We start from the raw sequence: 140,524 nt of genomic DNA, 5'->3' as shown, positions 1-140,524 counted from the left end.
TCCTTTTCTCTTTACTCTCAGTTCCTCTCCCTAAACCCTTCTCGCTTCTACCCTTTTATATCAAACGAACTTTTCCCATACCTTGGAATACTCAAGGTTGACAGGAATCCGAAATCTCTGGTGAGACAGAATGACTTGCCCTGGTCACATCTGGATGGTGTGAGGACCTGTGACTGAACAGCAGAGAGGAGACCGCACTCCCCTAAGCATGCCCCCATGGACAGGACTCCAGACTTACTAACTCTGGACACCTTCTGGACATCCTCCTCCCACCCCCACCCCCATTTGCAGTCTTAACTCTTCCAGTGCCCTGTAATGGAGGTTTTTCGTTCCTTTAAGGACAATTTTATTTATTTTTTTCATTTTGGGTACTTTTGAAATACAATACAATACAAATACAAATCCCCAGGTGGATTTGTATTCAACTTATTTATTTATTGCCGGAGACGCTTTCATGTTTTCAAACAAATGGTTCCGCTTTGAAGGAGACCAATAATTTGTGTGAATGTATAATGCAAGAACATTTTTCTTACTTTGAGAAGACCTCAGAACAGATAGAAAAATGCTGAATTCAGGAATGGGGATATCACAGCAACATGTTCTTTTATGCAGGAATGTTGAAAGGGTTAAAAAGATGTTTGTATATTAGACAGCAGCTCAGAAGTAGCCTCCTACAGATACCAAGATGTGGAGAACTGGAAGTAAAGATTAGCTATTTAAGCAAATAATTAGGACACAATTAAGGCCAATTTGGCTTCTTGCTGAGGGTAAATTAGACTCTCAGAGAAACAGGCCGATTACCCTCAGGAAAGAGGGTAAAAGATCCTTCACTAACTTTTTGAGTTTGGTCTGATCTAGCTTGTTCCCGCAGAAATGCTACAAACAAGTCCCCTCACAAGGCCTGACTGATCAAAATCCTCCAGAAATGGAGAAAGGGTCTTTACCACCCTCTTCTCCAACTTCAATTCTGGAACAATTCACATATTAATAAAACATAAAGCAGCATGCTTCCATGAAGCTATTCAGTTTATTTCTGGTGTCTCTCACTCTTAATATTCTAAAGAGAAGAGGTTGGCTTCATTGACACGTTTTGGGAAATATCAATGTTCTGGAGCTTGATGTTGGAAGGTGTCTGCTACTAGGCATGCACACAGGGTGCCTGATAATTCTTCAGCTTAGCTTTCGCCAATCCAAGAAGACACAATTTTCAGCCATTTCTTACAAAAAGCAGTGCCTATTCATTGAATTCAGTGGGAAGACGGTCAGGTCAGGTAATGCCACGTTGTATTCTGCTCACATAAAATAAGACACCACTCTGATGGTGAGGAGTGGTAAAAACAGATTTTTAAGGGTGACCTCTGAAAATACAAAATTAACTTTTAAATTCCTTGAAGATTTTATTACTGTAGGTGTTATCACCGTCATTATAAACCCTACATAGACTCTCTAGAGTGATGACTGGTAACTTAATCTTAACTATAGTATAGTTTCTTCTTAAACACCTTTCAGAGCCACGGGCCACTTCTTCCAGCTGCCTAGCCAGCAAGTCCTCAGAGATGTGTTTGTATGTGTGTACTGTTGTTCTGCCATTAAGTCGAATAATTAGATAGCTAAATCTGCTATAAAAATTAAGCACTTCAAGGAGGATTAAAAGGAGCTTTTAATTTTAGATAATTGAGGGTTGTATTTTATGCTAATCTTTTTTTTTTTTTTACACTTGTGACATTAAGAATTTATTTAGGTCGTAATATTTTCTCATTATTTTGTTTTTAATCATTTGCAGTGTTCTGAGTAACACATTTAAACATTTTTTTAAAGACATGAGATAATGGTGTGTTTTTTTGTTTTTTGTTTTTTAAGTACAACCACAACTATAAAGTAGAGGAACTTAAGAAGACAAAGACCAAATCTGCTTCATACACAGATGGGGCAATCTAATACACAACACAACATGAATCTTTCCAAACAAGTTTGCTAAGAAACAGCTCCCATATTTAGTGTTAAAAATAAAGCAATCTTCTCTTCTCGTTTAGAAAAATCAAGACATCATTTGATTAATAAAGCCTATTCTTCCCCCAGTTTTACACTTGCTTGTCTTCATTTAGAAACTGTAAATTCAGGAGAAAAGAACAGTTTTGTTATGGTATAAAAATCTTAGGAACAAATTACAAATATTCAATTTTTTAACAAACAAAAATGTTTGCCTTCCCAAAATGTAAACATCCAGTAAATAAAACAAACGTAATATTCCAGGTATAGAAACACCAATAATTCGCTTATGAAAGAGGTGTATTTGGTGGTAACATTTTTGTTTAATATAAAAGCACTTTACCAAAAGAGTCTGACCATTATTATCTAGTCTTCCCCCTCACCCAGTTTCCTTATCTGAGTAGAAACTCATCAATTTCTATAGAATTTTGGCTATAGGACCAGGCCAAGGAAAGGTCTGAAATATCTAAGTCATTTGTCTGGAGAAAAGTGTTTTCTTGAGACTTGGAGGCAGTTAGTCATTCATCACTTTGCGCTTAAAAGCATTCCTCAGTGAACTTCTTCCTTACAGCCTTTAGAATAAAGCACAGGATCTGGGCTCCCGGAAGGGGTTGCTTCCAGCTGGAACACCTACCAGCAAGGCATCCTTGCAGGCATTCTGCATGCAGTACTGTTGAAGCTCTGTAGCTGCCTGCGAGACCTTGATCCTCTCCACGCCGGCCTCCAGCTTGAGCTGCTCCACCAGACGCTGCAGGGCGTTCATGCTGGCCCCGGAAGACATGGCGGCGGCGCTGGGCTCCGAAAGCAGGGGAGCTGGGCTGGGGGAGCCGCGAGGCCACGAGCGCGAGCGCCGCCCCAGGGCGGGGAAACTATTTTATGCTAATCTAAACGGAAGTAAAACAGATTAATCAGTTTGAGGGAAAAGTCCACTTCCAAGTCAAATTATTTTTAAATAAAGTATTATTGGACATGTTCCACACCATAAGCCTCCTTCCATTAGTGTACATAACCGTATTATCTGGACCCATTAACGTGCTTCCCTGTACTCTGAGTTATTCATGTTCCTGAAGGGAAAGGTTAAAATGTACCTAGTTAAAAAAAAAAAAAAAATTGGCATGAAATCAAGTTGTAATCTAAAAGCCCAAAAGAACAACTCTGCTTAATTAAAATACTAAGAAATGGGCATTTGTTAAAGAAAATTTGCCTTATATTTCTTATTCCATCTTTTTTTTAAAAAAAAATGACAGAATAGAATTTAACCATATATTTAACTCAAGGAGGTATCTTCTGGGGTTTTCCCTGTGTGAACCACACCAAAACATGAACACAGCACACCTAACGCTGGGTAAAGTGGAAATCACAGGAGACTATGGGGGAGAAATTCACACTTGCTCAGAGGGCACACAGAAACCCTAGCTCAAAAGAAAACTCACTGTTTGGGGCCAGCGAGCTCTCGGTAACATGCTTTCTGTTTTCTCACTAAGGTCTGCCTGCTGCCACCAGGAGACAGCAGTGACATGTATGGCCATCTTGGACGTGCCTGACTTCCTAATATCACTTGAGATGGACAACATTGGACACCAACCAATCCTAGTGCACAGGTCCTCCAAGGACTCTAAATATACCGCTCATGCTGTAAATCATTTAAGCCACGGCTCTCCCTAAGGCTGCTCTTGGGAAAGAGGAAAGTGAGTTACAAAGAAAGAAATGGCAACTACATATGGGCACCAGGCATCTGGGGGGCAGAAGGGCCTAATTATTCCCCCAATGGGCTGCTTGAGGCAAAGAACCTCAGACCCAAGGTCTGTGCAGATCTTTGAAATATGTCCAGAAATGCATTTTACATGAAGTTGGATTTTTTTTTAAGAAAAATAGCAACATTAATAAAAGAAGTGGTGTGGTTTTTCTTTTTTTTTCTTTTTTTTTTTTTTTTAAAGATTTCATTTATTTATTTGAGAGAGAGAGAGTGAGAGACAGAGAGCATGAGAGGGGGGAGGGTCAGAGGGAGAAGCAGACTCCCTACCGAGCAGGGAGCCAGATGCGGGACTCGATCCCGGGACTCCAGGATCATGGCCTGAGCCGAAGGCAGTCGCTTAACCAACTGAGCCACCCAGGCGCCCTGGTGTGGTTTTTCTGTGAGCAGGTTTTTTAAGGAGCTTGGGCATTTAGAAGTTACTATGAACAGTGAACAAGTCCTAGGAATAGGGATGTTCCCAGGCTATGAGCCAAGCCATGACATGAGAAAGTGGGAGGGAGGTTTAACCCAGGGCTTGTCTAGGCAACAGAGGATACTAACTCTCCCAGGCCAACTTCCCACCCCAGTCTTGACCTTTATCAAATATTTTTTGAGATTACTTGTAAATGAGTGCCTTTTCCCTTCTCTGAAGACAAGGAATATGGCAGAGGGTGAAACGAAGGTCAGGGGAAATCTGTTATAAGATATCCATGTTCCCATTGCTACTTAATAAGCAATTAGCCACTTGATTAAGGAGAGGATAAGTAGGATTTCAACACTGAGACACACACCCTGTAAGATTAGTTGATGTGTGGTACTTGATGGTGACAGCAGGATGGTATCAAGTCTCCTTTCTTCCAAGGCTTGAGTCCTATGTAGAAGCAAAACTTCATGTACGAATTTCTGGGTGTTTGCCAAACTCTAACTAGGTTTCCAAGAATAATGTACTCATTCTATCAGGCCATGCCTCCTCTTCCCAAGCTTCAAGTGTGATAAGTCATCAGAATTTGACCCTAAGACTATCTGCAAATGACAAAGCACTTTATTATATCCCCACTGAGTCACAGAATTCCACTTACAGCCAGTCCGCCCCGAGACTAGACTTTGTTCAAAGAATCAAGGCTCATACTCCACGAAAAAAATTAACCCTAATCCCTTTAAATCCTACAAAAACTAATGTTTTGAGCCAAGAGCAAAGATTTATTTGCATAGTTAAGCAAAATACTTTGATTCTAAGTTTCCTCTTACCATCCCACTCTCATTTTCTGTATTGTGTATTCATTCTCTTTTCCCCTTCAGTTTTACTGTATGTGGACAAAAGCAAAGCTTCAAAAGCCTCAGTCTGAGTTCAACAATGAACTTGGCCCTGCACTACTCCTACCCCAACGACATGAACTTGTCTGTTCCAGAGATACAAAAGAAGTGAAATACTTTTTGAAACTGCTGCCTCCTATCACACTAGTGTGATAAGAACACAAGTCTAAAGTACAAAGGTTATATTTAACCGGTGTTTTCCTAGTGTTTCAACAAGCCCCTTCTGAAACCCAGTTCTTTTTACACTTGGGAAAGCAACAAGTCCTACAACAGACCCAGAATTCACTCTAGCGAGAAAATCAATAGTTCAGGCTAGTTTAACTTTTTATTTTTTTAAGTAGGCTCCACCTCTCATGTGGGGCTTGAACTCACGATCCCAACCTTAAGAGTCACATGCTCTATTGACTGAGCTAGCCAGGTGTAATCTCCTGATCACACAGGAGAACGTGGACACATCCACAGCACGCATCTGTTCACATATGAAAACAGCTTACCATAGTAATGGTAAAAAAGAATTCCACTAGTTTTCCCAGTACCTTTGATACTGAATCCAGGAACCTAGTCTCTCACTGTAAACACTGGAGTGGATCAAGTGCTGCTCTCTTAGCTAAAGAAAAAGGGACTAATATGTACTGTTTTCCATCCCAGCTGGCTGCATGATCACAATCCTCTCTGCAGCTTAATGACACAAAGAAACGTAGCCATTTCCCCCACCCCACCCCAAACTGCCAAACTAGAGTTTTTGAAGGAAGTGGGCCTTTTTCTTAAAAGATTCATTAAGGAAGGATTTTGTTGAGAACCACTGATTTGTTGAGTCATTACTCTGCCCTAAGCAATTCAGCAGATATTTCATATACATTATTTCATTTATTCCATGACTGAATTCAGACCCGTTCAATTGCAGAAGCTATGTGGTAGACAGAAGAGAGCAAGAGTTCACCATGAGGAGATTCTAAACATCTGCCTTTCCAGTAATGCTGACCCACAGTTCTTGTCCGTTCTTATTTCTTCTCACCCTGCTGCTCTTCCCACTGGACCTTTTGTCTGATTCTTCCCAATTAGTTACAGGCGAATCCTCCATTACCCAGGTCCAGAACAACAGCCGTGTGCACAGAACCTCATTGGACCCCCAAGAAAAAGATGTTTATTTTTCCTTTTCTGTCACCACAAATTTCTTGTTAACAACCTAAGACTCATTTTTGTAAATTAAACAAAACCCATAATTCTCTCCCAGAATGACAAGGATAATACCACGCAAGCTCACAAATGACAAAAGACGCAAAACTAATTGAAATGTTCATCCTTCCTGAAATTTCTCTTAAACAGCAGAAAAGTAGAATCAGTGCTGCCACCTAGTGGCAAGCCAAACAAGTCAGGTCGTATCCTGAATGAAAACAGGTCAGAGGCCCAACATCTGATTTCCTTGCCTAATATGAGGCATTCTACTCCTTACCTTCCTAAAGGGGAAAAAAAAAAAAAATCACAGCAACATTTCCCAAGCAATCCCTCCTCCAGAGTCCCAGTCCCATCATGAGAATACAGCAACCCAAGTCTGGCCTGTGACACAGACTACTTCACACAAATCTTTCCTCAGACTGTTTTCAGGTCAGTTCGTCCAGTGCTACGGTCCAGTAGGGATCACACAGGAGAACGTGGACACATCCACACCACGCATCTGTTCACAGTGTGTACACAGTAATTCTGATGTCTGTGGCTTCAAACACCTCTTCAATCATTGCAGATACATTTTCCCATTGCAGACGATCAAGACCACATCCAATCCTGAAAAAGACAAACAGCTCCACGGGTTGTGATGAAGGTACCTAGGAAATCATTTCTTCCCTCTTCCTTTAGGCTGCACCCACCCAAAGCATAAAGACAAATGATCTGGTCTCACACCCATGGTGGGAGTTTGGAAGTGAATTCCTGTTGTGAGTTACCTAATCTGTTCCTAGATGGCCCAACGTCCAACAGCTATCACTTCTCTTTTGCTAATAAGATGCCACTTCTCAGTTGTTTGAGGCTACCTTGAGAAAATGGGTGACTGCGGTGACATGGGAGACTCACTATCCTTCTTTATTGATTAAAACTAGCTGGGATCTTAAAAACACACTTATGATAATGAAATGCTAAGGAAGATAAAAAGAGGCAAAAAGGACAAGATCTTGGCAAAAAGGAAATCAAAATGAAATGCTGGGAAATGCCAAGCTGATTACAGTTCAGGTCTTTGCAACACCCTGGTGAGAAACCTGAGTCAGCCCACAAAACTCTCCTACCTGGCACCTTTCTTCTAAGATTGTTACTTTATTGATCCTCAATATCCCTAAGGGGGAAAGACTCAAAATTGCTAATTTCATATAGTCTGATAATTTAAGTCCATAAAAAAATTGTGATAAAAACACGTAACAGTTTCTGATACAGAAGACATGAATACATTACAGCCCAGGGTAAGTGAGGGATTTTGTAGCCACATTCATAAGTAACTTGGGGCTTAGAACAAACCTGCATGCATGGTCAGCACAGACAGGAAGAGAAATGACCCCAAGAGCCTACTCCCTAAAAAGAAAGTAAAGAGGATACTGAACCCCCAATGCCATTCCCTCAGGCTTCCAATATCGAGGGTCTAATACATTACATAAGGGACCTATCCTCTGGCTACTACCACACTGACCACAACAAGCATGCAGTTTAAGGCAGTGATAATTTACAACCTTCTTTGCACCAGATTAATAAGCTTGGGACACGTGAAATGGCCCAGAAGAATATCACAATTGCTCAGTCTTGGTTCTTAGGCTTTTACTGCTTCAAGAACAGAGCCTCAGCCTCAGGCAGAAGATGCCCAGAATTCAACAAAGATGACTAACCAACAGATCCTCCCTACAAAGTAGGCTGAAGCAGGTGTGTTTTAATTATCCTGATTCATTCAACCCAGGCTAAGAAATGGGTATAATGTGGCCTAAAGTCTGATCACTGGTTCACTGGTGATTTTTAGAAGTTTTTAAATTTGTCCACTTTTAAGCCTATACTTTGGGTTAAGCTTTCAAGTCAGACAGCAAATCCCACCACTCAGTTACAAGTATTTAGGGCCCTGGATTTCCTTGCCTGGGCATGGAGAGATCGGTGACTCCATTCTTCAGACAGTGGGACTTCATGGCCTCTAAACTCTTCTGTAAGTTTTCATAAGTTGGCTTATGTGAAGCCCTTTTCTTTGTAATCTGAGTACAAAGAATGAATTCAAACTTCCATTAGTCCAAAATGACAGCCAAAGAAGAGCCATCACATTCTCCCAACATCCTGATAATTAAAATAAGTGTATTTCTATAGAAGAGTTCAGAGCAGAATGACAAATGTCATACTGTCTTTTCCAGTTATGGGAGGCCCTCAGGAAAATCTACTAAACAGGGCCTGAGAAACCCAGACACTGCCACGTGATAACCTTTCCTTTTCCCAAAAAGTCCATATTAGCAGGCAGTGCCTATTGTCTATTGTTTTTAAGCAAGGTAGGTCAAAGTCTTTGTGCCACTTCCAAGAGATAAGCAATATATCTGCAACAAGGAAGAACCCATACCACCTGAAAACTTCCTGTTAAGTCTATTTAGAAATCATGCTTATTTGCTTTTTGTTTCTCTATAGAACAAAGAGAAATTGGTAGTGTTCCAAACAAGAATGGAAGCCACATCGGCCTTAAGGAGAGCATCCAAAGACCTTAAGACATGTCCCCACTCAGTGTGCTGTCCAAATCAGACATGTAGTGGGTTGGTTGCTCTAAGTGACCTAGCACCATCACCAAGAAGCTACACTCCTTCTGGGGCCTGAAGACCATTTGGAGAGTGAGAGAATCCCACATTGAGGCAAAAGGCAGGAAAGGAGTTAAGTAATACTAGGCACTGCATTCAATAGGGAAGAATGAGAGAAAAACTCCTTTGGGCAATCTGTCTTTTGAGAAACTACTGTTTCTATCGCACTCTAATTAGGAAAGAACTGAAATATGTGGGACATCCCTAACTTTTCCAACTCTCAGAACAGAGGCTTTTGGTGGCTGTCACAGTACTCTTCACCGTGGAGCTGGGATGCAGCCTCATGTTCCTTTCTAACCCAGTGCTCCACAGAGCCACCACCACTTGATCTAAGTGAGCATGAGATCAGAAGCTTTTTGTCATCTTTGGTTGTCTAGAATCATGATCAACAAATGCAGTACAGCCCATGTGTTCACCAGTCCTTATGACCTAGTGAGAAATTGACATAGTGAGAATTGACCCCCATCTTACCAAGTAATATATGTATCGCCCATCTCTCTTCAGAACAGCCACTTCTCCAGATTTCTTTTCTAAGAAAAAGTCATTTAATAGTAGAAAGGTAAAAAAACAAAAACAAAGCACCGATTTGCATTCTTCAATTTGAAAAAAAAATCTTTACAGATCTGAATTCACTTCAGAGCTAAAAATAATTTTCAATTCTGAAGAAACACTCTGTAACACTTTCCTCCTTCCTTAACTTCCAGCTTTCTTATTCATTTTTTGTTCTTGTTTTCCTCTTACCCCATCTTTTGTCCTGATCGTATTTTCAAATACACCCATACTCACTTTAAAAACTTCAGTGATTTTTTTACAGACAAAGGGTTATTTATTGTGCTAAGCATTGTGGAGAACATAGATATATAAAAGTTTCTAATGACCAAAGAGTTTTCAATGAAGAGACAGTGTCATGTTTACAAAGAACTACGATAAAAAAGTTAAGAAATTGTTTTAAAGCAATCACCAGGGGAGACTGGCCCAATAAGCCTGGACTATGATCTAAACAACTGTTACAGAAGCTCTACAGGTGGTTCTAACATGTATCTCTGGTTTAAAATCTCGGTAGAAAGTGATGAGAAAGGTAAGGAAGAGGTTTCTAATCTCCTCTTTGAAGAGTAAGTACAATATGGGTAAACAGAGGATCTTGAATGCTGAGTTAATACCTGTGGAACTGAAGTGAAGCACTTCAGTTATTAAAGGTTTCAGAAAAGTAGAGTAATATCAAAAAAGTTTTAAGACAGAGGAAGAGATTAGAAACCTTTACAAGAATTCAAGTTTGGTGTGATAAAGACGCAAACTAGAGGCTACTTTTGTAGAGAAAAACCTTAATCTGAAGAGTTATTAAGTACTCAGTGGTTAGGAACCCCACTCTCTGCATGTATATCCTTGTCTAACCATTAAAATATAACAGGAGGTCAAGATGCTCTACACAAGGCAGACTAATTCAGCTGTTTTTCAAAACTCACGTTGATTTAACAGTTCCTGCACCCCTCCAAATTTCTTCTTGAAGAGGACAGCTATCCCAGCACCCATTCGACAATCCTCACTGATACAGTGCGCTAAAGAGTCTGTTTTGGGGCATGCAAAAAGGTCTCCTTTCACATAAGTGATCTAAAATGTGAAAAGGGAAAGAAAAGGTTTTATTTGATACAGAAAAACACTAAGCTGTTTCTTTCATTTCCCTTTACTGAGTCCCCCACCACTGTCCCTTTTTGATTTAAAACCCGACCTGCAGAACTTAAGGAACTACAACAAATTAAAGTATGTGTACAAGGATAGTGATGGATGGTTTCTGCCTAGGACTGTATCAGCCTTTCTGAAGTAAATCAGCTGGAGAAGGGGGGGGGGAAGACAATATTGCTTTAATTAAAAAGTGTTTATGCTTTTGACCTCAATTATTCTGAATTTCAGTTCACCGATAAGTTAATAGTTGTTACGCACTCTGCTTCCTTCTGAATCTTCATTAGGGCTGCCGGCCATGATACTGAGTCGCAATTTCCAGAACTTAAGTGTTTCTTCAGCTATGAGAAGGGAAAAGGAAGTAAAAATGCTTAGGCGGCCTGTATGTATTATATTCAAACTGCCCTGACCACCCACTTGGCAATTTCTTCCCCCACCATTTATCGCTGAACGTGAGCTCGTTGAGCCTCTAGGAAGTAATACAAAACTACTGGGGCAAGGATGAGGAAGAACGGCTAGGTCGCGGCGGCCGGTCCCCGCCCGCATTTCGCGCTTTCCTGGAGCGCTCCGCTCAGCCAGGGGAAGAAAAGGCGGTCCCTAGGAGGCGCCTCCTCCTTTCTCCGCGCCCGCGCAAGGCGGTTTGAGGACAGTCTCCTCTCCGCGGCCTGACCAAAAGTACTTCCCCAGTGGGTTTGGCCCACAAGAAAAAGGGAGGGACTTGGCCACAGTCCCGTCGAGCCGCAACCGAGGAGTGTCCGGACCAGGGGAGTGTACTGCGGAGCTGCAAGAGGGGGGATGAAAAGGCGGCCTCTCAAGGAAGGCTCACCCCCACCTGCTCTTCGGGGGACAGGGGAAGGAGTCTAAAGAGGCCTCCCATTCTGTGTCCTACCCTAGGGCGGGTCAGCGAGGGCGTACGGCCTGTCCTGGGGTCCCGTGGGAAGGAGCGGGAAGGCTGGCTCAAAACCTCAACGTACCCGGGTTACCCTTCACCTGGAAAGGAGTCGGCCGCTGCGAGGTCCCGCCCCGCGGGGAAGGGCTCCGGATCCGGCCCTGGTAGGTGGGAAGCAGCGGACGAACCTAGACGCGGAGCCAATCCCGCCACAGCCCTTAATTGCACGCACCTAAAATGGCCGCCCACCACCCAGGAGCGGGCGGAAACAAGCCCCTCTAGCTAGGCAGCCAAACTCCCACTCTTTGGTAATGGCCGCCGAACTTCCGGCGGTAAAATCCGTGGAATGTCCCGCCGCCGTCCGGGCATGCGTAACGAGACAGCCCACCGCGAGTGGGGAAGAACGGCGCCTGCGCATTAGTCCCAGGGGTGTGTCTCCAGCGACCTCAGAGAAGGGGGTGGGCAGTTGACAAAGGAGATAGTTAGCGCCTGCGTAATACTATGTTTAAGGCGGTGTTTGAGTTCAAGGATCTGGCGCGTCTAGAAGGCGCCTGCGTATTCCTTCAGCCGGAGATGGTGTCAAATCAGAGAAGTGGGCGTGGCTTCAGGGCACGCCTGCGCGATGCTCCTTCAACTGGGGGTGGGGCGAGCCCGATGCTGGGGTTAGGGGGCGTGGTCTCAGAGGCGCCTGCGCGGAGGCGGTTGGAGGGAGGCCCCATTCCCCTTTGTTCGGGTTCGCCATTTTGCGAGGCAGCGGCAGTGGCGGCGGCAGCGGCGGCTGGAGCCTCTGATTGGGTTTCGGGGTCCGGTACTGGAGCCAATCAGCGCGGGCAGCGAACCGGGGGAGCGAGGCACGGTGAGTGTGAGGAGCCAATATCCAGCGGCCCAGAGCCGGCCCCAGCGCCCCGATTGGCGGGTCTCGCTGACCACTCAGGAGAGGCCCAGGCGCCCGTCGAGCCCCGGGAGTCTAGCTGAGCCTAGCCGAGCCGGGCGGCTGGCGGCCCCCGCCCGGGGCCTGTTAGTGCCCCGGGCCATTCCCGGCCGGGGCCTGCAGGGGGCCGCCCCGCGCGGGGATGGCGCCCTCGGGAGCGAGCACCCGGCGTCCAGACTCTTGCAGGGTGCCTGTGCCAGTTGGGGATGCGTCCCCCTTCTCCCGATCCTTAGGCCCAGTTTGTCAGGCCCCAGGCTCGGGGTTGGTGGCCTGCTTGCCACGAATGTCCCTACACTCAGGTCCACGCACGCCCGGGGCTTTGGCGGTCTTCTCCAGATTGTTCGGGCCTCAAACTGAAGCCCGCCCTTGCACTCTCCGTGCTTCGGCCCTCCGGACGGGAAGTCTCCCGCGGGGCCCGCGATCCCCAGCCCTCCGAGAGCCGGGTCTGCCTGTCTGCAGCCCCCCTGGGTCGCGAGTGAGGCCTGGGGAAGGTACGCGCCGCGGCCACAGGGCCCGGGGCGCGGCGGGGAGAGGGAGCCTGCCTGCCCCGCCTCTGCGCTCTGCGGGCCCGCCCCCGCCGTCTCCCGGATCGGGGGAGGGGGTCCGTTAGTGCGCCCACTCCCCTGCCCCGTCGCGCCCCTCCTCTCAGCACGCTCGGCCCGGGTCTCCGGGCCGGCGCCGTTACCACCCCCTTTTGGCTCGTCATTTCCTCTTCTCCCCGCCCCGCTCGCCCGGGCAGAACCGCACACCTCCGTCTTGGAGTCCGACCAAGCGGTTTCCCTTTCTTGTCCTGGCTGTGCAGCCGGGCCAGTCCATTCGGTGCCTGGAACCTCACTCTTATAAGAGCGCCAGTCCTGCGCATTCCTTTTCCCGGAGGCTGCACAACTTGTTTCTCATATTATTAGTTTTCTCCATTGCTCATCTTGCGAACTCTCCCTTCTTCGGGAATGTAGAATTCTTTTTTTTTTTCTTTAACTTTTCTGTGTCACTTTGCATGTGCCAGGCTTGACTCATTAGTTCAGTCCACAGTCATCTCTTGATTTATTTTTTTAGCATACTTTCTAATTCCATGTTAACGTTTTCTACTCATATTTATAGAAACTTAAGAGTGTTGTGGGGTTTCGTTAGGCTGAGACGAAATCTTCATTGACAATCAGGTCTCTAGCAGTTAGTATGTACCAAGCATCAGTCTATATGCTAGGGAGAAAGTAGGTAGAGGTCAGTAAGACTCTTACCTGCCTGGTGGAGATTAACAAGTGAACAACTAATTAATACTTAAAGGTTAGTGCTATAAGGAGGCCAAGTTCAGTTCTGTGAAGTACTGGTGGGTGAGCTACTAAGAGCCTCGGTGGAAGACTCGATGTTGCCACACTTTTCATTGGCCTTGAAGGACAATAGGATTTCTTCCAACAAGAAAGAAGAGAAGAGCATGTGCAGAGGCACCAAATTGTGCTGTGTTTGAGGGGAAAGGTGGGTGAAGACACTGGGCAGTACTGGTGAGAATTTAGGCTGGAAAGCCCAGGTGATAAAAGCACTTGTGTGTCTTGATAAGGATTTTCGGAAATAGTTATTTTTTTGGAGGTTCAGATGGAAGAAATCCCGGAGTGTATTTTTTTTCAGGGTCTGAAAAACAAGTTTCTGACCTGTGGGCTTCTGCTCTACAACAGCGGCTGACTTTGGGGGAGGAAAGGAAGATTTTTCTCTTAGGATTTTAAAAGTTTTTATTCATGTGAAGCATCTACTACAGTCCTGGCAAGTACAGTAGGTCTTAAGTATATGGTGCCCATTTTTATGATCACATGAAAGGTCATAAAACTCTCCACTACTAAAACTTTGGAGACATTTTTTTGTTTTGTTTTCACTTTTTAGAATGCATTTCTCATTGTTTAAATCATGTTGTTAAAGTCATTTTGATTATTACATTATCCACATTAATAGATGGGATAGCATGTCTAAGGTATTTTTTAGAACATTTATATTTGTTTTCTGAATATTCTTTAAACCTTGGTATGTAAAAATGGATATATCTAGCCTCTTTAAAACCACCAGGCATTTTTCACTAGATTTTTTTCTAAAAGGCAGTTACAAATTATAGTCTGGTTGCTGTTGTGCTAGACATCTCTAGAGCCTCCACCTGTCTGCAGAAGAACTTCTTTGCCTAGAATTTAAAGAGATAGTATTCTGGCCTCTAGCTTTCTCTTGACATGGGGCCTTTTAATCTGCTGTTTATATCCTGAAATTTCTCTGTCCTTGTTTTTATGCTGTCTCTTCATTTAGAGTACTCCACCCCCTCCCACATCATCCCATGTATAAATCCTTCTCACACTTTGGACCACGTCAGGTGCCACATTTTCCTAAAGCCTTCCTTGACTTACCTATCCCCAGGTAGAAGAAATGTCTGTTCTCCCTGTTACTGTTTGACTTTGTTTCTCTCTTAGGGTTCCAGTATAGCTTTTTTCTTCTTTACCAAACGTAAAGACTCTTTGAAGTTAGAATCTTCGTCAGAGTTTTCTTTTTATTTATAAAACCTTCAGAATGGTGACTGGCAAATGATGCCTCATTAGTGGAGACAAGGAGCAAATTAGGAACTCCAATCTGGAAATCCCTCAGACAGTAGGGAAGCTGGATAGTCCTTTGTTCTCTGGTCTTTTATCAAACACAGATCAGGACCCATTTGTTGAGTTGTGAAATCAATTTAGTGGGTAATGCTAATTTTTTATAATACAATAGGAAATAACAATGCAGCTTATGTTACATAAAGATAAGCATTCATGGAAATTTTGTTTCAGTTACTTTTTTCTATGTTATGTGTGCAGTGATTTGTGGTCAAAAAAACTTGAAGGGATGTTACAGTCTTTACCTGGTAGTAATTGTTAAATATAGTAATTTTGAAGGGCTTTTCACATGCTTATGGTTGAGTTTTTGGAAGTTTTAGCTTTAAAATGTGTGTAGGGACACATAGAATAGGTTCCTGGTAGTTAGCTATGTTTAGGGTTCTGCACCTTGAAGTGGGGGGGAAGAGGATTTTCATGCTAGCCGGAATATACACACACTTGCTCTTTGAGGAAGAAACATCCAGAACTGTGTTAGGATCGAGAACTAGACTGAGTAAATCGGGCTGACTTAATTTTGTTCAAATCTTGGACAGAAAAGCACTGGAGGAAAGACAAATGTCACATTGTATTGCAGTTTTACTAACTGAAGCTCAAGGTAGTAGTAAGCAGAGGGCTTCATTGAAGCCAGTTGGGTACGTGCTCACCCTTAGCAGTCTCAGTATCATGCTGCAACCTGAATCCCTCATTAATGGGAGAGAGAAATGCTCTTAAATTGAGAACTGCTTCCTTTTTTACCCTTCAGGGTACAGTGGATTGAAATGTTTTTAAATTGAAGCGTTTTTATTACTAGCATAAACTAGTTAAGAGGAAAATCTGCACGACGTTCTATTTATTACTTATTCTCATGTCCTTCATAAAATAAATTTCTGGAAATTAGTGATCATGGAAAAAATCTCATACAGGAAGGGGATTTGGGTGGCCGGGGGGGTTGAAAGAGGATGTTCCTTCATGATCCCATTTTTTTAAATCAACTTTATTGAGATACAGTTAACAGACACAAAGGGTAATTATTTTAAGTGTTGGTATGTCTAAGTATGTCACTATGTGACCACCACCACGATAAAAATATATAAAACATATTCATCACCCCAGAAAGTTCCAGATGCTCTCTTCTAATCAACTTCCCACCCCTATCCTACCCTGCTTTTCCAGTCCCAGGGAACCACTGACCTGCTTTGTGTCTCTAGATTTCTCTGGCTTTTTGACAGTTTCATATAAATGGAATCAGTTAGGTTCTTCTGTTATCATTATCCTTAATTCTTCAATTTCATTAGTTTATAAAGATAAATACATTGTACTACAGTTAGAGACAAGGTAGCTTAGGGAAGACCATTTACTTCCCTGGCAGAGTCCCTTAGACCTCCTGAAAACCCAGTTTTCTCTACTGTTCCCAGAATCTCAGGAGCCGACTTAGTCAACCAATTCCAAAGAGAATTGGTATAAAAATCAAAAAGTCAGTTTGTCACTATGCAATGAGAAATAAGTTCATTTGTGTTGCTGATCATATTTGCTTTTTGTTGGCATATCTGTATGTATATCTAAATTATAGTTAGTTGCTGGGTGAGCATTCCATCAGAGCAAGGGTAGTGAGTTAGAGAACCATATGGCCACAGAATAGCATGCAATGATGGCACAGTCATCCTGTCACTTATTTATGGCTCTTACACCCTTACTCTGCATACCATTTCGTTTATGAGTAATAGGCTACACACATAGTTTAGTATAAAAATTTTCAAACATAAGTAAAGTTGAAAGAATTTTACAGTAAACACCAGCATACCCATCACCTAGCGTCTTCTGTTAACACTGTACCATACTTATCAGGTATCTCTATCCATTCATTCATCAGTCCATCTTGTTTTTTGATGCATTTCAGAGTGAATTTTTTTTTTTTTTTAAAGATTTTATTTATTTATTTGACAGAGAGAGACACAGCGAGAGAGGGAACACAAGCAGGGGGAGCGGAAGAGGGAGAAGCAGGCTTCCCGCCGAGCAGGGAGCCCGATGCGGGGCTCAATCCCAGGACCCTGGGATCATGACCTGAGCCGAAGGCAGACACTTAACGACTGAGCTACGCAGGCGCCCCTCAGAGTGAATTTTAGACCTAAATATACTTCTTCCTAAATACTTGCACATGCACTTGGATGTATTTTTATTTCTCTCACACCATATTGAGACAGTTTACAAGTGATTAATTTCATCTCAAACCATGTGCGGGTTTATGGAGAGTAGTGTATTTCTTTGCTGACATAACGTGCGGTTCATTTTAGCTCACATAACTTTATCGTTCAAATTTTAGAATTTATGAAGGCCTGGAGAAAAATTGGGGACAAAGACCTATCTACATTTTATTTATATATACCTGTGCCTTTCCCATACTTCCAGGGTGAATTACCCTTTGGTAGTTGGTATAATTTTAAATTTTTTAATCAGGTTTGTCTAAGATTCTCAAATACCATTTCCATTTATCTAATTGTGTCCTTATTTTAAAGGAGTGTTTAAGTGAGAAGGGTTAATTTGACCAAGGCCTGGATATTTGATAATATTTAGGGACTTACTCATTTTCTAATGTTTGAAATGATAATGTAGAGACAATATTGTGATATGATGGTAAAGACAAAGAGTCCTACCTCTTTAGAGATAGATGCCAGAGTATTTACAGCATTTTGGAATCATACAGTGTCTGACATTTACTTCAAAATAATTCAGGGGTGGGTAGAAAGTGGATGAGATGTGTGAAACAGGATTGACCATGGTATAAGAATTGGAGATGGCTGCAGGGGTTCATTAATAATGTTTTCACTACTCTTTTTTTTTTTTTCTTTTTTTAAGATTTTATTTATTTGCACACACACATGAGCAAGGGGAGGGGAAGAGGGAGAGAATCGTTTTAAGATTTATTTATTTAGAGAGAGAGAGTGCACTAATGGGGGTAGGGGAAGAAGGAGAGGGAGAGAGAGAGAATCTTAAGCAGACTTCATGCTGTACACAGAGCCCAAAGCGGGGCTCGATTTCACAACCCTAAGATCATACGACCTGAGCCAAAACCAAGAGTGACACTTAACCGACTGAGCCACCTAGGCCGCCCTTATCACTATTACATAGGTTTAGAAATTGCCATAAAGAAAGTTAAAGTGACGGCGCCTGGGTGGCTCAGTCGTTAAGTTTCCCCCACTCTTGCATTTGAATACTTAATAGGCCTAATTATATCCTACCCTTTATTATGTAGTTTTAACTTTTTTTTAAGTTTTTATTTACTTATTTGACAGAGAAACAGCGAGAGAGGGAACACAAGCAGGGGGAGTGGGAGAGGGAGAAGCAGGCCTCCCGCTGAGCGGGGAGCCCGATGTGAGGCTCCATCCCAGGATGCTGGGATCATGACCTGAGCCGAAGGCAGATTTTAGAGAAACTCGTAGCCTTAATATGTCATAAAATTTCTTCTTCTATTTAATCTATAAACATTATTTTTGCCGTTAGTATAACATCTTTTTCCTTGCCCTGGATTAAAATGCAAATTCCTAAACCTTCACTCAAGCTTTCTTAATACTACTTAACGGAGATTTTGATAAGCAAAATGGTTGACTTCAGGTCTGAGTCATTTCCTTACTAAATAATAAGCCGTGAAGTTTTACACTGCAGACCATGTGTAGCGAACTAGAGTGACACGTTTGGTATTGCATTGGCAGGCAGCAAGTATGTGCTATAAAATAAAGAAACTGTATATCCTCTAAAATACACAGACAGACCTTAAAACCAGTGTTAAATAGACCTTGTAACGACATGATATTGTAGTTTCATGAGTATTTCTAAGTTGGAAGTGTTGCCCTGGTAGTATTGAAAGGTAAGGCTGCCAATAAAAAATGACTAAAAGCACTTTCAAGACATGTGAAATGGCATTATGGTATTGTTGGCATGAGCGTGCCTTGTAATCCTGGTTACAAATGATGTCAAAAATGAACATTTCCTATTCTCTTACCCTGTTTACTTGCGAATAAAGCACAGCAATAAGTTAATCAATGTTAATCATCTGGCGAGGCTTTTATTAACAATCTCATTTAGTTTCTTTCCCAACCTTTCTAATAGGAGTGCATTTCGCAGTCTTCTAGGATCTCCTGAGTGAAACTCACTGTGGACAGGATTCTAACTTGGAGGGATCATGGAGCAGTATACAGCAAACAGCAATAGTTCGACAGAGCAGATTGTTGTGCAGGCTGGACAGATTCAGCAGCAGGTATGGAAGTAAAACTGCTTTAAACAGCACAGCAATGGAGCCCGGATTGGCACCACTCAGTGGGGAATTATTTAGAGGTCCCAGATCTTATGAATAATAGGTCTGGTGACTCGTGCCGAAGTGCTTTTTGAAGATTGGATTTGTTGCGATTTCTCTCATGTTCCATGTGTTCACAGCTCTGTATTCAGTCCATGACCACATAGAATTTGCTTTTCTTGGGAGCCTGGTTTAATACTGAATTGCCCATTTCATTTTGCTAAAAGTCAAAACCTACTCTGTTCTCAGATGGAAATTTGGAGTTTTTGTTTTTTTCTGGATTCAGTTTTATAGTTCCTCTTCTCCATTAAGCTAGCTTTGTGATCTTTTAAGTCTGTGGCCTTAATGGATAAACCAAGATAGTCAGCATCCAAGAAATCCACTGTTCTTTGATTTGATACGTTACGGTGCTTATTCTGAAAAGCTGTAGTTCAGCATGAGGTTAATACTTAGCCGCTCTTATTATGAATAAGCACATACAAGAAAGGAATCCCGTGTTGATTTATTCCTTAATAAGATAGATTGCTTTCTTAGATTTATACAGAGATTACATTTTCTGATGCTCTATACCTAGCTTTTTATTTTAGTAAAAGTTTATTTGTGTTTCTCCCTAGAAGAAAAGACATTTATTATGCATTGATTTGACCTTAGGCCAAGATTGAGGCATGTTTTGTTTCCAAAAGGTAACTTAGAGAATACAGAAAAGTAGATGGTAGGGAATACAAAGGCTATTTTGATGGTAAGTTGTTCCTATCTAATGATCAAAGGAAGGGGAACCTCTTGATTAAAAGAAATTAATTATTTAAACTCCTTCACTGGCTTTTTCTTCCACCCAGCTGCTGTGTCTCTGGCAGCTTCCTTCAACTGCCTCCTTAGGAAAGGGGATTCCACAAAGGGCCCTCTATTCACACCACCACCTTGATGGATGAAGTCTTGTTCGGTCAGAACTTACCATTAGAGAATATAAACATTAGGTTAAATCACTGAAAACATTGCTTCTAAGGTAATCCAATTGAGTAGAAGTAATCTTAGTTTTGGGCCTTGAGAGCAGTGACCAGCCTGAAGATGATTTTGGTTCACAGTGATTGCTTCATTCTTCCTACCTGGTGATTACATTTAAGTCTCAGAAATTCTTCATTGTAGCTTCAAAGCTGTAAAAACCTGATAACTTTTTTGTTGTGAACTCATTTGAGGAAATAAAAAGCATTAAGATAACCCTAAGCAGAAGGACCAAATGCTTATTTCTGGAGGGAAGGATTACATTAAAAAAATTTGTGTTCATGATGACAACTGTTGTTTTTGAGTCATGGAAATGTGTTTTGAGTTTCACTCTGGGGACAAAGGGCTAATATCTTTAATCCTGCTACCTGCAACAAAATAGCTTCAGTATAGGGAGTCTGTACAGTTTGAGAGTCCTCTGTTGGGTGGGACTGTTAAAAGAAGACTCCCTCCCTCTCCCACAAGAGGTAAGGTGATCTCATGTCTTGAACTCTACATTTCCTTCCTGACACATTTCAAGCTCTTCCTGTTCCTGTTCTCAGCAGCAGGGTGGTGTCACTGCTGTCCAGTTGCAGACTGAGGCCCAGGTGGCATCCGCCTCAGGCCAGCAAGTCCAGACCCTCCAGGTAGTGGTGCCCTCTCTGATTCTCTGTAAGCACTGCATGAACTTCTCCTGTCCTCATGTCTGGTGCTATTTGTGGTAGGATCTCAAGGAGGAATGGCAAAGTCAATTGCATGTTTTTGATGCTGTTAACTTGTCTTTGAGGCTTGTAAGATTCCAGTCTCCTCATGTTTCATGCCTAGTCATGTAGTGACCCCAGTATCAGTTTTCTGAAAATTGAATTTGGCAATTGTGTTTCTTTGGGAAGGAAATGGTGCAAGTGACAGGAAGAAATTCTTACAAGTGGCATTAGAATCTATTTAGAGCTGAAGCTCTGTAATCAGAATGCACGGTAAAATTCCGTGGATTTGTATTTATAATAGTGGAATAAAAAATAAACTAGGGTTAGATGATGCTTTATTTTTATTAAAAGGGCAACTCGGCTGCAAAATAATCCTTGTACTTGGCAAGGTTTATCTAATCAGTGAATCTTGTTAATCTCTTAACTGCTGCCTTTTCACTACCTTTCCTAAGGAAACCATGACCTGTTTTATTACTAGATTTGCAAAGATTACCCTATACCTCTTCGCCAGACAAAGGTGAAATATGCTTTCTATAAGTCTTAGGTATTACAGCCACTATAAGAATTCTTACTTAACTAGAGCAGTTCCCTAACTTTTTATATGGCCAAGCTAAATATCCTTAGTTGGGGTTATATTTTGGCCAGTTCCTATGTAAAAATGAGAGTAGAAGCCTAAGTCTTTTCTGTGTCTGCAGGTTACTTTGATTAAAATTACTCTATTTTTGAGAAATTGGCAAAATTTGAGTGCCCTGCCTTTTTCCTCCATTGAATGGAAATGATTCAAAGTAGGACCTAGAATGTAGAACTGACGTCTCATTTCAGTGCTGCTAAGCATCCGGCAGTTACCTGCCCCTCATCGTAATCATTTCACCCTAACCTTTCAACCCCATCCCGACACCTCCCGCCTGTAATGTCTGATGGTGATACACTGTCAGTTCTGAACATAAATTAGGCTGAAAAAAGCTGAGCTTGTAGGTACTCCTAAATATGTTCAAATCGTAGAGTTCAGCAGCTTGTTCTTCATGTTTTTCATGCTTGCTTCATCTTATTGATACATAAAACAGTATTGTCATTAACCACTTGTGGAATGGGAATGTAACATGCTCTTAACCGTATGGCTTCTTGTCTGATGCATGTGTCCTTGTAATCATTCATGTGTTGTAAATGCAGTGGGCTCCTTGGAGTCTCAGATGGTTTATCATGTACACATTTAACGTGTCAGTGAGGGGAGAAGTTCAAGATGATGGGTAGCCAGAAACTTATGAACAGTTGGGCCTTAAAACTTGTTTCTTACTTCTGTAGATTTTATTTAAAAGAGATGGGAACACTTTATACGGAAATGATGAAAGCATTTTCTCTAGAGGTCTCATTATTTTGGAGAATTTTTAATACTTCTTTCAGTTACTCATTTAATAAATATTCAGAATCCTTTCTGATGGAGTACATGCAAACATTGGTGTAGCAAAGGGAATTTAATTTGATAAGGAAAGGAGAAGGCATGAGAGAATCAGATTGTAAAGTCCTTTAAAAAGTAAAATGGAATTTCTCAACGAACAGTTTATAAAACTTGGGAATTAAATATTCCTGAGGATTCTGATGCATTTGGTGGTGGTGGTGGTGGTGAAGAAGAGGGGGTCTTACTATCTAATCTATTCATCTAGGGAAGATTGATCTTTTAACCAATTACTGTTATTCGAACACACTTTTCAAGGGCATTAAGCATGAATATTTTAGTCCTATGAATATTCTTGTGTTCTGCTACAAATAATTTCTCAGAACAAGGGCAGAATCTAAATGAAATTTTGGACTTGCAGCTATTCTTTTGAACATTCCATTTCATTTCTAACGTGGCTTGTTTTTCCGGCTTCCAGAATGCATTCAGTTAGCTAGGTATTTTTATATTGGGATTCAAGATGTTATAGAGCACGTATAATGCCCTGGCTTCTAAAGTAGTCCATTTACTCATAGGAGCTGGAAAATTGGGAGTTTTTTGATACACTTGAGTGTATAATTCCCATATTTATCACTGTTTCTGTTAAAACTAAAACAACTATGTAGATATTCAGGGTCCAGTATGAGGAATTCACCACAGAGCTTGAAAACTGACCAGAAGATATTTCTAGGCCTTCCCTAGTGGGCTCTTGAAACAACCACAGGACTAGAATTCCCAGAGTGAGGTAGGGGGTAAAAGTTGTGTATTTCATTTATGCTTGAGAGACTATGGGGAGAAAGGGTCTTCTGCATAAGCTTCCAGAGCTGCTTGCTACCCAGCCTCCTGGAGTCATTGCTGGGTAGTTTGATTTATTCCTTCCAGGTTATTTAGAATTTGCACTCAACCACCATCACCACCATCAGCCCTCCCTCTCATTGCCTCCTCTCCAGCCTTCACTAGAAACTATTCCTGAATATTAGTCTCAAAAGGCACATAGTCTGGATGTTTTGATTGAGTGCTTCTCGTAGATTTAGCCTGTATTTGATGACAAATGCCTTATATCTGTTGAGACTTCCTAAAGACCCTGGATATACTTCATTATATGTGACCTTAAAGTATTCAACTTGGTGTTTGGTCAAAGATAGAGTGTTTTTGAAGAAGATAACTTGAAGACAGGGACTTGAGACTTCTTTTCTTAGTGTCTCTTCTACCTTTTCCCCCTCTACCAAGGCAGCAGAATAGTTCCAGTGATTATCTTTTGGTAAAAACCATTTTACGTTATTTCATTGTTATTTTATTTCCTTCTAGGTTCAGGGGCAACCATTAATGGTACAGGTCAGTGGAGGCCAATTAATCACATCAACTGGTCAGCCCATCATGGTTCAAGCTGTCCCTGGTGGACAAGGTCAAACCATCATGCAAGTACCTGTGTCTGGGACTCAGGGTTTGCAGCAGGTGAGCGATGCAAAAAATGTTTAGACAGAATATCAGAATAGAGGTCTTAAAGAAGAGCTTGTTAGAAACTGTACGACTATTGATCTGGCATTTAACTATTTGCCACCCTACATTCACAAAATTAGTCGATTTTCTACTTTTGTGCTATCAGTGATAGAAACAGAATTGTACAGAAATTGGACATCTCTGGTAAGGACTAAGATACTAGGTATGATCTTGAATCAGTATATAAAGAATACAAAAAGATGAGAGTCTAGTTTAATAGAAAATTTATTGGTTTGATCTTTGTTGGAACTTCTGGCAGCTGAGGGAATTTACAGTGTGCTTTGGAAATTAACTGTTCTTGGTCAGGAATGTTACCCTTTCATTTCTTGCGAAGTGATTTATAATTTGAATTATCTAACAAGTGATGAAAAAAAAATACTTCAGTCCAAACCCATCACACACACCTAAAGCTGTACTGAGAGCAAAATGTGTAACCCTTAAATACTTTTATTTTATTTTATTTTATTTTAAGATTTTATTTATTTATTTGACAGACAGCACAAGCAGGGGGAGCGGCAGGCAGAGGGAGAGGGAGAAGCAGACTCCCCTGCTGAGCAGAGAGCCCGACATGGGGCTCGATCCCAGGACCCTGGGATCATGACCTGAGCTGAAGGCAGACACCTAACTGACTGAGCCACCCAGGAGCCCCAATACTTTTATTCTAAAAGAACGGAAAAGTGAATGTATTTCCCTTATGAAGTTAGGAAAAGGAAGAACAAAATGAACAAAAAGTAGGTTAAAATTAATGAAGTAGAAAACTAACAAAAATGTAGAAGGGTAAATAAAAGCTGATTCTGTAAACAAACCAATAAAGTACTTAGGTAAATCCACTGGAAAGATGGATTCAGAAACAGAAAACAAAGGTAAAGCAAGACATGCAGCTCAGTGGCATCAGATTTTTAAAAACTAGAGGGAATTTTTTTTTTTTTTAAAGATTTTATTTATTTATTTGAGAGAGAGAGAACACATGAGAGGGGATAGGGTCAGAGGACGAAGCAGACTCCCTGCCGAGCAGGGAGCCCGATGCGGGACTCAATCCTGGGACCCCAGGATCGTGACCTGAGCCGAAGGCAGTCGCTTAACCAACTGAGCCACCCAGGTGCCCCAAAACTAGAGAGAATTTTTATCGAGTTGGTAAAAATTAAAAAGAGTTTATATCCAATGCTAGAATGGGTGTAGAGAAAAGGAAACATTATTATTGGTAATTTCAAATTCTGAAGGCATCTCACTATTAAATACATAAACATAAACCTTTGCTCTTTCTGCCCCACTTCTGAGAATCTGTTGTGTAAGAAGAAAAGCATCCATGTATAGGGAGAGATGTACAAAGACATTTATTGCAGCATTTTACTAGGAAAAAAATTGTAACCTGACTGTCCATTCCATCAATAAGGATAAAGAAATGGTTGAATACATCATACTCCATATGTTTATATATGGAGCATTTTGTCCTTGTTAAAAAAGGATGAACTGTTTTCTGGGGAGGATAATCAATATTGAAGTATTTTTAGTGAAAAATAATTTGCAGAGAAATATATACTATGTGATTTCTGTAATGGATAGCCAAACACTCATGGGTATATATGTTTGTGAGCACAGAGGTGGGGCAAGGGAGAACTATTAACTTTTTGTTCTATCTATATTTTGTTTTAACAATTAAAATGATCACAGTGATTTAGTTATTCTGGAGGAATTTAATAGAAGTTGGAAAAACCAGCCATGATCACACTACTTGATAAATCTAAATTAATTTTTATATAAGCCCTTGTAATTTTATGTACAATTTTTTTGCAAAATGTATTCTGGGATTTTTTGTTTGCTTTATTTTTGGTTTTTTGCTTTAATAGGTAAGGTTACTATAAATGTATTTGTGATTACTTTATTTTCCAGTTGAATTCTTAGAGTAATTTCTTTGGAGTGGAGGGATTGCTTGAGCAAAGAAGGGTAAGATCATTTTTAAGGCCGTTGGCATATTTTTGCCAAGATAGAGTTGTAGTTAGGATTAAAAATAGTCTCCACATTGCTCCATGCATAAATGTATGAGGCTTTAAATATATTTTGTGTGTGTGCTTGCTGCAGTGTCGTACTGCTATTCATTTCTGTCCTTTTCATTGCCTCCTCTCCAGCCCCCCTGCCACGCCTTCCGCTCCACCATTGACTAGAAATGGTGTGCTATAACACTAGGAACAGTGTACTGTGAATGCAGTGACCTGACTTTCATTCCCAGGTCTGCCGTTAAACAAGATTTCTGATCCTGGCCAAGTCATTTGATTGTCAGTGTTCTCATCCAGAAATGCAGTTTATATCAGGTGATGTTTAGGGTTCATTCCAGCTCTAAATTCTATGATTTTATGGGGACTTTTCAGCCTTTAAGAGACTTTGAAAGGGTTATTTATTTCATTCCCTTCCCTCCAAGTAGGACTGTGACTAATCAAACCATCCTGGAGAAATTCTTTTCTGTTAATGTGTATAAAGCTTTAAGTACGATTCCACAGCCCCTTTTAAAATGCTTAAGGTTTCAATCCCTTTTTATTAGAGGTTGCTTCTCATTAGTGTTGAATAACCATTTCTTTTTGAAGAGTACTCCTTAACCTTTTTTTGGATTGCCTGCTCTATTTTAGAATTCCACTGAAACCTTTATCTCCTTAGAAAAGGTACAGATGTTCAGATACATGCTAAATTTGTGTGTAATTTTAGATTAAGATCACTGGCTTAATAAGGACAGTAGAACCAAAGTAGAGAGTGAAGAAATAAATGCAAGAATATTGGAAGTTGATGTATAATAAAAATAGTATAAAATACCAGTGAAGAAGTGGTTTAAGAATGGCATAGAAAAAGAAAACACGATATCTATCTCATTACTATATACTTGGTAGATTTACAGTCTAAATGTAAAAAAGCATACTTGGAAACTTTTAGATTTTATTTACAAGAGAATTTTCTTTACATCGTGGAGTAGAGAAGGATTTTTTAAAGATACAAAAACCAAATTGATTTGACTACTTCAAAATAAAAATGTATATACATCAAAATATAAATAAAAGACAAGGTGCAGATATGCAGAAGATATTTTTTAACACACATAATTTGGTTTGTATCCAAAATACATAAAGAACATTTATGTATTGATACGAAAATAACAATCCAGTAGGGAAATGGGCAAAAAATATGAATAGATGGAAAAGGAAATCCAAATGACTAAAAGCAGGTATCCCTTGCTGTTTGAAGCTCAGTTAGGAAATAGATTCAGATAACTAAGTAAATTTGTTTACTAATTTATCTATTTGCCACTACTTTCTAAGTGCCAACTCTGAGCTAAGTATTTAGAAAAAGTAGTTAAGAAGACCTAGGTAGAGGATTCTGGGAAGATGGTGGAACAGGACATACCAGGAATCTCTCTCCCCACCTACGTAATAATCGCACTGGCAGAATCTGTCTGGTATAAACTATTTTGGAACTTTCAAGTCTTTTTGAAAACTTTTTACTTACAGGGGGAGGCATAGACTTATAGTGAAGACAATTTCAGTAAGTTTGAGCTCTTAGCATAATAGCAGCTACTCAGCAGCCTAACAGGTAGCTGCACACAGGTTTTGACGCAGCCTCTGGGCAGCTTATAGGTGCCAAGGTGAGCAAAATAGACCCCATCCTCTAAAATCAGGGATCATTGATTGCTGCCTCTGATCAGAGGTGCAGATGAAGGAGGAGGCAGCCTGTGTCGTCACACTTTCCCCCACTGTTGTAAGTCCCTCTCCCTCCAGCTGAAGTGGCTGACCCCTAGGGAATTTTTAAAAAGTCAGCACCCTTCCCTGCCCCCTTCATTTTCTCTTTTCCCCCTTTTGAGAGCCTAACTTTAGACTCTAGGACACTCAAAAGAAGCTGAATATTTGGGAAAATTAGAAAAGGACTGCACATACTTGGGGACAGGCACAGGCTCAGAAAAGACCTGAAAAAGCTTTCAGTTTATGCCTTAGGCTGATTTTTGGCACAGAGACCGCCTACAACAATAAAAACAATAACAGCAAATCCCAGGGAAGGGAAAGAATCTGATGTCTACAGTTAGTACATTAGTTGACTTAATATGCAGTTTCCAACAAAAGTCATAAGGCATACAAAGAAACAGGAAAGTATTGCCCATTCAGAGGAAAAAATTAATCTATGAACTGTCCTTTAAAAAAATAGATTTACTGTAAGACAAGCATTTTAAGAATAACTGCCCCAAAGATGCTCAAAGAACTACAAGAAGATGTTGAAAAAGTCAGGGAAGCAATGTATGAACAAAATGGAAATACCAATAGAGAGATAGAAAACCTGAAAAGAAATTGTGGCACTGATAAGTACGATAATGGAAATGAAATATTCACTAGAAAAATTCAAGGCAAATTTGAATAGATAGAAGAAAGAACCCACGAACTTGAAGATATAAGGCAATGGAAATGATTGGATCTGAGGAACAGAAAGAGAAAACATTGGAAAAAAGTGAACAGAGCCTATGGGAACTATGAGTCTATCAGGTGTGCCAACAGATGCATTGTGGGAGTCTCAGAAGAAGAGATAGAGAAAAGCGTATAGAGAATATTTGAAGACATAATGGCTGAAAATTCCCCAGATTTGTTGAGAGACATAAGATGAACTCGGAGACCCACAGCAAGACACATAATTATCAAACTTTTGGAAGCCACAAATAGAGAATCTTGAAAGCAGCAAGAGAGAAGTGACTTGTCACCTACAGGGGATCCTCAAGACTTTTAGCAGATTTCTCATCAGAAACTTTGGAGGCCAGAAGGCAGTGACTGATACATTCAGAGTGCCGGGACACCTGGGTGGCTCAATCTGTTAAGCATCCAGCTCTTGATCTCAGGGTTGTGAGTTGAAGCCACACTGGGCTCCACGCTGGGTGTGGAACCTACTTTAAAAAAAAAAAAAAAAAAAAATCAGTCAGTGGGGCACTTGGGTGGATTAGTCCATTAAGTGTCTGCCTTCAGCTCAGGTCATGATCGTGATCAGTCTCCCTCCTCAGCAGGGAATCTGCTTTTCCCTCCCCCTGGTTGTGCTGTCTCCTCTCCTGCATACTCCCTCTCTCTCTCTAATAAATAAAATCTTTTTTAAAAATCAATCAAAAAAACAGAATAACCAGACGGAAGATAAGTAAGAAAATAGAGTACTTAACACAATAGACCCAACTAGATAAGACAGACTTACACAGAACCCTCCACCCAACAGCAACAGCATACACATTCTTCTCAAGTACACATGGGAACTTTCCAGGACAGATCATATATCTGGTCACAAATTAAGTCTCAGACTGCATACAAAGTATCTTCTCTGACCACAGTGGGATGAAGTTAGAAATCAACAGAAATAAAAGTGGAAAATTCACAAATCTGTGGAAATTAAACAGTACACTCTTTTTTTTCTTTTTTTCTTTTTTTTTTTTTTAAGATTTTATTTATTTATTTGAGAGAGAGAGAATGAGAGACAGAGAGCATGAGAGGGAGGAGGGTCAGAGGGAGAAGCAGACTCTCTACCGAGCAGGGAGCCCGATGCGGGACTCGATCCTGGGACTCCAGGATCATGACCTGAGCTGAAGGCAGTCGCTTAACCAACTGAGCCACCCAGGCGCCCTAAACAGTACACTCTTAAGTAATCAATGGATCAAAGGAGAAATTACATGAGAAATTAGAAAATACTTAAAGACAAATGAAAACAAAGACCCACCATACATGAACATGGCAGAAGCAGTGTTGAGGGGGAAATTGATGACTATAAATGCTTATGTTAAAAACAAGAAAGATTGACAACCCACAACCTAACCTTACAACTTACGGAATTAGAAAAGATTGAATTAAACCCAAAGCTGGCCAAAAGAAAGAAATAATAAAGACTAGAGCAGAAATAAATGAAATAGTAGAAAAACAGTAGAGAAAATAAATGAAAACGAAAGTCGGTTCTTTGAAAATAATAAAATTGACAGATCTTGAGCTAGATAGACTAAAAAAAGTCAAATAACCAAAATCAGAAATGAAAGTAGGGATGTTACTACCACCAATTCCAGAGAAATGAAAAGATCATAAGAAAGTATTATGAGCAACTAAATGCAACAGACTGAATTACCTAAAAGAGTAAACAAATTCCTAGAAAGAAAACCTACTCTACCAAGACTCAGTTACAAAGAAATAGAAAATCCTAATAGACCTACAATAAGTAAAAGGTGAAAGATGTATGTGATCTGAAGAGAAACCAGAATACAGAGCTTATAATTAGTAAGGAGCTTGAATCCATAATCAAAAATCACCCAACAAATAAAAGCACTAATGGCTTCGCTGGTATATTTTACCAAAAACTTGGAGAACTAATACCAATCCTCAAACTTTTTCCAAAAATTGGGAGAGGAAAGAGTACCTCCTAATTCATTCTGTGAGGCCAGCATTATTCTGATACCAAGACCAAACAAAGACATTACAAGAAAAATTACAGACTAATATGCATTATGAACATTGATGCAAGACTCCCCCCAAAATACTAGCAAACCCAAATCCAGAGCATATTAAAAATTACACACTATGAACAAGTGGGACTTATTCCTAGAGTTCAAGGATGCTTCCCCATTGAAAAATTAATGTAATACAGTACAGTAACGAAATGAATGGAGAAAAACTCCACTCTTGAAATAACACCCAGATCAAAAATGTCTGGTGATGGAATGAATGAAAGAACTAATGAGATGGGAGATGAAGGGGATGTGGGGGAAACATTTGTGCTGTACCCTTGACTATTGTTTAGGTGTGAACTTGTATATAAAATACTGGAAGTTTTGAGCTGCGGGGCCTTCCTAAATGCATTCTCTTTTGTTCTTAAAAACATGTACAGTAGGTGTTACATGAAAACAGGATGCTATACACCCAGCAGTTAAACTGTTAACCAGTTTTTTAAATAATAAAAAGCTTATAAGAAATATTTTTCAAATTTGTCACATTTACAATGACACTCCTAATAAATTAGCCATAGCCGTTAAAGAGAGAAATATAAGAAAATAGATTTGGATAGCACAGGTTCCCTCTCTGTCCAAAATTGTTGCCTGAGGTTTAGCTATCCAAAGCCAGGAATAAAATTGAAAATGCAAATTAAATCAACAAGAGACCAGCAAACATTAATGATAGTACTGAGCATTAGTGAAGATGTTGGAAAATAGACATAGGGAATAGAATCTGACACATTGTTCAGTGTCTCTTGACACACTTGTGGCCTATAGTCAAAGCGAGGTTCAACAGGGGGAAGAATCCACTTTAAAGCTCAACTTAACGTGGTTCTGGGTGGGCATCTTGCCTTGTGGGCATCTCCGTAGGGTAGCACATGACACGACAGCTATCTTGATACCCTCAGAGCAAGTAAGGGAGAGTGAGAAAAAGCCAGCAAAATGGAAGTTGATCTTTTTGTAACCTAATCTCAAAAGTGATGCCCCAATACTTTGGCCAGATTGTTTGTTAGAAGTGAGTCACTAGGTCCAGCACACTCATGGGGAAGATTACATAAAAGGAGTGATTACCAGAAAGCAGCTAGAAACCCATTTTAGAGGCTGCATTACAACACACCCATCTCCTTCAACACAGGAATTCTACTTAAGAAACTTATAACATTTGCATAAGAATACGTGTTCATTAATTTTTGTGTGTGTAAAATTTGTTTGTAAAAATAAAATTGTTAGAGAAAAACCCAAATATTAAGGGGAATGGATGAATAATAAGTTACAGTATAATTACTTAATGTGATACTTAATACCAGTTAAAATGAGTGAACTAGTTCTGGGGCGCTCAGCTGGCTCAGTCGGAAGATGGGTCATTCAGCTAGCTCAGTTGGAAGAGCATGTGATTCTTGATCTCCGGGTCATGAGTTCAAGCCCCCCCACATTGGGTATAGAGATTACAAATAAATAAATACTTTAAAAATGATGAAATAAATACTTTAAAACTGGCTAAATTTTGAAAACAATGACGATAAGAGCAAATTGCAAAAAGATACAGTATGTTACTATTTATGTGAAACTTACAAACTAAAACCTATCCACAGATTTTTATGGATAGACGTGTAAAATGCTCTGTAAGGATGATCACATTTTAATACAGTAAATAATTTTTAGAGGAGAAGGGAATGTTAAGCAAATATGGCAGAACGTTAATTTGTTAAATCTGAGTGGTGACTGCATAGGTTTCTAATATAATAGTCTCACCTTCTCTGTGTGTTTAAAGCTTTTATATATATATAGGATAGCATTTTTTTTAAACATTTTATTGTAGAAAACATTAAATAGACAAAAACAGAGAATGGTGTGATGAATCCCTACCACCCAGCTTTAACATTTATCAAATTATAATCAGTCTTCTAGTTGCACCTGTATTCCCTTACTCTTTCAAGGATTACTTTGAATATATATAATATTCTTTTATCTCTAAAAAGTACTTCAGAATATGTTTTTAAATGAATATACTTTAAAAATATATATAACATGCCAGCCTGGTCATATATCATCTTTTTTAAAACTGACTTTGATTCCTTAAAATCATCCTGTATCTAGACAGCAGCCAAAATTCCCCCCATTGTTTCATGAATGGAAAACAACTTATGTCTAATTTATAATAGAGAGCAGAACAAGATTCTGTCTTTTTTTCCTCTTCAGAGCCTTTCTTGCTTTCTGGGGGAACTTGGGTACCTAATACTCCAGGACCAAAAGAGACCAGTGCCAGCGGGGTACTAACGTTTCTCTGTGTTCTCTTGCACAGATACAGTTGGTCCCACCTGGACAGATTCAGATCCAGGGTGGGCAGGCTGTGCAGGTACAGGGCCAGCAGGGCCAGACCCAGCAGATCATCATCCAGCAGCCCCAGACGGCAGTCACTGCTGGCCAGACCCAGGTAATTCCCATGATCTCTGTCAACCCAAGAGCACAACTGATTGGGAAGGGTCAGACAGCTGAGCCAGATATCTCACTGGTAGTAGAAATGGGGAAGAAAACCATCAAAATGTTGTATTTTCTTTCTTAAAAAGAAGGCGTCCTTTGTGGTAGCTTTGGAATGTATTAAATTGTCACAATTTCTGTCCTTCAGACCCAGCAGCAGATTGCTGTCCAGGGACAGCAAGTGGCACAGACTGCCGAAGGGCAGACTATTGTCTATCAGCCAGTGAACGCAGACGGCACCATTCTACAGCAAGGTAAGTGTGCGTATGTGTTTCTGTGGGACTTTGGCAGGGGGCATCTTTTTTATCCTTTGAGCAAATGACTGCTCCACAAATTTTGTGACCTCCTCACAACATATATATATATTTTTTTTGACAGAGAGGGAGAGGGCGAAGCGGGCTCCCTGGCTAGCAGGGAGCCCACAGAACATACTTTTGAACAACAAAAATTTTTTCTAAATCTCCACTGATGTTTTCTCGTCATTCATACGTGACCAGCGTTGGTAACATTTGTAGGCGTTCCTGCAGTGGTGGTTAAAAGACTGGCCCTAGGGATTATAGAAGTTTTTGAGCCTTTCTAGCGGGGGGAAAAAATGTTTCTACATAGAAGACTGGAAGTACAGTTTCGTTATTGGTAATGGAAGAAACCAATCAGAAGTCAAGTTGGCATTTAGTATTGCTGCTACTTCCAGGTTTTTTTTTCTGGTCTACTTTATTATTAGTTTTTGTTCAAAAGACTTATTATATGCCCACTATGTATGCAGCACTTCACTAAGAAAGAAATTTTCTCAGAGAACCTTTAATCTATTAAGGGAGACATGTATGTGACCGAATAAATGCAGTGCAGAGCCTTTATAGAGGTGTGTCCTAGCAATAGATAATGCATAAATACAGGAGCGATGAAATCTGTTGGACTTGGGAGGAGAATGGACTTCAGAGAAGAGGAGATGGCTCAAACTGAACTTGAGAGCTTTTGGAAGTACCTGTCAGATAATTGAATCTGGAAAAGACATCTGAGTCCATGAGCAAAAATTTGACTTGTGATGGGGCACCTGGGTGGCTCAGTCAGTTAAGCATCCTTGATTTCAGCTTAGGTCATGATCACAAGGTTGTGAAATCGAACCCCAAGTTGGGCTCCATGCTAGGCATGGAGCCTGCTTAGGATTCTCTCTTTCCCTCTCCCTCTGCCTGCCCCCACTCACACGCATGCATGCTCTTCCTCCCCTGCGCCCCCCCCCAAAAAAGTTGGACTTTTGATTAAAATTTAGCAGTACACAAGCTCCAGTGAGTGCAGTTAAGTGTGCTCTCCTGTGACTCAGGAGAAGGCCTGAACTGGATTGAGCCCAGGCCAGAGCTCAATCAGAAAATGGTGAACAAATCTGTGAGTGGTGCTGGTGATAGTTTGGGGGCATGGAGTGTTTGGTTTAATTTTAAGTTTTAGTTCTAGAACAGGTTGGGTCATTGTCAGTTTAGGATAAACAAATTATAAATGTATAAAGTCTCCGTCCTAAACAGATTATTCGCATATACAAGAACAGTAGTATAACTGAAGTCAGACTGACCTCTAGAAGAGGAGGCCTCCAAACTTTCTCACCAGCCATTGAAAGCTATTACTGGAATACCCAGGGAGGTATCCACTTCAAGGATAATTTTATCAGAACTGGAACCCAGACAGTGAACAGACTATCAAAGGCAGTGATTACTGGGCTTGCAGCAAACGGGGCAGAGAGTAGGAGAGTGCTTCTCCCTTTGTGCTGTTTACTATGTTTTTCCAGAGGAGATAAGCGTGTGCCAGATAGAAGAGGGACTAACTGTGTTCCCTTCTTTCTGTGTACCTGTTTTTGTTTGTTTTATGTTTTATTTTCTTAAAGTTACAGTCCCTGTTTCAGGCATGATCACCATCCCAGCAGCCAGTTTGGCAGGAGCACAGATTGTTCAGACAGGAGCCAACACCAACACAACCAGCAGTGGGCAAGGGACTGTCACTGTGACACTACCAGTGGCAGGCAATGTGGTCAATTCAGGAGGGATGGTCATGGTAAGAAAACGGATTTTCTATCATTTATCTTTCCATATATCTCTTTGTCATTGAAAATTTGTTTGGACTTGCAGTTTGCTATCTTATCTCATAAAGCTTGTTGATAACGCTGGCCCCTTGGGATTGAATTGATCCTTAAGGCATTTACAGAGATCTACTTTTACAAGAAACACTATAATGCATTATAATTCATTCTGAGCACCTATTATGTGCTGGTGACTATTCTAGGTGCTAGAGATAGAGCAGAGGATAAATAGGTAGAAATAACCGCTTTTGAGTAATCTTATTCAGAATTCAAATAATGAAGGCATAGACTACTAATCTTTGGGAAGTGGGCAATATATTGCCCACAGAGAGTGAAATAAGAAGTAAGCTCAAAATCAGATTGTAATCAATAAAGAAACCAAAACGTGTATGCTATGAGTACATTGGGAAGATAGGGAAGGAGAGATGAGTAGTGGTGTAAGTGGAGGGTAAGTCTTCCTGTCCAAAATGGATGGCAGTACATAATACCTAAAATGGGTAAATTAAGAACAAGTAGTAGAAGCCTGCACACAGAGGTGGAGGAAACTATCAGAAGAAACAACACATCCATTCAAAGTTGTTATAGTTGGGAAGGGAATGGGGCATGGGAACCTGTTACTGGTTTTCTCATATACTTAGTACAGTGTTTTTAGTTTTTAGTGTGTTTAGAAAAATTAAGTTTGAATTATTTAGCAAGTTAAGTAGCTTATTAAATTATGTAACTGTAGGCATTTGGGTCAACCTACCTTTGTACTATTTCATGGTCTATGATTACTGTTCCTGACCATTAGATGGCAGCAGATTTTTCTAGAAATGGAGCCATAGGTGGATAACAATTTGGACATGGTTGTGTCATCTGTCATTGTAGCTCCTGGGTTCCCTATGACAATCCTCCGGAATTTTGGTTTAAAATGCATGGGTGTAAATATTCTCCAGGAATCCCGTTTAACTACGTGCTCTATAAAAGCTACTCTTTATAGCATTTAGAAAAAATAATTTAACAGGGACCGAGAAGTTTCCTGTGTCCATACTACATGCCACTATTTAATCAGCTGTGGTTTTTTTCTTCATGTAGATGGTGCCTGGTGCTGGCTCTGTACCTGCTATCCAAAGAATCCCTCTCCCTGGGGCAGAGATGCTCGAAGAAGAGCCTCTCTATGTGAATGCCAAACAGTACCACCGTATATTAAAGAGGAGGCAAGCCCGGGCTAAACTAGAGGCAGAAGGAAAAATTCCAAAGGAAAGAAGGGTGTGTATAACATTGAAAGAAGGAGGAGAAAGGGCAGGGTTCTACTTTTGAAATTACCTTTTATATGGTTTGTTTCCTTGAGCACCTTCCAAACAATTGAAAGTAAATAGCTGTTATCTTTATAAAAGTTAACATTTATTATTGTTCTGTGTGACCGCAACTACCATAACAAAACAGTAACAGGGGCTTAAAAAGAAATTTATTTTTTTTCTTGCATAAGAGAAGTTCAGAGAGAAATTGTCCTAGGCTGGTAGCCCATTTCCACAGTCAGTCCTCATGATGCTCTCTCCTCTGGTCTCACTATTCTGATAGCCTTAGTGTGCTAGTCATAGTCCAGGATGACTGCTTGGGCTCCGGCCTAGGTACGAGGGGAACAAGAAAGGCACTCTTTCTCAAGGAAACTTTCAAGAAGCTCCATACATCTCATTAGCCAAAACTTAATTACGTGGCCACACTTAAACCTGCAAACAAGGCAGGGAAATGCAGGGTTTTTTTTTTTTTTTTACTGAGCAGTCATTTGCTCAACTAAAATTTGGTCTGTTATTGAAGTGAAGGAGAGCATGTATATGGGTTGGGGGGGTTAGATAGTGATCGTTGCTACACCTTTGGGGAATCCTTTTTATTTATTATTCATTCAGCGTTCACATCTTTATGATAGTTCATATACGGTCAGCTGCTGCCCAATGTTTCCTCCAAAGCTTTCTCCATAATTCAAGGTCATAATTGCCCCTGGTGCCTCTGATGAAAGCTCTCCTGAACTTCAGAGAGTAGAATTTATGAATGAGATAACTGTGCTGGTTCCAACTAGTACCTTAATTTCTCTGGTTTCAGAAATACCTGCATGAGTCTCGGCACCGTCATGCCATGGCTCGGAAACGGGGTGAAGGTGGGCGGTTTTTCTCTCCAAAGGAAAAGGATAGTCCCCATATGCAGGTAAGTAGATGATACATTTCATTCTTCTCTTTTTGCCTTGTATTTTCTTGGGAAGAGCATTCAGAGTCCTCTTGTTATGTTCACACCAGAGACTAACTACATTCTCTAAGTTGAATGCAATGTTGTATCTCTTAGATTCCTTTTTGCCTTAAAGCACTAAACGTGTTCAATCCATTGGCCCTTTTCCTCCTCATCTTTGCCAGTTACTACTATTAATTCCTTCTTATAATTCTCCTTTTTCTTGATTTTAAAAGAAAAAGTTTTATTGTCTCTTAGTGTAATAGCACGATCATCAGCAGCTAACACTTAACTGCTATGTGCCAGCCATTACATTAAGCATTTTTGTAAGCGCTTTGTTTTCATTGAATCTTTAGAGCATCCTCAAGCCCCATGAGGTAAGAATACTTATTTCCATTTTACAGTTAAATTTGAGGTTTAGAGAGGTTAAGTAGTTTGCCCAAGGTAAAATACTTAATAAAATGGTACACCTGAAATTCAAAGCCAGTGTAATTCCAGAACTTATTTGTAGCTGCTGTACATCACTGGTTCTTACATCTGATTCCACTGATTGTACTTATCAGCATTTCTGAGTCAGTATATCCAAAACAGAGCTCTTGATTTGTATTTTATTTTTTATCCCTAAACCAGTCGCTCATCTCAGTAAGTGACCTGTCCATCCACCCAGTTGCTAAAGCTTAAATTGTCCAATTCTTGAAAAAGTCGTCTTGGCTTTACCTTTAAAATAATAATCTGAATCAGTTAACATTTTTTCCCTTCCAGCTGCCATTAGCCTGAAGAAGTCCTCTTTTTTTGCTTCAGTTCATGTAACAGCTGTCTACTGGTGTCCTTCCATTCTTGTGCCCCTCTAGTCCATTCTTCACATCTTCAAGTGGTCTTCTTAAAATGTATGTCATCTCACATCACTGTCCTGCTTAAACCCCTTCCATTCCTGCCATTTTCCCACTTGCACTTAGACTAAAATCCAGAGTGCTTACCATGGCCAAAAAGGCACGCGTGTGATTGAGCTCCTGCCTACCTCTGGCCTCATTTCCTCCTGTTCTTGGTCTTTATGCTCTTGCTGTACTATTCATTGATCTGTCTCCTGCCATAGGACCTTTGTTGTGAAAATAGCTAATCTGTAAAGGTTTTCACTCCCATCTTCTTGCCTTTTAGGTCTTGGTTTAAATCTGAGGCTGAAGTCAGAGTAGGTCTCTTCCACCTCATTATTTTTTCACATCTTCCTTTTCTTTTGAGCATCATTAATAATCGACTTGTTTTATTTGTGTAATTGTGCAGTAATCATGCCGGACCCCTGCCCAAGGATGCATGCTGGTTTTCATTTCTTACTGCATCAGATTCCAAACTGTTTTTATATGACATCTAAGCAGCTTGGCTTCCTCATGCCTTTCAATGTCATACTAGGAATCCTCAGTATTTCCACACAGGAGCACAAACTCCTCTTTCTTTTCTTTTTTTTTTTTTTTTTTTTTTTTTTTTAGATTTTTTTATTTATTTATTTGAGAGAGAGAGAATGAGAGATAGAGAGCACGAGAGGGAAGAGCGTCAGAGGGAGAAGCAGACTCCCTGCTCAGCAGGGAGCCCGATGCGGGACTCGATCCTGGGACTCCAGGATCATGACCTGAGCCGAAGGCAGTTGCTTAACCAACTGAGCCACCCAGGCGCCCCAAACTCCTCTTTCAATGCTATTAATTCCTACCTGTAGTCTGGGAGCCCTTCCTTTCTCATTAATTCATGCAGCGTGTGGATATAGAGTGCCATCTATGGGCATTGTGCCAGGAACTCTCCTAATTCTGTGTGCTACCGATAGGACCTTGGTCAAGTTACTTAGGCTCCTTTGGCCTGAGTTCCTCCACCTGTAAAGTAGGCTGCTGTTGATACTTCATAGGGCCATTGTGGGAATTTCATGCAGTAAGCCATATTCGCCACCTACTTAGCACGTTATCTAGTGCATGGTGAGGGCTCTATAAATGCTGGTTATTATTCTTACTCATTGTTCAAGACCCCGCCGCAGTCCTGCCACCTCCCGAAGTCTTTTAGCTTTTTCTCAGATCACATCAGTTGAAGCTTCAGAGCCTTGGTGTGGAGGAACTGAAGGCAGTTATTGTGGAGTGTTGCAAAAAGCTTCTTAGGACTGATTCTTGTCTTAACACTGCAGATTTTAAGTGAGGGGGGGCATGCAGAATTTAGTGGAAAGAAATGGGAAATAGTTAAGAAATAGTGAAATGGGAGCCAAGAGATTTGGGCATTAGTTCTTGCTGAGCTGCTGACTAACTTTCTCACTCTCGTCCAGGCAAATCACTTTATCCATCCAGGCTTTGGGTTTATCTTCAAAATGAGCGCATTAAAATAAATGTCAGTGTCTTTTCCAGCCCTGCTAAGTGCTTAGTATTTAAATATGATGATCAGAAAGTCATGGCACAAAAAATACAATATGACGTGGTTCTCTTGGCCACCTAAAGACCCTTAAATTTGGAAGGTAAAGCACAACACAGGTTCTCTTAGGAAAGAGATACACTGTCAACTCTGGAGTGCTTGGAAGTGGAATGCCAGGCCAGACTTAACACTCCTTTTACACAAAGGTTTGTTATCTCTTCTTTCCTTATGGAGCTGCATTTTAATCCATGTAGGTAGACTTAGGTACATTCTGGGACTTTGGTTTACTTAGCAAAATTGTATGTATTACCCTTGATGATGAGAAATGAGAGCCTTGAGTTCCTTGTTACTTTTGCAAAGGATTTTAATCACTATTATGCTTTGTCTCTAGGATCCAAACCAAGCAGATGAAGAAGCAATGACACAGATCATCCGAGTGTCCTAACCCCAGGCCATGTGATGGAGCAGATCAAGGTCATGTTCCTCACCACTGTTTCCCACTGTTCCAGGAAATTGATCACCTCTTCCAATGGGACACTGACGATTACGTGCTGCCCTTTTCTACAGGACAAACCACTTAGTTTTTAATAAGTGGCTCAGTATTATAATTGCAGCGATGTCTGGCAAATTGAAGTCATAAGGCTTTGTCTCGCCCTTTCAGGCAGGACCTATTTCAGACTGTTGATGACATTGACATTTCATGGATTAGGATGATGCAAGGGACCTGTGCACATAAGTGCACACACAGCACTTATGTTGGCTTCTGAAGCCAGCCAGCCATCTTAGCTAGGGAGAACAACCTTCTCAACCGAGACTGAAATCAGGGAAGCCAACGCCCACTCCTTCCCATGGAATCTAAGCAGCATCCATCCTCTGATGGGGGATCTCCGGCTGACTCACTGGACACTTTGTATTCAGAGGTGGCTTCCAGGCAAGGAAGTTCCACCTTATAACATGGAAACAATAAATTCTCTGAGATACATTCATCTAATCTGTGGTAATAATAGGAATCTCTGTATACCCAGATGATAGGTTGGTATTTTTGGACTCCAGCCAAGAAAAGCTAACTCTGGGGATAGAATGACAAAAGACTCAAGCACTAAAACTATAAATTGCTGAATCTCTCTTTTTTTAAAGCTTTGGCAAGTTGTGGTTTGTCTGTCTGCTGACAGATCATCTGGACCATAGTTTTTGCTTCTGCTACTTGTAAGACAATTTAGAGGGTATTGGACCTTGAAACTGCCTTTCCTAAGTAGAGAACAAAACCATACAACAACTTTCTGTGCTGAAGTGCTGAGGACATTTGTAGTAACTCCTAAACAGCCAAATTAGAATTTTTTTTTTTTTTTTTTAGTAGGCTCCACACCCAGCATGGAGTACAATGTGGGGCTTGAATTCACATCCCTGAGATCAAGACCTGAGCTGAGGTCGAGCGTTGGATGCTCAACTGACTGAGTCACCCAGGTGCCCCTAGAGATTTTCAGTCATAGGCTTTGTGACAGCATTTGGGGAAGAGAAGGGTTCACACGTGTTGCAGTCTAGCAGAAGAGAGAGTAGTATATATACCCATGTGTTGTCATATAGCATGATTCTCCAGTGGATGGATGCCTGGGATGGATCATTAAGGTGAAAAGAATTTACATTTATACTATAACTTTTTAACAAGCATGGAAAGGGAGAAGTCTGAGAACTGCTCTTTGACAATTTCTGTCTGGAAAGCATTGTTCAATCACACTCTCCTGGATATATTCCAGCTTACCTGCTCGAGTTTAAGGTGAATATTGGCTTCACTCCTGCAGCACTTTGTTTGGTGCTGGCCCCAGAGAGCGAACATTCTCTTTCTTCCCCTGGCAGCTGATTCTTTGGTGCCAGTTTCCATGTTTCTCCTTTTCTACATAGGCCTTGTACAGCAGAAAGGTTTTTACATTACATCCACATTCTGGGGATAAGCTGCCAACTGGTAATGGTGATGCTGGCAGAGTCAAGAATTGGGCCACATTTCCCAGAATGGACTGTGCCTCAGTAATCTATTTCTTTGCTAGATATTGAACCTGGGGTAAACTAAGATGATATTTCAGAAAAGAGTTGCTGCCTTCTCTAGAAACAAGGAAGACTTAATTCTTTTGAAGATCATTTGGGTTTGATTTAAATACCAAGAGTAAGAATTGACGCTTTCTTTGATGGTTTCACTCAAATTGTATTAAGAGGAAAAGAAAATAAATCCTCTGAAGAAAACATCACAAAGAGAGATAATTGTAATGGTGGAAATAGAGGTTCAGAACTATGCAAAGAAAGCAGGAAGTAAAGTATCTCTCTAGTCCTTAGTATCTGTAGTCACCTGTCCTGGCTTCCAGATGTCAGGAGAGGCCAAACCCTCTGGTAGGCTCACTGGATAAACTTCTGGCTCTTAAGTTTGACACATTGATTTTATTTAGTAAGCCCCAAGATTTTCAGATGATAGTTCACTAAAAACAATGAGGAATTTCTATCCCTTGGTTTGTTTAGGAGTCTTTAAGATTCAGAGCTCAGAAAGAAAGTCCTCCGATCTAAGCCAACAGCAGTTCAAAAATGCTATTTATTTGTGTCTGTAAGTTTGTACATAGTAACAACCTCATATTGTTGCAGAATTTTTTTTCCATGAGTTTGAGTTGTTTTTTTTGAAAGAAATGCTTCAGTTGTCATTTTGTCACTGCATTTCAGATAGCTCATGGCCCTTTTATTGTGGCCATTTTAGCACATCATAATAACCCACAAAGTGGGGGGTTGAGGTTTGGATTTTTTTTCTTTGTTACTAGTTCTTTTATTTGTCCTTGTGACTGTAGTGATGACTTCATAGATGCAGAAAGAGTGAATGGATGAGTGAATAATTGGTTTAATGCATAGTTATTTCACTTCTTGAGTGCTCTTTTTGGCAAGATAATTGTAAATGTATATATTTTAATTGCACTGGTACATTGAACATGTCAGTGTCTATACCACTGGACCAACAGAGCTTTTTCTGGCTATTGGGTGCCTGATAATAATGTCTTGATTTTCCTTTGGGACTCAACAGTATAGGTTTTTCTCCCAGCAGTAGGGGGAGTACAGATGATCGATCATTGATGTCATTGCAATTGTTATTTTTTAAAATAAATTTGTAAAAATACTAAAAAGTGATTTGAATTTTCACATTCCTTGGGTTCTAGGTTGTGCTTATAATGTTGCCATTGTGATCTTTGTAGACATGGGAGCTCTGTAGACAGTGTCAAACTTGTAGTGTCCAGGCCTCTTAGTTGCATGTCTCCCCTTACTCTCCTTTTCTTCCCTTTTTGCCTTCCATTCTGCTGAGGAGGTAATCTCTGCCACCCATGCAGATTGTATATTTCATCTTACTAGTGGAAGTGTTAACCAAAATTTGATGAAGTATTCCACAAGCAAAATAAGCCTTTTAGTTATTGATGTGGAGAACAAAGGTAAAAGAAATACAGGAAAAAAAATTAAATTTCCTTACAACTTAACAGCCCACTGACCAGTACTTGAGACAGGCAGAGTGGCCTTCCTCTAGGAACTCAACTGCCTAGATGTTAATACTTTGCTGTGGCAAAAGGCAACCTGTGTGACATTAGCCCGACCTCCAGGATCCTGTAAGTTTCCTTTAACATATTAAATTCATTTGGAAGCTTCCTTTATCTCTACTCCCCAAGATATATGTTGGCAATCATCCTCCAAGCATATGGCCCCACTGATACACATCTAAAGGGTTTCATGACTAAGATTTTAGTAGAGGGTAATAAATGGCCCCTTGGGGCCTGGGAACCTTGTTTCCAAATTTCTTAGAGACTTACACAATCCCTAAGCACCTCCCAACTTGAAAGGATACAATGAACCACTGCTCACAACCCAGTGCAGCTCTTTCTGCCCAAGGTCCTGTCCCTGTGCTTTAATAAAACCACCTGCTTTGCACGGAAGACGCCTCAAGAATTCTTTCTTGGCTGTTCTCCCAAACCCCAACATTTTCACATCAGTTATCACTGAAACAGCATTGACTGGGTATTGTAGAACTAAAGATAGTGAAGCTGTAATTTTAAGATTTTATTTCTGCAGAAAAACAAAACACGATGCTTTCCTGATTGTTAAAAATCCACAACACACTCCTACTATTAATAATGGGAATTCTCCAAAAATGTGAGCCAACTGACAGGCAACCTCAGGCATTTACCACACAGGGAACCAGGAGCTGGAGCTAGAGCAAAGCAACGTCAGGAGCACACTCAGGAGACACCCTATAGACCTGTCCTGGCAGGTAAGAGAAACAGAAGAAATTCTCTAATTAAGGCACTGACCATTAAATAGCGTTAGCCTAAGGTTGATAAAAAACCATACTGAGGTTGCTTTAGTCAGATGCTAATGGAACATTGCCCTTAGAAATTCAGAGGTGAGCCAGCATTCCACTCTGGTGATAGAAGACCCCTCTATTGGCACTATCTGAAATAATCTGTCTTATTGAAGAAACATTTTCACGGATAAAGATTTTTAAGCGTCTTCTTGACTCTTGAACATGCTTGCCCCCCCCAAACCTGCTGCCACTCACCTCCCAGAGGCCAGAGCAAGGGCGCAGGGGGCGGGAGGCAGGTGGGGCGGGGCGGGGCCGCGGCCACCCTGGATTGGCATCTCCCCGAGGAGGCCCACACTGATTGGTTGGTGGGAGGGACCCGCCAAGGCTGTCGTTGCGGATTGGCTGCTACCCGGAGGACCCTCGTTTCCGGTAGCTTGGTGGGCAACCCGGCGCCGCCATGGCGATCGGCGAGCGGTTGGCGGCGCCGCCCATGTGGCCCGTAGAGGCCCGGTTGGCGGCGCTGCTTCCCGACCTCCTGGTGTTCGGGAAGCCCCGGCGATCGGAACCCGAGCTCGCCGCGGCTCAGGGCGTCCTCCTTGGCGTCCACGTGACGGGTGAGCCGAGGCGCGTCGCTCTCCCGCCTTGCCCGAGGGGCGGCCGTTGGGCCTGGCTCCGAGAGGCGGCGGCGGTTACAGGCCTGGCCCCCGGGCAAGCAAAGGCGCGGCTTAACTGCTCGCCGCTGCCTCCTCGGGAAACCTGGTTCAGAGCTGGAGGACTCCTTCCGGAACGGTCTGGCGTAGCCCTAGAGTTCACTTCAGAAATGAAAGGAGACTCAGAAACGGAAAAGGACTTTTGCGGGACCACTCAGCAGGCTTTGAACCTAAGTTTTCTCCCAATACGCATACCGCTTCAGCCCGTTTTTTTCGCTCAATTAATTCCTTCTTTGGGTCCCTAAGTGTGTGCCCGCCACTGCGCTAGGAATTAGAGATCCAGCAGCTACTTCGAGAGTCGCTTACTTAACAAATATTTGTGGAGTTTGTGTCATGGATCTGAAGATGAGTGTCTGAAGGTGCCTGACCTCGAGGAGCTCACCATCTGAGTTCTCCATAAAGCTTTAATCCATCCCCCTCGTCGTTGGTCTCTCTGTCTCTCACATGGGGCGAAATCCCATTTCTCCCTTGGCCAGGGAGCTTAAGAGGGTATGGCAGAAACGGGTTAGCTGGCTAGAGAGGAAAGAGGGTGCTTGTGGGTGAATCTTCATCTGCAGCTCCTGGAAATGAAGGGGGTGTGGCTCTCTGGGTTCCCAGGGGCGGCAGGCAGCCAGCCTGGCCCCGAGTATGAACACTTGTTAAAGGATAATGAAATTACTCATCTGGAGGAGATCTGCTTCTTTACACTGGCTTGATGCGTGCAGGGAATAGAGCCTAAAAGTTCAGGATTTGCAGCTAACGTAATTTTTGTTTTGTCGGCTAGGGTTTACAGCATTAATGGATAGGTTCAGCCTGACCTGCAACTCGGAACATGATATGGACAAAATGGCCCACATCTTCAGTTATTACATCAGTGACATCGTGGAGCGTGAGTGACTATTGTAGGGAAGCCAGGAAGTGTGGTGCTGGGCTCCTGCGGGTTTGTAACAGAAGGGGGCCTGGGCTACTTGAAAAGATACCAAAGGGTTATTCCTTTAGTGTTACTCATCTTTTATTTCTTCTTTCTTGCTACTAACAGGCTAGATTTTTGCCTGTATCTGCCATTCTACCTAGTCTCACATTCTGTTGACTCAATGTTCAGAAAGGGGTGGGGGGGGAAACAAATTAATTTTAATTTTTACTTTGCATGTTTATATTTTATTTCAAAATAAAGTATTCCTCAGGTTGCCTCTTCCAACAATAATGTAATGTGCCACATGTGTTTATATCCGATATAATTTACAAAACACCTTCCCATTCTATTACTGCATTTTGATCCTATGAAATAGGAATGAGTGTTTTCTTCATTTTCTGCCATATATTAAGCTTGTGGAAATTTGCCTAATCTGGGGAAGAAAAAAAAATCAGCTCCTTACATGTGCAGTAAACATTTTGAGTACATATTCTTTTTTTTTTTTAAGATTTTATTTATTCATTTGAGAGAGAGAGAGAGGACAAGGGGGGGGAGGGGCGGTCGGCGGCAGAGGGAGAACCCGACTTCTGGCTGAACAGGGAGCCTGACGCGGGACTCGATCCCCGGACCCTGGGATCATGACCTGAGCTGAAGGCAGATACTTAACCAACTGAGCCACCCGGGCGCCCTTAAGTGCATATTCTGTGATATATACTGTAAAAGATCAGGGTGTGCAAAAACCTACTTTTGAGGAGCTTTCTGTCTAGCTAGACCTACCCAACAAATTAATCTGGTCCTGAAACTTTTAGTAGTTATATAACATTCCCTTCTTTTATTGACAGTGTCCATACAGTCATGTCCATAATTCTGAGATTCATCAGAATTTTTACTTTGTGGAAATCTCCTTTAGGAACTTGTTTATTTGATTCACCCCTTACCCCTGAGGAACAGTTGTAAAAGGTCTTTAGATTTTTCTCATCAAGTTTAGATGAAAGGGAGAGATAGAAATTATGTATATATTATAACACCAGGAACTGCTGGGTACTAGAAATACAGGGGAAAATAAGACATAATACTTGCCCTCTTGAAGTTTCCATGTTAGTGGGAGAGACAATAAGTAAACAAGATCATTATACATTATACATTTTACAAAGGAAATAGGGTGTAATGGTAAAGAATTGTAGAGTGGGAGATTTTTTTCAGGTAGGGTGATCATAGGAGGCTCCTCAAGTGTTTAAGCTGAGACATAAAGGATGAGAGAAACACCTTGTGAAGAGTGAGGAGTAAAGTGTTTCAGGCAGAAGAATGCCAAGTGCAAAGCTTCTAAGATGGGAGGAAGCTTGCCATGTTCTGGGAACTAAGAAGACCAGTGTGGCTAACACATAGCTAGCAGGGAGAAGAGTGGCTTGAGGTGAGATTGGAGATCATTGAACTCTGTAGGCCATAAGGAGTTTGGATTATGTATTTTTGTATAAAGGGAAACTGTTAAAAGGTTCTGGCAAGGGGGTGATGTGGTCCGATTTACATTTTTGAAAGCTCATTTTAACCGCCTTATGGCAATTGGATTATAGGGAGCTGATGGAGGGCAGGTGGTAAGAATAGAAGCTAGAAGAGGCAGCTGTAGCAGCTGTGGAGAGATGAGGCTGATTTGGTCTAGAGTAGTGGTTCTCAACCTTGGCAGTACATTAAATAACCACTCGGGGAGCTTTTAAAGATTTTATTTATTTGAGAGAGAGAGAATGAGAGAGAGCACATGAGAGGGGGGAGGGTCAGAGGGAGAAGCAGATTCCCTGCCAAGCAGAGAGCCCGATGCGGGACTCCATCCAGGGACTCCAGGATCATGACCTGAGCCGAAGGCAGTCGCTTAACCAACTGAGCCACCCAGGCGCCCTCGGGGAGCTTTTAAAAATCCTGGTGTCTAGGCTTTACCTCAGACCAATTAAATCAAAATACCTTGGGGTAAGCCCAGAATAAAGATTTTTTAAAGTTTCACAGGCTATTCCAATGTTGAAGCCAAGGTGGAAACCACTGGTCTAGAGATAAGGCAGTGGAGCCATAAGGAGATGAATTGATTTGAAATGTGTTTTGCAGGTTCAACAGACAAGATTTGCTGGTATACTGATATCAGTGGGAAGTAGTGAGAAAAGCGACTCTCAAGGATTTTTTGGCTCTCATAATTGAATTGATGGTGGTGTCACTTACCGAGATGGGAAAGACTGGGCTTTGAGAAAGAAAATCAAGGGTTCTGTTTTGAATATACTGAGTTGTCAATAAGTCATTCAAATGGAGAATGAAGTCAGTAGCAATGATTCAGCCTGGAGCTCAGAGAATAGATCTCTGTTAGAGACAAAAAGTGAGTTGATGGCATAAAGGTGTTACTTAAAGTTAGGAACTGATTGAGTCCACATGAGGAGAGTGTAAGTAAAGAGAGCCTAAGACTGAGGCTTGAGTGACTCCAGGACAGATTATGATTAGAGAGAAAGAACTTACAAAAGAGACTATAAAGCAGCCAGTTAGGTGGGATATTGTGGTGTTCCTGAAGCCAAAGGAGAAGTAGAGTCTCTGGGGGAGGAAGGCTGGGACTGGCTGAGTTGAAAACGAAAAGTATAAAGTACAGTGCTGTGAGAAAATACTGAATTTAGCAAGGTGAATGCTGTTGATGATCTTGATAAATTTTAGTGAAGTGATGGAGTTGGGAGTCAGATGGGAGAAAGCGGAGAAGAGAATGGTAGAGAAAATGTTTAAGAGTGAACGGGATATGAGGAACAAATTGTATATGGCCAACTCTTTTGAGAATTTTTTTGATGGGGATGTAGCAGGAAAATGGAGCTAATAGCAAGGGAAGGTAGAGTGTTGTGTTTTGTTTTCATTTTTTAAGATATTAATAGAAATGATCCAGTGGAGAGGAGATAAGGGAGGGAGTGAAGTTCTTGAAAGGGTGGGAGGGGCTAGGATCCAGAGCCCAGTGGGGTGACTTTGAAGAGAACAGGAGTATTTCTTTCATTTTCAAGAAGATGGATATAGATACAGACAGATTTGGGGAGAAGCTAAGGGAAAGAAAAGAGTCCCTTGGAGGGAACAAATAGACTAGAGAAGATATGAGGAAAAACTCAGTAGGCCATTCTTCTGATCATATATAATTCTGCTATGATCTAGTATATCTGATTTTGATGCATTTTCCTCTCTCTCCTTTACTTGATTTCAGATGTGCTGTGTTTTGGAGGAGATATCCTAAGTATCACAGGTATTTTTCAGTTTTTCTGAATTTTTTTTTTTTTTTTAAGATTTTATTTATTTATTTGAGAGAGAGAGAATGAGAGACAGAGAGCATGAGAGGGAGGAGGGTCAGAGGGAGAAGCAGACTCCCTGCCGAGCAGGGAGCCCGATGCGGGACTCCATCCCGGGACTCCAGGATCATGACCTGAGCCGAAGGCAGACGCTTAATGACTGACCCACCCAGGCGCCCTATCAAAAATACTCTTAAACTAAAGGAACATTTCAGCTTCTGCCTTGTCTTGTTTTTTATGATGAGTGGTTTTGAGGCTCTAAGGCAGTATTTTAACCAAGCATAATGTACAGGGCCAAGGAACCTCGCCTAACACCTTGCATGATATCTTCTGCATTATTGGGAGCTTTGCCCAGATCAGGTGAATCCAGATATTTGATCCTTGTCAGCCTGTCTTGTGTGTCTGCAGGGAATGTGCTTCTGGCACTCTGGACAGTGAAACAGAATCAACTCAGTGACATCATTACCCTGGTGGCAAAATGCAGTCTGGAGATACAGGAGAAATTTGGGATCTACCATACCAGAGAAGGCCAGGACCTGCAGCTAAAGATAGGTAGTAGCTACTAAAAGAGTGATCAATTAAAAAAAAAAAAAAAAAAAAACCCACTATAAAAAATTCAAAATATAAATGACAACTTGAAAAAAAAATCTGCAACTTATATACATAAGGGGTGAATATTAGAAATAAAACACCTAGAAATCAACAAAAGACTAACTTTTTTTTTTCTTTTAAAGATTTTATTTATTTATTTGAGAGAGAGAGAATGAGAGAGAGCGAGTACATGAGAGGGGGGAGGGTCAGAGGGAGAAGCAGACTCCCCGCCGAGCAGGGAGCCCGATGCGGGACTCGATCCAGGGACTCCAGGATCATGACCTGAGCCGAAGGCAGTCGCCCAACCAACTGAGCCACCCAGGTGCCCAAAGACTAACTTTTTAAGAGAAAGATGGGAAAGGACACGAATAAATAGTACATAGACAAAGAAATACATCTCTTTTAACATGTGAAAAGATGTTTAATTTCATAATAAGAAAAATGCCAATTGAAAGTGCATTGAGATTATTTCTCACCTATAGATACCAAAAATTCATATGCTGACCACACTGTTGATGAGGCAATGAGGAATAAACACTCTCATATACACTGCTGATGGGAGTCAACAGCAGTACAACTTCTATGAAGAATAATTTTGGTAATCTCTGTTGAGATTCCAAATGCATTTATTCTTCAATCTAGCAATCCCACTCCCAAATATTTATGCTATAGGTATACCTGACTGTGTATGAAATGTTATTGGTACAAGATTATTGATTACAATATGGTTTGTAATAAAACGATTTATAGGAGACTGGTTAAATAAACAATATGTCTACTCAATGAGATTTTATGCAACTTTAAAAAAGATATTCTGATATAGCAATATCTTCAAAATATAGTTGAGAAAAAGTAAGATGCAAAGCACTGTGGTATGCTACCTTTTATATAAAGACAAAAAATAAGAATTTTTCTTGTTGTTCATATTTGTATAAAGAAACACTGGAAAGATATATAAGAAATGAATAAAAGTTACCTATTGGAGGAAAAACAGTGTTATATTAGTTTCAGGTGTACAATATAGTGATTCAACAATCTCATACATCACCCAGTGCTCACCACAAGTGCCCTCCTTAATCCCGATCACCTATTTAACCCATCCCCCCACCCCCTCCCCGCTGGTAACCATCAGTTTGTTCTCTATAGTTAAGAGTCTCTTTCTTGGTTTGCCTCATTTTTTCTTTCTTTTTTTCCCCTTTGCTCATTTGTTTCTTAAATTGCACATATGAATGAAATCATATGGTATTTGTCTTTCTCTGACTTATTTCCCTTTACATTGTACTCTTAGCTCCGTCCATATTGTTGCAAATGTCAAGATTTCATTTTTTATGGCTGAATACTATTCCATTATCACACACACACACACACACACACACACACATCTTCTTTATCCATCTTTTCATAAGATGCTCAACGTCACTCATCTTCAAGGAAATGCAAATCAAAACTACAATGAGATATCACCTCACACCTGTCAGAATGGCTAAAATCAAAAACACAAGAAAACAAATGTTGGGGAGGATGTAGAGAAAGAGGAACCCTCTTGGACTGTTGGTGGGAATGAATGCAAACTGGTGCAGCCATTGTGGAAAACAGTGTGGAGATTCCCCAAAAAGTTTAAAAGAGAACTACCCTACAATCCAGTAATCACCCTACTGGGTATTTACACAAAAAAATACAAAAACACTAACTCAAAGGGATCATGCACCCCTATGTTTATAGCATTATTTACAGTAGCCAAATTATGGAAGCAGCCCAAGGGGCCATCGATAAATGAATGGGTAGTATAGTCTTTTTAACAATATTTGTTCCTCCAGTCCATGAGCATGGAATGCCTTTCCATTTCTTTATGTCATCTTCAATTTCTTTCATGAGTGTTTTATAGTTTTCAGAGTACAGGTCTTTCACCTCTTTCATTAAGTTTATTCCTAGGTGTCTTATTATTTTGTACAGTTGTAAATGGGATTGTTTTCCTAATTTCTCTTTCTACTACTTCATTATTGGTGTATAGAAATACAACAGATTTCTGCACATTGATTTTGTGTCCTGCAAATTTACTGAATTCATTTATCAGTTCTTGCAGTTTTTTGGTGGAGTGTTTGGGTTTTCTACATATAGTATGTCATCTGCAAATAGAGTTTTACTTCTTCTGTTTACTTCTTCCTTACCAGTTTGGATGCCTTTTATTCCTTTTTATTGTCTGATTGCTATGGCTCGACTCCCAGTACTACATTGAATGCAAGTGTTTAGAGTGAACATCCCTGTTTTATTCCTGACCTTAAGGAAAAACTCAGTTTTTCCCCATTAAAGATTATGTTAGCTGTGGGTTTTTTATATATGGCCTTCATTATGTTGAGGTATGTTCCCTCTAAACCTACTTTGTTGAAAGCTTTTATCATGAAGGGATATTGTACTGTCAGATGCTTTTTCTTCGTCTGTTGAAATGATCATATGGTTTTTATCCTTTCTCTTATTGATGTGATGTATCATGTTGATTTGTGAATATTGGACCACGCTTGCATCTTGGGAATAAATCCCACTTGATCGTGGTGAATGATTTTTTAATGTATTGTTGGATTCAGTTTGCCAGTATTTTGTTGAGGATTTTTGCATCTATGTTCATCGGAGATATTGCCCTGTAGTTCTCTTTTTTTGTGGTTTCTTTATCTGGTTTTGGTATCAGGGTAGTGCTGACCTCATAGAATGAATTTGGAAGTTTTTCTTCTATTTTTTGGAATAAATAATATGAGGAGAATAGGTATTAACTTCTTCTTTAAATGTTTGGTAGAATTTGCCTGTGAAGCCATCTGGTCCTGGACTTGTTTTTTGGTTGGGAGTTTTTGATTACTGATTCAGTCTCCTTACTGGTAATTGGTCTATTCAAATCTTCTATTTCTTCCTGCTTCAGCTTTGGTAGGTTGTATGTTTCTAGGAATTTATCCATTTATTCTAGGCCTTCCAATTTGTTGGCATTTAGTTTTCATTATATTCTCTTATAATTGTTGTATTTCTGTGATGTTGGTTGTTATTTCTCCTCTTTCATTTGTGATTTCGTTTATTTGAGTCCTCTTTCTTTTTTTAATGAGTCTAGCTAGAGATTTATCAATTTTGTTGATCTTTTCAAAGAACCATCTCCTGGTTTCATTGATCTGTTCTACTTGCTTTTTAGTTTCTGTATCATTTATTTCTGCTCTAATCTTCGTTATTTCCTTCCTTCTGCTGGTTTTGGTTTTTGTTTGTTGTTCTTTTTCTAGCTCCTTTAGGTGTAAGGTTAGGTTGTTTATTTGAGATTTTTCTTGCTTCTTGAGGTAAGTCTGTATTGCCATAAACTTCCCTCTTAGAACTGCTTTTGCTGCATCGCAAAGATTTTGGACTGTTATGTTTTCATTTGCATTTGTTTCCATGTACTTTTTTATTTCTTCTCTGATTTCTTGGTTGACCTATTCGTTGTTTAGTAGCATATTGTTTAACCTCCAAGTATTTGTGGTCTTTCCAGATTTTTTCTTGTGGTTAATTTGTAGTTACATAGTGTTGTCGTTAAAAAAGGTACATGGTATGATTTCAGTGTTCTTGAATTTGTTGAGGCCTGTTTTGTGGCCTAATATGTGATCCATTATGAAGAATATTCCATGTGCACTTGAAGAGAATGTGTATTTTGCTGTTTTAGGATGGAATGTTCTGAATATATCTGTTAAGTCCATCTAGTCCTGTGTGTCATTCAAAACCATTGTTTCCTTGTTGATTTTCTGTTTAGATTACCTGTCCGTTGATGTAAGTGGGGTGTGACGTCCCCTACTATTGTATTATTATCAATTAGTTCCTTTCTGTTTCTTACTAATTGTTTTATGATTTGGGTGCTCCCATGCATAAATATTTAAATTGTTATATCTTGTTGGATTGTCCCTTTCTTATTATATATATCCTTGTCTCTTGTTACAGTCTTTTTTTTAAAGTCTATTTTGTCTGATATAAATATTGCTACTCCAGCTTTCTTTTGTCATCCATTTACATGGTAAATATTTCTCCATCCTCTCACTTTCAATCTGCAGATATCTTTGGTCTGAAATGAGTCTTTTGTAGGCAGCATATAGATTGGTCTTGTTTTTTTATCCACTCTGTTACCCTGTGCCTTTTAATTGGAGCATTTATTTCATTTACATTCTAAGTAATTATTGATAGATGTGTATTTATTGTCATTTTGTTACTTGTTTTGTTGTTGTTTTTGTAGTTTTTCTCTGACCCTTTCTTGTCTTTCTTTCATGGTTTGCTGGTTTTCCTTGGTGATATACTTGGATTCCTTTCTCTTTATTCTTTGCATATCTATTAAGGGTTTTTGATTTATGGTTACCATTAGGTTTGTATATAACATCTTCTGCATATAGCAGTCTATATTAAGTTGATGGTCACTTAAGTTTGAACCCATTCTTTACTCCTTTTCCTTCCATGTTTTAGGTATATGGTGTCATATTTTCATCCTTTTTTGTGTGTGTGACTCCTTTGACTGATTTTTTTTACAGAAATACTTACTTTTACTGCTTTTGTGTTTCCTCCTTATCATACACTCACTTATGGTCTTTCCTTTCCACGCAAAGAGTCCACTTTAGTATTTCTTGTAAGGCTGACTTAGTTGTTCATGAACTCCTTTAGTTTTTGTTTGTCTGAGAAACTTCTTATCTCTCCTATTCTGAATGATAGCCTTGCTGGATAGGGTATTCTTGGCTGTAGATTTTTCCCTTTCAGCACTTTGAATATATTATACCATTCTCTTCTGGCTTGCAAAGTTTCTGCTGAAAACCGCTGATAGCCTTATGGGGTTTCTCTTATATGTAATTGTCTTTTCTGTTGCTGCTTTAAACATTTTTTTCTTGGGGGTGCCTGGGTGGCGCAGTTGGTTGGGCGTCCAACTCTTGGTTTTGGCTCAGTTCATGATCTCAGGGTCATGAGATTGAGCCCCACGTAGGGCTCTGTGCTGCGTGCAGAGTCTGCTTAAGTTTCTCTCTCCCTCTGCCCCTCCCCCCCGCATCTCTCAAATAAATAAATCTTTAAAAAATTTTTTCCTTATTACTCCTTTTTGCCATTTTGATTATTATGTGTCTTAGTGTAGACCTCCTTTGGTTAATTTTGTTGGAGGACCTCTTTGCCTGGACCTGGATATGTGTTTCCTTCCCAGATTAGGGAAGTTTTCAGCTATTGTTTCTTCAAATAAATTTTCCCCCCTTTTCTCTCTCTCCTTCTGGAACCCCTATAATGTGAATGTTATTGCACCTGAAGACATCACTGAATTCCCTTAAGTCTGTTCTCAGTTTGCATAATTCTTTTTTCTCTTATTTGTTTAGCTTGATTACTTTCCATTACTCTGTCTTCTAGTTCATTAATTTGTTCCACTCCTTCTTCCCCCTGCTATTGATTCTATCAAGTTTATTTTTAATTTCATTTATTGTGTTTTTCATCTGGTTCTTTTTTATGTTTTCTATCTCTTTCTTAAAGGTCTCACTGATGTCCTCCACTCTTTTCTTGAGTGAATATCTTTATGATCATTACTTTAAATTTGCTATCAGCCATGTTACTTATCTCCATTTCACTTAGGTCTCTTGCTGTAGTTTTGTCCTGTTTTTTTATTTGTGATATATTCTTCTGTCCCCTCATTCTGCCTAACTCTCTCTGGCCCTGTGTGTTTAGGAAAGTCAGCTACATCTCTTGCTCTTGAAAGTAGTGGGTGGGATGTGTACTTTTAACTAGTGGCACTGGTCCTCCTCCACAGGGCATGTGTAGCTGCTGCAGAGGCCAAAGGACCTGGGTACTCTGGACAGCATGCAAGGGCAGGGTGTGTAATTTTAACAAAGTGTGTGCATCCTCCATGGGAGGTCGGGAGATACAGTGTTGGCAAGGATTGCCTGGGTCTTCTTGGGGAGGGGATCCACAGCACCAGGACTGAGGCAGTTCTGGCTGGAGGGGGCAGGGCACAGTATAAGCAAGTTAGGGAGCAAGTGCCGGCCCTGCACTCATTCCCACAGGTAGCAGCTGTATGTTTATGATGAGGGGCAGGGAAGGGAAATGGCACCTGCCAGCTCCTTTGTTCCTGGAGAAGTCCCTCAGTGAACTCTGAGATTAGTAACTGACTCTCCTTCCCATAAGCCACAGGCGCCTTTCAAACTTCGGCTTCCAAGCTGTATCTCTGCACGCTGTTTTCTGTGCTGTCTTTTTAAGGGCAGGGGCTCAGCTTCCTATCACTAGCTAAGCTCTCTCAGAGCCAAGCCCACTGTTTTTTAAAGTTCCAGGCTTTAAGTCCCACTGGTAATAAGCACTCATGAAATTCAGCCCCTGTGATTTTTAAAGCCAAATGCTATAGGGATTTCTCTTCTCCTTGTAGGCTCCCCAGTGTGCTTCTTGCCCCTCTTCTTGTCCATGGCTCCCACCCTCCAGCAGTCACACCCACGGGGTTTAGATTCCCACTGAGTCCTCACCATTCCTACCATCTTCGATGTAGCCTCTTCTCTACATTTAGGCATGGAGTTTGTTTGGCCAATCTTCAGGTCCTTTTCTGGGTTGTTTGCTCTGATCCAAGTGTTATCTAGTTGTGTCTGGGATAAGGTGAGTTTAGGATCCTCTTACTGTACCATCTTCCCCAAAAGTCAGAATCAAGAATTTTTATGTATATTCTTTATATAGTTTGATTTTTGAACTATGTTATTATATTACATAATCAAAAATGTAATACAATACAATAAAGATTTAAAAGCTGCACACAGAGGCAAAAATTGCATCAGTGACAGAGTCAGGATTAGAGGAGAAGCTCTATATACAAAGCTCCTTCACAGAAGTCCAGAAACCTCAAGAGGTTTCTGAATGAAGGGCAAAAGTTGACTCTACCTATTCATTTATATTTTGAGGAGCAGCCTGAAGAATTATATTCTGAATTATATGTCATCTCTTCTGTCCTAGCATTTTTTGTTGTTTTGCTTTTTGTTTTATTGATGGATAATTCATAATTGATACTGTACATATTTGTATACTTTTGAAACCATCACCACAATTAAGATAATGTACATACCCATCACTCACTAAAGTTTCCTTGTACCCTTTTATAACCCCCCTCCTACCACTCCCCTCCCTATCCTCAAGAAATCTCTGATCTCCTTTCTGTCATTAGAGATTATTTTGCATTTTTAAAGAATGTTGTAGCATGTATCAATAGTTCACTCCTTTTTATTGCTAAGTAGTATTCTTTTATATGGATGTACCACAATTTGTTTATCCATTCACTTTTTGATGGACAGTTGGGTTGTCAATTTTTGGCTATTACAAATAAAGCTACTATGAACATCTGTGTATAAGTCTTCAAAGAGACATGTGTTTATTTCTCTTGGGTAAATACCTAGAAGTGAAAAGTCTAGATCATATGGTAGATATATGTCTAGCTTTTTAAGGAATTGCTAATCTTTTTCCCAAAGTGGTTGTACCATTTTACATTCCCACCAGCAATGTGTGAGTGTTCCAATTTTCCATGTCCTTATTAACACTTACTGTTGTCCGTTTGAAGAACTTCTTTTAACATTTCTCATAGTGTGGGTTTGCTAGATATGTGTTAGTTCAGTTCTTGTATGTCTGAAAAATCTTTATTTCACCTCTGTTTTCTGAAAGGTATTTTCACTGGGTATGGAGTTCTAGGTTGATGGGGGATTTTCTCTCTTACATTAAAGTTGTTTTTCTAAACAACAACTAACGTCACAGGACATTAGGTACAGTAGATGGATTAACAGGTGGTGAATTTACCATAATTTACCATAATTCCCAGAACAATGAAGAAACTAGAAAAAACACACAAAGTAACAGTTTTCAAGATATTGGACATCAGGTAATAAAGCACAATGATACCTGAGAGATAGGAAACAAACAAGGTGAACCCTCTGATACCCTAGCTTACTGCATGGAAGAGTTTCTAGGACTTCTAGCTTGCAGCATTTCCAACAAGAAATCTGCCTTCATCTTTATCTTTGTTTGTATATAATGTCTTCCTTCCACCACCACCCCCCGACACCGGCTTCACTTACAGTTTTTTTCTTTATCACTGGTTTTGGGTAATCTGATTATGATGTCCCTCGATATAGTTTTCTTTCACTTTTGTGCTTGCAGCTCATTGAGATTCTGGATCTATAGGGTTTGGGGTTTTATCAAATTTAGAAAATGTTCTGCTATTATTTTTCCAAATAATTTTTTCTCTCTTCCTCCTCCTCTGTCCAATTACACACATATTAGACTGCTTGAAATTGTCCTACAAGTCATTGATATTGTGTTCATTGTTTCTTTTTTTCTCCCTGTTTTCATTTTGGATAGTTTCTATTGCTGTGTTTTCAACTGTACAGACCTTTTCTTTTGCAGTGTCTCTATTTACTCATTTTTCTAGGTTCTTGAATATAGTTATAACTTTTAATGTTTTCTTATTTGCTAATTCTATCATCTGTGTTATTCTGGGTTAGGCTTGATTGATTGATTTTTCTCCTCATTGTGGATCATATTTTCCTTTTTCTTTGCATGCCTGATTATTTTGGGTGGGTTCCAGACATTGTGAATTTAACCTTGTTGGATGCTGGATTTTTTTTATACTTCTATAAATATCCTTGAGCATACTTCTGGGATGTGGTTAGCTTGATTTTTTTTCAGGTTTTGCTTTTAAACTTTGTTGGGTGGGACCAGAGCAGTGTTTAGTCCAGGGCTGGTTTTGCCCCATTCCTGAGGCAAACCCCTTCTGAATACTGTACCTAATGTCCTGTGACTTATTAAGTTTGACACTCTGGCTGGTGGGAACAGGAACTATTGCCAGCCCTGCGTGATACTGGGGCTTGTTCCTTCTAATCTCTTCAGGTGGCTCTTTCCCTGGTTTCAGGTAGTTTCCTCACATTGATGTACTTGTTAGTACTCAGCTAAAGACTTGTAGGGGACCTGGTACAAATCTCTGGAATTCTCTCTCTGTACACTTCTCTCCAGTACTCACAGTGCCCTGTGAACTCTAACCACCTTGGCCTCCTCAGATCCTAGCTCTGCTTCCTCAACTTGAGGAGTCCTCTGGGCTATACCTGGGCTTCCCCTCCCTGAGAAGTCCTGGAAACTCTTCCATGCAGTAAGCTAGGGTATCAGAGGATTCACCTGGTTTGTTTCCTATCTCTCAGGTATCATTGTCCTTTATTACCTGATGTCCAATATCTTGAAAACTGTTACTTTGTGTGTTTTTTCTAATTTCTTCATTGTTCTGGGAATTATGGTAAATTCACCACCTGTTAATCCATCTTGGCCAAAAGCATATATCTCTACGATTCTTTTAAAACTATTTTCCCTTTGTTTTTAGCTTAGATTGGGTAACTTAGCTAAGGGCAGGCTTAACTTGGATATAGTCCTTTTTCCTCTGGTAAGCAAACCGGTTTTTTAGCCATATTAGCAGTGAGAAATGCCTCAGGGTAAGAAAAACAGGAGATAGAATAAAAGTGTATGGCAAAGCCCAAGTCTGGTAAAATACTGATTGGTATTTTATCTGGTAAAATCACTTAGCCTTGATTATATGTTGAGGAGGTGGTATAGTCACTGTGGCAGCAGTTTCTGAGCATAACCATTCGGTCTCTGCCATCACAACCTAGTTGTTTATTAGAAGAACAATTTAAAGAGAGGAACCTTAGAGGCCTAGGATCTCTTGCCTCTTCCTCCATACAACCCAGGCTTGTTTGAATGTGTCTGGATATGCTTAAGACAGAAGGAAATCTGAGGCAAAGTAATATTTTTGAAGGTAAGCTCACCTAATATTTTTGCAATAACAAGACTGGCTTGATGCATAGAGCAATGTGCATAGTTTTCTAATTGAGTTTGGCTATTCACCACTGGTGTCCTTTTTTCTGGATAGGTCTATCTGCAGGTCGGTTTTCCCAGGTTATTGTTGGAGATGAGCAGCGACAGTACCTCTTGGTGATTGGGCGGAATGTGGATGATGTCCAGGTAGCTCAGCGTTTGGCTCAGGCAAATGAGATTGTCTTGTCCTGGAACTGCTGGAAGCTTTGTGAGCAGTACATGTTTGAAGTGGAAATCATGAGGGAGGATGAAGCTGTGAAGGTAGGAGGCTGGTCCCATCCATTGCACGTCCTGAAAAGGCCTTTCTCCTACACAGGGCAGTGCTCTGGTGCTGGTCACATACGGCTTGACCAAACCAACAACCATTAGAACTCTATTTTGGAGGGAGGTGGGGGATATCCTCCCAGGAAGTTAGATGAGGCAGAAAAATAAGGCTGGAAAGATACATTGATCAACAAGGGAAATGGCATCCTCAGCCCCTCTGTTAAGGGACCAACAGTAATCCAGTCGGTGGGTGGGCACCCAAATGAGCAGTTTCCTTTCTGTAGTTAAGAGATATGCGGATCATTGACCCATTTGATTTTGATGAGCATTTTGACAAGTGCCTCGATTACCTGCCACATTACCGGACAAGTGCTGGTAAGTTACTTGGTCCTTTCTCCCCAAGCCCAAAATTTCAAAGATAAATTTTCCACATGGCTAGAGACATTTTGTTTTTTTTCCTTTTCTCAGATACTCTAAGAACTGCCCTGGAGTTGGATCCAGACTCTACGCTTGAACAAACCCTGCGGAAGCACATAATGAAAAACCTCTTGAAGAAGGTTATTTCCTAGTTCTTGAGTCATTGTGTAGACTGTGTGTGTGTGTTTATGTTGACAGGTGTACATTTATATGTGATGACCTTTTCATATTGATCCAGTTCATCTCCTGCTCTCCATTGTAATGCTGGCAGGTTTCCCCATCTGTACCAGTTCCTGTGATGACATGTCTTAACTTCAGATTTCTCAGTTCTAGCAAGTGGAAGCCATATTTGTTTTTCAGTGTGTCCCTCAAGAAGCTAGTACATTGTTTAGTAAACAGGGTAGAGAGTATATGCTTGGTAAATATGTGTTGATTGTGTATATATGAATCTATATGAATCCCTTAGTAAGTGATATAATGACTAGTAGAATGGACATACCAAATTAACTCTAAGAGAAAACATAAAAATGTGGCAAATTTCATCAGTAAATTAGGTTTAAAGTCAAACAGTTTTAATTCCAAGTGTACTGGTTTGTACATCTTCTATACTTCTCAAACCTGAATTTTAAGTTTTTTGTCTGACATCTGTAAGTTATTTTCTCATACTCACCATGGAATATAAAATTCAAATGCTTAAACATGATACTGAGAGTTGAAGATACAGGCAAGATAACTCACTGTGTCTTTGTAGATTGATGAAGGGCAGCCTATGGAGTATATATCCGAATTCCGTACCGTGACTATGGTTTTGGTCAGCCTAGAGTTCCACAAGACAGCATGGATGTCGCATTTGTGTCATCTTATCCAGGAGGCTGCCCTGTACATCTCCACAGTCATAGAGCAAGGGGGTGGCCAGCTAAGCCGGATCTTTATGTTTGAGAAAGTAAGTACAAGGAAACTTGACCCATCAGCATTAAAGGTGAGTGAGGAATAATAGTCTTGTTCCCCACATAACACATGTGTAAGTCAAATTCCCTGCTGTTTATTTTGTGACAAGCTATAGGACATCAAAAGTTCAACTAATAATTGTTAAGGAATGGGATGTTCTAGTTAATTTAATTTTCAGGGTAACTGAAGATTATCTCCATGTCCTTTTTCATTCAATTCTTGTTGAAAAATCTTTGTCAGAGCAAAAGCATATTTTTCTGGTTCTATTAATAAAGTGAGTGTAATCAGATAATTCTGATAATTGAGGAGCTTGAAAAAGAGCAGTATCATAATACATGACATTGTAGGTGAATAAAAATGTGAGTAGATAGACAGCTCAAGGCATATACTAGAAATGGAATTTTTGAAAAGTTCTTGACATCAGTTTTTCTTATGTTTTACATTTCAGTTCTTTGCAGAGTTAGTTAAATCAAGATTTTATTTCTTCTTCTTTTTTTTTTAATCTCCATGTTGATGTGGCCCAGAGTGTCCATTTCATGAATCCTGTAGAATTCAACATTCCTAACAGAAAACCAGTGGGGAAAAGCTCTGGCTTCATTCAGGGGAGTTGGTCCAGTTGAGGCAAGCATATTCTTTCCCCAGGTAAACTTCTCTTTTCCTTCTTTGTCATCTGTCCCAGGGCTGCATGTTCCTCTGTGTTTTTGGCCTTCCCGGGGATAAGAAGCCAGATGAGTGTGCACATGCCCTGGAGAGCTCCTTCAGCATCTTCAGCTTCTGCTGGGAGAATCTTGCTGAGACCAAGTGAGGAGGAAGGTGGGGCAGAGAGGAGCTTCTCAGGCCCCAGGGGGCTCTTCAGGCAGGGTAGGAGGCAGTAACAAGTAGCTGGGGTTGAGAGTGTCTAGAATCTGCCTGAAGAGGAGAGAACATGCTAAGGGAAGTCAGAAAATAAGCTCTATTAAGGAATCATTAGGCACAGAATTATGTAATAGATACCCAGGGAAAATGAAGATAAGTTTCCATCTAATGGGGTGAAAGAGGGAGGCACCAAATACTCATAACAAGATTTAAGAACACCACAAAGGAACAAGCAAATGTGTAAATTAATATAATACAAATAATATGTCTGGATGTCGTGGGAATGTAGAACAAAGGCTGCCTGTCTACAGGGAGGGGAGGTATGGGAAGAGAAGTTGTAGGGCAATTATCAAGATAGGAAGGGACCACCACTGGAGTTCAACAATTGGGGAAAGCGAGAGAGGGCATTTTAGACAAAGGAAGCATGGTGAAACATCCAAAGATGTTTAGTCTTATTCTTGGTGTGGCAGCAGAACCAACTGCGTGGTTTAGGTCTTGGGTGTCTCTTACTCACCCTGAGCAATGGGCCCAAGTAAAAGTCCTCAATCCTGGCCTTAGAAGAAGGCAGGAGAATTTTGATGGCAAAGATACAATAGTGTTAGCATTGTTGCCACTTTTTGTGCTCTCTGTAAACAACTGAAAATGGTTTATTTGTAGATTTAACTTGAAACTAATTTATGCCTCGTTGTACCCTCTTTCTCCATCCACATATCTTATCCGTCACATGAAATTTTCACATCAAGTAAATTTTCACATCAAGTAAGTCTGATTATTTCCTGTTATGTATGAACTTGCTACCTTTGAACCTTTTCTTCACCTGGAACAGTGTATGCCCCCTTTTTAAATAATTCATATTTCTAGTGCTTTCCCATTCCTGGCCTAGGTAGGACCACATCTCCCTTCACTTGTCCCTACTGGACACACTGTCTGTGCTGTAGCCATCTTGAACTGCTTAGTTTTGCACAAACACAGCAGGCTTTTCAGAGTCTCTGCCTTTTCCCATTGAAAGGAATGCTGTTGCCCCGCTTTCACAGTACTTCAACTTACAAAGTCCAATCATACACCCTCTCCTTTCTGAGTGCTTTTTCTAACTCTCTAGTATAAGTTAGTATATTCATTCTGTTTGCTCTGTTAATTTGCTATGCTGATCTCTAATATGTAGTATTTGTCTTGCTAACTTATACATATGTCTCTTCGCCTCCCTCAATTTCTACCAACCTTCCTGCTGCCCGAAACTGAACTTCTCCAGAGCAAGATATTTTAAACACCTAGCCCAGTACTTGGTACTGCACATACTTCTCAGTGCTTGTTAAATGAATGAACCTATACACGAATGAATGAATGAAAAATATTACTTATTTTTAAAATGTATTCCAAAGGCTAATTCGTTTCAGGAAGGCTTCCATCAACAGCCTGACCCTGTGATTATTCCTTTACTCTGACATTCTAGCATTAATTGATCCATTAACCCTGTATTGATAACTGTTGATCTACTTTTCATTTTGGGGTTTTATCTGAGGCAGCATGGTATAGTGGAAATAACACTGGGCTAGGAGTCAGGAGGCCTGGATTCTCATTCTGACTCTTCTGTTGATTTCTGCTGTGTAACTCTGGGAAAGTTAATTAGCTCCTTCAGTTGTGGGTTTTTGTTTTTTATTTTGTCAAATGGGGTTAAAATATTTGCCCTACATACCTCACATATTTGTTGTTAATTATCCCTCAAAGGATCGGATGGAGTAATCAATTTGAAAGTACTTCAAAAAACATATAAACTATCTAACAGATATAAGGTGTTTTTATTTAGTCTTTCTGCTGATAATAGCTCCCCAACTAAAACTCCATGAGTACGGGGACTATTTTGTTCCTTTGTAACTTTATACACATCATGTGATGTAGACAGCAGTCTCTGGCCTTTTCTATTCTGAGCTCTAAAACTAGACATCTGGATCTGAGGAGTCACAGCTCTAGTGCCTGACTTGGAGGCTTCTGACTGTATTTACCCACTGTTGCTTTTCTGACCCCCAGGCTTGTTTCCATCAGTATTACCAACGGACCAGTATTCTGTGGCATGATTGGGGCAGTAGCGAGACACGAATATACAGGTAGAATAGGACATTGGACTATTAGCTCTGTGACTTAGGGGGTAAAAGTGGAGGAGATGGTTCAAAAATTCTCCATCCTTTTCTTTACTGTCTCTCTGACACAGTTATTGGCCCAAAGGTGAGCCTTGTGGCCAGAATGATAACTGCTTATCCAGGTTTGGTGTCCTGTGATGAGGTAACATATCTAAGATCCATGCTGCCTGCTTACAACTTCAAGAAACTCCCAGAGAAGATGATGAAAAATATCTCCAACCCAGGGAAGATGTATGAATACCTTGGCCATAGGAGATGTATGTGAGTGTCATTAATAGTTTATTCCCATCTCTTTTACAGAATCAGAGTATAGGAATCATCAGTGTTTGAGTGTATGAAACTAGAAAGAAAGATGCTTCGAGTCCTGGCGTGCTGGAATAAGAGACATAAGAGGAGGGTTGAGTGTCTGAGATCTTTAGCTTTTCTGTTTAGCTCTTAGCTAGTTCCTCAGTGAACTTCTTGCTATCCAACAGGAAGAGAATGCAATAGGTCACGAATCTGGGTGTTCTTTTTTTCTTTGTGTACCTCACAATTTATTTACTTCTCTGAGCCTGGAACAATCAGTATTTCTCCCCTTCCTCCTCCCAAAGATTTTTAATTTTTTACAACTCTTATATAGAACTCTGGACCTTTTCAATTATCTGAAAGTACTTGCAGATGAGACAGTTTGTCTTCTAGCTATTTAGAGATATACATTCTATCTATCCCAATCTGTTAATAGACACATTTCCCTTTGTCCTTTTTCCCAGAATGTTTGGGAGGAGACATTTGGCCAGAGAGAGAAATAAAAATCACCCTTTGTTAGGTGAGTTTTCTTTTCTCCCTTAAATCATATTTTTTCCAGCTGTAGATGGTTAAATGTGATTTTTTAAAAATGCAAGACTAAGTGCTTCTAAGCATTATATTAAAAGAATAGAGAGCAACCTTCTTACTGAATTTATGTTAATTTTGAAGAGGCCTTGCCATTTCTTTTCCATGTTGAATGTTTACACTTCAGGTAGAGTCTTCTCACTTTGCCTGAGAAGTACCAACATTTAGTAAGAATCTTTGTAAGTCAGAGTTCAGCTATTGAGGTCTGCTCAGCTTGTTGTGGATCATCTCTAGAGGAAAATTCCTCATCATGAGACCATAAAGAGGGCACCAAGACTGTTACCACACACACTATATATTCCCTATCTTTATATTTATCTTCATTTATATCTATTAGTCTATTATCTTTACATAGCCTGTGACCAACTTTGAAGACTAGATTGTTATAATGTATATATATATATACAGTATAACTAAAATGTTATAATGTTACAAAAAGCTAAGAAGATATAGTAGCTCCCATGTCTCTGTGGTCCCTAATTATTCTTAATGTTATTATTTAGGCTCCAGAGCAAACCCCCAAGCCCAGCACACATTTCTGTGTAGTCCAGAACTGATCTTATGCAAAGAGATGTGAAGCCTCATCAAAGAATGGGATTCTGCCCAGGATTCTAGGGGAAAAAACCATTCTGAGAGTTACCTTTGCAAAATAAATAGAGTGTCTACTAAAAACACAGGAGTATTAGGTGCTCCCTGTCTCTCTACAGACCGGGAAAAAGAATTAGAAGCCTTCCAAATGGCACAGCGGGAATGTTTGCACCAGAAGAAGGGACAAGCAGTTTTGTATGAAGGTGGAAAAGGCTATGGAAAAAGTCAGCTGTTGGCTGAAATAAACTTCCTAGCCCAAAAGGAAGGACACAGGTAAAGATTCCTGCTTTCTGGCTCAGTGTCTACTTCTCTGGAGGCTCCTTTCCCTTGTTGGTAAGACTCTTGTATCATTAGATTCAGCATCCTTGGGCTAGTGGAGTGAGTAACCTCTCTGTGGGTCAAGGGACTCCCAGTGACCATATTAACATTCACAGGGTGTTACCATTGAAGCTGAAGGAAGCAGATTTCAAGCAGTGCTTCTATGCCATCCAGACCCTCATGGCCATCTTCTTTGAGATTGATGCATGTCCAGCCTATTACCGGCAAGAGTGCCTACACAAACAGCTCCATGGGATGGTGGAGGAGCCTCTTCACTGCCTTTTTAATGACCTCTTCTTTGTGAAGGTAATGAAGGCCGTGGCTTTCTGAATTGGATACTAATGTTATTTTTGGTGGATAGTTGGACCCAGGATTGTTTTCTAATCTAATGCCCTTAGGCCATATATGTATAACCTAAGAACATATAGTTAGCAATGGCAGGGTTAAGATTTGAAATCCCTTTGACACCAAAACCCAGGCTTTCTCTTTGTTGAGCAAAGTAGATTCTAGGACTCTGACTCCAATACTTGCTAATTGAATGTCGTGGCACAAATCGCTTTGCCTGAGACTACATTTTTTCACCTGTGAAATGATGATTATAGTACTTTATGTGATTAGTGCATACATTTTAAAGGAGGTGGTATATAAGAGATCATAGTGTAAATGTGAGTGTTAAATCTGTCAAGGTGATACTGACCGGTTGAGCGTCCCCAGCAATTTTATCCATGTGTTCTCAAGTCAGTTGTAATGTTTTGTTCTTTAACCCTAGCCATGCCATGGAGTTTGTCACTTGAACCAGCATCTGAATCTCAAAAGCTTCCAGTGGTCTAGGGTTTACGTGGTACCCAAGAGTGAGCAGACTAAGAATTCCCTGGTCCACAATTCCTTTTATTCTTCCTCCATCACTTCTCCTAATCTACCAAGCCTGCAGGGCATTGTATATAATGGAAAATAGAGAAAAGTAAAATCTCTGCAGTCCTCGGCATAGCCGTTTTAAGACAGGCCTTGCCTGGGGCTCTGGCCCTTGCCAAAGTGCTGGAGGAATGGCCTCACTTTGACTCTCGGGTCCATGGTAACTCACGTGCCATGGCCTAGCACAATGTTAGGAGATGCCCATTGCAATTCTTTCTAACAAGTTTCATGCACTCATTCATTCTGGCATACTTGGAAAAACTGGGGTACTGGAGCTGTCTAAAGTGACATTGCTAAGTCCAACCTGTCACTTTACTTCTTAGTCATGACCCTTTAAGGGTTTGCCAGAGTCTGGGTATGGAAAGGAGGTCTCTCTCTTTCTCTCCCTCTAACCTCCCGTTGACTTTCCATCTTACTCTCTGAACTCTATATTGATGTTGGATCAGCATTTGTGACCCTATGCCCCGTCCTATAGAAGAAACCCATTCTCACTCAAAATAGAATCATTATCTGCTCCCTATGGAGAACCTGTATATTTTTATTAGATCATCATTGTGAATGCTAATATATGAATAATTTTCCTGGTTAGTTTCCCTTGTCCTTCAAAGTTTCGCACATGGATGACCTGACCAGACAAAAGAAGGTTAAGGCATGTTTTTTTCAAGTGCTTCAGGAGGTGGGTATTTTTGCTACATACCATTAACTCTTAATATGTGGAGATGGTTTGTGCTTATTTTAATCTATCCATAGCACACCTTGACTTAGGCCTGCCTATTTGTGGTATCTTCATTGTTTGTATCTATCTTTAACTTTGAATCAGTCCTATTGCACAGAATACAAGAAAAGTTCTTTGCTCTTCCCTGATCCTTGGTTCTTAATTTAAAACAGGGTTTCTAAATGCAAGCAGATAGCTGTTTTACCTCCTATTTATTACAAATACACTCAAGCCTTAACCCAGATTACAGAGTCAAAAATATCTATGAGCAGAAACTGATGTATTCATTCTGGAAAGCAATCTAGAAGTAACTAGTCAAATTTTAATAACATGCGTCTTCTAGACCTAGCAATTCCACTCTTGGACCTATGTCTCAGGGAGTCTGTTCACGGCAGTGTTTGTGGACAAGAGGGACGCAATGGCATGAACTCATGGATGAGAGCTATGCAGCATAATGCAGAAGTCTAGAAATAAGGGAATAGATGAAAACATTGCAACACAGAGTGGTCTTAAAAATAATCCTGAATAAAAAGAGAAACAAGGAGATCTATATAGTAGCATTTACATAAAAAGTTTACTTAACAAAACAATGATGCACCTTTCATAAGAACACAATACAAACAAAAGGATTACAGTAAACACCTTAGAATGGTTACCAGCTGCAGCAGGGGAGTGGGAATGTGGCTAAAAATGAGTATATTTTTTAAAAGGTTACCTGAATAGGGCCTGGTCATTGGTAGCTTTAACAAGCACTCAGGTAATTCTGATGTGCAGCCTGGTTTGGAAGTTACTGATATAAAGTATTATGAATTCCCACACAGTTTGAAGCCTTTGCCAAAATGAAATGTTTGAAAGCTTCAAGTTTGATTTGGAGAATATTTTGATGTTCATTTAGTTTTTCAGTTAGAGTATTTTCTTGTCCAAAGAACCTCAGGACATTTCTTTAGAAATTAGATATACTGGCTATATTTTATACTTATAAAATAAAATATTACCTGGACTTAGGACACATTTTACTCAGAAAATCCCAGCCTGTGTTGACATTTTATTTAAATTGCTGTTGGGAAATTCATGGTACGTTTAAAAATCAGGTTTCTTCATTTCTAATCAAAGGTTGTCACTGTTTGCTGTTATTTTCAGGCAGTGAGGGAAACACCACTGATTTTCCTCATTGACGAAGCCCAATATATGGATGCAGCTTCCTGGGAATTTTTGGAAACATTACTCTCCACTGTGCCCATCATCATGGTGATGACATTGACCTCTACCTTCACCCTGTGTGGCTGTGCCCAGCACTTCTTGCAGAGCTCTCAGGCTGTCCTTGTGCCCATTTTGAAGTTGGCAACAACCTCACTGTTGCGAATGGCATGTTGGGAACTGGGGGTGGTGAGCATCCCCCAAGAGCTGCAGATGTGAGTGGCTAGGACTCGCTGAGCACTTCATTAAGGGCAGAGCCAGTGCCATAATATAAGTGAGAAGGCTCAGGTCTCACTTACCCATGTTGGGGGAGAGAATGGCCTTAGTAACCATGATGAGGCCCAAGACCAGATTCAAGGATAGACAGTCTCCTAGTAAACCAGTAAAGGGCTACCTCCCTAGGCTATCATCCAGGTTTTCACAAGACAGGACTTGGATGGCTTTCTTCTGGTGTCAGTTTATATGTGATCAGGCCACTTTCTAGGGCTCTTTGTAAGGGGACGTTTGTTCTTTTTAACAGCAATAAAAACAAAATAGTTAAAAAAGAGAAGTTACTACTAAAATAAATTTCAAACCAATCAGAATTTTTTTTTTTTTTTTTTTTACATTTCTGTGTTGCTGCTTACCTCTGTTAGTATATATCATCAAAAGCTGACTTTAAGAAAGGAGAAATATTCCTCAGTATGAAATATCCCTGTACTTGGCTCTCTTCAAGTGGGCATCTTAGTCAGCAATCCCCTACTTACCTCTCTACAGCTACCTTCTCCACAGGTGCTTTGGAAACCCCCTCTACTGTGAGGTCTTATGCCAGGACCTTCTCTCCAAAGATGTATTGCTCTTTCACGACCTCCAAAAGGAGGAGAAGAACAGCAAGTGGGAGACACTCTCAGGTAAGCTTAGCTTCCAGCGTTTTACCGTCATCTGGCTGCTGGGGTTCATCCTTTGATATGGCATCACCTGACCCTTATGAAGCATGTGCCCATTCCATACTAACATTATAAGCAAGAGGAAGCCTTCCTGGCCTGCCTCAGAGAACTTAATCGAGCCAGTCAATCTCTTATAGTTCCTTTTTAAGCAGCCCAGGAGGTAGGGATAGGAAAAGAGGATTTATAAACATAAGAGTTCAATAAAGAATTGCATATTACTGATGAGGATGATGATTTGGGTAGGGGGTGGGAGAAGGGAGGAGGGTGGGAGAAGAGGAAGGGGTAGAAGTTTGTGTAAATCTGGAAAGGCATCCGAGGGCTGTGATGTAATAGAAGAGAGGGCTACTGGAAGGTAAATAGGAAGAGTGTAAATGTTGGATACCATATGGTAGAGAAAATGTCGTTAGTTTCTAAGAGAAAATTAGCAGGCAGGATGGGTGGGGTAAGCCACTTTAAAACATATGCTCTATTTATCTTCATCCTGTTAATTCCTTGACTAAATTCTTGTAATTTTGTGCCTTTAAAACTACAGTCACTGAGCATGGTGTCTTCTCAGTCATAGTCTTCTTTCCCTACAGCCAATGCGATGAAATCTACAATATATGGTATTCTTCCTGCTGGCTCTGAAGAAGACCAGGAACTTTATATCTGCACAGTCAAGGATGATGTGAACTTGGATACTGTGCTTCTCCCACCATTATTAAAAGGCAAGTCCCTTGAAAACCTCAAGCAAACCAATTACAGATGTCATTGCGCTTAGTAATTTGGTGATTGATTGAATATAGGTCTTTCATTATTACGCTAGCTCCATTTTCTTCTAAAAAAGAAACCTGCCTTCTAGAAATAAGTTCTGGCACTGCCCAAAGAGCCTTTAAGAGATTTGTAATGCTACTTGAGTAATGTTTTACTTAAGTGAGCCCCTTGTACTCTGGGTCTGACTAATGCCTAAGAAGTTTTCTAGTTATTTGATAAAAATTAGGTCCTGAGTTTCTCTTTGTGCATATTCCTATGCTAGAGGAGGCAGTAAGCAAGGGAGATAATGTGGCTGAGATTTAAGAAAATCTGTGGTGCTAGTGAAGAGACAGTGGTATACACATAGCAGGAGTTGAATAAGAAGAGGGCAAAGTAAGTTTATAATGACTGATGAGATAAAGAATGGAGAAGCCATCAGAATTGAGTAGGCATAATCAGATAGGGGATGTTCTTTTTAGAAATGAAGAAGGTTTTGGTGACCATGGGGAGAACAGTTTCAGTGGTATAGTGAAAACCTGGTTGGTGGTGGTGGTGGTTGAACAATGAATGGGGAATAAGGACAAATGAGGACTGAGAGATAAGGCTCTCTCAAGAGGTTAGGGTGAGCGGAGAAGGGGAGGACCAAAAGCAAGCCTTTTTTTTTTTTTTAAGTTGTATTTATTTATTTGAGAGAGAGAGAGGGGGTGGGAGGGGCAGAGGGAGAGAGAGAGAGAAAGACTCTCAAGCAGATTCCCTGATGAGCAGGGAGGCTGACACAGGGCTCAATGCCACAACCTGAGAGCATGACGTGAGCTGAAATCAAGAGTCAGAAGCTCAACCGGCTGAGCCACTCTGGCGCCCGGCAAAACCTTTTTTTTTTTAAGTGAACAGATTATCAACACAATGTATTCTATGTTTGTAGAAAGCTTGTTCACTTCTCTTGTTTTGTTTTGTTTTGTTTTCCAGAAATAGCAGTAAACCAGTTGGATCAATTGAGCCTAGAGGAGCAGTTGCTGGTTAAGTGTGCTGCAGTCATTGGTCACTCCTTCCACATAGATCTCCTGCAGCACCTCCTGCCTGGCTGGAATAAAAACAAGCTACTTCAGGTGCTGAGGGCTCTTGTGGATATACATGTGCTCTGCTGGCTCAGCAAGAGTCAAGAGCTTCCTGCCGAGTCAATATTAGTGCCTTCCTCTATCAAGATTATTGAACAAACCAAAGAGCAGAAGAAGAAAAAGTCAGGTGAGGAAGAGCTGCTTCCTTGTTCTTACCTGAACAGAGAGCCTTGGGTAGGGATATTTGTGTTCAAAAAGAACATCAATATCCTTTATCATGGGCCTCAGTTCCCTAAAACTATGGCTAAGAAATGGGGGGAAGTGATTATTTTAATCACAAAGGAGCCATGATTATAGTGAACGAATAACCTGTATTTTTCAGAATTGTTTTAATTCCAAGAATTTTAGCTCCTTGTTAACCCCATGTGTTAAATATCTGTATCTTGATTTTTGGTTCAGAAAATATTACCATAATCCTTTATTGGTTTCTAGATATAAATAATAAGAAAAAAAAGGATAAACTGTTCCTAATTTTAGAAATTTTCAAGGAAGATAAACACATCTGGAATTGAAACAGACATGAGCAAAGCAAGATACACATTAAATAGCTTGCAATCTCAAATTCTCCAAATAATAAAATTATGGCATAGACTACCCAAAGCACATATATTCCACAAATAATTTCCCTTTGACTTTGAAATATGTTTGGGCCTTATGTTTGAACAGAGCATTTCTTCTTTTTTTTTTTAATGATTTTATCATTAGAGAGAGAACACGAGCAGGGGGAGGGGCAGGCAGAGGGAGAAGACTCCCTGCTGAGTAGAGAACCTGATGCCTGCCCATGTGGGGCTCCATCCCAGGACCCTGAGATCATGACCTGAGCCAAAGGCAGACACTTAACCGACTGAGCCACCTGGCATCCCTAAACAGAGCATTTCTGATGATTTGATGTTTATAGTAATTTGTAGTAAAAAAGCTCAATTTAGGAGGAGCATCTAAGAAATCTACTCAGCGTACTTCTTTACCACTGACCATTTCCTTTCTGTGGTACTTTGTACAAGATATGGTTAATGTCACTGTCAGATTGGTGTAATATACTTTATACAGAGGAATTGTAAATAAAATTTTCTTATAAACTAGTAGCATCTGATTGGGAGTTTGCTACTGATAGCATAAAAGGCCTTTAAGGGAGACTCTCACTTAGATTTCCTATATTTCAGATGCTGACTCTCCTCTCAGTCTGCAAGAGGAATTATCTCTACCTCAAACAGAGATGCTAGAATTTGGAGTGCCACTATTACGGGAAGCTGCTTGGGAGCTGTGGCCCAAGGCACAGCAGATAGCCCTGCACCTTGAATGTGCCTGCTTTCTCCAAGATTTGGCCTGCCGCTGTCAGAGCTGTCATGGGGGGGACTTTGTCCCCTTCCACCGTTTTGCCATCTGTTCTGCTAAGAGCTGCAGTGGGATCTCCCGGTTCTGTAGTTACAAAGATACTGGCTCAGTACTAACACAAGTGATCACAGACAAATTGCAGCTGCCTTCTCCCCAAGGTAAAACCCAGGAAGCAGAAAGAAGACATGTGGGCAGCACTTCTCTGTATTCATGTACTTGGAGTTCTTCATCCAAAAGGTAGAATCTGATTAAGGGAGAAAAATAGGCAGAAAGAGCCATTTATCCCTGAAGCACCAAAAATAAGAAAAATGTAATTTCAGAGCTAAAAGGAACTTTAGAAATCATGCTTGTTTTGGTTGGCAGTCTTGGGCAAGTTACCCAGCCTCAATTAATTGAGGAAAATAACAGTACCAATTTCATAGAGTTGCTGTGAGAATTGAATGAGTTAAAATATATAATATGCTTTGAATAGTGCCAGGCACACGGTTAGTGCTCAATACATTTTAGCTACTGTTGTTATTGTTGTTGTTATTATTAAACTCTGTACACATATATGGGGCCCCTGTGTGTATCAGATGCTGCAACTAGGTATTAAGAATACAAAATGAATAAGCATGGGCCCCTGAAATTATCAGTTTTGGGGCTTGATGCAGACATGCAAATAGAGAATTCTGATATGGCATGGTAAAGGCAATGAAAATAGCATACCCAGGCATTGGGGTACCTAGAGAAGGAGCCGTTGGCTCAGCCTGAGAAGTGAGTAGGGGAACACTCTCCCTTGAAGGAGATAATGCTAAAAGTGAGAATTCAGGGATAAATAGGAGTTGGTTGCTTGAGGAAGTTTGAGTTAGTGGATGGGTGTTCCCCAAAGCTGGTTGCCCTTCTACCACATCCTAAATGAGAGTTCACCCTCTTTGTATTAACATTTTCAGTTATTGGACAGCCCATTTCATTGTCAACAGCTGTTAGAAAGCTTCTTTCATCAAGATGAAATCTGCCTTCTTGCAACTTCACCAATTTTTCAGAGTTGTGCCTTTTTTTTTTAAGTTTTTATTTAAATTCCAGTTAGTTAACATACAGTGTAATATTAGTTTCAGGTGTACAATATGGTGATTCAGCACTTCCATACATCACCCAGTGCTCATCATAAGTGCCCTCCTTATTGCGCATCACCTGTTTAACCCATCCCCCAACCCCTCTCCTCTAGTAACTATCAGTTTGTTCTCTATAGTTAAGAGTCTCGTTCTTGGTTTGCCTCTCTGTTTTTTCCCTTTGCTCATTTGTTTTGTTTCTTAAATTCCACATATGAGTGAAATCATATGGTTTGTATCTTTCTCTGACTTATTTTATTTAGCATTATACTCTCTGACTCTACCTGTGTCGTGGCAAATGGCAAGATTTCATTCTTTTTTATGGCTAAGTAATATTCCATAGATAGATAGACAGACACATACATACCACATCTTCTTTATTCATCAATAGATGAACACTTGGGTTGCTTCCGTACTTTGGCTATTGCAGATAATGCTGCTATAAACATTGGGGTGCATGTATCCCTTTGAATTAGTATTTTTGTACTCTTTGGATAAATACTTAGTAGTATGATTGCTGGATCATAGGGAAGTTCTATTTTTCACTTTCTGAGGACCCTGCATACTGTTTTCCACAGTGGCTGCACCAGTTTGCATTCCCACCAACAGAGGTTTCCCTTTTCTCTACATCCTCACCAACACCTGTTGTTTCTTATGTTGTTTATTTTAGCCATTCTGACAGGTGTGAGGTGATCTCTCATTGTAGTTTTGATTTGCATTTCCCTGATGATAAGTGAAAACAACACAAAGAAATGGAAAGACATTCCATGCTCATGGATTGGAAAACAAATATTGTTAAAATGTCTATACTACCCAAAGTAATCTATACCTTTAATGCAATCCCTATCCAAATACCAACAGCATTTTTCACAGAGCTAGAACAAATAATCCTAAAATTTGTATGGAATGACCAAAGACCCTGAATAGCCAAAGAACCTTGAAAAAGAAAAACAAAGCTGGAGGCATCACAATTCCGGACTTCAAGTTATATTGTAAAGCTTAATGATCAAGACAGTATAGTACTGGCACAAAAATAGACACATAGATCAATGGAACAGAATAGAAAATCCAGAAATGAACCCATACTTACATGGTCAATTAATCTTGGACAAAGCAGGAAAGAATATCCATTGGGAAAAAGACTATCTCTCCAACAAACGCTATTGGGAAAACTGGACAGTAAAATGCAAAAGTATGAAACTGGACCACTTTCTTACACCATACACAAACATAAATTCAAAATGAATTAAAGATCTAAATGTGAGCCCTGAAACCATAAACATCCTAGAAGAGACACAAGCAGTGACCTTTTTGATATCAGCCATAGCAACTTCTTTCTAGATATGTCAACTGAGGCAAGGGAAAATAAACCATTGGGACTACATCAAAATAAAAAGCTTTAGCACGGCAAAGGAAACAATCAACAAAACTAAAAGGCAACCTACAGAATGGGAGAAGATATTTGCAAATGACATACCTGATAAAGGGTTAGTATCCAAAATATATAAAGAACTTATAAAACTCAGTATCCAAAAAACAAAAAATCCAATTAAAAAATGGGCACAGACATGAATAGACATTTTTCCAAAGAATACATACAGATGGCCAACAGACCCATGAAAAGATGCTCAACATCACTGAACATCAGGGAAATGCAAATCAGAATTGCCCCTTCTTACATATTTGAAGACAGCTGTCAAGACCCAACCAAATCTTCCCTTTTTCTACTTTGATAGAAGTTGTTGGTGTTGGCAGAGGAGAGGGATAAGGGAGAGATGGGGAATTGTTGGTGGTAATGGACTAAAATCAAGAAGTTAATCTATTCTCTTAATGTCTGCTCTAGCTGTAACATTCTGATGATTCTGTGAAGGTAGACCAGTGACTTGGAAAAATTAGTCATTGGCTGATGAACTCTGGGCATTTGCACTTTTGTACTTTGCAAGGAGAAAGAGGAAAGTAACAGTGAATGTCCTAGTCTAGGATTGTGAAGTTACCCTATCATTCATAGTTAGTGTCAGCTTGAGATTACACAGCATGATCAGTCTATATGAGAGAGGCTCAAGACCTTCCCAGCACGACCAAGCCCTGAGGACACTTCCCAGATTCAGGGCCTCTGTGCGTGGCCATGCAGAACAGGTACTGCACACATCTAGAGGGCGCTAGTCACACATGCTATGATGTGATGGTGCCCCTGGAAATTGTGTGTTGCGGTAGTGCTGCCAAACTCCAGGTTCTTTAGTTACCTGAGTCTTAACTTTACCCTACCTTATTTGACACGGTTCCGCATTCAGAGAGCTGGTCCTTCTACTTAACGCAAGTCCTCCCTGTAACAGTTCTTGGGGACCCCCTTTCAATCCTGCCATCCGTGCTTCTGAGCCATAATGGTATAATCTCCTCATCATTCCCAGTTTTTGCTTTTTGATCTGTGAGAAGGCAGCTGCAGAGAAAGTCAAATCTGAGGGATAAGGGCTGTTTAAGGCCAGCTAGGTAAAGCTGAAACCCCCTGCTGGCCACTGTGACTCTAGTGGACTGTGGCATCTGGTGCCCTCATGATTTTCCTCACTAGGTCTAGCTCTGTGGTCCACTCTCATCTGGTCAGAAATTCAATCCAGATATATTCAGGGATTTCTTCTATTAGAAGTAGCCATCAAACTGGGTGGACATATTCTTTATTCATTTTTCTAGCAAATTGAATCAGGCTGGTTTGGGAGGTTTGAGAGGAGTTACTATTTGAATCATAAATAGTTGCCATTAAGGAATTTGTGATCCACCATTCTATTTTGTGTGTAGGTTAATATTAAACCTAAACTTACCATTTTAACAATGGGGGAGGCAATTAGGTCATGAACTAAGCTTTGGAGAAGTAGTCAGGAATTGGAAATGTTCTCAGTTAATACGAAGATGGATAATGGAAGGTGATATTTTTTTCCCTACAGATAGTTTTCAGTTCCAGACAAAACCATTCAGAAGTCAGGAGGCCTTCACAAGTGAACACTGCAGGTAAATGGAGACGCTGAGAGTGGGTGTGGGGGGCCAGGAAATGAGACACAGGTGACCACTGAACTGGGCCACTCACCTCACCTGCAGACCAGGAATTCCTCTGACCACCCAGGAGTAGTGACCTTTGTACTCAGTCCAGAGTTCAAGTTAACAGAGAATTGGAAAGGCAATTTTTGATTCTTCGAAGGGAAATTATTTCTTAGTGTTTAGGAAAAGCTTCATTTAATAACTCTCAGATGAACTGTACACAGAGCAGATTTTTCTCTGCTATAAATTTGCTTTCTCAATTATGTTTGATCCCAGATGATATTAAAAGGAATTTACATTTCCTAATCATGTGCCTCCTGGCTTTGTAATGCCTAGCCTATCGATTTTAAATGTCCCTACCTTGAGTTTACCAGCCACTCTAGAGTTTCCTGTTCTGCTTATCCAACCTAATTTCTTATGGTTTTCAAAGAAAAATCTGTACTCTACATGAATCATCCCCACACTCACCTGTATATCCCTGCTCACACAATTCCCCCTTTTTGAAATACTAAGTGGCCTCCACATCCTTCTATTTATCAGAGTGTTTACCATTCTTCAAAGCCCTCCTCAGTTTCCATCTTTTTCAATCATTCTGTCTCAGAGAGATCTAACCTCTTTTGAACTCATGGTGTTTGTGGGGAGTGCACTGGACTAGTAGAGAAGTGGGCTCTAGTTGTAGTTCTATTCAGTAGCTGTGAGGTCATTTAGAAGTCACTTAAGCTTTCCAAGCCTCAATTTCCTCAATGGTAAAAGGAAGGTAGTTTTTGCCTACCTGAAAGACAGGGTTGTTATAGGATAAGATGGTATTGTATATAATCACGTTCAAATGTGTTGTGACAAAGTTCAAATATGCTAATAGAGAAATGTATTATTACTTATTGCCTTGTATCATGTTCATGTTTTTATTTCACGTTGTTAGTTTACTCTTCAGGTGAAGTTGTTTCCCCATTTAGTCTGTGAGGTACTTAGATTGGCTTTAGGTTTTAAAAAAATTCCTTAGGGCTTTGACATAGATCAGGTCCCTGACTTTGAAAAACTTATGGAGTGATGGAGGAGAAGGCTAAACGTAGAATTGATGAGTCATAAAGGAAAGCTTCCTGGAAACAGTGGCTTGGAGATCTGGGAATGCCCCGAGAAGAGTGGCTGCTTTGTGACCACTCTCCATTCATCTTCTCTCCACAAAGAACAGAGGAAGAGTTCCTGGATCAGGTGAACAGGAAGCTGGCTCAGACCAGCCCCGAGAAAGACATGTTGACCACAAAGCCCTGTCACTGTGAGGAAATCCTGCAGTTAGTGCTCTCACCCCTCACCCAGCACTGTCTGGTCATCGGAGAAACCACATGTGCATTTTATTACCTGCTGGAGGCTGCTGCAGCCTCCTTGGACCTGTCAGATAATTACATGGTGAGCACGCTCTGCTCCCAGCCCCTGAGCTGAGCCCTTTCACTTGGGGAATTTGGTGGGGATTTCTTACTGTCAAGTCAGCTTGGGTGAAAAATGAAGCAAAGTGGAGAGAGAAAGGTGCTGGAAGGGGTTTAGGAGAAAACACAAAGTGGGAACGTGGTAGTCCAAGAGCACCAACCACTGCCAGCCCTGCCCCTGACTTGCACGGGCCATCCAGCTCCCTGTTTCTCACTGTGAACCCATTCTGATTCCAATCCAAATCTTGACCTCATCATAACCTTCCTCCATCCTTCGTCCTCATCACACCACTAGGGTTGTCCAAATCCTAATCCTGTTTCTCCATTCCTTGTCTTGTTCGGAGGCCTTCTTTTATTTGAGGAAGGCAAGCAGTCTTCTGGGCCAGCCCTCAGCATTCTCATTTTTGAAAAAGCACAAAGTGAAGATCTGTCAGTTTGAGGAAGCCATTTTCTGCTGTCTTCGGTCAGAGGTAAATAAGGGCAGGGCCCTGAAGTTTGAGTTATTTCTCCTTGAGGGTTACCCTATTATTTCTTTTAAAAATCTCTTTGTTTTTTTGTGTGCAATTGTAAATGTGATAATGTGCGAAAAGATTTTACAAATTCAAAACATAGCAGTACATAATATGGAGAAAGTGAAAAGAGCTCCATGCTACCCCCAGCATAGTTAATAATGTGCAAATTCCACCAGATATACACACATAGGCATACCATTATTATTTTCTGTTGTTTTTTAAGTAGAATCATATTCTATATTCTCTTCTGTAGCTGACTTTTATTCTTAACAGTACAGACTGAACATTTTTGCATATTAGTGTACATCCAATCAGTTACAGCTGCCAAGTACTCCATTGTATGCTCATATCAAAGTTTAATCAGTCCCTTCTTCACATGCATTTAGGTTGTCTCTAATTTGAGATTTTTATAAGCATTGCTACAGTGAATATTCTTGTAAATATCTCTTGTTTCCCTTGTAAAAATGTTTCTGTAATAGAAATTTCCAGAGGCAGAAATGCTAAGGTGGGAGATAGGAATGATTGTACATTTAATAAATATATTGCCAAAGTGTTCATCAAAATTACACATCTTCCTTGACTTATGATGGGGTTACATCTCAGTAAACCCATGATAAGTTGAAAATATCATTTAGTCAAAACTAGTATACCTATCACAAGTTGAAAATGCATTTAATATACCTAACCTACCAAACATTGTAGTGTAGCCTGCTTACCTTAAACATACTCAGTGAGAATACTTACATTAGCCTACAGTTGGGCAAAATTATCTAACACAAAGCCTATTTTAGAATAAAGTGTTGAGTATCTCCTGTAACTTACTGGGTACTCTACCAAAAGTGAAAAACAGAATGGTTATACGGGGACAGAATGATTGTAAGTCTGTTGGTCATTTACCCTTATGATCGCGTTGCTGACAGGGAGTGCATCCACTGCTGCCACCCAGCATCAGGAGAGAGTATCATACCATACATATATTGCTACCCCCAGGAAAAGATCCAAATTCAGAGGATAGTTTCTACCGAACGCATGTCACTTTCACACCATTGGGTGAAAGTCAAAACATTGTTAATTCAAACCATTGTAAGTCAGGAACCGTCTGTATATCAATTCGAATTTTTCCCAGTTCTTCACATCCTTACATCAGATGTTATCAGTCTGTTTTAAACTTGCTAATCTGTAGATGAAAGTTATATTGTGCTTTAATGTGTATTTCTTAATAAGGTACATTATTTTTGTATGTTTACGAGTCATTTATTTTTCTGTCAATTGCTTATTCATGTCCTTTGTTTAGTGGAGTACATATAAACTAATTTCAGGACAGCTGGGGGCTGGACATAAGGGTGAAGGTGATCAAAAGGTACAAACTTCCAGTTATAAGATAAATAAGTCCTAGGGGTATAATGTACAGCATAGTGACTATAGTGAACAATGCTGTATTATGTATTTGAAAGTTGCTGAGGGAATAGATCTTAAAAGTTCTCATCAAGAAAAAAATTTATGTTGGATGCCTAAGACATATTATATGTCAGTTATATCTCAGTAAAAAATCGTGTCATGCATCTTAAACTTACACAATGCTTTGTGTCAAATACATCTCAATAAAGCTAGGGGGAAGAAAAAGAACATACATCTGAAAGTCTCCCCACCCCCTAACCCCATCACTCAGCTACTATGTCCCTTCCCTGACGTTACGAATCTTTATGTATTCTACCAGAGGGGTTTGGGATACGTAAATGTATATGGTCTCCCCTTTCCTTTGTTATACACAAATAGGAGCTCTCTATATTCCATTCTACATCTTGCTTTAAAAAAAAATAATATACCTCATAGGTTATTCTATATCATAACAATTTCCTCAGGGAATGAGATTTATATAACAAGTAGAAGCTCTGGGGAAAGCATGCCACAAGACACTCTATTTACAAAGGACACAATGGAGTAAATTTATTTATTGTGTAAAAATAACTCAGGACAGCTCAGCAACTTTTCCCAGCCTCACTACTATTAAATCAACAGAACAAATGTGTTGGGATAATTATCAATTTATACGTAATGACTCCATAAAACCATGGGGGATGTTTTGTTAGAGAGCTGAGCTTTAAAATTTAAAAATAATTAAAATAAAAACTAATTTCAATGTAAACCTTAAGATAATCTGGCTAAGAGAGTAAACCTGATGTGTATAATGCCTTTGAATGCCAAAGAGAATATTAGAGTTTTCCATAGTATTGTATTATCTGCGTTTGAATCCAGAGGTCTTTGAGTAAGTTTAAATAATTATTTCTTTCCCTTTATAAGAAGTTATTGTGCAGTCTTCCCAAGATTGTTCTTGAATCACCAGACTTTATCACTTTCTTGGAGGATTTAGTCTTAAAACATGAAGGATATGATAACCTCAGGGTAGTTCTTCAACTCCTACCCCCACATGCACAGTGGCAGCACAACCTATTTAAGGAAGACAGATAAGGGATTTGGTGACATTTCAGATCCTTTCAGTGGCATCTGAAACATCTGGGTCTCTGCTGCATGACAGTCTCATCTCAGTCCAGCAGCATCACTTTCCAAATCACAGCCTTCTTACTGACAAACATGTGGGAGATGGAAAAAGAGGGTGTTTTCTCCACAATCCTATTTTCTCATTCCTTTACCTGCACATGGCCCTGCTGGTGCTCGTTAGTATGGCCAGGCCCTGCTGCAGCTCTCTCACTCTAGCGCCTCAGCAGCCCAAGTACTAGCTCCAAATGACCAGAGCCTCATCCGTAGTACTCTTCCCACATTTACATTACTGTTTCTCATTTTCCCATCTCCAGGTCTGTTTCAACATGGGACAGATCACGTTGGCCAAAAAATTGGCCAGGCAAGCCCTTCGACTGCTGAAAAGGAATTTCCCTTGGACCTGGTTTGGTGTCTTTTTCCAAACATTCCTGGAAAAATATTGGCGTTCCTGTTCCCTAAGCCAACCTCCAAACAACCCTAGTGAGAAGTGAGGAGTCTAGCCGAGTCATCCCGGTCCCTCTAGGACCACAGAGAACTAAACTAGGACTGGGCCTGGAGTGTTGCCTCTATTGACCTAAGACTCCTCTTTCAAGCCTATAGCACTTCCAGTTCCTCTACCTTACTCTCTGAGCCAATGAAATGTAGCAGAGTGAGGACTTCTTTTGTTTTTGAAGCATGGTGTTACTCTGTATTTTTCAAATAAAGATACATATTACCCTGTCTCTTTCAAATCAAGATACACATATGTATGTGTGTATACATGTGTACACATATATACATATATGTACCAGTATTATTTCTGATATACATACAAAGTATTAAATCACTACCCAATTATTGAGCTATAATAATTTATAGGAAATATATTCAAAATAGCAATTCAAAGAATGAACCTTTTAAAAACACTTCCTCGAAATTTTTCAATCAAGAGGGATGATTTGGGACGCCTGGCTGGCTCAGTCAGTAATAGCACAGGACTCTTAATCTCAGGGACGTGAGTTCAAGTCCCACGCTGGGCCTATTAAAAAAAAAAAAAAAGAGGGATGATTTAAAAAGGCTTATGGGGATCCCAGGAACATGTCTGAGTTTGAAAGTCTGTAGATGGCCCTCTGATGAATAGATTCGGATTTTTGTGGTGAGGGACAGTGGGGCAGTGGTGCAGACTAAGGGCATGCTAAGCGCTCTGTGCTTCACAGCAGTAAGAAGAAGCTGGCAGTCCTGCAGCAGCGGGTCCACTGCCTCTCCCTGCTCTGGCAGCTCTATAACCTGGACACCACAGCCAGTAGCCGCAGGTTTGCCTGCCTCGCCACTCTCATGCAGAAGAATTCTGCTGAGGAGTTTGCAAATGAAGCCCAGGTAAGCAAGTCCTTCCTTTCCCTCCGGACCTCACTCAGAAACCTAAAATGCTAAGGAGAGAGATTCCTGGGTTTAGCATGACTCCACAATAACCCAGACTCTATGAGACACACTGATCATATGTTTGAGCAGCATTTCTCATACTGCAGTTTTTAGATGGGTTTTCAGGTGTGGCTGTCTGTGAGTTCCCTAAACTGAATGTCAGCTTTGGTGTGTATATTCAAAAGAACACTTGACAAGTGGAGGGAGGTAGGGAACAGGTCATAGCTTTCATCGGATTCTCAAAGGAGTCCGTGAGCTAAAAAAGGACTTGAATTGCTGACTTAGGAAAAAAGAAGGAAGGGAAATATCTTCCTAATTTTAGTGTCCATCTGTCTGTCTATCTTTTTTATCCATCTGTTCAATAAATATTTGATGAATACCCATTATGTGCCAGGCACCGATCTTGGTTCCAGGGAAACAGACAATAGATCAGTGAAATATATGGAATGTTAGTTGATAATAAGTGCAGTGGAGAAAAATTAAGTGGAGGCAAGGGGCCATGGGGTTCTGGGAGCTGGGGGATGGGTGCAGTTTTAAACAAGATGGCAGGGAAAGCCTCAACAAGCAGGTGACATCTGGGAAATATCTGAAGGAGATGAGAAAGTAAGCCATATGGCTATCAGGGAGAAGAGTGGACAGGCAGAAGGCACAGTGGTGCACAAGGCATGCTGTCCGTGTTTGAGGGACAGTGAGCAGGCCAGCGTGACTAGAGGGGAGGAGACAGAACCAGGAGGTGAGTCAGAGAGCCAGGAGAGGGTGGATGGCAGATGGTGTAGCCTTGTCGGCCACTCTACGGGTTTGGACTTTTACTCTACAGAAGATGAGAAGCAAGTGGTAGGTTCTGAGAAGAGGAGTGACAGAGTCTACTTATATTTTAATAGGATCATTCTGTCTGCTGTATTGAGAATCAACTGAAGGAGGCAAGAGAGGAAGCAGGGAGGCAAGTTAGGAGACTATCCCAGCAATACAGGCAAGAGATAGTTGGCTTGAATTGTTGTGGTGGCAGAGGAAGCAGGAGGAGTGGTCCTCTGTCAAGCGAAAACTGACAGGATTCACCAAATGGATCATTTCTGGGATGGGAGAGAAAAAAGAGTCAAGGATAATCCCAAGATTTGCAACCTGGACTTCTAGACGGATAGAGATGCTCTTAATTGGGATGGGGCAGTATGCACAAGAAACAGATTTGGGGGAAGACTGAAGCCAGGTTTTAGACATGTTTAATTTGAGATGCCTATTAGACATCTAGATGGAGGTGTTAGGTAGGCAGCTGAATATATGAATGTGGGGTGCATGGGAGAAGTCTGGGCTGGAAATAGAAATACAGGGGTCATCAGTGTGTAAATGGTATCTAAAGCCATGAAACTAGATGAGCTCCCCAAGGGAATGAGAAAAGGTCCAAGGACTAAGTTAACAGCTCCAATGTTAAGAGGTCAGGGTCATAAGGAGAAATCAGCAAAAGAAACTGAGCAGTTGCCAAGAGAGTATGATGTTCTCAAAACCTAGTGAAGACAGTATCTCAGGAAGAGAGTCATCAATGATGTCAAATGTGCACATACGTATAATAGACATCTAGGCAGCAGTTCTGAAGAGTTCTAAGGAACAAGTATCAGAGGCCTTCATTAGGGAAAACACAGAAGTACAGTTTGGCCAGTGTCTTGAAGGGGAAGTCTGGGATCGGAGAACAAGAAGAAGGGCAGGTAGAGAAAATAGTTTGTTTAAAGATCAGGTGGTGGGAATGATCAAATTAGAAGTGTGGGGACAACAAGGAGTGTGTTTTCATAGCAGGAGTCAGGGAGAGTGATAGGGATACCAGCAATCCCTGGTCAGGTGGGCAACAAGGCACCATAGTGGGCTCTTATGCAGGAAAGGGACAAGATGGAAGTGTAGAGTGTATGTACAGTCAGAATATTTTGCCCCATGTTTGTTGCCCCACAGGTTGTCTCTACCTATGTGGCCCTATCCCAGTTCTCCCAGAATATGGGTGACAGAGACAAGTGGCTGCAGTGTGAGCAGATGGCCATTCAGAAAAGCAGCCTGTGTTGGTTCTCCAGGGAGGGATTATTGGCCACAGCGCAGCTCATGCAGGCCTTGGCCTACACCAAACTCTGCCTTGGCCATCTTGACTTCTCCATCAAGCTGGGTAATGGGGCTTGGAGCTGGTGGGCCTAGGGCTTTTAGAGAAGCCAAGTTCACCACTAGGCCTCTCACAATGCTCTTTGACCTCCTTAGGTTTTCAAGCTCATGAGATATGCAGACACCTCAAGAAACCAGCTCTGGAGAATCTGGTTCTCTCAGTTCTCTTCAGATCTGCTTTTCTGAAGAAGAAGTATTAAGATCATTTTCTGCCATTTGTATTTGTTGTCTAAGAGGGGAGGGTATGGTCTCCCAAAGAAGTTTGAAATGGAGAGGGAGATGCTATTCCATTTCTTACAGCCAAGGCTGTCTCTTCTCTAGTCATTCCAGGAAGCATTGTCTTTAAGTGTGGGGTTTGGGAGTGGAAATGCATACTCCTCCTCCTCCTCCCCTTCCCCACTTTCTCCCCCTTCTCCTTCTCCTTCTGCTTCATTTCTCCGCAGGGGGTAGGTAATTGCAGTAGCTCAAGAAAGAACCTGGAAACTGGCTCAGGCATTTTCCCACTTCCCTTGCTTAGAGGCAGGTCTGATTGCAGGCACAGATACTTTCTATATAAATAGAGATAAGGCAAGAAGATCTAGGGGATGTTAGGCTACTTTGGAGATGTAAGATCCTCTCCTCTCCTCTACCATCCTCCCCATGCCCTAGCTGGTCCCAGTGGCTCTGTCTCTTGGCAGATTTGATCTATGTGTCCATGTGCTGGAGAGTCAGTGGGCGCTCATTTCCCAGGGTCATGATGTCCTTGGCCTGGCCTGCTTCTATTCTGCTTGCTTAGATCTGCTGCTTTACGGAAAAGGTAAATTTTGTGCAGGGCTCTGCTATACTCCTGAAGGGTTCAGATAGGGCCCTGTGTTTGGAACACAGGTAGTCATGAGCCTCTCCCTTGGGCATGGTCCCTGATCCTAGCCCCTGATTTCTTAAAGTCTAAGAACCACATATGTGACTCAGGGTGTCTGCATTTCAGATGTTGTCTGCTCCCCTGTACCACACACCTTCTATACCAGTTCCTACACTGACAGCTGATCCTAGCCTGGTTACCTTCTCTATCCACAGGATTGCTATGTCGGCCCTTTGGCGAGTGTCTACATTTCATTCAACACTGTGAGCACAGCTGCATTCTAAACTCTCAGAGTAATGTCATGCTGGGGGTCCACTCATCTCTGGCCATGTGGTAATATGGGGTACCAGAGTCCTATCGGTGGGAAAGGGTAGAAACTTAAGGACACCATGGGGTCATTTAAGCTACTGCCTTTTACCCCTCCAGGCAGGGCTGTTCTGCATCTCTGACTTTCTAAAGACCTTTACCTCCCATCCCTCCCATCTTATTAGAAGGGTTCTTTTTATCCCTGAGCAAGTTTGGGCCCATAGGTTGAAGGTTAAGTTTAAGGTTACATTTAAGTGCTGGATAACCCACGGTCTCCATTTCAGTCTCCTTCACGTGAGTTAGTAGCCTTGGCCACTGGCCAGCATCACAGTTCTGACTGTCCAGGAGGTCTTAGAGCCTTAAAGAAGTGATGGCTGTGTGAAAGAGCTGTGGTCGTGAAGCAGGGGATGGAGCTGAGATTCTTCCCTCCAGGTTTGCCCAGGACTCCCAGTGGAATCTGTTTGAGCACCACTTCTCCAAGGCTCGCCAGTTGGTGAAAAGAACCAATGCCTCACTATTTGGTTCACATGGCTTTGTCCGATTCCTGGAGTGCCATGTGCTAATGTTACAAAAAATGCCAGAGGGTGTCTTCATGCATACTCCCCCAGAGACCCGCAGCCAAACCCTCAAGGTACCCACTTCTCTCCTGTCCTTCACCTGACACCTAAGTTCTAGTTTGATCTGCAGTACTCTTCCTGCTGCCTGCATCTCTCCCTTACTCTTTTCCTCGCTGCCTCTGTCTCTCTTTCCCCCCGACCAAACTCTTTTTTTTTCTCCACCTGGAAAATCTTTCCATTTACCTCATGTACCCTCCTAGGTATTCTTGCATGTAGACCAGGACCGGATACCCTGACTTTCTTTTGCACAGCTACTACCCAGTACTGTTAAAATGTTAACACTGAGCCCTTCTCAGTGGACCCACAGTTTGACACCTGTCCCTGCAGCCCTGCCTTCTGCGTCTAAGGCATTCCAGTTCCCTGTAGCTCAAAACCAACTCTCTGGGCCTGCTTTCCTATGAGTCACTCCTCCCTGCCCCCTGAGCCCTGAGCGAGTATGCTGAGTGGGCACTGTTGTAGACCTGGTGGAGTGGAGTATTCACTTTGAGCTCACGGACTTCCCTCTCCTTTCAGTACTGTGAGGAGTTCTTCTCTCGATGTGTAACCTGCCCCGTCTATCACCAGTGGGTCTCTGAACTTAAAGCCTCTATAATGAGATACGGAAAGAGAGAATCCATGTCCTCGACTAACATTGTCAGACCTTTTGACACCTGCTTGACCAGGATTTGGATAGAGGGAGAATTCTTGGAGGAAAACAATTCCTTTGGAAGAAATTTAGGAATACAGAGTAAGCATTCGTTCCTGGAACCCTTGTCTGAGTGACGTCACAAACAGGCTCGGATTCTTACAGACAGTCAGAGGCTGCTCCAAAGAAGGGACACATAGCTAAAAGGAGTTAGTCCTTGCTCCACAGATAATTATCATCCTCTCACTAGCACCAGACCCAGCCCAGACAGACAGGGCCCTTTTATTATTAAACAGTATGACCCCTTCTCTCAGCCGTTTGTTCCAGCATCTGTGACCCGTAGGCATAGAAAGTTCCTCCTTAGTCCCAGCTTAAACAACCAGATTGTTTCTGTGGAGTAGCTGGACAGTCACTAAGGGAGAAAGAAGGCCTTAGAATCCACAATGTAATGTCTATGAAGGTAAATGACAAGAAAGAGAGGAAAGAATATAGTTCCTTGCCCCAGAGCCCACCAAATCTCCTCCTTTTCTAGGGCCATGAGTTAGATTTGTAATTGCTGAGGACATTCTTTGAGGTTTGTGATCTTCTTTATGTTCCTGCTTTCAGGATTTGACAGAGTAGCTGATGTCAAGGAGAATAAGGATGAAGAAGAAATTAAAGACTGTATATGTTAAAGAAAATCATCTGAAGGGACCATGGTTCTCTTGTTGTATATAACACAAAGAAATGACCCAAGTTTTCCTTTCTAAGATACTGTATAGTGTACATATTTAATATACTAGCCTTTTACAGTCACCACTATCTATAGCTTTGTCAAAATAAAAGCCTATGTTTCTGAAGCATGAAACTTAGATCTTTCTTAACTCTTAACAGTCATTGGCACAACTGAGGCAGAAATTAGAACCAGCGGTAGACTGGAGGCCTGGGAGGCTTTGAAATGAACTGATTGCTTCTTATGTAAGGCAATATCCATTAGCAGATAGAAAACACAGCCCTAATACAGAGGTTGTGGCTACTTAAAGAAAGCCAGCAATATGAGTACTTTGGTGATCTCTTGGCACAGATCTCTTGGTAATCTCTTTGATGATCTCTTGCTAATGGACTCCTAAGAAGTCAAGGAATCTTTTGAGAGGGACACAGTGCTGTGGGAATCCATTTCTCTTTTGCACTGTATGACTTGGGGATTCCCACGTGAAGCCGAAATTGCCAAGGTATGTATGACTCTAGCTGTCTTTTTATTCTCCCTTTCTAGAGCCACCACCTTTGACTTTTATCTGTTTGATGGCCTTTCTTACCCAGAGCCTGATCTTCCCACTGATTTTTTACACTTTATAACTCAATCATCTAGTGTTCATAGTCTGTTAATTAATGTTACAAGAGCTACCATTTATTGTTCACTTACTCTGTGGCAAGGCACTACGTGCTTGAAATACATTCTTTAAATCCTTTTATCAACTCTGTGAAGCAAGTACTTTTATTATCCCCATATTACAGATGAAGAAACTGAAGCTTAGAAAGGTCTTACTCCAGGAAACACAGCCACAAAATGGTGGAGCTGGAATTCTAACTCAGATTTGATTCCAGAGTTTTGCACTAGGCTATAAAGGCTTTCATGGGACCTAGGCTATGGTAAGCTATCCTGTACCCAATCTTCAATATACTGTTCAAATGACCGTGATCAGAACTTTAAGGACAGGCAGGGAGGTGTTTGGGAAAATGAGCCCAGTACTTTTTAATCAGGCTGTGTGGTCCGTACATTCCCTGTTCCCACTCTCCCTCCTCCTGCCCCATCCTCTTGTTACCCTCCCTCCTCTCCCTTTACTCCCACCCTACTCCCCCTTCCATTCCTCTGTCTCCTACCCCCTTCTTCCTTTGTCCTTCTCACCCACTTCCCTCCTCTCTTCCTCCTCCACTCCTTTAAATTTCTGAGATGCAATACAGACTAGTGGTAAAGAGCAAGGACTCTGGAGCCAGATGGCCTGGGGGTTCAAATTCTAACTCTGCTACTTACTAGCTGTGTTACTTTTAGCATATAATTCATCTTCTTTATGCTTCAGTTTCCCTTTCTGTAAATGAGGATAAAAACAGAATAAAAGAACATCATTGTGCAGATAAAATAAATATAAAACACTTAGAACAGTACCTGTATTGTGTGCTTACCTAATAAGTACTCAATAAGTATTAGCTATTATTATCAATTTAATTTTTATATTTAAATATAGATTATACATTTATGTGGCACAGAATTCAGAAGGAACAAAAGTGTCTAACAGTGAAAGTCTTTCCCATTCCTGTCCTCTAGCCAACAGTTCCCCTCCACAGAGCTGATCTGTGTTACCACTTCTTTGTGTATCCTTGCAAAATCATGTGCACATGCAAGCAATAGCATATATTTACCCTTACCATTAGCACCCTTCTTTCCCACATATGGCACTAACTAGTCATACTGTGTTGCTCCTTCCTTTTTCCTTTCTTTCTTTCTTTTTTTCCATTTGTTTCCCTTTTGGCAATTTTTAAAATTAAGATAGAATTCAGCCTTTAAAAAGACATACAATTCATTGGCTTTTAGTATATCACAAAGTTGTGAAACCATCCTCACTGTCTAATTCCACATTTTTATCACTCCAAAAAGGAACTCTAGGCCCATTAGCAGTCCCTACCCAGTCCCTCTTCCCCCAACCCCTAGTAACCATCTTTCTGTCTCTATGGACCTACCTTTTCTGGACATTTCATATAAATGGAATCATAATATATGCATTTTGTGTCTGACCTCTTCCACTTAGCATAATCTTTTCAAGGTTCATCCACATTGTAGCATTCCTTTTTATGGTTGGATAGCATTCCATTGTATGGATATACCACACTTAATTTATCCATTCACACCAGCTTATGGATACCAGGGTTGTTTCCTCTGTTTGACTATTATCAATAATGCTGCTATAAACATTTGTGTACAAGTTTTTGTATGAATATATATTTTCAATTCTCTTGAGTATATGCCTAGGAATGGAATTTAGGTTATACAGAAACTCTATGTTTAACTTTTTAAGGAACCGTCAAACTGTTTTCCAAAGTTGCTGTACCATTTTACATTCCCACCAGCAGTGTGTGAGGATTCCAGTTTTCCCCATCCTCACCTCACCAACACTTGTTATTGATTCTCTTTTTTTAAGATTATATTTATATATTTTGAGAGAGAGAGAGTGAGCGTAAGCAGTGGGAGGGGCAGAGGCAGGAGGAGAGAGAAAATCTCAAGCAGACTCCATACTGATCATGGAGCCCAATGCGGGGCTCGATCTCATGACCCTGAGATCATGACCTGAGCTGAAACCAGGAGAACGCTCAACCGACTGAGCCACCCAGGCGTCCCTGCTTCTTTTTTTGATATAGGCATTCTAATGGGTATGAAGTGGTATCTCATTGTGGTGTTGATTTGCATTTCCCTTATGACTAATGATGTTGAACATTTTTATGAGCTTATTGGCCACTTGTCGATCTTCTTGGAGAAATGTCTATTGGAATCTTATGCCCATTTTTTATTGGGTTACATGTCTTTTTATTGTTGAGCGTAAAGAGTTTTTTAAAATATATTCTCATACTAGGACCTTATCAGATTTGATTTACACATATTTTCTCTCATTCTGTGAATTGTCTTTTCACTTTCATGATGGTATCATTTTGCAGTACAAAAAGTATTATGTTTTCATGAAGTACAATTTGTCTGGTTTTTGCTTTTTGGTTGCTTGTGCTTTAAGTGTTATATCTTAGAAATTGCAAAGGTTTATGCCTCTGTTTTTTTCTAAGAGTTTTATATGGTTTTAGCTCTTTTAGATCTTTGATTCATTTTGAGTTAATTTTTGCATATACTCTGAGGTAAGTTTCCAGATTCATTCTTTGCATGTGGATATCTACTTGTCTCAACACTATTTGTTAAAAAGACTACTCTTTTCCCCCATTTAACTGATACTCTTGTTGATGTATGGTTTTGTTAGATGTTTGGGTCTACTTCTGAACTCTCAGTTCTGTCCCATGTTCTCTGTGTCTGTCCTTATGCCAGTACACACCATCTTGATTGTTGTAGCTTTGTAGTCAGTTTTAAAATCAGGAATATGAGTCCTCCAATTTTTTATTCTTTTTCAAGATTGTGTTAGCTGTTTAGGGTCCTTTGCATTTCCATATGACTTTTAGGATTAGCTTGTCGATTTCTACAAAAAAGGGCAGCTATAATTTTGACAGAGATTGAGTTGAATCTGTAAGTAAATTGGGGGAGAATTGCTATCGTAACAATATTAAGTTTTCTGATCCATGAAAATGTCTTTTCCACATATTTAGGTCTTTTTTAATTTCTATCAATGTTTTATAGTTTTCAATGTACAGGTCTTGAACTTTTTTGTTAAGTTTGCCCCTAAATATTTTATTATTCTTTTTTTTTTTTTTTTATTCATGAGAGAGAGCGAGAGAGAGAGGCAGAGGCAGAGGGAGAAGCAGGCTCCCCGTGGAGCAGGGAGCCCGATGCGGGACTCGATCCCAGGACCCTGGGATCATGACCTGAGCCGAAGGCAGACGCTTAACCGACTGAGCCACCCAGGCGTCCTATTTTATTATTCTTGATTCTGTTGTAATGGAGTTGTTTTCTTAATTTAATTTTTGAGTTGTTCACTGCTAGTGCATAGAAATAAATATGATTTTTGTATGTTGATTTTGTATCCTGGAACTGCTAAACTCATTTATTAGTTCTAAGTTTTTTTGTGGATTCTTTAGGATTTTGTATATACAAGATCATGTCATCTGCAAATAGAAATAGATTTGCTTCTTCCTTTCCAAGCTGGATGATCTTTATTTCTTTTTCTTGCCTAATTACACTCGTAAGAACCTATAGGACAGTACTGAATGAAAGTGGCAAGAGTGGACATCTTTGTCTTGTTCTCAATCCTAGGGAGAAAGCTTTTAGTTATACATCTTTAGGTATGATGTTAGCTATGAGTTTTTTGTAGATGCCCTTTGTCAGATTGAGGAAATTCCCAGCTCTTCCTAGTTTGCTGAGCATTTGTATCATGATAGGGTACTGAATTTTGCCAAATGCTTTTTCTGTCCTCTATTGAAAGGATCATGTGATTTGGGTCCTTTTTTCTATTAATATGGTATATCTTAGTGATTTTCATGTGTAGAACCAATCTTGCATTCCTGGGATAAATCCCACTTTGTAATGGTGTATAATCCTTTCCATTTATTGATAGGGCCTATTCACTAGTATTTTGTTGAGGATTTTTGCATCTACATTCATAAGAGATATTGATCAGTAGTTCTCTTGTCATCTCTTTGTCTGGTTTTTACATCAAGGTAAAACTGGCCTCATAGAGTGAGTTCCTGCCTCTTCTATTTTTTGGAAGGGTCTGTGAAAGATTGGTTTTGAAACTCTTTTAATGTTTGGTAGAGTTCACCAGTGAAACCATCTGGGCCTGGGCTTCTCTTTCTGGTAAGTTTTTAAAATTATTATTATTAATTAGACCTCTTTAGTTGTTATAGATCTATTGAGATTTTCTGTTTAATCTTGAGTCAGTTTCAGTAGTTTGTGTCTTTCTAGGAATTTGTCCATTTCATCTAGGTTATCTATTTTGATGATACACAATTGTCCACAATTTTCCTTATAATCCTTCTAATCTCATAAAGTCAGGAGTACTCCCTCTACTTTCATTCCTCATTTAGTAATATGAGTCTTCTCTTTGTTTTTTTGGCTAAGAAAGTAACCTTAGCTAAGATTTGTCAATTTTCTTGATCTTTTCAAAGAACCAACACTTGGTTTTGCTGATTTTTTTTCACTCTTTTTCTGTTCTCTATTTCATTCATTTCTTCTCTAATCTATTATTTCCTTCCTTCTGCTTGCTTTGGGTTTAGTCTACTCTTCTGTTTCTAGTTTCTTCAGGTGGAAAGTTAGGTTGTTGATTTGAGATTTTTATTCTCTTTTAATATAAGGTATTTACAGCTATAAATTAAATTTCCCTCTAAGCACAGGCTTTGCTGAATCCCCTAAGTTTTGCTGTGTTATGTTTTTGTTTTCATTCCTCTCAAAATATTTATAATTTCTCTCGTGATTTCTTCTTTGACCCGTTTGTTATTTAGAAGTATGTTGTTTAATTTCCACATATTTGTTAGTTTCCAAAATTTATTTCTGTTATTTCTAATTTAATTCCATTATAGTCAGAAAGCATACTTTGTATGATTTCAGTCCTTTTAAATTTATTAAGAACTTGTTTATGGTCAGATATATAGTCTATCCTGGAGAATGTTACATGTATACTTGAGAAGAATGTGTATTGTATTTTGCCATTGTTGGGTGGAGTGTTCTACAGATGTCTGTTAAGTCTAGTTAGTTTTTATAGTGTTGTTCATGTCTACTATTTCCTTGCTGATCTTCCACCTACCTACCTTGTTCTGCCTATTATTGAAAGTGGGATATTGAAGTCTACATCTACTACTGTTTGTCTATTTCTCCCTTCAGTTCGGTCAGTTTTGCTTTATGTATTTTGAAATGCTGTTGTTAGGTACATGTATATTTATAATTATTATATCTTCTTGATGGATTTACTCTTTTAGCATTATAAAATGTCCTTTTGTCTTAATTAATGTAGCCACTCCACTCTCTTTAGCTAGTTTGCGTGACACATGTTTTTCCATCCTATTACTTTGAACCTACTTGTGTTTTTGAATCTCAAGTTTGTCTCTTACAGGAAACGTAGTTGGATCATGAGTTTTTTAATACATTCTGCCAATCTCTGCCTTTTAATTGGAATATTTATTTACATTCAGTGTAATTACTGATAAGGTAGGATTTATGTCTTATTATTTGTTTTCTGTCTTATGTCTTGTTTCCCCTCTCTTTCTCCATTGTCTTTCATTATATTAAATACACAATTTATATTTAGTTTTAAATCCCTTGCCATTTCTTTTACTATATTTTTGAGGGTTTTTTTCTTGCTGTAGGAATTACAATTAGTATTTTAACTTAAAAACAATCCAGTCCACATTTATACCAAATTAATTTAAACAATGTAGGAAAACTTTGATCCTCTATAGTTCCATTCCCTCCCCACTCTTTCATATTATAAATGTCATAAAAGTTACATCTTAATAAATGGTGTGCTTGTCAACACAGATATGTAAAAACTGCTTTATGAAGTTGTGTTTTAAATGAGATACAAGGGAGGGAAAGCCAATTTTCTTAAGTAAAGGCTCCTGGGGTTGATGCAAGCCATTGGTTTCCAGAGTTCTAAAAAAGTTGATTCTGGCTATTTTTGCCAGTTTTCTTGTTGCTTTTATGGAACAGGGGATTTTTTTTTTATTCTTATGTTAATCCCCATACATTACATCATTAGTTTTAGATGAAGTGTTCCATGATTCATTGTTTGTGCATAACACCCAGTGCTCCATGCAGAATGTGCCCTCCTCAATACCCACCACCAGGCTAACCCATCCTCCCACCCCCCTCCCCTCTAGAACTCTGTTTGTTTTTCAGAGTCCATCGTCTCTCATGGTTCGTCTACCCCTCCGATTTCCCCCGCTTCATTCTTCCCCTCCCGCTACCTTCTTCTTCTTTTTTTTTTTTCTTCACATATATTGCATTATTTGTTTCAGAGGTACAGATCTGAGATTCAACAGTCTTGCACAATTCACAGCGCCTACCAGAGCATATACCCTCCCCAGTGTCTATCACCCAGTCACCCCATCCCTCCCACCCCACCCCCCACTCCAGCAACCCTCATTTTGTTTCCTGCAATTAAGAATTCCTCATATCAGTGAGATCATATGATACATGTCTTTCTCTGTTTGACTTATTTCACTCAACATAATACCCTCCAGTTCCATCCACGTCGTTGCACAAATGGCAAGATCTCATTCCTTTTGATGGCTGCATAATATTCAATTGTATATATATATATACCACATCTTCTTTATCCATTCATCTGTCAATGGACATCTTGGCTCTTTCCACAGTTTGGCTATTGTGGACATTGCTGCTATAAACATCGGGGTGCACGTACCCTTTCGGATCCCTACTTTTGTATCTTTGGGGTAAATACCAAGTAGTGCAATTGCTGGATCATATGGTAGCTCTATTTTCAACTTTTTGAGGAACCTCCATACTGTTTTCCAGAGTGGCTGCACCAGCTTGCATTCCCACCAACAGTGTAGGAGGGTTCCCCTTTCTCCGCATCCCCGCCAACATCTGTCGTTTCCTGACTTGTTAATTTTAGCCATTCTGACTGGTGTGAGGTGGTATCTCATTGAGGTTTTGATTTGGATTTCCCTGATGCCAAGCGATATTGAGCACTTTTTCATGTGTCAGAACAGGGGATTTTTTTAGAGAGAAAGAGAGTGAGCAGAGGGAGGGTAGAGGCAGATGAGGAAGAGAATCTTAAGCAGGTTCCATGCTCAGTGCAGAGCCCAACGCAGGGCTCAATCTCAGGACCCTGAAATCATGACCTGAGCTGAAATCAAGAATGGGATGCTTAACCAACTGAGCTACCCAGGCACCCTTGGAAGAGAGAATTTAAGGAGGGCACTTGTTATGATGAGCACCAGGTGTTATTATGTAAGTGATGAATCACTAAATTCTGCTCCTGAAACCAATATTACACTATACATTAACTAACTAGAATTTAAATAGAAATTGGGGGGGGGGAGAATTTTCTGAGTTCTTTAACCATTTTCTTTTAAGTCATTCTCAATGTACTTTTAATTTGCATTTCTCTTAGATGAAGTTAAACATCTTTACTATGTTTATATTTCCTATTTTGTGAGCTATATCTATATATCCTATTAAGTATTTGTTTTCTAATTTATTTGTAGTAACCCCTACTGAGCTCTCTGCCTTTTGTATGAGTTGTGCTTTTGTCATGGAGAAAAAGATATCAGTCTTTTCTTATTTTAATGTATCAGTTTAAATGTATCAATGAATTCTTTCATGGCTTCTGAGTTTTGTATAATTTAAAGAGCATTTTCCTCTCTAAGATTATTTTAACTATTCCCCATGGTCTTTCAAGTATTTTTTAAAAATCAAATTATCAAAACATAATTTACGTACAAGAAAGTGCACCTATCTTTTTTTTAAAGATTTTATTTATTTATTTGACAGAGAGAGAGAGACACAGTGAGAGAGGAAACACAAGCAGAGGGAGCGGGAGAGGGAGAAGCAGGCCTCTTGCCAAGCAGGGAGCCCAATGCAGGGCTCAATCCCAGGACCCTGGGATCATGACCTGAGCTGAAGGCAGACGCTTAACTGACTGAGCCACCCAGGTGCCCTGAAAGAGCACCTATTTTAATGATGGGCTTTGACAAATATATACACCCAGGGAACCACTACCACAGTCATGATAGAAAACATTTCAGTCACCCCAAAAACTTATTTCAGGCTTCTCTACATTCATTACCCCCACCCCAACCACCACCATGAGCACAAAATACTCTCGTTTTTTTCATTGTCTTTATATCTGTGATTATTTTCCCCTTGTCATTTCTTATTTCATTCTTCTTTTTAAGTTAATAGCTAACACTTTGTCTCCTTTATTTCATTTCAAAGAACAAGCTCTTTTATTTATGTATTAGTCATATAATTTTCCTTCTTTCAAATGAACTAGCAATTTGAGTAAGATGCTTAATTCTTGTTGTTGAGGGTGTGACTTTTCCTCTGAGAACTGCTTTAGCTGCATTCCAAAGGTTCTGATATGAAGCAATGGCCTTGTCATGTCACCTGCATTTTCTTTGCTTTGTTTTCATATGTTTCTTATGATAAAATTTAGAAGATCTGTATTTTCATCTCAGAAGTTACTGTTATAAGTGAGATTCTGGTTGGTATTCATAGACTTCTACCATGAGCAATGATGGAATTAATATATTTCCCTTTCCTCCTTCCCTCTTCTCTACCAGCCAGTTGATCTTAGTATTTTCCTTTGTGTTGTTAAATATACTTTTACTTCTGTCAGGCTATAAAAAGTTCAAACTACATTCAGACCAGAGTAACTTTTTCCCAGAGGTGTTCTTTTTAGACTTTATTCTGCCCTTCCCCCACATTCTCTCCCCACCCTCATTGTCTCTCCTCCCCAGCAGGCAAGTCACTAGTTATCTTAGCCAGGGAAAATGAGGGCTTAGTTGATTGGTGGGCAGCTGCTGCCTCCACAAGGGACAGAAGTAAATTTATATTCTGTCACAGGCTGAGACTCTATCAGGGGAGGCTCAGAACATCCTGCCAGAGTTCCCTGAAAATAGCATCACTAGGCCTACCCAGCTGGAGCCCAGGGTACACGCCCTGCCTGTCCTTTCTCAGGTACCTAGACCAAACTCAGGGCCTCTCCAGATGGTAAAAAACACTTTATGCCTAGCTCTCCATGACTATAAGAAGAATAGGTCCCTGAGCACCTCATCCTTTCCATCTATCTGTCATCTCAATATGGGCAAAGAGTTTCAAATTGAGCAGTTTCAGAAGAAATCCTGGCAGAGACCTTAGAGGCTCTTCCACCCACAGCCTGGACTAGCTTTCATTTACATTTGACAATGGCCACACCTTTACCATTCATTTACCTTCTTCCCATGCCATGCCTTTTCTCCACTGGGCTCTTTCCAGGCTCCAGATTTCAGGCCAAAGAGTACAGTGCTACCAGATGTCCACCCAGTTGAGAGCCAGCTCTGATAAAACATGTCTGCAGAGGTCTTTTATCTCCTGGAGCTTGAAAATCCTTGGTCCTGCCAAGGAATAGGCTTGGGATTTATTTCCGTTTCTGATCTTACTCCTATTTTTTTTATTTTTTATTTAAATTCAATATAGTTAACATATAGTGTATTATTAGTTTCAAGGATAGACTTTAGTGATTCATCGATTGCATGTAACACCCAGTGCTCATTAGTTCAAGTGCCCTCCTTAATGCCCATCATCCAGTTACCCCATCCCACCCACCTCCCCTCCAGCAATCCTCAGTTTGTTCCCTTAACATCCCTCCTATTTCTTTTCAGCTCCATCTCTCTCACCCCAACTGTCCTGAGTCTCCTTTCACTCACATTATCCCCTTCCTCCCGTCATATGTTGTCACATCAGAAGATGCCATTTGTTTACAAGGTGCAGAGCAGAAGGCAGAAGAGATCTCTAGACTTAAGCTAATGGATCTATAATTTAGGTTCCATGAGAAAGGCAGGAAATATTTTGAAGAAGTGTTCTTAGTGCCCCTTGAATCAAACTGCATCACAGTATTCTGACCAGAGAATGAAACCATGTCCCTACAGGCAGAACAGGCAGCAGATCATGCAGCACAAACTCTGGACCAGAATCTTCAGTTCCCAGGCCATGGGAATAGTCAAACTCAGGCCCTTTCCTTCCCCCTCAAACATCAAGAGCTCATATATTACCATTCAGAGTTTATTTAGCTCAGTAGTAAAATGGCAGAGGAACAAGCATGGGGGACTCCCAAGACACCTCAGTCACATTTAAGTCTCACTTTCCAGGTCAGAAAAGTCAAGATGTTAGATTAGAACCTAAGGTCCCTAGCTGCTCTGATATTGTAAGGGTCTAGGGCATGGGCTGGCTGGCTGGATGCACAGAGTTCTGGGGATAGTCTCCGTGAGTGTACGGTATAATGGACAGCTTAGCTGGGTGGCATTTGGCCATTCGGTGGATCCTGGGCTGGCTCACAGGAGGCCCCTCCAACCTTGTCCCTTCCAGGGAAGATGACTGTGGCATATGTCACAGGCTTGGAGCACATTAGGACCTTAGGAGGCAGAGGGGGCGATGAGGATTGGGCTGGGGGTGGGGATTTCTCTGATGGGGGATCAAGAGGTACGCTATAGGTGGTATTGTCAAAGGAAGGTGGCGAGTCGAGCCTAGCATATGGAATGTCTGATGGCAAATCAAGTCCCAGTCCAGAGTCACTGATATGGTGGGCCACTGAGGAGGCGGCCTGTAACAAAAGCAGGTGAGTGAGGCAGAGAGAAAATGCCCCTCTGCCCCAGTTCCCTTTGTGGGGGAAGCCCAGGACCACACTGGATCTGTCTCTCAAATCCTGAGTATGTTAGTGGGCAAGAGGGCTTCCCTTTGAAGATTTTCAAGCCCTAACTTTCTCCCCAAATCGGGGAGGGTGAAATACCAAGGTGGGAAGATGGAAGGTAACTGGTGCCAAGTTTACAGCATTTAGGAAGAGGGTATGGACCCTGACTGGGTCCCAGTCTTTCTCTACCCCCTCATCCTGGGACCTCTCGGTGAGCTGGACCAATGGAAGGTCTGGGGAGTTTGGCTGGGGGCCTGCAGAGGCCTCTTACCATGCCTGGAACGCCACTGCTCTGAGGTTGGCCGCGGACACCAAGCCTGTTTCCTGGGAAGACAGAGGATGACACCACAGTCTGCTTCCCATTCTGGCTCAGAGCCCATCCCCTCACTACCTTCAGAAGTCCCTGAAGCCTCATTCCTGGTCCAGACCCTTCATCCCACTCCTACCAGCAAAACTTACCCACTGCCTCCCCAGTATTGCCCCACCCTGCCAGAAGCCTCCCACCCACTTACTGCCTCCAACTCCCTTCATCCTGCCTCAACACTCAGCCTGTCTACTGAATCCTTTCCCTCACCTCCTCCAGTCACCTGTGTATCCCACTGCCCACCCTGTCCGATTCCTGTCTGTCCCCAGGACAGCTCCCACTGAATCTCCTTCTTCCTGTCCACCCCTCGTCTGGGAACTTCTAGGACCCGAGGTCCTTACTAAAGCCCAGACAAGCCCATCTATAGGCGACACAGACCGAGTCCGGCATTGTCTACAAGACTAGCTGGTACATGACCAGCGGGGCTGTGCTGGGGTCGGCAGGTGGACGGCTACCTACCTTTCCTCTTGGCCATCACAGCAAACAGCACCACTGCCACCACCAGCAGGCTCAGCAGGAGCACGGCGCCCCAGATCAAGGGGATGCTGAAGGACATAAAGGGGTAGGTGAGCTCAGGCCTGAACCTGGCAGGAAGCTGCTCACCAGGAACCCCGGAGCGGTGTAGAAGGGTGTTGTTCTTGGTGAGCCATGGACGCAAGAAGAGGATTTGAGGGATGGAATGAGGAGGGCATACTCAGGCAGGGCAGAAGAGAAACACATTATCACGGTATCCTGGCCGGAGACCACAGAGATAAAGGGTCATTGCTGAACTGGGATAGACAGGCAGGTCTGCCTGACTTCCTGCCTGATCAGAAGTTCCCCAGGGGTGGAAGGAACCATAAGGTTTCCCCTTGAGTTAGCCTGGGGCTCTGAACAATCTTTCACCCCCTTTCCCACCACCACCCTTTTCCCAGCCACCGAATACAGCTCTTGTCAGTACCTCTTATCCTGGCTGGGTTCCAAAGGGCTGGCACTATCCACAGTATCTGAGGAGGGGCCGTCAGCCAGACTCCCAACCTTATAGGTCTCCTCCTCCTCTTTCAGGCTAGGAGCTGAGTCAGAAGGAAATATTAATGAGCACATAGCCATCCATGGTGGGCAGGGTCACAGGCCTGTTAAGATCTGAGGGACTGGGGGGAGTGGGTCTGAGGAAGGAGAAATCCCAAGTAAGAAACACCAATGTGGGCTTGGCATATTCCTCAGGGGCCCTAATTCTGGAGATCAGGGATGGGCTCTTTCCATATTTACCCCGTTGTGACCAGGCCCACTTTCCCCTCCACCACCAGCTCCCAACCCTTGCCCCGTCTTCCTTCTTCACCTGCTCCCCCGCCCTGCCCCCGAATAGGTTCTCCACTCTTGTCCTCAGTGGCAACCTTGCTCCTGGTGCTCATCGACTGGTTTCTAAAGGGGCCTCAGCACAGCCTGCTAGACCTCTCCATATACCTGCAACCATGTGACCCCCCTGTAGGCTGGTTGAGCCCATCTGAAGCTCTGCCCTCAGGATCTAAGGAATTCTAGGGTCACCCCTAATGTGAAATAATCCAAGTGATCCTTGCTGAGAGCCTTGCTCAGACCCCAAGTCTTGGTTTTGTGACAAGGCTTCTATCATCCCTACAACATACCCAACTTCTGGCTGTGGGACTCAGGGTTGGTTTCTCTGGGCCTGAGGATCTGTCTTGGGAACCTGGCCAGTCCTTCTAGACCCTCAGGATAGGGGTCTTCCTTGCTCTCAGAGGCTCATCGTTCCTACCTCCCACCTTAAGCCAAACCAGGATCTGGAGATGCTGTTTCTCCCCTCTTGCCTGCCTATATCCTGCCCTCCTGGTACCTTCTAAGCCACTCATATCCTCCCTGGAAGCCACCTTCCACCAGCCGGCCTGAGCATCCTCTACAACCATCCTCTACAGCATTGGGCCCCCAGCACCTGCCCCTCTCCCCAGTGCATCCTGTCCTACAAGCTGGAGTTACTAGACCTTAGAGTGTCAGGGAAGGAGGAAGACAGAGGCTGACATAAAATAATGATCATGGACCAGAGATGAGAGGGATTCTAATGACAACTTAGTCCACCTCGTAATTAACAAATGGGGGGAAAACCAAGAAGAGGAAAAAGGCCTTTCTTCATTTCGTGATTTGGGGATTGGGCACAAATTACTTGAGAAAGGAAGACCTGAAAATAAAAGACTGTCATCATCCATAAAAGATAAGGTAGTAGAGTCTCCACTTCTGCAGGCAACCTGGCCATTTTCCCTACAGAACATTTTTTTTTTTTACAACATCCAATTTTTCTGGAAAACCTCTTCTTCTACTTTAAAATTGTCTTTTAATAAATGCTTAGACATTAGAAAATTGTAGCCTGTGAGAGAAAACCACAGCCTATCAAAATTAAGTACTTTCTATACTCAAAATAGGGTTGACAATACTGATATCTATTAGTGACATTTTCCTCTTTTTTTAAAAATAGAATGAGTTGAAGTAATTCAGGCACCAAATGCACCCTGCTTGAAGGTGAGGCACATACTAGATGCTCAGTGAAGACATAAAATTAAATAAAACACGGATTCGATCATTTTAAGCCATCAAACTCATTATAACAGGAATAATAAACTGGAAGATTTAAAAAAAAAAAGGGGGGGGGAATTCCAGGTTGCTATGCCCAAATTAAAACTCTGTTTAAAACGTTTCTAAGGGGAAAAAAAATAGCATCAAGTATGTTGAAAATGCTGCAGGAGGAGGCCAAGGCCATGGGTGAGGAAGGAGAATGTGCCTTCCAATGGAGAAACCTGCTGGTGTGGGTGGGGGGAGGGACCCCATGTCTGACTGTTTTATCTCAGACTGCTCACCCAGTTTGGTTTCCGGTCCCTGGGGAGCTGTCAAAAATATCTCCTCCCAATTCCTCCCCCCGCTAAGGATCCCCATTCCCCAAGGACCCAAGAGCAGCCGGTGGGGGCGGGGAGGGGCAATGGCCAGCCGAGGAGAACTCACCTGGAGGGAGCACATCCAAAGCGACTCTGTGCACCGTCTGGGGCCCCGTGGCCCCCTCCACCACGCAGCCATACTCGCCAGCATCCTCCTCCCGCAGGGTAATCATCTCCACCTGGAGCAGGCCGCCCCCCAGGTCGGTGAGAAACATGCGCTCGCCCCCGGGGGCTCTGCGATCCACAGCCGAGGACACCAAGGGCCGGCACCCCTCTGGCAAGAGCCGGCACCACACCTTCCGAGCCTTGATGTCCTGGAGTCCGTAGCGGCACTGCACCAGAATGGAGCCCCCCACGGGGGCCTGCAGCACCTCCGGGAAGGTGCCCGCCGAGCCCTGGCCTAGGGAAGGAAAGGACCTGGGAAGGCTGGGCAGGAGCTGCGGGAACTTTCCAGTCCACCCACTGCCACAGGGGCACAGGCACGGAGAGGTCCACCTTCTGGGCCCTACGTATGTTATTGTTGCCACAGTAACGCCGGTTATTCCTGGGCCTGGAGCGGAGTGTAGGGGGCCCCAAGTGCACCTCCTTCTAACCTTACCTGCCAGTCCCAGGAGAAACAGCGGTAGCAGGTTGGGGCCCATGGCAGGTCGGGCAGATGTCAGCTCTGGGGCTTGCCTGGCCACTGACACAGCATTCCCCAGGGAGCAGGAAACATCTGCCTCAGACAGTCACGTGGGGCTCTTGGAGGCCATGGAGAGGGAGGCAGGCACTGGGGGCCCCTCTGTGGGTGGGGATAAGGCGCCCTTCCGAAGCCTGGTTGGTTCAGTGCTTGGGAACTTGACCATGAGGGTCGGGAGGGGTGGGTGAGGCAGGGTGAGAACGCCCAAGGACAGGCAGAACCCGGGCTCTTGGGGCCCGGTTAAGGGATGAGGTGGGAGGAGGATCCCAGTAACTGGAAAGCAATAGAGAGAGAGGGAAGAGAATCCTCAGGGTCTTCCAAAGATCAAATCAGAGGATGCAGAGGTGTGAAGGAGGAAGGTGGAGCGTTATTCTGGTTCTATAGCCTGTAATGAGCACACAGGCCTGAGCTCTCAGGAGACTGTCCGGTCCTGCTGCACGACCTCACAGCAGGAGGCCCCACTCCGAGGTGCCCTGGATGGCACCCGCCTTCATTCACTGTGCCCGGTGCTCTCGAGACTTGGCAGCGTGCACCCATGTTCTCCAGTTCTGGCAACCGCATCCATCCTTTGATAATGACGCCCCATTTCCTCTTCCCCCGTTTTCTGGAACTCCTTAACTAGTTGGATACTGAACCTCATGGATTCATCTCATTTTCCTATCTTTCCTCTCTTGTTTTCCATCTTTTTGTCCGTTTTGTTCTGATTTCGAGAAGACACCCTCATCTTTTCCTTCCATCCCTTCTATTATTGTCTCGTGTTTATTTCCTTAGTATTTTCAGTTTACAAGGTTTCTTATTCTCCAGACATTTCTTATAGCATATTATATTTGTTTCAAGAATATCCTAGCCTGTCTGTTGGGAGACAAATCTCCATGGATATTTTCACATTTCTGCATGGTCTGGGCACTGATCGAGCTTTGTTCTAGCGTGATTGAATAGCAAACATGCCTTGAATGCTAGAGAGAGTGTATCAGCTCCAGAGGAACTTGCTTAGACAGATCTACCCCCTCCCTCGAGAAGAGCTGTTTACCTTCCAGAGTAAAGGTGTCTCTCTCCCAAGAGAGGGAGATGGGCTGATGCTGTATATAAACTCCAAGCCTCATCTTTGGAGGTTCCTCTCCTGTGACACAAGCCCACTGCCGGCACAGAAAACATATGGCCCCCACTCACGTTGCCCTGTGCAAAACTGGGGTTTGGGGACCCTGCACCAAATGTGGGCGATAAACCTCCTGACCTGGGACAGTGGTGTTCAGAAAGACAAGGGCGGGCAAGGTGGGGATGGCTGAAAGGGGCACGCTGCCCCCGACCTAGACATCACACCTAGAAAGGGGCTAAAGAAACCACCCTCCTTCCTTCCTCTCCCCTCCTTTCTCTCCTCCTTCTCTCTCCCTCTGCCTCTCTCCTTCCTTCAGGAGCAAGGGAGCTACCAGTGGGGACTGGGAACAGGAGCCCGAGAAAGCCGGACAGTGTGTGAAGCTGGAAGTGGTGAGAGGGTGACCAGCTGTCCCGTCTGCCTGGTGCTGTGAGCTTTCCTGGGGACACGAGACTTTTGGTGCTACACTGGCAAAGTGTTGGGCAAACTGGACAGGTGGGTAAGCCTCATGGGTGACATGAAAGTGCTTATATCTGTCCTGCCGATATGCATCAGGTTTTCTTCGATTTCCTTACGAGAAAGCTATTACACTAATGGGCCGTGAAGAGGAGACCTGTCCTCAATATGTAACCAAGTGTCTAAAACAGGTACAGTCCACACCTTTGCAGGACAGAGGTGACCAGGCCTCAGGGAGGTGTCAGATTGTGGGCATTAGAGAAGAGGAAGGAAGCCAGTGTTCATCTGGGACCTGCTCTGCACCAAACATCTGGCCTGGGACTTTCACTAATGGTATTTCTTTCAACCCCACAAAACCCCAGGAAAACAGGGTTGATTTGTTTGTTTGTTTTGTTTTTTAATAGGTGAGGTTCAGAGGGGTTAAGGAACTTGCTTCAGGTTTCTGCGTAGGAGGCAAATTTGGAGCTAAATTACCTGACCCCCTTCAGTCCCTTGTGCGCCCCAGAGAGTCCAAGGCAGGGGATCCCAGTGGCAATCCAAAACCTGGGGGGACGTCAAAATGTGGCAGAGGAAGAAAGACAAAAGGCCAAGCTCTCAAGATCAGGTGAGCAGCAGGCACTCTCCAGTGACGCACCCAGGGGACCGTCCCCTGCCATCTTGTCGGCCTTGGTGCTAGCAGGTGGACAGGCTCACTCCTGGCTGCTAGACTGTGCCTCAGGTCTGCGGGAAGGAGACAGGGCCCAGAACCTGATGAGGAAGCTTGACGTGCCGCTGAGTCCAAGGACCTGGGACACATAGCCTGGACCAGCGTCCCGGAGCTGGGGACAGGGCTAGCGCAACAGCCTCTGTGGGGAGTGGGCAGGGCTGGGCTGGGCTGGCTCCGGGGAGTGATGTGTAGACGTGAGGCTGGACACGAGGGCTCCAAACCTCAGGAGCCCACGCCCATGGTAGGGGGCAAAGCCCTGGCCACATGGGCTCCTGGGCTTCCACCTTGCCAAGGCCAAGGATGGGAGTGCCTCATTTCCTCCTCTTCCTGCAGGCCTCCCTGGGCAAGTCTCCATCCCCTCCCTCTCACTCGTGGCTGCGGTGGTGTGTTGTGCTCGGGGGAGAGATGAAGTTCCTGAGCCGCCCTGGCTGTCCCTCTGCCCCAGTCCTCGGGTCCCGATATCCTCGTGGTTCACTTCCTCCCCTCCTCCCAGGGCTTCTCCAGCAGTTCCTTCTGATGCCCTCTAGCATGACATCATCCTGTCCCTTCTGCACTCCCATTCTGCCTAGTCATTTGCTCCTCAGCACTTTATCTTTTTTTTTTTAGATTTTATTTATCTGTCAGAGAGAGAGAGAGAGAGAGAGAGCACAAGCAGGGGGAGGGGCAGGCAGAGGGAAAAGCAGGCTTCCTGCAGAGCAGGGAGCCCGATGGGGGGCTCGATCCCAGGACCCTGAGATCAAGGCCTGAGCCAAAGGCAGACGCCTAACCGACTGAGCCACCCAGGCTCCCCCTCAGCTCTTTATCTTTTAACAAACCATCTGGCTGACTTATTTATTGTGTCTGTCTCCCTCCCCTCCCACTAGTCTGTGATTCTGTGTGGGCAGGAATCTTGGCCCGTTTTGTTCACTGTTGTGTCTCCAGCGCCTAGAATGGTATCCGGCACAGAAAATATCTGTTGAATAAATAAACGAATAAATGAGCAGGCTTGAGCTAGAGGGAAGGGCAACTTGAACACCAATCGAAATTTGCACTTCCAGGCTCTGCTGGGGACTTGGGGTGACGTCATTCCCTTTTGAGCCTCAGTTTCCCTTCTGTGTAGTGAGAGGCTCAGACCAGTTGTTCCCGGCTCTGGTATGCTGCACTATATAAGAAGCTGTGGCTGTTTGCCTGTAGGGGAAGTAACAGGAGGAAAGCAAAGCTCTGGGGAAGGGAGTGGATGAGTCAGCTGGGAGATGGACTGGGGCAAGGGTGGGCAGCAATAATCCTAGAATAATCCTCCTGAGGGGCAGGAGGCAAGTGGAGGAGAGGGGAGCCAGACTGGGTGCTAGAGAAATCCCAGAGGAGGAGGCAGGATTCAGTAATTAGATCTAGGGAAGGGAGCGAGAAGAAGACAAAGATGGGTGGCGTGGAGCCTTTGAGAATGGCGGGATGCAGTAGCCTAAGGCCTGAGGCCCCGAGGGGTCAGAACTTTTATCTCATCCTCGGCCAAATTCATTCTCCTAGCCCTGGAGCAAGAGAGAGGCCTTCGCAAAGCCCCAAACCATCCGATTAAACATGAAGTCTTGGATTTATTTGGGAGAGTATTTAATGCCCAGTGTATAGAAGTTGACAAATGTTCTCCCCCCCCCCCCCCCCACACACACCCTTCTGTTTCCAAGACCAGGGGAAGCAGAGGATGGGCAGTCTGGCCTTTTGCCAAAGCAGAACCAGGAGTGTTGGTGGCCGAGGGACCAGTGTGCAGGCTGGGGTGGTTCCAGCAGGCCTCTTCTGGGCCTCGTCCCATCAGGGGTCCTCTTCTCTCATGTGTCTCTCCACTCTGCAACCGACCGATGCTCACGTGGCCCCTCTGAGCTCCACCTCGCCACCCCTGCCCGGTCCACCCCCAGCCACCGCTGTGCTCCTCATGCTCACCTGTTAGGGTCTGGAGCTGGCAACCTGGGTCGTGGCCACAGTCCGGCTCACTGGCCGAGGGTGTCCCCAGTTTCTGCCCACGCCAGGCCACAGCCCAGAGGGCACTGGCTGCTAGAAACTTGCTGAGAAAGATGCAGGCCAGGAGGAGAAGGATGGAAGTGGGTGGGAAGGGCATGTCCTCTTTGGAGAGACTCCTTGGAGACACAAGGAGGACATGAGGGAGGCCTTGGGGTGGCCCACACACTGAAGTCTGCCCTCGGAGAAGGAACAGGGAGACACTGGGAGCTCTCAGGGGCCTAGAATAGCTCCCCACCCAGCACCATCCCTGGGATGAGGCTTTGTGGGCTTGGGGGAGCCTGTAATCAGGATCTACCTGCTGAGCACATTTAAACACTTCCCTTGCCGAGCAATTACCTGCTGTGCATGATGGTATAGTGGGGGGTGGTGCACATGTGTACACTGTGGTTACATTAACAATATTTCAACATCAGTACACAGGCATGAACCAATCAGAGCTGATTCTGGTCCTACCAAAGGAGCAGGTATCTGCTGGGGGTCCCAGTCTTATACTTAAACTTGTATTGTTGTTAAACTGTGGGCTGTCCAAGGGCTGCCAGGGGACGAAGGGGAGGCTGGGCATTCAGCAGGCTTGGAGCAGCAGTTATGTATAAAAAAAGAGAATTTCAATATTTTAACAACTGGCATGGCCATACCAACACACAGTGGCTGGTTGGAGGTTGCGTTCAGAAAAATCATCCCCAGGCCCTTTCATGCTTTAACTGTCTTCAGATTTGTAGTTAGTTCTAGGACCCCAGCCTCCATCCCATGCCCGGGCTCTGCACGGTGGACTTCTGCCCAGAGACCTTAGCAGAGACCCGTCTCTATACCTGGCGATGCTGGGCTCCACATGGATGTCCTTGAAGCCTTTGGACTCTTTGGGGATCCAGAGCTCTCCAGGGTCCAAGTGATCAAGGGGGTCTGTGGAAGACAGAGCCTGTGAGCTTTTAGCCCCTCCTCCTTGAGGCAGCCGGCTGCAGTGGGGAGAACCCATCTGGGTGTGAGGCCCCCTGGGCTCTGGCCCAGAGCAGATCGGGTCATTAGCCTCTCTGAGCCTCAGTCTCCTCACCTGTAAAGTGGGTCGAATAGAAACACCTCCTTTATAGTAGTGTTGCAGGATTCAGGGAGAGCATCTTGTATAGTGCTTAGCACCTCATCGGAGCTCGGTAACTCCCACCCTCCCATTACACAGGGTCTTTGGGAAGGTCAAGTGCATGAATGGATGTATTTGAAAGTTCTGCGTGAACTGTCAGGCTGTCTACACCAGCTATGGATTATTATTATTATTATTATTATTATTATTATTATTATTATTTTATATTATTTTCCTGCCACCCCCTTGGGAGTTGGCTGAGGCTTAGACCCTGATAGGGCTGAAAATTTGTGTCCCTTCACCCAATTCTCCCCCTTCCCACCATGTAACAGAGTGATGGACGTGGGGTTTGGGTCTAGGGCAACCCGTTTCCCCTCCGCTCCCCACCTTAGACCTTAGACAAATGGCTCATTTCCACCATAAGGGGCCATGTTGTGGGGGAGGAGGTGGGGAAGGGCGAGAGTCAGAAAGGGGACTCGTACCCCCAGATTTCTTCTCCTTGGGGACACACGGTGTTCTGGAGACACAGGCAGAAGGCTTCCCTGGAGGGCTTCCCTGTGCCAAGCTCAGGGGTGGGGAGGACCCCGCTGCCTGGCAAGCCTGGAATGAGGACCCCAGGTCAGCTCAGCAGCGGGAGGCTGGGGCGGGGGCTGTCACTTACCCCCAAGCACTTTTAACCCTGTCACCTCATGGGCGCCTCACAGGAGCCCTGTGGGGGCAGCAGGACAAACATCATCATCTCCATTTAAAGATGAGGACGTGGAGGCCCAGAGAGGCAAGCACATCACCCGGGGTCACAAGCAGTGCCCGTTCCTCGGGCTGTTTTCTGCACCAGGTTGGTGCTTACTTTGTATTGGCAGTTCCTTTGGGTAATTGGGTGAGGGAGAAAATGAACCTCCTCCTACTCCTTAAGGGCCGCTTTAGGTGTTCACATCCTAACTGGATGCCAAATGGATAAAGCTGTTTGGGGAGGCAGGACCATAGCCAGCTCATTCGGTGCCTTGTGCAAATTAGAGGCCAGGACCCTTCCTACCAGAGATGCGGTCCTGCCCCAGGGAGCACAGCCTGGAGAGGGGCGCCAGGGCTGGAGTGTGGCCCCCATGTGCAGTGAGCAACCCGCACAGCCATCCACTGTGGCCCTGAGTGGGAGGGCAAGAGCCGCATGGTGGGTGTTCCCAGACATCGGGGACCTAGTCCCAGCCCAGGGGTGGGCCAGTGGTGCAGTCCGCCACGCACTCACCAGCCAGCACCTCCACCAGGACCTTCCTGAGGGTGTCGGCCTCATCCCCGTACAGACTCTGGCACTGGTAGAGGCCAGCGTCATGGGCTTGAAGGTTCCGCAGCGTGATGGTGAGAGTGCCACCCAGGGCGTCGTCCACGATGGCTGTGCTCCCATTCCGCCTTGTTAGGAAGGACAGTATCCATGAGCGGTGGGTGCTAACGACCCGCTGGCACGGGCCCCCTGCATCCAGCTGGCGGCACCAGGCTTTGCGTCTTCCCCAGTGCTTCAAGGAGTTGTAGGGGCAGGAGACCTGCAGGGACCGGCCTGCCATGCCCTGGAACACCGTCGTGTTGTGGGCTCCGGACAGCTCTGGGGAGGAGATGTTCCTTCACTCTTTGTTCATTTACCAAATGTTTCTCGAATGCCCACGTGTGCAATGACCAAAGAGATAGAAATCTTGCCCTTAAGGAGCTCAGGTTCTTATGTAAGTTGGGAGAAGGTGCACAGCCCACCGTGACACCCAGGTCCTAGGTCTGGCTTTAACACCGTTGGATTTGCTGGGCATTTTTAAAGAAGTAACTGACCATCTCTGGGCCTATTTCCAGAGACATTGGTCTTGAAGTTCCCTCCAGTTCTATTGCACACATTTTCTCCCTATCATATGGGACCCTCTCCATCTCAAGAGAGCAGGGCCAGCGGCCCCTCAGCCTGGGCTGGATACCATCTCCCGGCCCTGGCCATTCATGCTTACTCTGCAGCTGCCCACGCCCGCACGGGCTCTGCATCTTCTCCTTCTGACCTTTGGCTCCCGGCTTCCCTATTTCTGTGGCTTTGTTCCCCTTTCAGGAGAGACTCATCTCAGAGCTATTTTGGGGGAGACATGAGGCTGCTATTTTGGGGACCTTTCTTGGGGCAGGGGAGACAGGCTTAGAGCACAGTCTATCGCCAGGGCAGAAGCTGCAGAAGAATCACCTGGAGCCCTCTGCCTCAACTTCCCCTCTCTTGGTCCTCCCTTACCCTGTCTTCAACCATATGGTGACAGAAACTTGGAAGACAAGATCAGGGAGTGGGTGGCCTGCCTTTAGGAAGCAGTGCTCCCTCCACTTGTCACCCTGTCCATCCCTCTGCTTCCAGGCAGCCCCCAGTCTTCCCCCAACTCCACTCCTAGCTAAGAAGCCTCAGGAGAAGGGCTCCGCTGGAACAGCCTCTCCTCTCACCAGGCTTGCCTATTGCTCTAGGGGAACAAGAGGCACCTTCCCCCAATAAAAGGAGGTAGTTGTGTGCAAGAATCTGGGGTGTCACCCTCCAACTCAGTGACAGAAATCTTCAGCCCCCTTAACTCCCTTCCAGGGCGGAGGACAAGAGGACCTTCACATCAGCAGAAGAGGCACCCCGAAGATGCACATGCTTGGTTGTGGGTTTCGTCCCTCTTTCTTCCCTCCCACATTGCCATCCCTCTGGGGCTAGCAGTTCATAATTTTAAGGGCTCTTACCCATGCCCCCCAAAACTTTCCCCAACTGCTAGCTAGTGCCTGAGATGTCACTATCAGAATTCCTTCCTTTTCCGTGTGGCCAGAATCCACCAGCCCCTTATACTTCCACCTGTATGAAGAGTCTGACAGTGGGCTCTCACACGGGGGAGGGAGGGAGAGCACATAAAGCACATAAAGCACATAAAGAATGTGGGGCAGGTGGGGAAAAGAGGGGTGCAGAACATGCTGCAGACTTTAACCGCCTTTATAGTTCAGCCCAGTGCTCCCCACCCACCCGCCCGCCATATACTCAAGGAGGGGAGGGAGAGACGGCAGGGGCAGCGGAGGGACAGGGTCCTACCTGTGATGGCGAGCAGGATGAGCAGCCAGAGAGGCTCCATGCCTGCCTTCCCTGGCGGAGGGCAGACACAGGGTACCTTGTGCAAGATCTCGTCTTTCCCTTGAATTGCAGAAAAGAGAGGGTTCAGGCACGTCAAGTGCTGCCCACAGGAACTAGGCTCCTGGGGATTGAGAAATAGTCAGGACTGGGGTCTGGCTTTATGATTTAGGGAGGGGTTGTGGGGGGGGGGGGGGGGAGGAAGGGAGAGGAGGAGCCAGCCACTGCCTCCCAGCAGCCAGAGGCTGGGGATCCCAGACCTCCGAGAGGCCAGCCCGCCCTACTGCCCCTGCCGGCCAGAGTGACCCCGAATGGCTGGGGCTGGTCAGTGTCCAAGGCACAGTCCTCACTGCTGTGTTCAGACCCTCCTCCTGCCACTCACCCACTCACGCACCTGCCACACTCTGGTTCCAGCCTTGCAAGGGGTAGGGAACTGCTGGACCCTCAACCAGCCCCTCTTAGTCCTTCCCTCCAGGCCAGCATCCCTATAGTGTGGCAGCGTCAGACTTCAAGTCCCTCCTTCCTCAATTCCTGTATGTGCAACCACCCATCCATAACCTCTCTGTGTCTCAGTTCTCACATCTATAAAATGGGAAGAATAATAGTGTGTAGAGTTATTGGGAGGGTAACATGGACTTCCACAGGCAAAGTGCTTTAGAATAGAGCCTAACTAGTACTATTATCCTAGTTAGCAGGGGAGGGGAAGATGGGCTCTCCACGAGAGGGAGAATTTTCTCTTCCACCTGCAATCTCCTGCCCAAGTTTATCCTCCCTTGCACAGCTGGATGCCTCCTGTGTGCACATGCTCACACGGACATTATTTTGTGCACGCACACGCCTATGGGACAACACAGGACGTGACCTTTGCTGGAGTTCCGGGGGTGGGGGGGTGCTTTCCCCACAGGTGCGGGCCCTTGAAGGGTGATCCAGGCACAGGGACTTGCATGGGCAAAGGCAAAGTATGAAATGGCTCAGTGGTGAATCGGGAATGGGGTGGGGGAGGTGGGTCATTCCCAGGGGCAGGAAGTCGGGTCATGCTGGGGGAAGTAACTGGAGAAGCTGAAAGAGCCCACAGGGACCCACAGATTATCAGAGTCTACTTTGGTTCCTTGCAAGAGCTCACTGATTTGTTTTTATTCACTTTACCCTTATGTACTGTGCATCTACCATATGTACAGGGAATGTGCTTGGAGATGGGAGTTAATGATAAACATAAGACAGTCCTTCACTTAGAAATCAAATGCCCAGTCTTGACCTAATGGCTCAGGAAAAGAAGGGTCTGAGGCCACCTGAAAATCACTCTATAGGTACCCTTCTACGGTCTTTTTATAAACCCAGGATTATTGGCATATCATTTACATACACAAAAATTCACCCCATTGGGTGTCTACTTCTATGAATTTTGACAAACTCATATATCTCTGTAACAACTGCCACAAGCAAAATACAGAACACTTTTTTCAGCCCCCAAAAAAGTTCCCTCGTGCCCCTGTTAGCCAGTCTCTTCCTCTCCAACTCAGGTCCTGGCAACCACTGATCTTCCTTCTGTTCCTACAGCTTCCTGCCCTTTCTAGATTGTCCTATTCCCAGAACCATATGGTATGTAGCCCTGAGTTTGGTTTCTTTCACTTATCAACATATATTCAGCACGCATGAAGTTACACTTCTCAGTAATTCATTTCTTGTTATTGCTGAGTGTATGTCATTGCATAGCTGAACCACACATACTTTATCCATTCACCAGCTGATGAACATTTGAGTGGTTTCCAGGTGGGGGCAATTATGGAAAAGGCCACCATAAACATTCATGTACATATATTTTGTGTGATCATACGGTTCATTTCCCTTGGCTAAAATCTTAAGAGTGGTAGTGCTGGATCGTGTGGTATGTGTCTAACTTGATAAAAGCTGCCACACTGTGTTGAAAAATAGCTGTATCATTTTTGCATCCTAGTCAAAACTTGATATTGGCAGGGTTTGGCAAAGCCATTCTAATAAGTTTGTGACAGTATCTCATTATTCTTTTAATTCTATTTTCATAATAACTAACCATGTTGAACATCTTTCATTGTTTACTTGCCACCTATATACCTCTTTTTGGCAAAGTATGAATCCACATCTTTGTCTATTTTTTATCATTGATTATTATTACCATCATTACTGAGTTGTAAGAATTCTTTATATATTCTGGATACAAGTCCTTTCTCAGAGATATGATCTGAAAATGTTGTCTTCCAGTCTGTAAGTTGTTCTATCTTTCCCTTAATAGTGTTTTTTAAAGAGTAGAAGACTTTAATCCTGATGAAGTCAAATGTACTGATTTTTCATTTATGATTTGTGCTTTTTGTGTCCTGCTAAGAGTATTTTTCCTACCTCAAAGGCACAAAGATTTTCTCCAATATTTTCTGTTAGAAGTTTTATAGAGTTAGATTCTACATTTTGGTCTACGATACATTTTCAGTTAATTTTTGCTTGTGCTGTGAGATATGATTTGTAGTTTGTTTGTTTGCCTCTGGATATCCAATTGTACCAGCATAGTTTACTGAGAAAACTATCCTTTCTGCATTGAATTGGCCTGGTCTTTTTGTCAAAAATCGATTGACAGCTAGGTCTATTACTTGACTGTCCGTTCTATTCCATTGACCTAAATGTCTCTTTACACCAGCACCACACCACTGGACCACTCATTGTAGCTTTATAACAAGTTCTGAAATCAGACAGTGTGAGTAATCCAACTACGTTGCTCTTTTTCAAAAAGAACTGGCATTGGCTGTTCTAGTTACTTTCCCACATAAATTTCAGAATCAGCTTGTCAATTCATTACACACACACACACCACCACCACCCGAAAAAAATTGCCTGCCAGGCCTTTGATTGGGATTCCATTGAATCTATAGCTCAATTTTGAGGGAACTAGGCATCTTAGCACTACTGAGTCTTCCAATGCATAGACACAATCTTACCCTTCATTTATTTATTTATTCTATGGTTTCTCTCACCAATGTGCTTTGTGGTTTTCAGCATACAAGTCTTGCACACATTTTGTTAAATGTCTATGTAGGTATTTCTACACCTAAGTATGATTTGGGTGCTATTTTAAATGTGTCTAGCTTTCTATATCTTAGACAAAAGCAGAACTCCGAAGTCTCACGAATCTTACTTTCTGGCCCATTTATGTGCCATTCTGACCTTTCTTCCCACTTCCTTCCTACCTGAGGAAAGGCTCTTTCTATTCCTGTAAACCTCATAGCAAAGGGCAGATATCAAGAAGTCTTTACTGATTCCTCGAAGCACATGCATATCAAATGCTCTCATCTTTCAGCTCATGCTAATTTGTGGTTCAATTTCCTGATCCTCACATCTGAGCGCAGGAACATTTTGGCATCACCCCACTCCCACACACGGGGCTAAATCTGTGTTTAAAGATACCTGCCCCCTCAAATTTGGGCACAGAAATCTTTTTCCCTTTATCTTTACGTCTGAACCCCATCATTCACTGATGCGTGCGTTCATTCAACCACCATGTCTGTGCCAGTCACTATGCTAGAGAACTCAGGTCTCTCAGAGCCTCAGTGTCCCTGGATATAATGGAGACTGTTGTTGGGGAAGTCCTAGACCAGAAGCATGGCTGGACATATGAAACATTCTTGATGTCTCTCTTCAGCTGAGACTTCACAGCTGCTGGACTATCCCTTTTAGAATGCCTGGAGGTTCCCTAGTGAACTCCCTGTAGCAGCTGTTCTAATGATCACTCTCCTCAAACACACCCTTCTACTCCCCGCCCCCTTCCCTAGGGATAAATCAAGACTGTCATATGTGAGCATCCTCACCATCTTTCAGACCTGCCATTAGCCTCTCAGCTTTACTCAAGCCACCTGAGTGGCAGGGGAAGCACCGGGTTCCGGTTAGGACCATGGCCAGAAGCAACACCTGGGCTGGGCTAGGGGATAGGTGGGGTAGGGACAGCTGACATGGGAACGGGCCTCTGAAAGCTGGAACAACTCAAACTTTCAGGGAACACCATTGGCCCAAACTGGGAAAGCCCCTGCCCAGCCCTGCCTGAGAAGTGGGCTGGAGAGAATAACTGGTGGTGTTCACCACACTCTTGGCGAGAGCCACCAACCACAAACATCAGAGCCCACAGATACCACTTGCTGATAAGCAGACACTTTGACTTCCCTTTCCCAGTTCCCTCCTCAGTCCTGTCCTGCTTTTACTTGTTCTCACCTTCCTGGAGTCAAGTCCCAACCTCTCTCTCACTTCTGACCTCTCTCACACTTGATCTTCTTTCTCTGCCTTTCTTTGTATTTGGACCATCCATCACTCTCCAACACTTCCAGCTGAGGCCGTTCTCCCATTCTTAACATCTGATATTTTCTTAGTTGAGGACCTCAACTGTCCAGGGTCAGTGCCTCCCCTCTTCAGGGCAGGACACCTCCCAGGCACTGCGGGTGTGTGTACTCGAGCATGTGCATGTGCTGGGATTGTTTTAGGTCACTGGCAGGCAGCAGCTGATGGGCTGCAGGATGGCAGGCCCAAACGGAAGATCTAGACAAGAACACAGGAGCTGGGAGGCAGGGACCCAGGCACGACACCTGACACAAGTCATTACCTGAGGCAGAAGCATTAGGGAACCTCATCGGCTGCTTTCCTCTGTAGCCACAGCTCTAATTGGTGGTCCCTCCTCCACAGCTCCAGCTCTCACTTGGCTCCAGTAACATAATTCTCTCTTCTGCTCTTTCAAGTGGGGACGTTCACAGCTCCCTGTCTTTGGGTGCATCACCATTCCTTGGTGGTCCTCTCATCCTTGCCCACTCCTCTGTGGGAACCCTGTTAATATGATCAGCAATTGAACCCTTCTGTGTGTGCCCACCTGTTCCCGGAAGGGAACTTGGTCTGTAACTACCTACTGCCTACTGGGCGTTCCTTTCACTTTTATAGAGGGAATGGGAGAGCCTGGGACCCTCTTCCCAGGGGCACATTCGCTTATCCCAACTATTTTCCAAGCTCCTACCATACGCCAGGCACCATGTAGGTGCTAGGAAGGTGCTATAAATAAAGGAAGCACCACCTTTCTTCCCAGATGTGGAAGTGATGCTGATATTGTAAATCTGTATTGGTGGGATTTTAAGCCAATATTCTGGGTTCAAGGGAGTGAAGGGAGACCTTCAAATGAGTCATCAGAAAAGGTTTGGGCCATTTCTGGTCATTTCAGCCAGAAAGGCACATTTGAGCTTCTGTTCTGAGTGTGAGTTGAGAAGTCAGGATGCCCACCAGGGTGCAAATGGGGGCCCAGGCTTGGACCACAGAGATCTGCCAACTGAAGATTGGTCTTGCCGTGGCCAGAAGCATATGCCCTAAAAACAAAAGAGGATTATTGGAAAATGTAGTCTAATGAAAAGAAAGAAAAGGGTTCCAAAAAAAAAAAAAAGAAGAAAAGAAAGAAACAGTTCTTCCAGAGAGGGGCTGATTCCCACCCCCAGCATTGAGTGGGCCTCACATGGTGGCACTATCTCCCTGTCATGCCCTGGCCTGAGCCAGGTCACAAGTCCTTCCCTTTACACCCAGAGAATGTTGGGCAATCAGAGATCAACAAGGAAATAAACCCTGAGACCAGTGTGCAGCTAGATCAGCCCTTCCTGACATTATCTTACCATGAAACCCTTTTAAAAGTACTCTAAATTTTGAGACATCCACAGGAGCTCTGGAGTTATCATTTGTGCCAGGGTTAGAGTAGAAACCAAAAACAGTCCTAAACACAAATTAGTTGCTGCAAACTTTCACAATTTTCCAAAACATTCCAAACAGAATTTTTATAATCACAATATAGAAAAATCAGATAATTTTTAAAGACCTAGTGTCAAAATTACATCAAGATAAGACAACACTTACTAACTAGATGACATACATCAATGATGTCAACAGTTACTTGGTAAATACTTCTTACGCAGTTGAAGCATCACACTTGCAAAGCATAGGCAACGTCTCCCCAGGATCACCTGCCACACTTATGTAGGGCACAGATTCAAAGGGAGATTATTTCTATTATAATAACAATGTGTTCAGCATTTTAGAAATCTTTTTAAAAAAGTATATTCAATTAACTTTTATGTGAAAAATATATAAAAATGCACTCTAAAAAGGGGTAAAAGTTGTTCACAGTTCTACCACTCAAAACACACAAGCATTTATTGAGTGCTTACTATGTGCTAGGCATTGTTCTAAACACCTCTCATGTGTTTTGTCATTATGTGTGAGGTAGGCAATATTATTGTTCCAAGTACCTGAGATCCAGAGAAGTTAAATGACTTGCCCGAGGCCACACAGCTAGCACAGGTGGAAGATCCTGTTTAGATCCAAGTAATGTGGCTCCAGAGCCAGTCCTCCTAATCTTACTGAATGGAATTTTCCCCCATTCCTCTAACCCATTCCCCAGAGATCATTGCTACTGATATTTTTGTGTTTGTTCATCTAGCCTTTTTGCTATGGTCACACACAGAAACACAAACATAAAGGAGCTCATGCTAGACATATTATTTTGTGGCTTGCATTTTTCATTTAATATATCTAGAACATCTTTCCATTTCAACAGATATCTACGTAATATTCCTTGGTGTGAATATAGCATAAGTTCTTTAATCAGCCTTCCATTATTGGATATTAAAAGAGTTTCTAAGAGTTAACTCTTGCAACTTGTGATAAGCATAACTTACTTTTCCTTACATTAAAATGTTTGGAGAAAATATATTACTAGCATGGATTATTTTCGTTTTTTTTGTTTTTTGTTTTTTGTTTTGTTTTTTGTTTTTTGTTTTGTTTTGTTTTGTTTTGTTTGTAGCATGGATTATTTTCATGTGACACTTATTAATGTCTCTTAAAACACAAGTTTTGTGTAGCACTGGGAAGTGAATCTAGATACTTCACTAGCTTCAGTAAGCTTCAGCTTGCTATCCCCTTCTTCTGCCCTCCAATCATGTAGCAGAACCTGCTGTCACTCACCCTCCCACCCCACATCGCCAAACCATCCCCACAAACTCAAATATCTCAGCCTAGGAGATAAGACCTAAAATAGCAGGGACCAGAGAGATATGGAGGATCCATTCTTCTCCCCAGTTCAGGCCCAGCTTGTTGACTTCTGAGTGTTTGGTTGAAGAGACATGATTCCTTCAGTGAAGACATTAATGACCACCAGTGGGTGGGCAAACAATTAAAGAATTGGGAAAAACTGGGTCGAGGAGAGATTGACTGGGGAGGAGCGGTGAGCCAGATGGTAGCTGCCAGCTATTGACAGCAAGATAAATGTGGACTCATGTGTTTCCTTGAAGGACAGAGTAAAGTTTCAGATTGTTTTGATGACTTTTTGTTGGTGTCAGCCTGGGTTTCCTTGAATGAAGCTCCTTGAAAGACAGGACCCTTACCAAGTCCAGCTTGTGTATTTGTTAGGCACATGACTGCCTCAGTAGGAAGGAAAAGGGACTTGTTTTGAGCAATCCAGTAAGGATTCCTGGGAGAAAGAAGCTCAGGCAGGAGAAGAGGCAGTAGCAGTTAGGAAAGACAAGGCAAGCCAAATTTTTGACCCTTGGGAAGCTATGGTAGGATTTAGAGTTTACATTAAGAACTTCTATTTCACCATGGCATCTGGCTGACAAATGAGAGGAGGGAGAGATCACTGATGATTGCATAAGAGGTTTTATGGGCCAGGCCTGGAGCGGGCAAACTATAACTTCCAGAACCCAGTCACTCGGCCACCTCTACCTGCAAGAAAGGCTGGACTGTAATCATCTAGCTATGTTCTCAGGAGGAAATAATTTGGGGAACAACTACTTAACTTCTTTCAAGAGTCAAGACTTTGGGAAATTACTTAACGTGGGTGTGCCTCAATTTTCCCCATCTTTGAAATGATGGGAGAGTACTTACTTTATGGGGATGTTCGAGCCATTAATGTATGTAGAGGAATGTGACCCATAAGAAGCACTCCATAATTGTTGGCTTACTAGCCTTAATCACTCAGGGTATCCCCAGCCCTGAGCAGTGGCTGGCAGTCAGCAGACCCCTATAAGTACTGTGTAATGACTATAACTCCAGGTGCTCTAGTCTGAGTAAATCCTTTGGGTTTGGACAGTTCATGAGGAACCTGACCCCTGGGATGGCTCATGGTGCTGTAGCCAGGAAACCTGAGTTGAGAAGACCATGGTGAAGATGGGCTCCCTCAGTGGGTATATAGACTAAAATAGAGACCAAGAGGCACTGTCAGGAGCCTAGAACCACGGAGGACCAGAGGTCAAATGAGTCCATAGGTCAGTTCCAATGACTTTCTCAGAGCAAGGCCGGGTAGGGTGGGAGGTCAACTCCCAGGTAGTTGCCCAGCCTCTAACAGTCAGATCTGGGGAGCTGGAAGGGCAGGGCAGGGACCCGAGGAGCTAAGGTGATGCTCAGAGCACCCTGCTCTCCACCTCCTTCAATTCGGGGTTGTTCCTGAGTGTCCCCATGCAGCCACAGACTGGGGATAGAACCACATCCTCGGCACAGGGAGCCTGGGATGTCACAAGTGACAAGCACTTACCTCGCCTTCCTCCCTGAAGAAGACCTTGTCCTCGTACCCCAGCCTGCCAGACCTCAGACCACCCACCCTTCTCCTCTCCAGCCCCTCTCCCTTTCTGGCCATGAAGCAACCTGACCCTCAGGTCCCATCCTGGAGTCAATCTGATGTTTCACTGTGAATGACAAAAAACATTCACAAACAAGCTGCTTGAGCAAGAGACGGTGAATTCCCTGTCCTTGGAGAGACTGAGGCAAACACTGCATGCCTCACTGGGATTTTGCAGTTGGACTCACTGGCAATTGGATCCGATGATCTTGAAATGTTACCTTTGAGAAGTGATGAATCGGCAATTCAAGCATTCTTTCCCATGACGTGGCAGGACACCACCCTCCACCCCCATGGCCTGGAGCTTCCACAGTTCAGAGTCACTCCTTGGGGGCACCTAAAAAAAGGGGGCTCTGTCTCCATAAGGGCCCTGTGCAAGTGTACTAGGGCAAAACAGGAGGTAGCCCTCAGCCCACTCTGCTTGAGATGCAGCTAGCTGAGTAGATGATGGTTTCCATGGAAGGCAGAGGAACCCAGATCAGTTCTGGTGGAGCTGCAGGGGCCACCATGGGGAAGGAAGCTCCCATGCCCCACCTTGACCGGCAAGGCCAAGGGTTAGGTGGGACCCCCTGAGAGGCAGGCACTGCCCACATCCTGTCAAGGTCATTTGTGAGAATCAAATCAGGAGGTCAGGAAGGAGAGGAGGAGCTAGGGTGGAGAGATAGAACTTTCTAGCCAGGCTTAGCGGCCCTGAGAGAGCAGCCCTGGCTGTCATGAGTAGTGTCACCAAAAAGGAACTTGCACCGTGTATCAGGATTTCACAGCCCCTGGTCAAGAAGGAAGTGAGGGTCACAGAGTGGGGAGAAGATCGGGTCACTCGAAGGCACTGGGGTCCAGACCCTATCTAATTGCTCCCTGGGAAGGGGAGCAGGCAGGTGTCTAGAAACCCCTTCTATAGGCCCCAGAGCCTGCCCATCACTCAAAGCTTCTCCCTTCTGGAGTGATAAGGACTTTCCTTTCCTCCTTCCTCCTCATCTTCCTTGTAGGAAGGGATGACCTTTTGCTGCTTTGGGACCATCTTTGCCACACTGAAGTGCCCCCCATCTCTGGTAAAGCAGCCCTGTGCCTCACAGGTATTTGCTAAGTGCTCACTGCCCAATGAAGTTTGTCTTTAGCTCTTGAGCTCCCTGTCCAGGACAGTCAACTTGGAGGGCTGGGGTCTGGTTCCAGCAATGCTGGCATATTCTACAATCAGAAGGGGGTCAGGCATGGGCTTCAGGTTGGGCTGGGTGTTGACATAGATGGTGTCCTCAGAGCCAAATTGGTTCAGGTGGGTAAGTGAGGCATAGCAGATGGCCCCAGTGTCCTCACCAGAGCCCATCTGTTGATTGGAGCCCTGGGAATCAAAGAAGACAGACGTTCATTGTACAGATCATAGCTGGGAGTGGTCAGTGGCCCCCCGGGCCTGCCCAGAGCTGGGTGGAGGACAGAGACAGGGATAAGGTGTGGAACAGAGTATGGACTCTGCAGAGCCTCCGGGAATGGCTAAAGGCAGCAGAGTCGCCATCACTGAAGACGTTTAAGAATAGGCTAAGGAAGAGGACACAGGGTGTGATCCATGGCCCAATAGCACCAGCAGCCCCTGGCAGTTTGAGAAAATCTTGGGCTCCACCTAAGATCTATGAAGGCAGTCTCTGGGGGTGGGGCCCAGGAAATTCTGTTTGAACAAGTTCTCCAGGTGATTTGTATGCACACTCAAGTTTGAAGACCATTGATCTAGAGGAGCACTTGGTAGGGATGCCATTTGTAGAGTTGATTCCAGCATTACAAAAGGTTGAACCAGATGACTTTAGATCCTCCCAATCCTGTGATTCTGTGATTTCAAGAGCCTTAGGTCTTTAGACAAGACAGACCTACCCAACGGCAACGTCCCGGTCCCCAGCTCCTGATGAGAGAGCACCTCGGGAGCCATGTTTTTACCATGGGACCCCCGTCCCCCTAGCTGACTGGACTGCTGGCAGCCACACCATGAGATGGACTCCCCATTAACAGTTGACTCCTGTGGGGGTGAAGATCAAAAGCTGGGGCAGTCAACTTCTTTTTCTTTCTAAGGGGTTTGAATTGGGAAGGATGGGGCCAAGGGTGCATGCTGATGAGGCAACAGGAGCGTAAGGAGTCACGAGTGAGCCCAGGTCCAGAGTGAACAGAAACTACAAGTAAATACAAGCTGGGAAGCTGAAAACAACAACAACAACACTGACAAACAAGATACCCAGGAAAGCTGAGATCACCTCTGCCCTGGTGAGGGATCCTTCCTATGCACAGTGCTCTGCTCTTTCTGGGCTGAGATGTTGTTATAGATGTGGTGTGATTTGTCCTCACCTCTGAAGAAAAGAGTCCAGTTTGGGGGAGAGTCCTCTCCCTAGGTCCCGTTCCCCTGGGAAGGCAGGGGTGCTGGAGGTCCCCACTGGGCTGAGGGACCAGGGCTGGGTCTGGAAATCCTACCCGGCCCCGGGGAGTTCACTGGTGGCCAGCACAGAGGGGTGTCCAGGGATCAGACGTTGGTGCCAAGGAGCAAATCAGACTGGCGGCATGCAGCTAATTTGCATAAAACTGGGAAAGCTGAATCAATTCCAGTCACTGAAAGTTCCAAATTTAAACATCCATTTTAGTATAATCTATTTGCTGGTGAAGTTGTCTATAATACCTTTCAAAATTTTGGACCGGGAACCACAGTGAGAAACATTTTATCTTACTCCCACATATACAAACACACACACTCATACACACACACACTCTCTCTCTCTCCTAAAATAAAAGTCAAATGAAAAAATATTTATCCTTCCAATGTGCAAACCACTGTGACATTTTGCTTTTCTATTTTATTTTATGAAAATAGTATTGTGACCCACTAAATTGACTATACATAGCACAGTTTGAAAAATATGTGTATACAATTTTACAACCCATTACTATTTAGGATTTTTATAGCACGAAAAATTAAAATCACTGAAGTCCAACATAGTGCTGACCCGCCTCCACATTTCAATCTTGCCAACAGACACATCACACTGGATTATATGGTTAATAAATACACAGCACATATGTCCTAAACAAACCAAACAACAAAAAACAAGGCAGGCATCATCAAAAGGAACTAATCTGATAAGTCTTGCACAAAATGCTGGTGATTTTACATGTGATTAATGCTAAAACCTTGCAACGTGGGAGATTAAAAAGTCCTTTAACGCTTTTAGGAAGACAAATTTTTAAAACAATAGTGACAATTAAAAAACAATACTGTTGACCAGAAAGGTTTTTAGATAAATTTGTTTAAAAATCCTTAACTATAAGAAGATGGCAAAATATATGCTCCCAAATGGACACTAGAATTCCCGGTTTTAGGCAAATGAGGCTTGGAGGGTACTGACCTTGATTCTGAAGAGAATGATCCCGCCTGCTTCTCTGACAAAGCAAGAGAACCCAGGGATCCTGACCACTTCACCTCAGAGGCCTCAGTTTCCTTGTTGGCAAAATGGGCATGAGAAGCCTTCGCTTCAGGCTCGCAGGCATGGTGACATCATGGCTAAGCCCTGGGTGGTCTGCCCAGAGCCAGCACTGGGGTTTACCTTTCCTGGCGCTTCTGCGGGCTTTCCTGAAATACAGCGTCATGAGGAGGGTAAGCACCAGCAGCAGAAGGACAGCCACCATCGAGCTGGGAACGATGAGCTGCCAGTTGCCCTGGGGGCTTTGGAACAAGCAACGACCAGCCAGGTGAGGAAAGTGGGAGCCAACCTTCTGCCCAGAAGCCATCCCTCTCCCCATGCAGGTGGCCATGACAGACTCCTGCTGAGCTGGCCAGGAGGCAGCCCCATGGTCAAGGGCTCTGCCCTGGAAGCCGTGCACATCCAGCCACGCCTGGGCTTGTTTCGTCCTCTGTGAAACGGGGATGTGTTTGCTCCTTTTCCCTTTCTGGCTGCTGTCCCCCAACTTGCCCCCGGGCCCTTGTTGCAGGGTCTGTACTCACCCCTCCCACATCCTGCTCTTAACTATTCTTGGTCCCGGTTCCTCACCCCTGCCCATGAGATGTGCTCAGCTCTCGGAATACTGGTGTCCTGTGACCAACAGCGCTGCCGAATAATAAAAGCCTTTGAAAAGTACCCGTCTTAAGTCAGAGGCAGAGCACTAAGGTAGGCTTCCTTACACCACAGCAGGCTCCCAGGGAAGGTGTCTGGGGTGTCAAGGGTCAAAGCCCTAAGCCCAGGAGGCAGCAACTCTACACCTCTCTGCTCCATGGCCAGCACCACCTAGTTTCTGGGTATAACGCCTTGAAGCAAGGAACCAGGGTTTGTGAGAGCCCTGGGCTCCCATCGCAGTGATGGTGGATGGGGAGAAGGCAGGGGAGAATGGAGGCCAGAAGAAAAACAGCTGTTGGGTCAGTCCCAGGGGCTGGGTCCCTGGAACCATCAGGCAAGGGGAGAGAAGAAATCAGGCCATGGGTTTGTAGGAACTACAGAGTGCGCCCTTCCCCAGGACCCCTGCGGCTTTGGGATAGAGAAGAGCTGGAAGAGGGGAGAGGCAAATGAGGCAGCACTGGTCACGTGCCTGGCATTGGGCCAGACCCAATCCCACCTCATCCTCACAGCCACTGGTGGTTGCCAACTGGGGGTGCTTGTGTCCCCCAATGCAAACTTGGCAATGTCTGGAGACACTTGGGTTTGGTTGTCACAACTGGATGGTCTGGGGGAGGTTTGCGCTGTTGCTATCTAATGAGTAGGGGCCAGGGATGCTGCCAAATATCCTACAGTGTACAGGACACCCCTCACACCAAATGTCAATAGTGCCAAAGGCAAGCTACCCTTCTGTAAGGTGAGGATGTCATTGGCCCCATTCTGCAGATGAGAAAACTGAGGTTTAAAGAGGCGAAGTGACCTGATGCAAACGGTTTGACTCCCATTTCATCCCTTAAGAGCCAGGTAGCAGTGGAGACATGGTAGCTGGAGGCATTTGGCACAGTTGGCCGTGGGTGGGAGAAAGTGGAGGGTGGAGGAGATGGGGAGGGAGGTGACAGTACCTGTCAGTGACAGGGCTGGTGGCAGAGGTCCAGGCTGTGGTCCCGCTGGGGGTGCTCCTGGTGGTAGGCAGGGTTGAAGCTGTAAGAGATGACAATGAGGGGAGCACTCCCATGTGTTTGCCCCACACTCCAGCCTCCCCACTTCTAACCCTTGGCCCTGGGAAGGAGGAGCCCACATATGGCCCTGGGCCAAGTGGGGACTCTGAGAAGCACCATATGCCCTGCAAACAAATGGAGGTGTTACTCTGTGTGGTGTGGGATTTCCCTCACAATCAAGTGCTCCAGTGCAAGTGTCTTTAGGTTAGGATCCCATGGTCACTGGTATACTGGATCTATTGCACAGTCTTTTCTGCTTTCATTGTTCTTGACCATGCCATGCACTCTCAACCTATAATGCGTCCCTCACACCTCCCCCCACTTTTGTCTCTTCTGGATCAATTCCTGCTCACTCATAAGGCCCAAGTGCTATCACCTCCTCTGGGAGTCCTCCAGGAGAATCCACACCACTGCTTTCTCCAGGAGCCTTGTCCCTCCCTTCACTGGGCCGCCATCCAACAAGCTTCCATTAGGCCACTTACCACCCACCATCCTAACTGTTCACTTATGTGTCCGCCTTGGGTACAGGGGTCGGAGGGGGCACTGTGGAGGATCCAGCACAGGATAGTCTTAGGGTGTTTGATTCCCCTTCCGGAGTGCAGCCCCCGCCCTCCATGGAGTGGACAGTGAGCCATGGCTTGGGTGGTGACTGACCAAGCAGCTGACCAAGGTCCTCTGGGCGCCCAGCTCACCGAATGGCTGAGCAGGCTTGGCAACTGGGCTGGGGTCTGGGAAGATGCCATTCAAGCCCTGGCCATCATAGGGAACCACAGGGGCCTTTGCAAGTCTGAGGTTTTTCAGGAAAAACACCCAGGGCCTCAGTCAGGAGTACCGCCTGGCTTCCCACCTGAGGCTTAAGGTCTCTCGACTCTAAGGAGCAGGTCCAAGGTGAAGACCCAGGCTCTCTGAGCCCTTGGCTGCTCCCTGTCTAGCCCCCCAAAGTCCCGTGTCTGCCTCACTAGCTGGCTGTCTCCTGTCTGTCCACATTTCTTAACCCACCCAGTCACCTGCAACTCAAGCACAACCCTTCTAGAGAAGGTTAAGGGTTAGGGGTTAGGGCCAGGAGTCAGGATGCCCAGGAATGGCCCAATCAGCCAGTTTTGCTCAAACCTGAGGAGGCCTTAGAGTCATTACAAATCAATGGATGAGTCTTGTTAGTAACAACAAAAATGTTCAGAGAAACACATGTGGTGGGAAAGGAAGAATCAAGTGAGCCAAGAGGTCTGAGTTCTGGTGTGTGATCTGCCCTTAACCAGCAGTGACCTTGGGCAAGGGGCACTGGTTTTTGGCTGTAAGAGCACTGAAGACAATTATTTCAGAGTCCTTCCTCGCTCTAACATCTTGTGATTTAGGACGACTGAGATACCACCAGACGGATGTTTCTATGAACAAAGATCCTGGGGGATTTGTAGATTCCACATGAATAAGATCCAGAGCCTTCTACCCTGAGTTCGGTCATGGTGATGATGAAGCAGCCCCATCTGATGTTATCCTGAATGGAGTCTCGAGGCTTCCAGGGCACCACAGGTCCGTGCTGATACCTGCCTGCGCCAGACTTTCACCGGTTTTGAGGCTTGCTGGGACTGGTACGGGCATTTCACGGAGACTGACTTCCCTTCCAGCTGAGGCAGCGACTCTGGCTTCTGGTACCACGAGCCTGAAAATATGCTCTCACGGCAGGGAACCATTCCTCAGATACTGCGGGGCTGGCAGGTGGGCGCCTCGCTCCTCAGAATGTGCCCCAGACCCAGGGGCCTCTGGCCACAGCCCAGCCTGCCCCAGCCCTCCCTCTGCATTGCCCCCTTCACACCCGCCTCACCTGGCCATCTCCCCCTCCTCTTGCCCCGTTCCCTCCCTCTGCCCTCCTCATCACCTGAGGCCAGGAGCACCAGCAGGACAGGGGGCAGCAGGCGTGTGGCTTCCCGGGGCATGGGCCCTCTTCTTGAGCTGGGGTGGGAGCAGGGAAGCCCTGAGGAGAGGGAGGCAGTGCTGGGGCGCAGGGGTGGGGATTCGGCCCAGCCCCTCTCCCTTGTCCCGGAAGAAGAGCTGAGGAAGGCAGAGTCCTCCAGGGGGGCAGCGGGAGGCCTGGGAGGAGGGGAGGTCTTGGCCTGTAGGCGGGACCCTCCTGCTGCAGGTGCTACATGTGGGCTGGCTCCGGTCTCAGGGCTGAGGCTCCAGGGGGACTCTGAAGCTTCTGCCGGCTCTCTCATGCCCAGCCTCTTCCTCCTTGTTGCACTAGGGTTGGGGTGTAGAAGGCTGTGAAAGTCCAGGAAGAAACTGGTGAAACCAGAACCTATTTCTCCTTTCTCCATCTCTCCTCTATCCTGCCACTTCCTCCCGGCCCCAACTACTGCCTCCCCACCCAAGTAAAAAGTCCCCGCTGAAGGTGAGTGACAGAGTTAGGGGACCTCTTTGGAGGTGCCCAGTGGTCTGAGACTTCCTGCCCAGGCCTGTCTGGGAGCCCGGGAGCTCTGTAGGGATTGGAGGGGCAGAGGAGAAAGGAGAGGGAGAGTCATTTCCAGGAACGGAGGTGCAGGAAATGCCCCTGGCAAGGGTGGGAGAGAGTGAAGCTGGCGACATAACCGGCAGGGGCGGGGGGGAGGGGGTAGAAGATAGATGCAGAAGGACGGGACCTGGGGGGGTCTCCTCCTCCAGGCCACCCCATGTCCCCAGCTCTCAGCCTGCCATAATCACCCCATCAGCATTTGTCAAAAGGCCACCGTAATCAAGCACATTTTAAGGAATAATTGTCATTAGAAGAGCTACAGAAAAGCTATCACCACAGGCTCTTTACAACCAAGAAAGGAGAAACCCCCGTGAAAATGCAGCGTGGCAGGTCGGGTTTGCGGGGCACTGACTGTGTGGTGGAGATTAGCACAGGAGGCTGGAAGTGCCCGGGGACAAAGCCAGGATGAGAAGGACAGGCAGCAGGCCAGGGTGTGCAGCGTTCTGAGGACAGGATGCTCTCCCGGATGGCAAGGGGGTGCTGGGGCTTCAGACCCTGCAGCAGCCGGTCGGGGGTGGGGGCGTGGCCGGCTGCCCTGGGAGGGGCCTGGCTCTCTGCAGCTGGGGCAGCCCCCAAAGGGGGCCGGCAGAGGAGGCTTTCCTCTCTCACTGCTCCCAGCAGTGGGGCAAGTCCATCAGCCTGAAGGAGGAGCATCCACCGACTCAGTATGATGCAGCCATGTGGGAGAACTGTGACCCTAAGGCTTGCTTGCTGGCCTCCCCGCGGGGGCTTGTGTGTCCCACAGTGACGGATCTGCCTGCCACGCTCTGCAGAGCAAACCCCCCTCGATGCTGGGTTTTCTTTCCGTGTCCTTGCCCTTCCCAGGTGTGTCCCGTTGTCACAGCCCACTGCTCAGGAGGCTTTTTGCCTTACCCACTAAAGGCAGCGGCTGCCCCGGCCTGTCTTGATAGCCCCACCTGCCCTGCACCTGCCTGCCCTCCGACTGCCGCAGCTCGGGGTCCACCTGCAGCTCCAGGGAGAGGAGGAAGAACAGGAAGGAGAAAATGAGAGGCTGGGGCTTTGAGGAAAATGTCCCAGAGCACTGGAGGTCCAAAGAGGCCACCCAGGCCCATCGTTGGTGGAGAGCTGGGGCAGGGGGTCTGGACCCCTTTTTCAGAGCCCTGTGTCCTTACTGTGGAGTTCATGTGGGAGCAGACTCCGTGGGTGGACACCTCGTGCAGGCTCACCCCATTCCAGGAGCCCCTCATCCTGGGCAAAGAGGGATGGTAGGTCTCCTAACAGCTTCCCTGCCTAGCATCAGGGCACAGCCAAAGGCCTCCACCTGGGTCCAGCCCCCACCACCTGGGGCCTGACCGTGTGCCCCTCTATCCTCCCTGGCCCCTTCCAACTGAGGGCAAAACAGAGAAATAGGGTCCAAAGGTCTTCAATGCAGACAAAGCCCACTAGAGCTATAGAGGAGAGCTTGAGGACCAGCAATCACGAGGCATTAACTCAGTTGTGTGAGGTTCAGGTCGCTCCATTTTATCCTGAAAGCAGTCTTGAGAGGTAGGAGTTAGTGTCCCCTTTCACAAGAGAGGAAAATGAGACCCGATAGGGTTAGTGACTCGCACACGGTTACACAGTGACAGGTGGCCTCACTGAGTCCCAGTCCTGAGTCCTCTGCGGCTCTCCCACAGGACATCCTGTTCTCAGACGAGGCAGGGCTGTCAGCGTGCTGTTGTAGGATCTCGAGTGGAGTGGGGCTCTTTGGGAGCTATTTTCCCCCAGGGAAGTTAAGCACCGCCCCCCACCCCCGCCCCAGTTAGACACCAAGGTCGTGGCCACACCCTCCTGCTAAGGAGGATGGATTTCATTGTGTGTGTGTGTGTGTGTGTGTGTGTGTGTGTGTGTGTGTCCTGGCACCAAGCTTGTCCATTCCTCAATCTGAGTCTCTCCTCTAGTGCCCTCTCCTGGACGTAGGACAGAGGTGCTTCCTCCCTGCTGTCCCCCAGAATTACCTCCTGCCCCTTCCTCTCTCCCCGCATCCATTCTGGAGTGGCCCCCCAGCTACCCATCAAGGCCCGGGCTGTGTCATTCTCCTGACTGTGACATTTGCTCTCGCACCGGGGAGGTCCCTGCCCCGGGGCGCAGAGTGGAGATGTCACATCCATCCTTAAGTGCTTATTTCAGTTGCTCCAGGCTGGTGGAGGCCCTACTCCAGGGGACAAATCCAGCCCATATTCTCCAGTCTTCACTGTGGAAGAGGCCAAGTCTGAGCCAAGAGCCAGTGAAGCAGAGGCCAGACTCCTAGGGCCATTGGACCCCTGGTGAGGCTCCTTGGCTCCATCCTCCCCATCTCTTCCCCACCCAGGCGTTCCTCCAGGCTGTGCCCTGCTCCAAGCTGTGCTTGCTGGGTCACAAGTAGCTCCTCTGTTCCCAGGGGACGATGAGTCCCGGGGGAAGGTGGGTGATCTACTCTTTCTCGGAGCCGTGGCCTCCCCTGCCACGGACTCTCGAGGGCCCTCAGTCTCCTGTGGGAGCTCAGACCTGGAGCTTGGAACTGGGGGAGAGAGCCCCGAGTGCAGCCTCTGCATGCCAGTCTCTGGGCGACCTGGTCACAGCTTTCCAGGGAGGGCCGGCCAATGGGTAGCACCAGTGGGAAGGTGGGCTCTGCTGGCTCCCAGGACTTGAGGGACAAGCAGCTGCCGTCAGGACAGGGCACATCCAGACGCCCATCAGAGGACGCAGGGCCCTGAGGGTGGGGGACTTGGACCATTCTGGGGTCCCCTGTTGCCAACACCCCTGTGGACCTCCAGCTCTTAGTCGCTGTTCCTTCCCCTCCAAGACGGGGCCCTTGACACACTGGTTGCCTCTGGGACTCTTTCTTCCCCAAGCCCAGGGGAAGCTTGAGGGGAGCAGAGGGAAGCTGAGGACACAGGATTCCAGATGGGGAGAGGACCTCTGTCCCCCTGTCTTCTCCCTCCCCTCTGCTCCATAGCAAGGGGTTCCGAGGCCCACGGGACCTGGAGCTCTCTGTGTACAGCACCATCAGGACTTCCCCACCACCCAGCTGGGACCCAGGGCTCTGTGGCTCTGAGCAGAATGCCCTCGGTGGCTTCTCCTGGGGTTTCCTGCCTGGTACTCCCCATTCTGGGGGCTGTCCCAGGTTCCTGGCAGCTCAAGGTGACTGAGCAGGTGAAGAGCAGCCTCTGGTTCTGGGGAGGCCTGAGTCCAGCCTTGAGCAAGTCCTCAGCCTGGCTCCAGTTCAGACAGGTCCCCATCTTCACCCTCCTCTGGCCTCCAAAGGCCCCTCCAGGAGGAGCTCACGCACTCCACAGTTAAGTGGCCTCAGACCAAGCAGGCTTCCACGGAGGCTCCAGTCTTCCGAGTGGGTCCCTCCAGGGTCTAGCAGGATCATTGCACACCCTGTAGCCTGTGAGGACAAGGAGAGAGATGAAGAGGGGCAGGGCTCCTGCTCTCTCCTCCTCCCATGATCCTGGGCCAGTCCATCCCCTCTTCTGGCTCTGCCCTCTGCTTCCTGCCAAGTCAGCCCCAGAGGGTCATGGTGTGCTGTTCCTGCCTGCCCACCCTCCTCCCTCGCCTGGGTGCCAAGTAGTCTTTGTGGCTGGACCCAGGGAAGGACATACCACCTGGGGACAGAGTGCAATCAGGCGCTTTGGCAAGTGTATCAAACCCCAGTGCTCTGCCCTTAGGAGGCTGGGAGGGTGGGCTGTACTCACTTCCCATGTGTCTCTTCTTCCAGAACCCATAGACCAGGATCAGCATCACAGACACTGGGAGGAAGATCAGCATCCCCAGGAGCACAATGGGATATGAATCCTGGTGCCTGAGGGGACGGGACAGAGCAGGGAGGAGGTGAGCACCCAGTTGCCCCCACCCTGACCCATGTCTTTCTGCATGCCCCATGAGAGGAGCCCGGACCTGGAGAAATCTTCACAGCCCTGGTGGGAGTGTTTGCCTCCCTTTCTTGGGGACCCAGCTGTAGCAGGAGGAAGTGAGGAGCTCAGAGGTCAGGGGAAGAAGTCCCAGGTGGAGGGGGGCATCTTTCCACTTTAGAGCCTCCCCTCCATTGTTCACCCAATCATGACTGCATCGCTGAGGATGAGAACTCTTAGAGACTCCCATTTGTGACAGATGAGACTGAGAGTCTTGCTCTCCTCATAGAGAGAGGCTCTCCTTGTGGCCCTTCCCTCCTTTGTCCTCTGAAGCAGATGCAGTAGGTGCACGGCCTGTATCCCCTTGCACCAGCCCTCAGCACCTTCATCTAACTTTTTTTCAGCCTGAGGACTTTCTCCTGTTCCTAGAGCCCTCATTGCTACCCATGGCAGGCAGCCCCCCACTGATGACCAACACGAGTAGTGTTGGTGCAAGAGTAGCTGTATCAATACCCCAGCTCCCTCGCCCTTCAGCTGGGAGTCTGATCCTGGGCCCCAGAGCCTCCCCTAGGCTTAAGCTCCACTGCCCACAATGGTGGCCAGCTTGATTAGGTTCTCTACCAACTGTTCCTTGTCTCCCTTCCCCATGCTCTTTCCAGTACTCCTGGTCCCAGAGGCTGCTTCTGGGGGAGCCCAAATTAAAGTACCCACCATTTCCCACTTCTTACCCCAGAGCCACATCCTTGTCCTGCCCCAACCTTCTCCTCTCCATCCACAGACTCTTACACTGACCCGTCCCCAACCCTCACTTCTTACTGCCATCCTTTATGTCACATCTCCATCCTGGCATCTGGCCTCCTACCCACCTCCCATTCAGCAGCAGGCCAGACTGACTTCCTGCAAAGGAAAGCTCTGCTATAACATCTGCACCTTGAGGTCTGTTCAGGCACCAATTATTGTTGCCTTATCTGGTCAAAAGTCACCCAAGCCCAGGACCCACGGGTACCTGATAGGGGATAATTTGTTGAGGAGAGCCCCGCTAGTATGACACCTTCCCGTGGTGGGCGATCGGGTGTGCAGGTGCCCAGCCCTGGTGGACATGGATGCTGGGCCAGCAGAGGAGGCTCTGGCATCACTGGGAGACACAGTCACTGTCTGGGATTCCACGGTCCTCCTGGGCCCCATGGCAGAAGGGCCAGTGCCGGTGAAGCTGAAGCCCGTCATGGAGGTCAGTCTGATGGACTCCGAGGCAGTGGGGGGCATGAGTCTGGTCAAGGTGAGGAGGCCAGGTGTGATTACTGTCATGCTGGTGGTGAAAGGGGCATCAGGGCCTGAGGTAGGGGCTGGGCCCGATGTGACAACAATTCCACTCTTGAGGATATTGGCCAGCTGTCTAAGAGGAGTGCTTCTCTTGGTCGTGGAGGCTAAGGGGCCAGAGAGAGAGGAACATTAGACTGAGTAGGGGGCCTCACCGATGGGAGCAGATCCTCATCTCCCCTCCTTGAACTTGGACCCAGGATTCTGCTTTGCTGTGTGACCATATGTGGGTTTGCCAGGGAGAAGAAGTGGGCACAGTAAAGAAGGAAGAGACTCTCACAGTTTCTTTAACCTACCCTGTCAGGCCAACTTCCCTCCCAGTCCCCATCTCTCTAGTCACTTCCAGACCCTTCTCATTCCTGTGCGCCAAAGAGATCTCTTCACTATGATGTTGAACAGGGACTTTTCCAGGTGCTCCATAATTGGTGATCAGGGTCCAGAAATGAGGACAAAGAAGCATCGAAGGCCCACATTCCAAAGAATGCCTCCAGCAGCAGGGTCAGATGCCCTCCTTAGGAGCTTACGAAGAGACACTTGCTCTTATCATCCAAACCCTCAGCCTTTTACCTCTCATTTCCTAGGAGGCTGGCATTTGGATGGTGGAAGAGGAAGGGGTTGTAGGAAGCGTGAGGTCCCATCTGGGGCAGTGTGGTGGAGTCTATCTCCGCAGAGAACGAGAGAATTGGAGAGAGATGGTGGGGGAGAGAGAGGGCTGGCACAGGCTGCCACATCCCATGACTGTGCATGGCAAGAACACACTCCTGAGGGCCAAATGGCCACCATGGAAGGTACCCATCTTTCTGGGCAAGGGAACCCAGAACAAGCAGCATTGGTGAGAGTAGGGATAGGGGAAGAGGCTGACCTGGAGCCAGACCTCCCTCATCACCCTACTCAGCAGTGGGGAGACCTCAAAGACCCTTCAGAGAACTCACATGTAGGTGACTTGGGAGAGCCAACATTTAGACACCCACCTTACAGAGGATCGCAAAGGGCTGGGTAGAAAAGAGTAACACCCAACAGAAAGAGAACTACGGCGGGCAGTGAAGTCACACAACCACTTCCCTTTCTTCATTCCTGCCTCAATGCACCAGGGGGTTGGAAGGAGAAAGCAGGACGAGGTACTGAGAACAACCCCACTTTCCCCACCTGCCGAGATGAAGGAGAGGGAATTAGGCAGCAGGCTACCCTCTTCCCTACTCTGGGTGGCTTGGGCCGTAACGTGTGGTCTTCAAGAAGAAGTAGAAGAGCATATATTGCTAGAAGATTAGAGTTTTTACATGGGCTGAGGATTTTTTATTTCCTAATAACTGAAAAGGTCTGCAAAGTTGGAATCTCCCCAAATGGTCTTTAAAAGGTAAACCATGGGATTTGACAATGGAGGGGGTGGGGGATATGCAAAGAAAAAAACAAAACCATTTCATGTTTGTATCCCTGCAAATTAAGACTTCGAGATACTTGGTTTCAACTATTCCCTGGGTCTAAAGCAGAACCGGAGAGGGGGAATGAGATTCGGCCCCACATCTTAGAGATAGCAGTTGCCCTAGCTCAGACACAACAGAAGAGGGGGGTGCAGGTGGGTCAGGGAAATGGGGAAGGGTGGATAACTCATGTCATCATCACTGGCTGCTTTTTTCAGATTCTCTTGCTGGTTCCTCACCCTTTCCTATCATATAAATGTGGGAGGACCTCAGGCTTGGCCCTTCTCTCTTTTTCTATACTGAAGGGAGAACTTTTACATCGCCTTGATTTTTTAACAGCTTTTTAAAGATATTATTCACATTCCATATACCACACCCATTTGTAACACCAAATTCAATGACCTTTAGTATATTCACAGAGTCGTGCAGCCAGTCAATTTTAGAACATACGCATCATCTCCAAAAGAAATCCCCACCCTTTAGCTATTACTCTCTACCTCCCTTTCTTTTCCCCCAGCCCTAAGCAACAACTAATCCTCTTTCTGTCTGTATAGATTTCTCAAATCCCCTAGACTTTAAACTATCTTCACAAAGGTGTGCCTGTGTGGCTCAGTCAGTTAAGCATTTGACTTTGGCTCAGGTCCTGATCTCAGGGTTGTGAGATGGAGCCCCTTCTCCCTCTGGCTCCCTGTTCAGTGGGCAGGCTGCTTCTCCCTCTCACTCTGCCCCTGCCCTCCCCTACTCGTGCTTGCTGTCTTTCTCTCAAATAAATGGATAAAAAAAATCTTTTAAAAAAGAACCAATAAAAATAAACTATCTTCACAGAGATACTTCCAAGTATATTCCCAGCTCTGACTTCTCACCTGAGCTCCAGGCTGATATATTCACTGCTGATCCATTTGCCCACCTGGAGTTCTAGGAGGTGTCTTAAACTTAACATGACCAAAGACAGCTCTTGATTTTTCTCCTCCAAACTGGCTCCTCTCCAGAGTCACCCTACCCAATAAAGGGTACTGTCATGCACCTTGCTGATGGAATAGAAAACCTTAGAGTCACTCTTGATTCCTCCCTTTCGTTCACCTCCTGTCTTACCTCCAAAGTGTACAGGGTGGGCAGGAAGTCTGAACATCGCAGATTTGAAACCTTCCACTTCTCTCCACCTCCACGGCCCACGTCCTACTTTAAGACACTGTCATTCTCGACCAGAATACCCACAGTGGTCTCTCTGCTCATCTCTTACCCTTCCACAATCCATCCTCCACACAGCAGCTATTATAATCTTAAAGACAAGCCACAACACACCCCTGTAAACTCTCCAGTACTTCCTATTGTACTTAGAATAAAACTCAAACTCCACATCATAGACTTTAGGGCTGCTGTTTGACTCTCCCAACCTCATCTCCTGCCACTGTGCCCCACACTCAATATGGGGCAGCCACACAGCCCTGCCTTATACAAGCCCAGCTCTTTCTCAGCTCGGGGCCTTTCCACATGCAGTTCTCCCCACCTAGACTATGAAGCACCCACATTTCAAGAGGGCTAGAAAGCTCTCCTCATGCAAGGCTCTGCTTGATGTCATCTGCCAGGGAGGTCCTCTCTGGTCTCTGGTGCTTCAATAGCTCCCCCACCACTGAGTTACTTTCTAGTTTGTCACACTGTTTGATTTTCTTAAGAACATTTATTGTTATCTACAATTATTCGTCTGATGATGTACGATCACCTGTCATCTCTCATAGGGCAGGACTGCGTCTAGTCCCTGGCACAGAGTTGGGACTCAATGAATATATATTGAACAGATGATGGAATAAAAACAAAGCACAGAGAGCCCTAAGTTTGAATCTTGTCTCTGCCACTTGCTAGCTCTGTGACCCTGGGCAAGGTCAGATCCACAGAAGGCTTTTTAGATCTCATTTTCTTCACTGGGGAAGTGGGAGACAATAACGCCCATGAAGATGTCAGTAAAGGAACCATGAGAACCCTGTGGCACAACACGCCCACTGATGGATGATTCTTCTCACTACCTCTGCTGCGAGTGGAGTACGGGGCAGGGAGGACACCCTTACCCTCCCAGTGCCCTGCAGGCCTGCTCACCTGGAGACACTTCTAGCAGGAAGCCCATCAGAGGGTACAGGGTCCCAGAGCTATTGCGCATGCACCAGTACCGGCCGGAGTCCTGGCGCCTGAGGGCCGCCATGGTGATCTTGACCTCCTTGGCCTTGGCATCATCCTGCAGCAAGTAGCGCGGCCCCTGCACCCAGCCCCGGGCGAATCCAGGCTCACATCTCTTCCTCCTGATTTTGCACCATACCTTGCCCTCCACGTGGTTTTTGCGGCTCTTGTAGGAGCACTGCACAGACAGAGTCTCCCCTTCAAAGTGCTGCACTTTAGTGTACACGTTCTCGGCAGGGACACCTGGGGAGACACCGCTGGTGAGCAAGGTCTGGTGACAGAGGCATCTCGAAGGTCGGGGTGAGGGGAGAGGAGGTGGATACTGTCCTGCTGTTATGGGACTCAACAGTTTCAGGGAGAAACACAGCCCTACTCTGAAAGAATTTACACCCCCCACCCCCATCCAATTAGAGGAGATGCTCGGGCCCTGCTAAAAACTAGCTCCCAGTCCGAGGGGGGAGACACAGGCCACTCCCTCAGGGAGCTTCCAGTCTGTTGGAGTAGACACTAGTCCTGCCCTCTGGGAGTTCCCAATCTGATGAGAAAGACAATAGTCCCATGCCCTTGGGGGAGTTCTAAGATGAAGATATAAGGCTAGCCCTCAGGGAACTCCCAGTTTGATGGTGGAGACACAGGCACAACCCTCAGGGAGCCCCCAGGCTAATGGAGGAAACTCAGCCCTGACACTCAGGGAGCTCCAACTCACACAGCCCCATTTTTCATGGTATTTTCTAGCCCAATGGGAAGATACTAGCCCCAACTTCAGGGTTTTGTGGGAAAGACCCGAGTCTTGTCCTCAGTGAGAGAGATACACAGACACAAACAGAAGTCACAAAGTTATAAAATTCCAGAGCACAAACAACTTAGACAGATAAGAAAATCCAATATTTGAAAAAATGAAGAGTAGTTATTTATTTCACAAATAAGTCCATCATAGTTATCTTTTAAATAGCAAGTTGTCGTAGTTCATTTTAGGTACTATTTCATTTTAAAGCATTCTAGTTGCATAAAACCCAGAGATTAAAAATGACCAAACATGCATCTAAGTTCCCAATGGGGTGCAAACCGAAGAACTGTACAATTATTCACTGTTCGTCCACAGCCTGTTACAGTCTCCGCCTAGAAATAAGATGTGGTCCGTGCATTTCACAATCCACAGCTGGCAGGGAGAGAGCAGAACTAGGGGTAGGGGTGGGGAATCAGGGGACAGGGAGAGGGACAAAGCTATGATGGGCTCCCTCCACTCCACTGCCCACCATATCTCAGCACTTACTCCTCTCACACCCCCCAGAGCCTGCTGTCAACACACACACACACACACACACACACACACACGCACACATACGTTTCTCCCCAGCAAGACAGAGTGCAGAGCACACATTTTGGAGTCTAAATAAATATGGGTTCAAACCCTGGTTCCACCATTGACTGTGTAAGTAGACCCCATAAGTCTCTGTTTCTTCATCTGTCTCAGGTTGGCTGTGGGAAATGGGCCTCAGGACAGTGCCTGGAAGGTAGCTGGGACTCCACGTGCTTCCTTTTCTCAAACGCAGGTTTCTCCAGACTTCTCCAGTCGAGCCCAGAGCTGCGGTAGCCCAGGACCCCGCACATGACAGGAGACATCTACCTGCTTCCAACTCAGCTGCACTACAGCTGAGGCTTGGGGTAAGGTAGCACCCTCTCTGAGCATCCCTTTGTCCCAAACAAACTAAACAGAATGACCCAACTCAGTGATTTGGTGGGTGGGAGGTTTGGGGGACCCCAGGATTGCTCCGCACAGGAGACATACTTCTGCCCTGGCAGAGGGAGAAGGATCTCTAGGAGAGGTGCGGGGTGGGGTGCCCTTGGGAAGGGTCTGTGTTCGTTTGTGCCCACCTTTCACCCCCTCACAGGTGGTGGCCAGAACTGAACAGGAAAGGGTAACTTAAGGCCATGGCAGTAAAGGAAGCAGGATTAGGGGAGGCCCCCTCAAGGGGCATTTAGTAACTATGGGGTGAGCGAGGTCTTCAAGGATGGCTTCCCCCCAGGACAGGGGGTAGTGGCCCAAGCCACTTAGCCAGTTAAAACACACACACACACGTGATGCAATGATTCATGTACGCACAAAACAGGGCTTTCTCGACAAGGGAAGGAGACTTTTTGGGTGAGGAAATCAAGTGTCCATGGTCGGAGGTCCTGACCAAGCCTGGCAGATGAAGGGGCCCACCCAGAGAGGGTCCAAAGCTTTATCTTAGTTTGTGAGTCCTGTGTTAGCTTTGCCTGGGGCCAGATAGTGGGACGTGACCTTCTTACTGGTTAGGAGCCACTAGGTCAGCCCCATCTCCTCTGCCTTCTCCTCCAACCCCACAAGGCATGAAACCAGATTACTGGGCAAGGAAAAGCTGGGAGGTAGAGTCCCGCAAAAGGCCATCCTCTCCTCCCCGGCCAGCTCCTCTGCCCTCTCACCTGAGACAGGGCCCTGGAACCACAGCAGCGGGGGCAGAAACAGCAAGAAGGTGGGAGCCATGGCTCCATCCAGCTGGGGACAGTCGCAGGCCAGCCGGGGGCGGGACACCTCAAATCCAGGTTTAGGGGCCCAGGCCAATGCAGGATGTGCCACTTAGGTCTGCCAGGGAAGGACCTGGCGTTCTGAAAGTGCAGTTGCCCATTTAGGGAAGTGAGGAAGTTGTGGGACCCACTGTGATCAGCAGACCGCGGGGCCCGCAGAGCCTACGGAGGGCGGTGCTGGATGCTGTTTACGCCCTCTTCCCCGAAACTTCAGGCAGGTGTGGCTGCTCCACCCAGTCCGCCCCCACACCCCGCCCCCCAGCCCAGGAAGGGTTCTTGGGGTGGGAAGACTTCCCATCTTGTCCAGTCCCCCCCTGGAAACTGGCCGGGTGGGGGTGCCTCCTAGCCTGAAGCAGGGGATTGGTGTAGGGGGCTGGGGTGAGTTTTCTGGACCCTCAGCTGCGGACTCCCTGGGATTCCCTGGGCTCAGAGACCCAGGGGTAGGGGCTTGGGGCTGGGACAGGGCACCTTGGATCCTAGGTTTTCACCAACACACATTCGCAAGGAGGTTCTTGTCAACTCCATTCATTCATCCCCTCAGCCCTCACTGATGCGTTCCTTATGTGCCCCGTCTCTCTTGCCAAGTTCCTGGCTGGTCAGAGCAGCCCCTCTCGCTCACACTGGCAAAGAACCCCTTCCGTGCTCCCAGGCGATCTTATTCCTGTCACGGTTAGAGTGACAGGGACAAATGATGCAAATTGTTAAGGCTCAGAGCATAGTTTGGGCTCAGGGAGGGGCTTCTGTGCTGTCACACGTGAGGGCGCGCGCGCACGCGCACCCCCCCCCCGCGCACACACACACACACACACACACACACAGAAGCTGTCTCTCCTTTTGACTACTCACTTGTCTCCTTATCTTTATCCCTCTCTCCCGTTCTCCTACCATCCCGTCTAATCACCCACCAGCTCCCCCACCGCCCCCCGCGCCCCGCCTCCCCCTCGCTGGCTCCCCCTCCCCCGCTTCTCCAGAAGCCACGCCCCCAGCCCCTCGGCCCCTGGCCTGGCCCCCTGTTGCACGCGCATGCCCACTCAACTTCCTCTCACTCAACCCTATCTCGCCCAGACAGCCGCCCGGCTGCAGCCGAAATGACCCAGCATTTGGCCCAAGACCCCACCCTTCACTCAGTCCGGAGCTCTAAGAATCAGAAGGACAGACTTCTGACGTCCAGGAGCTGTGTCATCTGCTCATTGGGGGCGAGGGGGGCCTACACGATCAGGTGTGCTCCCCCTACTCACCTATGCCAACTTTCTTCTCCTTAGACAGGGCTCACAGTAAAAGTCTTCAACTGAGCTTGAACTCGCAAATCCCAAAACAAGGAAGCTTGATCTTTGCTGATTCCAAACTTTCAGTCTCTTAGCTTATTCTCCGTTCATTCATTCATTCGTTCGTCTTTACAGTCTTATGCACCACTCGAGGCGCCAGGTGTATGGGGTAGAGGAATGAGCTACAGTTGTCACTTCAGATCTCTCAGCTCCCAGAAGACCTGTTACACTTTCTTTATTCACCCTTCCTGTTTAATATGCCTTCCCAGTGCTCAGATCCCTGCGTTCAAAGGCTCTCTGCCCTCCCAACGCATCTTCCTTCCTTCCTTTCCTCCATTCCAGTGGTAAGTGGCTTCAAGAGTGGGGAGTTCTATTTACCTCTTGTGGGGACTTATTGCCTGGAATCACAGTGATAACTGTGACGATAAGGTCATAAAAACCCAACACTCTCATTCCACTGAGAGAGGAAATATAAACTGG

The 140,524-nt window shown here is 44.0% G+C and overlaps 7 protein-coding genes across 10 annotated transcripts; 2 read left to right on the top strand and 5 right to left on the bottom strand.

Annotated features, from left to right (window-relative positions):
- Positions 1-1,806: 1,806 nt before the first annotated feature.
- LOC110582181 (guanine nucleotide-binding protein G(I)/G(S)/G(O) subunit gamma-10-like) lies at positions 1,807-4,919 on the bottom strand. Its single transcript, XM_044917631.1, has 2 exons — positions 4,516-4,919; positions 1,807-2,873 (listed from the first exon to the last, which is right to left on the bottom strand). The coding sequence occupies exon 2, from the start codon at positions 2,768-2,770 to the stop codon at positions 2,564-2,566; it is 207 nt and encodes a 68-aa protein (XP_044773566.1). The 5' UTR covers positions 2,771-2,873; positions 4,516-4,919; the 3' UTR covers positions 1,807-2,563.
- A 47-nt stretch (positions 4,920-4,966) lies between these two features.
- Positions 4,967-11,721, bottom strand: OARD1 (O-acyl-ADP-ribose deacylase 1). Of its 2 annotated transcripts, none has more exons than XM_021692122.1 (6): positions 11,487-11,721; positions 10,774-10,853; positions 10,299-10,443; positions 9,307-9,365; positions 8,141-8,253; positions 4,967-6,820 (listed from the first exon to the last, which is right to left on the bottom strand). In XM_021692122.1, the coding sequence occupies exons 2-6, from the start codon at positions 10,810-10,812 to the stop codon at positions 6,718-6,720; spliced, it is 459 nt and encodes a 152-aa protein (XP_021547797.1). In that variant the 5' UTR covers positions 10,813-10,853; positions 11,487-11,721; the 3' UTR covers positions 4,967-6,717. The 2 variants fall into 2 exon arrangements, with proteins under 2 accessions (XP_021547797.1, XP_021547798.1); XM_021692123.1 differs by lacking the exon at positions 4,967-6,820 and adding an exon at positions 7,556-7,594.
- A 7,382-nt stretch (positions 11,722-19,103) lies between these two features.
- Positions 19,104-40,625, top strand: NFYA (nuclear transcription factor Y subunit alpha). Its single transcript, XM_021692021.2, has 9 exons — positions 19,104-19,178; positions 20,756-20,842; positions 23,637-23,783; positions 32,603-32,734; positions 32,927-33,032; positions 34,649-34,815; positions 35,915-36,088; positions 36,920-37,021; positions 39,807-40,625. The coding sequence occupies exons 1-9, from the start codon at positions 19,104-19,106 to the stop codon at positions 39,858-39,860; spliced, it is 1,044 nt and encodes a 347-aa protein (XP_021547696.1). The 3' UTR covers positions 39,861-40,625.
- Positions 40,626-48,850: 8,225 nt separating this feature from the next.
- LOC110581982 (adenylate cyclase type 10-like) lies at positions 48,851-87,680 on the top strand. The gene is made up of 24 exons (XM_044917330.1): positions 48,851-49,171; positions 59,100-59,305; positions 59,593-59,683; positions 59,777-59,865; positions 60,477-60,668; positions 61,353-61,474; positions 64,413-64,468; positions 65,241-65,394; positions 65,556-65,745; positions 66,941-67,027; positions 68,207-68,478; positions 69,020-69,153; positions 69,768-69,896; positions 70,888-71,163; positions 72,197-72,526; positions 76,396-76,459; positions 77,671-77,890; positions 78,252-78,377; positions 81,233-81,405; positions 82,118-82,274; positions 84,546-84,642; positions 86,026-86,224; positions 86,724-86,937; positions 87,442-87,680. The coding sequence occupies exons 1-21, from the start codon at positions 48,904-48,906 to the stop codon at positions 84,633-84,635; spliced, it is 3,426 nt and encodes a 1,141-aa protein (XP_044773265.1). The 5' UTR covers positions 48,851-48,903; the 3' UTR covers positions 84,636-84,642; positions 86,026-86,224; positions 86,724-86,937; positions 87,442-87,680.
- Positions 87,681-98,225: 10,545 nt separating this feature from the next.
- TREML1 (triggering receptor expressed on myeloid cells like 1) lies at positions 98,226-102,799 on the bottom strand. 3 transcript variants are annotated; one of them, XM_044917485.1, is made up of 7 exons: positions 102,742-102,784; positions 102,211-102,543; positions 101,057-101,059; positions 100,169-100,265; positions 99,688-99,773; positions 99,136-99,188; positions 98,446-98,777 (listed from the first exon to the last, which is right to left on the bottom strand). In XM_044917485.1, exons 1-7 carry the CDS (start codon positions 102,782-102,784, stop codon positions 98,466-98,468), a joined length of 927 nt encoding a protein of 308 aa, XP_044773420.1. In that variant the 3' UTR covers positions 98,446-98,465. The 3 variants fall into 3 exon arrangements, with proteins under 3 accessions (XP_021547753.1, XP_044773420.1, XP_044773421.1); XM_021692078.1 differs by lacking the exon at positions 101,057-101,059 and having other exon boundaries at positions 98,226-98,777; positions 100,169-100,280; positions 102,742-102,799; XM_044917486.1 differs by lacking the exons at positions 101,057-101,059; positions 102,211-102,543 and having other exon boundaries at positions 100,169-100,263; positions 102,737-102,784.
- A 3,875-nt stretch (positions 102,800-106,674) lies between these two features.
- Positions 106,675-111,350, bottom strand: TREM2 (triggering receptor expressed on myeloid cells 2). Its single transcript, XM_021692076.1, has 5 exons — positions 111,194-111,350; positions 109,379-109,729; positions 107,876-107,966; positions 106,989-107,182; positions 106,675-106,893 (listed from the first exon to the last, which is right to left on the bottom strand). Exons 1-5 carry the CDS (start codon positions 111,231-111,233, stop codon positions 106,877-106,879), a joined length of 693 nt encoding a protein of 230 aa, XP_021547751.1. The 5' UTR covers positions 111,234-111,350; the 3' UTR covers positions 106,675-106,876.
- A 19,278-nt stretch (positions 111,351-130,628) lies between these two features.
- Positions 130,629-138,753, bottom strand: TREML2 (triggering receptor expressed on myeloid cells like 2). Its single transcript, XM_021691920.2, has 5 exons — positions 138,678-138,753; positions 136,155-136,475; positions 132,335-132,752; positions 131,173-131,279; positions 130,629-130,865 (listed from the first exon to the last, which is right to left on the bottom strand). The coding sequence occupies exons 1-5, from the start codon at positions 138,736-138,738 to the stop codon at positions 130,771-130,773; spliced, it is 1,002 nt and encodes a 333-aa protein (XP_021547595.1). The 5' UTR covers positions 138,739-138,753; the 3' UTR covers positions 130,629-130,770.
- Positions 138,754-140,524: the final 1,771 nt, after the last annotated feature.

The sequence above is a fragment of the Neomonachus schauinslandi genome, chromosome 8 (genome assembly GCF_002201575.2).
Source record: "Neomonachus schauinslandi chromosome 8, ASM220157v2, whole genome shotgun sequence".
Taxonomy (NCBI): domain Eukaryota; kingdom Metazoa; phylum Chordata; class Mammalia; order Carnivora; family Phocidae; genus Neomonachus; species Neomonachus schauinslandi.
This window is presented reverse-complemented; position numbering and strand designations above follow the sequence as displayed.

Coding starts and splice junctions, on each gene's coding strand:
- LOC110582181 (XM_044917631.1), bottom strand. CDS start 2,770: ATGTCTTCCGGGGCCAGCATGAACGCCCTGCAGCGTCTGGTGGAGCAG.
- NFYA (XM_021692021.2), top strand. CDS start 19,104: ATGGAGCAGTATACAGCAAACAGCAATAGTTCGACAGAGCAGATTGTT. Junction 36,089..36,919: donor AAATTCCAAAGGAAAGAAGG/GTGTGTATAACA, acceptor CTCTGGTTTCAG/AAATACCTGCATGAGTCTCG. Junction 37,022..39,806: donor AGGATAGTCCCCATATGCAG/GTAAGTAGATGA, acceptor CTTTGTCTCTAG/GATCCAAACCAAGCAGATGA.
- TREML1 (XM_021692078.1), bottom strand. CDS start 102,784: ATGGGCCCCAACCTGCTACCGCTGTTTCTCCTGGGACTGGCAG. Junction 100,281..102,210: donor TTTGGATGTGCTCCCTCCAG/GTGAGTTCTCCT, acceptor CTTCTGACTCAG/CTCCTAGCCTGAAAGAGGAG. Junction 99,189..99,687: donor TGTGATGGCCAAGAGGAAAG/GTAGGTAGCCGT, acceptor CTGTCTTCCCAG/GAAACAGGCTTGGTGTCCGC.
- LOC110581982 (XM_044917330.1), top strand. CDS start 48,904: ATGTACAGGGCCAAGGAACCTCGCCTAACACCTTGCATGATATCTTCT. Junction 61,475..64,412: donor GAGAATCTTGCTGAGACCAA/GTGAGGAGGAAG, acceptor CCTTTTTCCCAG/AATGTTTGGGAGGAGACATT. Junction 69,154..69,767: donor CAAGTGGGAGACACTCTCAG/GTAAGCTTAGCT, acceptor CTTTCCCTACAG/CCAATGCGATGAAATCTACA.
- OARD1 (XM_021692122.1), bottom strand. CDS start 10,812: ATGGCCGGCAGCCCTAATGAAGATTCAGAAGGAAGCAGA. Junction 9,366..10,298: donor GCAGGAACTGTTAAATCAAC/GTGAGTTTTGAA, acceptor ACTTTTTCTTAG/AAAAGAAATCTGGAGAAGTG. Junction 8,254..9,306: donor GGCGATACATATATTACTTG/GTAAGATGGGGG, acceptor CTTTGTACTCAG/ATTACAAAGAAAAGGGCTTC.
- TREM2 (XM_021692076.1), bottom strand. CDS start 111,233: ATGGAGCCTCTCTGGCTGCTCATCCTGCTCGCCATCACAG. Junction 109,730..111,193: donor CATCCTGCTCGCCATCACAG/GTAGGACCCTGT, acceptor TCTCCTCCCCAG/AGCTGTCCGGAGCCCACAAC. Junction 107,967..109,378: donor CCTGGTGGAGGTGCTGGCTG/GTGAGTGCGTGG, acceptor TGTCTTCCACAG/ACCCCCTTGATCACTTGGAC.
- TREML2 (XM_021691920.2), bottom strand. CDS start 138,738: ATGGCTCCCACCTTCTTGCTGTTTCTGCCCCCGCTGCTGTGGTTCCAG. Junction 132,753..136,154: donor CCTGCTAGAAGTGTCTCCAG/GTGAGCAGGCCT, acceptor CTGGCCCCTTAG/CCTCCACGACCAAGAGAAGC. Junction 131,280..132,334: donor AACAAATTATCCCCTATCAG/GTACCCGTGGGT, acceptor CCGTCCCCTCAG/GCACCAGGATTCATATCCCA.